This window comes from Meles meles, chromosome 2, assembly GCF_922984935.1.
Source record: "Meles meles chromosome 2, mMelMel3.1 paternal haplotype, whole genome shotgun sequence".
Lineage (NCBI taxonomy): Eukaryota > Metazoa > Chordata > Mammalia > Carnivora > Mustelidae > Meles > Meles meles.
This window is the reverse complement of record NC_060067.1, coordinates 164,049,484-164,193,662: the sequence shown is the minus strand read 5'-3', so window position 1 is coordinate 164,193,662 and position 144,179 is coordinate 164,049,484. Positions and strand designations below refer to the sequence as shown.

Here is a 144,179-nt window from a genome sequence, read left to right as displayed (position 1 = left end):
ATTTTCAGGAATATTATGAGCTGGTTATGAAACACAACCATTACTCAAAACCAACCTGTATAAATTTGTAATTAAGCCTTACAGAGTTCTCAGAATCTTCTCAGAGTTCTTTAGACAAACAGAATAGAGAGAGAGAGAGAGAGAGAGAGAGCGCGCATGCGCGCGAGAGCATGAGCACACGCAATATTTACGTATTTAACCATGGATATGTATATATGTTTTTTATTATATACATTATTTATTATATATCATATATGCATATACATATTTATAGAGATTTTGAGATTTGTTATGAAGAATTTCTTACGATAAGCAATTTGCTCACCTGATTATGAATGCTGAGAAGTCCTGGAATCTGCCATTTGCAAGCTGGAAAACCAGAAGAGCTGGAGGTGTAATTTAGTCCAAGGGCAGGAGAGAATAAGATGGAATGTCCCAGCCCAAGCAGGCACGCAGGAAATAAAAGGAGTGACTTCCTCTTTTTTCTGCCCTTTGTTCTCAGTGCCTCAACAGACTGGATGTCATGCAGCCACATGGAGGAGGGTGATCTGCCTTACTGAGCCACAGACCCAGCTATTGGGCTCATCGAGAAATACCCATACAGGCACACAGAAATAATGCTTAATCTGGGCACCCCCCAGTGCAGGCAAGTTGACACGTATGATTAACCATCACAAAAGCAAAGGTCATACTCAAAACTTATGACTTCCCGTTACACTACACTTTAACCGATGCTCTTCGAACTGTCTAGTTCTGCCATAGCTGTGTGTTGGCGGGGCTACCCCCCTACACGGGGCACACAGCAACGGTACCCGCTACCGCATGTCCAGTAATGTCACACTGGTAGCTTGAAATGGACCATGGTGGGAAAATTATATTACAGAAATAAGCAAATGCTATTAATCATTCATTGATTTGCTTATTGCCTATACTCAAGAAAGTGATGCTGAAGAAAGTGATGGAAAAAAATAAAATAAAATATAAAAAAAATTTTATAATATAAAAAAATTTTATAAGGCAGATTAAAAAATGAGTTTTGATAGCAATTATGATGTGAATACAATAAAACCCTGAGATACTACTCCTTCAGTATTTGAAAACTCTTGTCCAGTTCAACAAAGGAGTTACTCACCTCTTTGACAAATGAGTGAAATTCCAATATGTAGTTCTGTTGTTTCAATTTCACTCATTTGCATTAACAAAGATATGAACCAATATTCATATCATAAGTACACTCACACATTACATGCAACCATAGTTTGGCCTCAGACATAAATGTTCAAAAGAAATCAGTGAAAGCATTCTGTGAAAACCTAGTGGCTGTACAGAATTTACAATAAAGGATATCCATATTTTATTATTTTAAAATTATACATCACACATCTATCAGTAAAATTTACAATAAACATATGTATTTATGTGCATACATGCATTTGTTTTTCCAGAGTCAACGGTTAAAACTTTACCAGCATACTGCTGACTAGAGCACATTAAATGTAAAGTTTTTAAGTCATATACATGCAGCCATTTCTCCAAGGCATATCAGAGTATTCAGAATAGGATGAATTCTATTAACCTAGAAATATGATCATGAACCCATCTCCATGCTCTTCTCCCCTATTGAGTAAATTCAGGTATATAATCTGGTCTTTTTATCTACCTTTTAGTGTTTTTTATTTAGTTTTTTTTCGTTTTACCTAAAAGATCCCTTGTGTCTTTTTGAAATTTGCCTTGATCAGGGCTACTCCAGCCTAGCCAATATGGAATTACATCCATAAACTTCAAAGGAAAGTAGTCAGGATAATGGTTCTTTTCCACCTTCAAAGAATGTTCTACTTCAGTTACTTGAAGCAATATATAGATATATGGGCTGAGCAATGAGGTACAGAGGTCCTTCCAAATTCTTCTTAGTAACATCCAAGCTTCAAACACTGGAGTATCTCATGGCGGAGAGGGGCAACACCTAACTCCATGGCTTCAGTGTTTAAGTCCCAAACCTTAGTTTAGTGAAAGAGACCTATTACATAATTTTCAATTTCTTAATGATTCTTCATTTATCATGGAAAGATATGCATCTTTCAAAAAGGCACCTAAAGATCTGGGCAACTTTAAAACCTGTATCCGGCATAACAACAAAAACCAATTTAAATGAAACTTTTTCCACTGAATTTATCAGGTGTCATAGAACTATTCATATGAAAAAAAAAAAAAGCATTGCTGTAATAAAGATTTAAATACTCTTTTTGGAAACCTCCAGATGGGTGACATGTTGGTAGACCAAACATCTGAATAGTTTCCTTCTGATGTTTGGCAATATGCATGTAGTCTAACAGTAAAATGTGATGTGTTTTTATCACCTAGAAATTCTTTCAAAAGCATAATTCTGTTTCCAACCAAAGCAAAGTCAAAACACTACCATATATCTGTTCAATGTTATCAGATTTTCAAGGTCTTTTTACATCTTTTACCTAGTTTGAGATTTAATGAAAGCATTAAGAGACAGGCATAACAAGTGTTATCTTACCAATCAAAATGATTTTCTGTGGATGGTGATGAATGGAGAGACACTGAAGTACAAAGACAGGAGAGCTTAAAGAGAGATTGAGGACTCAAAATGATACCACATGGCAGATGAGGAAACAAAGTCCAAGACAAGACAAAAGACCTTTGTGAGGGAAGTTGTAGTTGTATAATATATTTTTTGGAGAAGGAAGAGAGAAACTATGAGCACTTAAAAAGGCAGACTGAAATATTTTCAGTTCTTAAGAAGCCAATGTTTGGAAAAAAATATGGCTTACAAGACAATTTTGTAGGGTCATTTTTTAAAATTTAATTTAATTTAATTTTTTTCAGTGTTCCAAAATTCATTGTTTATGCACCTCACCCACTGCTCCATGCAATACTTGCCTTTCTTAATTGTAGGGTCGGTTTTAAGAGAGTCAAAACCAAACAAGAGATGCCTTGACTAAGCATACCATTGACATAGTGGAATAGATCCTGAAAACGTGTCAAAAAAACATTATGTTTTAAGGGAGGTATTTACAAGTCAACATTCTAGAACTTTGTACTAGAAGGTATCTCTGGATTGGATTTTCTTATGAGAGGTTTCTTTAGAATGAGAGTTTGAGGAAAGAGTAGAAGGGTGTCCATAAGCCAAGCACCTTAAAACCTAACACTTACCTTTCTACCTATCATAGAGCTTGGTACCAACTAGACACAAAAACAGAGACAGGAACAGAGAGGGAGAGGAAAGCAAAGGGAGAAAGAAAGGAAGAGAAAGGGAGAGAAGGGGAGGGAGAAGAAGTTATGAGTGAATGGGAAAGAGAGTCGCACACAATGTCTGAGGAGAAGTTTGTAGTTCAAAAAGAAAGATTGCTTAAAGGGGATTAATAAGTCCCTCAAATTCTGAAGCAATGTATAGGAAAAAAAAAAAAATATATATATATAAGAAACATGATTTTGACCTCTACTGAGAGTAGGGTAGAATTCTCAAAGAAATAAAGTTAAAGTGGGAGAACAGATTAAGTAATGCAACTCCCTATGGTCTAAATCTTCATTTTGTTTTGGGGGGGGATGAATTTTGTTATGATACAGGCAAACTTTAAGTGTAAAAACAAAGCACAATAAAACCATGTTCATATTAGCAAATGTAACACCAGTAGTTTTGAAACTTTGCAAAGAAGTGCAATGGTCCATGTAAATGAACTAAGTTATACGTCTACAGAACTGTGCATCCCAGTCTGTAAGAGGGCTCCCGTGGAAGGCCAGCACTTAGCCAGGGAATTAGCCAAGGCAAGCACCAGACATCACGACTCAACATGCTCTATTTGGTCATACTAGTGCTGAAGGTTCAACGGTTCCTGAGAAGTGAGAAAGAACTAGAAATAAAGGAGGTAGAGATAATGAGCAGTAGGTGGAGAGAACCCTGAGGAACCCTGACCGAAACTTGTCACCATCAACTCTGGACACGAGAGTATGACAGGAGGCCAGGATTTCTCTTCTCTAGAGGTTTTTCTATAGAATACCATATTTGGGGTCCATTAATGCTTCAGCATCCAAGTATCCCTCATATATCAAGGGAAGTAAAAATAAACAAACAAAAAGCCAACCTTGGGTAATGGCCAAATGAGGGGATCTTGCCCTACTTCATCTCTTACGGTCTTCTTCAAAGAAGGCCTCATTTTTCCTGTCATGTTCTATCCATGGGAGGGAAGAGGAGAATAGTTTTCCCTCAGCCTTCTCTCATGTCTTGATCTGTTTCCTCTTCTCTGTTGTTTACAGCATCACTGAGTGTACCTCTTGATGCTCTGTAAACATGGTCGACATCCTTCCATTTGTGTCAGGGGATGAGAGATTGCCTTATGTTTCCACTTCCTTAACATTTCCATGCTAATATTCTTTTTCTCCTCCTTCTCCTCCTCCTCCTCCTTCTTTTTTGGAGAGAGGGAGAGAGAGCAAGCAGGGTGATGGGGACAGGCAGAGGGAGAGGGAGAGAAATAATCTTAACCACGCTTCACACCCAGTGCAGAGATCGTGACCTGAGTCAGACACCTAAGTGACTGAGCTACCCAGGTGCCTCAACATGCTAATACTTTTTAAAAGCAACACAGATGGGGCACCTGGGTGGCTCAGCAGGTTAAGCCTCTGCCTTCAGCTCAGGTCATGATCTCAGGGTCCTGGGATTGAGTCCCGCATCAGGCTCTTTGCTCAGCAGGGAGCCTGCTTCCCCCCTCTCTCTCTCTGCTTGCCTCTCTGCCTACTTGTAATCTATCAAATAAATAAATAAAATCTTTAAGAAAAAAAAAAGCAACACAGATAATTGCTCGGACATTTTTAATTGATACACTTCAGACTTCCTTAAAGACCAGTGGGATGCATTGGGGCACCTGGGTGTCTCGGTACCTCTCCCCGCTTCTCCCCCTGCACAGGCAACCCCCCAAATAAATAAATAAAATCTTAAAAAAAAAAAAAAAAACAAAGACCAGGGGGATGCAACTTCACCCTAGCCCTTGGAGCAAGCCTTTGGCATGTCTTGAATGCCTTGAACCCTCACATAGTGATGGCCTAAAACTGACAGACCTTTTCATTTCTGAAATTACATAACCTGGATATTGGTATCTTCATAGACAAATGACGATACTGAAGAACAGATAAACCCATAAGAACAAGAGATCCCCCCCAACACAAATCAATCTTGGGAATTAAAGAAGTGCTATTTCTTCGGGTAGAATTCAGTCCATGGTGTATAAGAAAGAGTGAGAAATCAGGTAAAGTCAGGTAATAAGATTTCTGTGGACTGACAGGAGGAAGATGAGAGGGAGAACCAGGTATGAAAGATCAGCTCTGTCGAATCAAGTTAGAACTGGGCTGTTAGATAAACTTTATACATACAAGTAACTGAATCTATCATTCAGAAAACATCCCGAACTTCCCGAATATTCTAGGGGAAGCCCTGGCTCCTCCTGAGTTCTCCTCAATCACTTTGCCTCTGCGGATCCACATGCCAATGCCTGATGTAGTTACTCCTTCCCTACAACAAACGTATCTTAAATAACGAAAACTAAAAGCTTTTTTCTTGGAGTTCCCTTAACAGAGCTTACTAAAGTGCTTTCCCCCCAAACTAACTTTACTGTATACTTAATAAGAGCAGGAAATAATTAGCAGTATAAACCCATCATATAGGATTTGTGCAATGCAAACATAAATACAGCCCTCTTCCTAAAGTTCTCCAATAAACTCCAGCCCAAAGAACTGGCACGTTCTTGTGCACTTTACGCATTTCCATTAGTCGTCATTTATTTCTATGTCGAAGATTCCATTTTATTACCTAGTAACCTTTCTCCCTCAATTTCTGATTCCTGTTCAGCCCTAAAAAGTCCCCCTCGTGAACCATACAAGGCGCCTCCTCATAAGTTTACAGGAAAGGCACTTACTTCCCTGCTGGAGGCTCTCTTCGGGGAATGCGTCCCACGAGGAAACCAGTTAGGTGGTGACACAAAGCAGGAAGCAGATTGCTTCAGCCCAGCGGCCCCGCAACCCACAGAGCGGGGTTGGGGGTTTCTCCAAGGTCAAGCAGATCCCAGACCCTCCCGGAGCAAGGACTTTTTGCCTTCCCGTTTTTGCATCTTAGTCTGCTCTACTTTTCTCCCACATAGGAGGGGCTGTGGTCCATGATCTGTTGTCGAGCAAAGCAGAGGATTCCAGGGTGGGAGCTGGTGGGCTTTACTGTAAAGTTTCCAACCTTAGAGAGGAGCTCAGGAGGGGCCGCGTTTGTTTGAAGGACTCCGAGCAGACGCAAACCTCTGCCGACAGAATCTCGGGCTTTGGGCGCCCTCCTGTGGATGCAACGTGCACAGCGGCGGAGCCCTTTTCTGATTGTGCTCACCTCGGAAATCCTGTGTTCACACAACTCCCAGAGAAACCCAGCTCCGCAGAGAGATTATTTGGGGCCCATTTCTGAACCAAGTCAGACCTGCGGCCTCTACCATCGGCCTAACCTGCATTTCCTTCAGGACATTTTAACAAAGTTGATCCTTTCAGACTGAAAGCTGCATTCTTAGCCTTATCCATTCAGCCTGATAGAACCAGCAACTCTCATTAACCACTTTCTCTCTCTCTCTCTCTCTTTCTTTCTTTCTTTTTTTTTTTTTTAAGATTTCACTTATTTATTTGACAGAGAGAGACACAGCAAGAGAGGAAACACAAGCAGGGGGGAGTGGGAGAGGGAGGAGCAGGCTTCCCGCTAAGCAGGGAGCCTGATGCAGGGCTTGATCCCAGGACGCTGGCATCATGACCTGAGCCAAAGGCAGCCACTTGACGACTGAACCACCCAGGCGCCCCTCTGATTAACTATTGAATCAGTAAGTAGTTGACCTCTGTCTTCACCGCAGTGACTTGGTTCTACTTTTCATTTGAGACTAAATTTGGGGCTTTTCGAACTTAGAATAATCCTCTTCCTTATTCATTAAAGATCTGACTAGTTTTCTACCTTAACAGTCTTTTTTTTTTTTTTAAGTTAATTTTCATGTGTGGTACCGGGTAAGATCTAATGCTTATTTTTACCATATATAAAGTCCATTGTTCTAGCACCATTTGTTGGAAAAGTGTCCTTTCCATTGAGATATCTGGATGCAATTATAAAGGCAACGGTCAATGAGTATGTATGTGAGGGTCAATTTCTGGTCTCTGTCCTGTTCCATTGATCTATGTATCTGATCTATGACCTTGCTAACCTTCCTTATTAGTTCCAGTAGCTTTTTTCTCCTGATTCTATACTGCTTTTCCTTGTTGTATGTTGTCTACAGGGCTGCAAATGCCAATGTTCTTCATCAACTTGTCACGTTATTTGGACACCAATGGTCCTTCCTAAATTAGTTTGTGCAGCCAGTTAAGTGACTGCCAGTTCTTATTTAGTCTGGGTCTGGCATGTGTGTGCTGTTCTGTGTCCTGATACTTCAGTCTTTCCTAATCCTGCTTGACTTCGCCATCCCATACCCAATATCCTCTCACCCACAACCAGGATAATATGATTGTCACTCTCCCCTCCCCATCCTCCAAGCCAGTGGTATCATCTATATTTTGCTTAAGGCAATAGCATTAGCCCAGTAATTCAGTTTAGAGATTGGATCATTCAGCTTTTGCCCTGGAGAAGGTTGTATCTCCATGAGAGGAAAGATCCCATATTCATTGATAATTGGTCGTTTAAAAGATTTGTAATTTTTGCCTTATTTTATTATTCTTCGTGTATTTGACTTTAGGACAGTTATTTCTTATCCTTGTGGAATAAATAGAATTAGAAAGGAAATATTATTTTTGAAGATGTATCTATCTATGTCTGGAATATGCCAAGATATTTCTCGAACTCAGGTACTGGAAGACATTTTTTTGATACTGTACTCCTATATCTCTGTCTTACAAAGAAACAATCATCAACAAGGATGATAGTCTTAGCTAAAAGGAGGGACCCAGGACTGAGTGCAGAGATATATTGTATGAGAGGCTGAGGGCTAATTTGCTTTTTAAAAAATACAAACAACAGTAAAAGCTTCTCTAAGAATGGGAGCAAAGGAAGATAAAAGCTTCTGCTGAACTGAGAGGTGACATTTCTCATGGTCTCCTGCCATGGTTGGGATGGATATTATCCAATGGTTTATTTTCCTTACATTTATTGCATTATTGGCCAAGTACCAAAACAGCAGGCACTTGCTGTAGGCTCGTATTTTAGAAAGCAAAGAGAGTTCCTTGTTTCTCTCCTAACCACACCACAAATCCTGATGAAAATGAGAGTACTAGCCCCTGTGTTCCTCAACAAATACCCAGTGACCACTTCCATCCTTCACTAGCCCAGGCCCCACTAGCCTCAGAATTCCCTATTGTTTTCTGGAGGCATCGGCCAGCAGGGGTATTGGCACTCAGCTGGCATCCTCCAGAATTAGAATATGTGCAAAGAAAACTGAACTGGGCGGATATCTGGGAAACTGGGAAGCACTGGCAACAGAGGTGTGAGTCACCTGCAAACAGCATGTGGTTCATTACTATATTTCCTTGGTGCTAACAGTGACATTCTTTCACATTTTGACATTTACAAAGTTGAGATACTGTTTGTAGTATACTTGGGTATATGTTTCTATGCACACATGTGTACATGCATTTAATGAGGTAGCAGTCCCTTTTTTCCCCCTTAAAAACTATTATTAGGGGCGCCTGGGTGGCTCAGCGGGTTAAAGCCTCTGCCTTCAGCTCAGGTCATGATCCCAGGGTCCTGGGATCGAGCCCCACGTCGGGCTCTCTGCTTGGTTGGGAGCCTGCTTCTTCCTCTCTCTCTCTCTCTGCCTGCCTCTCTGCCTACTTGTAATCTCTATCTGTCAAATAAATAAATCTTTAAAAAAAAAAAACTATTATTAAATTGATGTTGTAGCTTCCCAGCATGTAACTTGTCAACAGAGGAAATGTGCTCATTACCATCTCAATTCTAACACGCTAATGGAACCAACTGAATATTTTAAAGGCCCATTTTAAGGTGATTAGTGTCTTTCTCTTTTGCATTAAGAAAACAGACAGCTTCTCTTTTATTAGGCAATTGTGACACCTGCTGTCAGAAATAAAGAACTTACTCTCCCGTTGCCAACTGACTACATATTGCTAGAACATGAAAATTTCTGGGAGAAAACGGGCAAATATCAGTTTTTATTTTTACCTTTATTAAAACTATAATAATTATTCCTGACCATTAAAATGACAGTTATAAGCAGGTGGCATTTGTGTTGAAACATTGTAAGCAACCCAAGAAGGCCTATCTTGTCCTTCCCCATTGTTTTCCTAAGGATTTGGTGTGGAGTGATTTAGCGACCACTAGATGGACAAATACTTGCTGACATCTACCCAGTCTTTGACATGTAGGTAAGCACTGTTCTTTAGGTTCTAATTCTCTCTAGGTTTATTTTTATTTTTTAAAGTACAATTTATTGAAGTATGATTTATGTAAAATGTGTTTACTTTAAGGATACAGTTCGGTAAGTTTTGACCAATGTCACTACTACCAGTCAAGATAGCGAACACTTCCACTCCTTTATGTCCCTCTCGGGTCAACCTCCAGCTCACCCCAGGTCCCAGGCCATCACTGATCTGCTTCCTACCACTATAAATTATATGTGTGTTTTCAAGTATCAAGTAAAAGGAATCATACAGTATGCATTGTCTATGCTCAGTATCTTTTATTCAGCCTTTTTGGAAGATTTATCTTCTGTCCCAATCTTTATTAATGCATAACAATTAGCTTCAAAATTTAGTGGCAAAAAACATGCTAGTATGTTCACTGACTCTGTGGGTCAGCATTTCAACAGGGTGCAGTGGAGACAGCAAGGTTGGAGAGGGTCCCAAGCACAGGAGCTTCTGTTCTCGGAATTGGGGTGAATCAACCTCCTGGTATATGGGAATATTTACCAAGCTGAAAGCTCTTCAAACCCCATACAATTGGTGTTTTATGGAGGCATTCTCATGTAGGCATAATCAATTATTAGTTCTGTTTCCAGTCTTCTGTTTCCAGTCCCTGTCCCTTCTTCTGGGAAGTGGGGGAGGGGTGGAGTTGAAAATGTCAAGCATCTCATCATGGCTTGGTCTTTCTGGTGACCAGTCTCCTTGTAGGAGACCACCCAGAGTCCCCTCAATAGAATGATCCTCTAAGGTTTGTAAGACTTGTTTTGTGGCAAGACATGATCTATCCTAGAGAATGCTCCATATGAATTTGAGAAGAATGTGTATTCTGTTGCTTCTGGGTGAAATGTTCTGTGTATCTCTATTAATTAAGTCTATCTGGTCTAATGTTATCATTTAAGGTCATAGCTTCCTTATTGATTTTCTGTCTGGATCATCTATCCATTGATATAAGTGGGTATTTAAGTTCTCTATTGGTATTTTATTCCTGTCATTTTCTCCCTTTAGGTCTGTTCACATTTGGTTTATAGATTTAGATGCTTCTATGTTGAGTAGATAAATATTTACAAACATTATATGCTCTTCTTGGATTGACCCCTTAGCGGTATGTAATGCCTTTCTTTGTCTCTTCTTATAGTCTTTGTTTTAAAGTCTATTTTGTTTGATATAATTATAACTACCCCAGGTTCTGTTGGGTTTCATTTGCATGGCCTATCTTTTCCCATCCCTTCATCTTCAATCTTTAGGTGTCCTTACATATGAAGTGTCTCTTGTAGACAGCCTATAGATGGATCTTGGTTTTTTTGTTTGTTTGTTTGTTTGTTTTTCCATTTTATTTATTTTTTCAGCGTAACAGTATTCATTGTTTTTGCACAACACCCAGTGCTCCATGCAAAACGTGCCCTCCCTATTACCCACCACCTGTTCCCCCAACCTCCCACCCCTGACCCTTCAAAACCCTCAGGTTCTTTTTCAGAGTCCATAGTCTCTTATGGTTCGCCTCCCCTTCCAAATTTTTTTTTTTAATAAACATATAATGTATTTTAACATATTCAGCCACTCTGCGTCTTTTGATTGCAGAATTTAGCCCATTTACATTTAAAGTAATCATTGATAGGCACATACCAGTAAATATAAATATCAATTAATGCTTGTTGTGTGCATGTCTCTCTCTCATCTATCATTCTTTCTACACCAACTTACTTTCTGTTATACTACATAGTTAAAATAATTTTTAAGGTAACTCATGATACATAATGTACAAAACAAAAAAAATAAATTTGAAGTAGACAAGAAGAAAAAAGTAAACCTTTGAATTTTTAAAATATTCCTCTTTTTAATTTTGTACTCAATATGAATAAGAGGCACTCTGGATCAGTGAGAGATTATTTATTACTATTTCCAAAATAATAACTGTATTGCTTCCTTTGTTCCAACTCCTACCCTGAGACAACACAGTGAGAGCCAAATGGGAAAATGAATTAAGGAAACCAGACACTCCTTATGCAAGGGTCAGAAAAAAATGGATTTTTTTTTTTCTGCCTATGTTCAAGAGAAAGATACAGGTGTCTTTCTCTCCATTCCAGAAAAAATCCCTTGCTCCTTAGAGACAGAATGGAAAGGATTCTGGGTTCTCACTCTAATCTTATGGAATGTAAATACATCCCTCCAAAAGCCAGATATGCTCCCAGACTTTCAGGCTTTAATGACCTATAGGAACCTCTCCCAGTTTCCAGACCTCATTTTCCCTTGAAATATAAATTAGTATATATGGTGTAAATTAACTTCTCAAGATTTGTTATTAAGCCAGAGTATGAAATTTCTGCAAAATTTGTTCAGAAAACTACAGATCTGCAGAAACACAAAATAGTTACATTCCTCAGAAATATAATATTAAGGTCATAAAATGTGTATCAACCAGAAATGTAAAAGAAATTAGTGCTAGATAAAGTCCTTGAAACTGCCCTTTTAAGTAAACTCCAGAGATCCCAACTAGTTTCTGAGTTAATTGACTCTCTTTAGAGTAAAATACATATAGAAATAGTCCTATGCATGTACACACACATAAAATGAATAAGCAGAACAAACCCGTTATTTTTATTCCCAAAAAAAAGTGACTGTTTTTTGTTTTTGTTTTGTTTTACTTCCACTTGGGAAATTAAAATAGGCTTCACAGAATTAGAGACCCAAAATATTTTATTGTAAAATGGGTGAAAACTCATTAGGTTGATTTAAATGTTCTTTTAGTGATTTTCTCTTTCAGATTAAGAGCTTTTGCCCAGGGCATGTGGTTGAAGTCAGATTTCTCTATTAGGAACAGAGCATTTTAGAGCTAGCAGAGACTTGCAATATCTAACAACCCTAATGGATTCAGAGCTAATTTTAGTAAAAGATATGTCTGGCACACATATTGATTTGCAGTACTGATGAAGTTTGTGTTTCTTCAGAAATATGTACTTCCAGTTATTTTTCCATTTTCCTCTCCACCCAAATGAAATTTCTAAAACCTTGAATTATAATTCTTGACAGGAGATAGATGGCTGAGACTCACCTTTATTAGAATCGATGTGGTATCCTGAGAAGTATTGACTTTGTAGTAGATAACCTTGGTTTGGAATCTTTACTCTGCCAGTTACTACCTATCTGGAATTAGAATTCTATACAGGGGTGTAAAATTGGGTTAGTCATTTATGAAATCACACACACATACACACACACACACGCACATGTTTACAGATGAGGACACAGATACACGCATACTAGAGGAAATCTGGTTACATGTTGCTGTCTTTGGAAATTTAATAGAGATGTATAAATTGCTTTAGTAGTGTATGTGAGCAGTAAACCAGTAAACATTCAACAGATGAAAAATGATATTAGTATATAACAATAATAAAAATTGTTTCCCTTTGTCAATCTCAGATGGAATATCTAAGCCGTGTTTATTTTCCGTACCGTCACTATCTCCCACATCAACAGGAGGGTCACTCAGACACCTCCTGTTTCCTTAGAAAATTTCCCTAAGTGCATCTTTTGGAAAACTGCATTCTTCTGCATCACTTATACTGACATAATCATTTATATAAGTTCAACAAAAAAATGGTGCCCCAGAGTCCATGGAAAGAATGCTTAGGAAATTTATTAGATATTCTAAGACACAAGCTTTTTTTCTAACAAAAAAGATATAGCATTAGCTGACCCAGTGGACAAAATAAATTGCTCCAACCTGGTTTCATCGTGCTTTCTTTTTTCTTGTCTTTTCTGTTTGTTTGGTTTTTTTCTATGTGTATATGCACATGTCTATGAGCATCTGTGCGGTACTCTAACTTCGGCTGTTTGAGAGGGTTTTTCTTCAGTTGTCCATTTTAGCTCTTCTGAAGAGCCCTCGTCAGCAAAAGGCAATGTAGGGACCATCTAAGTAGAGTAAATACTTTGAGACAAAACCTATCTTTAGAAAAGTGATTCCTCCTTCTCTTCCCTATGCCTTCTATGTAATAAAATACTGAATTATGGTCATGCCTGCATAATTAGTAGGATATCTATTTTAGAAGAAATAACCTGAAGCAAAGTATTTCATAGCTATATGCTTATGCTGGGTATTTATTTTCTTTGAGTTTAGTTTGCTTGGCATTACTTTTTCTCCTGGGGGTGGTCCATTGCTCTTAGAAGTAATTAAGAGCAGATATTTTGATAAATCTCAAGTCCATGCTTAGTTTAAAATCCTTCATAAGTCTGCTTTTATTGGAATTAGCCTAAAGGATTGTACTCTAGCCTTGTCATCAAACACACTGATCTTTCTCTTGCCTCTCTAGAGTAAGGTCTATACAGCACATAACATCTGCTCTAAGATTAAAATACATACCCATAGTCCCTAATTTCAATTGCATTGCTTTACCTGGTCATCTCTGATTTTCATTTAACCAACAAATGTGACTACTGTATGTCAGACAGTTTTCCAAGCACTGGAAATAGAACAGTAGTCAAACGGACAAAATTATTTTTAGCTGATAGTCAGGGAAGTAAACAGGGGTCAGAGGAGCAAGACCTTGTGAATCAGGATAAGACATTTGGCTTTTCTTTTCAGTTTGTTGAAAAGCCATTAGAAACCTTAGAAGGTTTTAAGCCATAAAAATAAACTGATACAGCTTATATTTTAAGAAAAGAAAATCATTTGGTTGCTGAATGCAAGTGACATCTTGAGAAGGGTTGGAGGGGCAGGGAGCCTAAATGCCTTTCTTTGCTTCCCATAAATAGAAACACTGCTCTCTTACCAGGATCCAGGATCATGCCATGTTTCCAAACATGGGCTCTTAAAACTGGTTATAGGTATAAATACTGGTTTGCTGCTCACTAGTTGTGTGACTTGACAGGGTTACATAAACATGTTACACAAACATTTGAATTTCATCCACAAAATTTCAGGAACAAAATGGGGATTATAATTTTACCTTTCACCAAGTGTTGTTATTAGGATTAAATACTGATACACACAAAGCTGATGCAGTTCCTGGTACACAAAAAACTTCAGTAAACAGCAGCTTCAAAAAAACTGTATTCATAAAATCCATTGACTACTCTCTGCTTTTGTTGTGTGGACGTTGGAATATCTTACCACAGAGACCACAATCCCTTCCAGCTTGATTAGCCCCTTGAGGTATTGAGCTACTCACTTGTTCTTGCCAGGTCTGAGATATCTCTCTTGGCTTGATAGATGGTCTGACTATAAGATTAGTATGTACCAGTCATCATATTCTTCACCAAAGTCAAGGTTTTAAACTTCTGGATTCCCTCAGGCCTTTGCGGCTATCTCTGCCCACCTCCCCACCTGCCCCAGTGGAAATCTACACTTAAATTCTTTGTGTATTTAATATCAGAGACATCTTATACAACTTTTGCTGCTATAGTACGTTTAGTGTCTAAGGGTCACATCGTCATTTCAACCATACATTTCTCAAGTCATTTTATTACAGATTGTTTATATCATTAGCTTAGGTGATGATTTTCATGATTTGTATCACTACCTTTCCTCTCTAGGCCCCCAAACAAGAATATTTCTTGTGTTTGAGGTGTTATAAGTCTTAGTCTAGAAATGTGTTAGTCCATAAGTCTTTGATTCCAGTATAGGCAAGTGACCTAATACAGAGAGCTCTGAAGGAATGGGTTGAATTAAATCATCTAAGAATGAGCCTCCCCAGTGAGTTGCCAGGAGTTCAACTGGCCTTCTAATTTCACTGTTTTGACCCTCCAGTATAGCCAGGCTCTCTGTGGTGGTCCATGGTCATTTAAAATTATAATACTGTGCTCTTTCCTCACATCCTGAAAGTTTGGGGAAAAGAATGACTTTTGTGATTGCAGTTGTCATGTACGTTTGAATTTCAGGTTAGCTGGAGATTTTTTGATGAAAAAATTCACATTTGTTTTTACATCAAGTAATTGGCTATGATTTAAAAGTCAATATAAGTCATAAAAACAAGTTTTAGCCTTCTCTTATATCACAACCACTGTACTGTGCATTTTATATGCATAATGAAATTTAATTCTATTATTTTTTCAGTATCCTATATAGAGTTAGTAGAGATTGGGAAGCAAATATAATTATTTCCATCAGAGATCCAGTATCAAATAACACTCTTGCATTATGTCTATATGTCCCTGGTCTAAAATGTTTTTGCAAATGCTAGCCCAGGATCTCAGCAACATAAATACTGTTGAATATTTATCTTCTCAATGATTCAAAACTCTTCCAAATTAAAAAAAAAGAAGAACAACGACATATAAAAACAATATTGCTTTAAACAGGAGTTGGTATATATTTTCTGTAAGAGTTTAGATTACATATAAGTACTTCATGGGCCATATGGCATCTGATGCAACAATTACTCCGCCATTGCAGCATGAAAGCAGGCATAGAAAATACATAAACAAATGTGTGTGGCTGTGTTCCAACAAAACTTTATTTATAAAACTGGCCGTGGCCCATAGACCACGGTATTTTGACTCCTTGCTTTAAAAATGCAATGAATATCATTTTATTTCTTAATTTTGTAGAAAATCACAAACCAATCTTTCCAACAGTGTGTTAGAAATTATTGCACTTGGTATCTCAGGCTAAATACAGCTGGGATAGTCTTTCTTTAAGGAAAACTCCCAGGGATGAAATTCCTCAGTCTAAGGTAGAAGAATAACTCTTACCAATGTGAGTGAAACTAAATTATTCTTCCTGGACAGAAGGTCTGGCACATTCAAAACTGTTTTCTCCTTACTCTATTCTAATTCATCATCTTTAATATTGTTATCATATAAAAAATAGAACCAACAATACTATTTCTATGTTTAAAATTTTTGCAACTATTACCATCAAGATAAATTGGTACCTTCTTACTCTGGCAAACAGACCTGTTCTCAATCAACTCTAACCTAGTGGATAGATTCATCCAATGGTACAGTCCACCTTCCCAGTCCCATTTAACCAGGCCCATTATTAAACACATCTCCACTGAGCACCCAGTTCCAGGAATCTGTCAGGTTTCAGATGTGAATTGACTTCATCTAAACTGTTTTTAAACAATTTCATTTCAATTTATAGCAATACTCAACTAGAGATTAAATCTCAGTATTCCATTAATACCTAATTTTTTTGGCCCTTCTTAAAGGAGTATTAGATTGCTCTAAGTATGTATTACTACGTTGAAGCAACTGAGAAAGTTCAGCAAGGGAAATGGTTGAGCAAAGATGGGAGAGTCTCAAAGCGTATCAACAACAAAAGAGAGCAACACAACACACCATGGGCATTCTTCCCGACTTCAGGAGGGAGAGACAGAGGAAATAGTTTTCTTGTGAATCCTTCTTAACAATTAGGGATAAATGAGTATGATTCTTAAAAGAAGAAACTTTGATGAAAGAAAATTTTAGAACTCTTGAATTTGTATTTCTGTTTCTAACCAGGGGCACAAACGGACCACAGGAACACCCACAAAGCACAGTGGAAAATAAAGGTTCCAACTCTGTGGTGAAATTTAAAATTGAAAGGAAATGTATTCCTTAATTTCAAACCTTGTGCGGATGCTAGTTACTTTGAGAGATTAAAATGTTTTTCTGTATGTGACTACGACTAATACAGGATTTCTCTGTAGAATGGAATACTGGGAACCTCATGAATTAATAGTTTAAGATAATTGGGCTTACACAAAGCTCCACCAGTCACTGGTTATCTCTAAGCAGGCAAATTTCTCTTTTGAGACTCACTTTTTTCACTTATATAATGGCTAAATAATAACTACCACATATTGTCAAAAGTGAGTGAGCAGGTGCCTGGCAGAGTCAGTGCTCAGGTTGTAGGTTTTATTTCATTACAAGTAGTGGGGTTTATTTCAAGCGTGAATCAACATTGTATGTTCTGAGTTAAGGGATATCTGGGTGCCAACATTTCTTCCCTTAACTTTTACTTTGTGAGAAGACAGCCAGGATGTGGGGAGTTTCTGGCACAGGTTAGAGGGCCATACTGAGCCTCTTCCTCATGATTAATGGAGAACTGCTGGTACAGTGATCAAGCTGTGCTGGAAGGTACAGTTGTGGGTGAGAACAGTCTACGGAATTTGAATGGACAGGCTGTAGAGATGCTATCACATTCATTCCTACTTTCAGAAGAAAGGCATGGTAGATGCCCACGCTATTAGATATATTAATGTAACCTCAAATCCTCGTTTATGATGGTCTCTGAATAAGTCTAGGTCACAGGTGAGTCTGGAGCTTTTAAGCAGCTTCGGACTAGCTATCCAGAGACCCAGAGAAGCTCAATTTTCAGGAAAATAAGAGTAGTGAAATTTGCTTTCAGCCACAATAAATATATAATTTTATCATCTATTCTATGAACTGAGTACAGCAATAAATTTATGAAAAATTATTCAACTTCTTTACTATTTACTGAATCCCAACAATGTGCCAGGTTAGACCTGCAGGGGACACATGCATATTGGCCATGGTCTCTGTCTTCAAAGGACTTACACGTATTTCAGAAGATAAAATGAAAATTTTACTAATAATTGCTGACTTTGCAAATGTTTGAGAGCATTAATAGGCAGACAACAATCAACTTCAGATATGTCACTTTATTAAGATCTAGGCAAACTTACTAAATACCTCAGGGTTCACTACATTTAGTCTACAAAAACAAGTAGAGTAAAGAAACAGAATTCCTGAAAGGTACTCACACACCTGCCCTACAGATGGTAGGGCAGAAGTAGGTAGTGTTAAGAGTCAAGGAAAAGAAGGAGCAGTGTGTGCTACAGTGGGTAATAGAAGTATCATGAAGAATGCAGTATTAGATGTGTGGATTCAGGAAGGGTGGGCAGAGGATGACCCCTCACCCCATTTGTCAAATCAGAGAAGGGTGGCCTGGAATGAAGAATATGATTAAGTCACAGAGGCTGATAAGTATACTGAGTTCTGTTCAATCAACCCTAAAAGAGATGGTTCAGCTGAACCTGTAGGAAGATAAAAGGAGAGCTCCACAGGTGTGCTGAAAAAAGGAGCAGGGGCAGTAAGACGTGAGCAGGCCAACCAAAAAAATGACCTATTAGCTAAAAGTAAAGTCCCTAGTCTTCCTTAGTTGGTGGTCTTAAAATATTTTGCAAAAAAGTGTCTGGATGTGACAACTTTGGTCTCCTTACATTTGGCCATCCACGCTACTGGGAAATTCCCATCAGAAAGGCAAAAGGGGACAGAGTCCCAGTATTCACTAGTAATACTCAGTTTCTTAAACAGAAAATATAAGCTTTAAGGACAGTATCTTTAAGTAAACTTACCCTAAACATGTTTATTAAGCGTCTACCCTGTGTGGGATATAATTCTAAACCTTGAGGATATAGCACTGAACAACAGATAAGATTTTCTATATTATTCTAGCAGAGGTAGATAGATGAAAAACAAGTACATAATTAAAGTCTTCACTGGTCAGGAGCTTTGTCCACAAGGACCAAGTGGGAAGGCCGATGAGGAGAGCTTAAATGTATTATATTCAGGGTATGTATTTAAAATAGGGCAGGCAAAGAAGGACTTGCTGAAAAGGTATATTTGAGGAAAGAACTAACAGAACTGAAGAAGGAACACTGAAATGACATCTTGTTATATTGTCTCTCAGTAGAGCAAGAAGGGCAGAGTAGGTGAAGAAGGCTAGGGAGGAGAGTAAGTGATGAGGTTTGAGAGTAATAAGGCATCAGATTATGTAAGGATTTTAAGAGCATTTCAAGGAATTGAACTTCTTCTCAGTTAGATGGTAAACCATTGAAGGATTTTACACAGAGGAAAGACATGCCATAACTTCTGTTTTAAAAAAGATTTCCAACTACTTTGGAAGATAGACTACGAGAGAGGCAAGGATAGAAACAATGAAACCACTGATCAGGAGGTTGTGGCAGTCATCTGTGCAAGAGGGAGATGATTCTGGATTTGCTCAGAGTGGTATCAGTAGAGGAGATGAGAAGAGGTTAGATTTTGACTCCATGCTGAAGGAAGAGCCAACAGGATGTTCTGACAGATTGTATATGGAATGTTAGAGGAAGAGAGGTGGCAAGGACAACACCATGGCCTTTGGCTTGAGTAGTTATATTGATCTATAGCATTATTATTTCCTGAGATGAGCCAGACATTTGGAGGAACACTTTTGGGGATGCAGAACAGAAGTTTTGTATAAGTTAAATATTTGATGCCCACTAGATATGAAAATGAATATGCCAAATAGACAACTGAAGCTATGGAAATATTTCTGGAACATATGAATTTGCAATCAACAGCATAGCAAGAGTTTTTAATGTGATTTAATGTGATTTGATGAGAACAGTGAGGGAATAAATGTAGACAGAAAAGAGAGTAAGTTGAAAGAGTGAGCCCTGGGACTGTCCAATGTTTAAAGGTCTGTGGTGTGAGGAGAAATTAGAGCAGAAAAGCAAGAAGAAACAGTTATTTGAGAGAGAAAACACAGGGCTAGGAGGCAAGTAAGGAAAGTGTGTCAAGAAAGAAAGAAAGAAAGAAAGGGAGGAAGAAAAAAAAAGAAAGTAAGAAAGAAAGAGAGGAAATGAAAGAAAAAAAGCTCAAATAGCAAACCAAACATGACCAAGAAGTGAAATTAAAACTGAGACTTGATGATTGAATTTAAAATCTGGAAGTCACTGGTGACATTGATGAGTAATTTCAGCAGAGTAGTGGGGACAAAAGAGATTATCTTTTGATTGGAGTGCCTCAAAGAAAGAATGAAACGAGGGGAAATGATTATAGATAATTCTTCGAGAACATTTTGTTGTAAAGGGATCAGAAAAAAAATATTGAAGCTGCTGGATGGGAATGTGAGATCAAGAGACTTACTACAATTTGTTTAAAGATGAAGAATGTTACAGTTTGTTGAGGAGTGAAGTGAAGGTGTGACATAGTCGTATAGGAATATAGGACTTATGAGTGGAATGAAGAGTGCTTTCTTCTTGGGCCAGGAGAAGATCTAATTACATTGCATTTCATTTTATATCCTGTCTCCATTTAGCTTTTAAGTTCATGTTTTTTAGTGCATTTCTTAAAGCTGTTCCGAATCAGAGTTGAGCTGAAGGTGAGAAATAACATCAAGTCTTCAGTGAAATTTAGTTATATATATTATGCATAATTCATTAATTATCTCAATCTATACAGCAATCCCGTATTAAAAAAAAATTTTAGTTTATCATGAAGAAACCAAAACTCTAGAAATATTAAGTAATTTGTTCCAGGTCACTGTCTAAGTAATGTGGATATCAGATGTGGAATCTGATTAGTTGGTGGCCCTTAGGAATTGCTTTGTCCCTTTGAGTGGGAGAGCTAGGCAATTTGTTAATGACTCCTGTTGCTTTCATCACATGATGTTTGCTATGCACTGTAATTAGAAATAAAAAATACGATAGTGATAAAAAAAATCCCGAATTTGTCATTATTCTCCCAAGTCAAAATTCCTACTTACAATGAAGGACTTAGAAAAGGAAAGAAAAATTAGAAAGCCTGGAAATACCATTTTGATGTTAAAAAAATCTTGGAGTTCAAACAATATAACAATCTCAATTTATAAATTAGACAGGGGCCCAGAAAATAAGTGATTTGCCTAAGGAAGTTGAATTAGTCACAGGAGAACATAGAGTTTCTGATTTTGAATCTATTGTTCTTCCTGATGCATTTAAAACACCAGTAATAGGTTGAAATTGGGCTCTACAAAGAGAATTACAAGTTTCCTTTGATAATGTAGTTTGGGAGTACTTGTTAATATTTCTTTTTTAAAAGATTTTATTTATTTATTTAAGAGAGAGAGTGGGAGATAGAGAGACATAGCATGAACAGGGGAAGGGGAAGGCTAGAGGAAGAAGCAGGCTCCCCTGTGGGGCTCAATCCCAGGGCCCCGGGACCACAACCTGAGCCAAAGGCAGATGTTCAACTGACTGAGCCATATGGGCATCCCAATCATATTTTTTTAAAACCAGACAGAAAATGCTTATTTTTATTCCATTTTTCTATGTGATGTTTTTCCCACTTTATTATAATTTAAGTATTTTTTTATTCACCTTATTCTCTTCATTCTCTTGGATTTATTGCCCTTTTCTTCATGTTTCTCTTCACAAAGGTGGTATAAGAGTAAACACTTTGGGTCTATAGGGTGGCCTGCTTCTCAGTTCTGATTTAGAATACACTCTGCATCATCTGTCATCCTTCCTGGGGTCTCCAACACTCAATACACTCTAAGTTTTTAAGTGGGTCTAGGGGATTGGAAATGAAAACATTAAGGAAAGAGAGACAGAGGTAGCTCAAGAGGGCAAGCCTGAAGAGTATCTGGACTGTCAAAAGTAGAAAGTGGGCAAGCTCTGCACAAAGCTGGGGGCCTCCAAGATATTTTGCACAAGAGCTGATCCTAGTGGTGATTTGGAATGAACACAAGAATCTACAGCCTCAAAACCTCTCATGGAAACCACAATGAGAGTAGATTAGAGAACCTCCTATGAGAGGTTGCCTCACTAAACTGTAGCAAAAAAATAAGAAGAGAACAGAACATTCTCATACATATTTAATCTTCAAAATCTGCTTTTGTCTGACATTTGGACTCCATAGAGTCCCTTTGATATTGAAATCTGTTCCAGGAGTCATTGTTTTTTGAAAAAAAAAGTTTTGTATACTTTAGTGATCATGTTAATTTAACCAGAAAAGTGACTGGAGAGTGAGAATAACATATAGACTATACTTTTGCACTATACTATGCTAGCCACTTGGTAGAGTTTGGAATTGAAAATAACATTCTCCAGGTTTGAAAGATTGATTTTAGTGTGATTATGAGAAAGAATAAAACCTTTTATTTTTCCTCTCAAAAAAAGGGACACCAATATATGATAGAAGTGAGTTGGGGGAAATCAGAGGGAAAGATGAACCATGAGAGACTGTGGACTCTGAGAAACAAACTGAGGGGTTTGGAGGGGAGGGGGTTGGGGGGTTGGGAGGTCCTGGTGGTGGTATTCAGGAGGGCATGTATTGCATGGAGCACTGGGTGTGGTGCATAAACAATAAACCTTGCAACACTGAAAAAATAAAATTAAAAAAAAAAGAAAATAAAGTTAGGCAGAAATTTTCTTTTAATTTCTGCTTTCCATTTATTGATTATGTGGCTTGAGTAATTTACAAAAATTGTTCTTTGAAAATGCTTCGTTGTTTCTCCTGGCTTAACCATAGATAATGTTGTATCTGTAATATTTTAGTTATGCTAGAAAGCTAGCCTAGCTGTAACTAATGCACAAAGACATCAGACAAAAGCCTCAAAACCTTATCATTTAGCATGACACTATAAATAATTGAGATTGCACAATTGGTATTTTAAAAATTGTTGATTCTATTTCCCACAATTTTGAATATAACAAAGGCAAGTTCAATATAGTTCCTGTCACCCAATTTAAAATGTTCTTTTCAGGGCATCTGGGTGGCTCAGTGGGTTAAATTGTTCTTTTCAACTGTCACAATGAATAAAGCTGGAAAATTCCATTTGATGTGTTGATGAGTGTTTGTTTGACTTGGTAATGGATCAAATACCCTGAGGACACTCATTAGTCTTCAATTCTCTCTTGCTATTGCCCTGAAAGAGTAACAAAAATTTTACTGGTAAATGATCACTTGGATTAATGTTCTTTAAATTACGTTCTAAATTTCTGGAAGCACATGAGGATGTAACCAGGCAATGACCATGCTGCAAATTATTTTTTTGCATTCAACAAATTTATATTAAATGCAGTATCTATATGCAAGACACTTCTAGGTTTGTGGTACCAGAGTAAGCAAAAACAAACAGAATCTTTGCTTTCTGGAGATTATAGACTGCTAAAGGAGACAGATAATCAAATAACTGAACTGGTAAGTGTGTGATAAACTAATACAAGTTTTCAGAAAAAAAAAATGAAATTTGACATAAAGTTATTTGAGCTAGGTCTTTATTTTGGAAGGAATAGAAAGGATTTCCTGCATACAATGTCATTACTCTTAATAGATTGATATATTCAAGGTTTCTGTTTCTTCTTATGTCAATATTGACTTTTTACATTCTTTCTAAAAACTAATGTGTTTAATGTAGTTTTCAAAATTATTGATGTATGGTTATTCATGATATTCTTTTATGATATTTTTGGGACTGATTCCATGTTAAAACCTGTTAAACCCCTAAGGTCTGCCTGGGCCTGCTTAGCCAGAGTGACTCCATGTTGCCTAAGTAGCCATTTTGTTGCCTAAGTAGCCATTTTGTTGTTACCATGTTGCCTAGGTAGCCATTTTGTTGTTTAAAAAATGACTCAGCAGTTAGTGATATCAGTTCCAGGTAACCGTTGCTAAAATACACACCTAAAATAAAGCCAGACAGGTAAAAGACATCCAATCAGCCAAAGCCACATACCTAGAGGTCTGCAGTTGTGCCCTATAAAAACTAACCTGTAAGACCAATGGGGGTCGCTTTCTTTGGAGGCAGTCCTGGCCAGTCAGTCTGACTTCTAATGCTTGGCATAGAATAAAGCTTTACATAACTTTCACTTTGTCTCAGTCTCGTTCCCCTGGCCGGTCAGTCTAATTTCTAATGCTTGGCATAGAATAAGTCTTTGCATAACTTTCACTTTGTCTCAGTCTCGTTCCTTTGATAATGGACCCAACATTTGGCTCCCCATTGGGGAATTTAACCCAGGTCTCCCACATGACAGGTGGGCATACTCACCACTATACTAATGATAACTATTACAGGGGCACCTGGGTGGCTCAGTGGGTTAAAGCCTCTGCCTTCAGCTCAGGTCATGATCCCAGGGTCCTGGGATCAAGCCTCGCATTGGGCTATCTGCTCAGCAGGGAGCCTGCTTCCTCCTCTCTCTCTCTGCCTGCCTCTCTGCCGGCTTGTGATCTCTGTCTGTCAAATAAATAAATAAAATATTTTCTTTTTAAAAAGATAACTATTATATCCTTTATTCCTAATTCTATCAACTTGTTTTCTTTCATCTTTGTCAATTAAATTATTTTCAATTAAAAAAAAGAGAGTTTCAGAATGAAACTTGCTCTAGACTCTGAGGTTAGGGAAGGCTTTCCTGAGAGAATGACCCTTGAACTGAAAACTGAAGAGTGAGGAATTTACGTGGATACAAAGAGGAAAGGAGAAGACTCCAAGTGGAGAACCATGTTTGTCCTGAGACTCTCTGATTGGAGAAAATATGGTGTGTTGGGGCAAAGAAAGGAAGCCAAAGACCCTGAAGCTCAGAGAAAAAAGGAAGGTGAAAAGTGGATGAAAATAGCACAGAAAAGTAATAAAAATAAAAATCAACACTTACATAGTTCTTAAAAAATCAATACTTACCCACCTTTAATATGCAATAGGCACTGCTTTCAGATTACTTAGATAAATTACCTCTTTTAGTCCTCACTACAAATGCTATCAGTTTAGTCTCTCTTATGCCCCAATAATGGGTCCCTGATTAAAGGAGCAAGACTGATATAAAGCGAAGGTCAAGCAAAGCTTTATTTTACGCCAAGCATCAAGAATCTAACTGAATGTTCGGGGACGCACCTCTTACAGGAGAGGGTGACCCTTCTCTGTTTCACAGACTAGCTTTTAAGGGCAAAGGCCATGCGGTCAGGCCTGGACAGGTGACCAATGAAATTGTAACACACACAGGAAACTCCACAGTCATGCTAGGTGACCAATTGAATTACAATTTACCCTAGTAGACATTAGAACAAGCCTATTACACCTTGATTAGGATTGGCACCAAAAAGGCTCCCAGAGGGCAGGGATCCCTACTCCTTGGTAACCAGGGAGACAGTATGCAACCCCCCACTGATCAGATGTCTCCACCTGGCCTGACCCAGCTTTGTACCTGGGCTGTTACCTGGAGCTGGTTTCTGGGACTTGTCTCCAAGTAAATCCCCTGGGGGAAGAGGATCAGGGACAGTTTCTAAATAGGTCCTTACAATCTCATTTTGGAAAATGAGAAAATTGAGGCACAGTGAGATAAGATATCACCCCAGGTCTGTAGGTAGAAAACTTAAGTGCTGAGAACGGAACCCAGGTGGTCTGGATTTGAATGTATACCTTCATTTACTTTACTATAACCTCCTCATAATTAAAAGTTAAAATAATTATAATTTAATTAGGTCTTACTATTTCCAGATATTGTCCAACTTCTTAAATGTATTAATATTTACATTTAATAAAAATCATTTAGCAACTTATTATTCTAGACCCTGAAAATAAAGCAGTGAATAGAACTGCCAAAAATCCTCATGGAGTGATGTGGGAAACAGAGGCAGAAGAAAAATTATTAAATTTCCTTACCTACTGACAAGTCCTTAAAACAGGCAGAGTGACTCTCCTCTAGGGACGCAATTACCCCCACCTTAAGGCTTTGCTAAGGGCAAAGGACAATCCTAGCCTGGACAGACCCCTACCCCCAACTAGGGTCCTATAAGTCTACTTTAACAATTCCTTTGGAAACTCTATCTCTAAACCTCCAAGGTAGTGTCGACAATCATTCCCAAGCATATGGCCCACTGATATACATCTAAAGGGTCTCATGAGAAGGTTTTATTACTGGCAATGAATAACCTTTTCCCCAGAAAATAACTAGCCCCTCAAGGTCCTAGAAACCTTGCTCCCAAAATTCCTTAAAGATTTATATCATCCCTAATCCCCTCCCCAACTTACAAGTACATAATAGACCACTCCTCACATCCCCAGGGCAGCATCTCTTCTGCCCATGGGTCCTGTCTCTGTGCTTTAATAAACCACCATTTTGCACCAAAGATGTCTCAAGGATTCTTTTTTGGTCATCGGCTCCAGACCTCACCCCACCAAACCTCACCTGTGTTCCAGAAATTCATCAAAGGATACATTTCAAGGAAGAGAGGCAGGCAATTGAGATATAAATACATATTTCACTTAGCATATTGCTAAATAAAATAAATCAATCAGAGAAGGACAATTATCATATGGTTTCACTTACATGTGGAATATAAGGAATAGTGCAGAGGACAATAGGGGAAGGGAGAAAAAAATGACTAGGAAGAAATCAGAGAGGAAGACAAATGATGGAGACTTTTGACTCCAGGAAACAAACTGAGGGTTGCAGACAGGAAGATGGGTGGGGGGATGGAATAACTGGGTGATGGACATTAAGGAGGGCACATGATGTGATGAACAGTGGATGTTCTAAGCACCCGATGTATCATGAACTTTATGTCAAAATCTAATGATGTGCTATATGTTGGCTAACTGAATTTATATAAAAAGAAAATAAATAAGTAAATAAATGAATTAATGAATAAATAAATAAGTAAGTCATGTTCCAGATGACATCTAATTCAAGGCAACAAATGACAACAGGGGTACCAGGAGTATGTCTACTTTGCCTAGAGTTTTTGGAGAAGACCTCAAAAACATGATAATATTTGAATAGGGACCTGAAGGCAGAGAGGAAGAGAGACATGTTGCTGAAAGGAGAAGGAACAAACAATAAGCAAAACAGAATATGCTTGGCATTTTCAATAAAGAGCAAGGACACATGGTGACAGGAGCTGAGTGGGTGACAGGTGAGTAGAAAGTATGAAACCAGAGAGCATCAAGCTGTAGCCTATAGATCCTAGAGACATCAATGTTCTTCACCTACAACTCTGAGATAGGAAGCTACTGGAAAGGTTTCAGTGAAGAATTACATAATGTGATGTGTATTAGTGATATTCTGGATGATGTGTAGATAATACACTGTGAGGGAGCAAGAAAAAAACCAGCTAGGTCAAGTAAGAAGCTATTTTAACAAACCAGGCTAGAGATGATAACATGCTGGATCACCAAAGCAGCAGTAAATGTGGTCAGAGGTGGTCATATTCTTGATGTCTTCTGAATACAGACAGCTGGATTTGTTGATGGATACAATGCAAAGTGGGGGAAAGAAAGGAATCAAAGATGACTCCTCAGTAGCTGAAAAGAAGGAGTTGTAATATCTTAAAATAAGAAATACTGGAAATACCAGGTTTGAAGAGGAAGATCAGAAATCTATCTTTGTGATTGTGTTTGAGATACCCATTAAATATTCAAGTGAAGATGCTGAAAGAGAGTTGTTTCTATGAGAATTCAAATCTCTATGAAATTCAAAGACATTTGGATTAGAAAAAATGTTTGGCAGCCATCATATCACAGAGGTTATTTAAAACCATGACATTAGGTGAGAGCTACTTTTTTTTTTTTATTAACATATAATGTATTATTTGCCCTAGGGGTACAGATCTGTGAATCATCAGGCTTACATCTTTCATAGCACTCACTATAGCACATACCCTCCCCAATGTCCATAACCCAGCCACCCTAACCTACCCCCCCACCCAGCAACCTTCAGTTTGTTTTGTCTCTTATGGTTTGTTTCCTTCCCGATCCCATCTTGTTTCATTTTTTCCCTCCCTATCCCCCATGACTCCCTGCCCTGCCTCTGAAATTCCTCATATCCGGGAGATCATATGATAATTGTCTTTCTCTGACTGACTTGTTTCACATTGTTGCAAATGGCAAGATTTTGTTTCTTTTGATGGCTGCACAGTATTCCATGGACAAACTATGGAAAGAACCTAGATATCCATAAACAGATGAATGGATAATCCACACCTTCTACCTCTTCATATAGAAGATTTATATTGATTAGGTCCCTAGCCATCAGTACTGCTTCTTGTTCTTTTTATTGTGGTGAGTTTTTCTGCCTTGTCATTTTATCCAGGTAAGAATAGATGAATGAGGAAACAAAAATACTAAAAGGGTAGCAAAGACCCCAGAAAAAATATATACTAACAAAATCAGAGGAGAACTAAAACCAGGGGGAGAAGAAAAGGGGGGAAGAAAGAAAAGCAAAACAAAACAAATATATATATATATATATATATATATAATATATTATATATATATTAGTCTAATATATATATTCTAATATATATTATATGTATGTATTAGACTGGCAAATAGAACAGAGACACACACTTGATTTGGGATGTATTTTGGTCTGTTAGAAGAAACTACCTCCCAAAGTTTTAAAGAAAGAAAAATATATTTATATATATATTTATATATATAAATATATTTATATTATATTATAAATATATATTAATATTATATATTAGACTGGCAAATAGAACAGAGACACACACTTGATTTGGGATGTATTTTGGTCTGTTAGAAGAAACTACCTCCCAAAATTTTAAAGAAAGAAAAATACATATATATATATATACAAAAGATACAAAAATAAGGGTAAACATGATGAAGGGAGGGAATATGACTGTAAAGATGAAAATTTAAGGGGCGCCTGGGTGGCTCAGTGGGTTAAGCCGCTGCCTTCGGCTCAGGTCATGATCTCAGGGTCCTGGGATCAAGTCCCACATTGGCCTCTCTGCTCAGCGGGGAGCCTGCTTCCCTCTCTCTCTCTCTCTGCCTGCCTCTCTGCCTTGTTGTGATTTCTCTCTGTCAAATAAATATATAAAATCTTTAAAAAAAAAAAGATGAAAATTTAAAAAGATTCTGAAAAAAATAATTGATAAGAAGTTGGTTGAAAAAAAGGAAAAAACGAGAAAGGAATGTGATCATGCTGGAGACTAGAACAAAGCTATGCACTAGGTTTAGGGTACATTTTGATCTATTAGAAGAAATATCCCAAAATTTTAAAGAAAAAATAACTTACATGTATACAAGAAATAAAGATAAATACAATGAAGGGATAAAATATGACTATAAGAATGAAAATTTTAAAAGATTTTTAAAAAGGTATTGACAAGATAAAATAGTTTAAAATCATTAAAATAGGAAAGAGGAAAAATTAAAAAATAGAATAAGAAAAGAATAAAATTAAAAACATTTAATTTTGAAAGACTAAAGGATCATGGGGGAAAAGCTTTGAATTCTATGTGTTGCTTGTCCCTAGCTCTGGAGTTCTCAGTTCTTATTGATCAGTGAACTTGGTCTTGGCTGTATGTTCTTGCTGATCTTCTGGAGTAGGGGCCTGTTGCCTGTTACTGTGATTCTCAAATGTCTTTGCCTGAGGCAGAATTGCACCACCCTTGCCAGGGGCCTGGCAAAGTAATCTGAGGGGTTTTGGCCTTGGGAGCTTTTGTTCCCTGAACACTTTCTGTAGAGCTTTGGACTTAGTGACTATCTACAGAGGCAAGTGCTAAGAGTTGAGTGCTGGGAATCTGGAATATTTAAGCACTGGAAACAGAATAAAGTATCCAACAAAAGCAACTAAGAAGCAGCACTGAACAAACACAGAGTTGATCCATGGTATACTATGGACTAAACTCTTCAAAAGGTAGATGTGATTGTGTCAAGTAGTACTAAAAGTTTAAGTTAGTGGGAAACGAAAATTGACCACTGGATTTGGCAAGGTACAGCTCATCCGTAGCATTGAGGGGAAGTGTTTTGTTGAGTGAAGGATAAAAAGTCTGATTGAGGCAGTTTCAAGAGCAAATGGGGAGAGAGGAACTGCAGACAAACTACACTCATCTCTCAAGAAGTGTGCAATTAAAAGAATCAAGAATGGGACAGTAGCTGGATGGAGGAGACAGTGATGTAAAAGGGGAGGTACTTTTTTAAAAGGTGGACAAAAATGACAGCATGTTGGCAAATATACAATTCAGATGATGGAGTAATAAAAGAGAACAATTACCAAGGTGATGACATTGGAGGGGGAAGAAGGAATGGAATCCAGTATATTAATGGTGGCTAGACCTCATAGGCATGGGCAGTCCACCCATAGAAACAGGGGAGAACTACTGTGTATTGGCACACATCTTGATAGTGCGGTAGATGTGATCATGGGAGAAGGTGAGATTTCTTTCATTCGGTGATTTCTCTGTTTCTCAATGAAGTAGAAAGCATGGTGATCAGTTAAGAATAAATAAATGGAGATTTGAGATTTGAGGAGAGTAAAGAGAATATGAAATAGTCAACTAAGAGAATTGATGAGTAAATGAACCATGTAATGTAAGATTGCCTTTCAGCACAGAGTAATTTAATACTCATACTATCCCTATGTAATGCATGTTATTATAAGGACCTATTTAGAAACTGTCCCTGCTCCCCTTCCCCCAGGGGATTTACTTGGAGACAAGTCCCAGAAACCAGCCTCAGGTAACAAAGCCCAGATACAAGGGTGGGTCAGGCCAGGTGGAGACATCCGATCAGTGGGGGGTTGCATACTGTCTCCTTAGCTACCAAGGAGTAGGGACCCCCGCCCTTTGGGAGCCTTTTTGGAGCCAATCCTAATCAAGGTGTAATAGGCTGGTTCTAATGTCTACTAGGGTAAACTGTAATTCAATTGGTCACCTAGCATGACTGTGGAGTTTCCTGTGTGTGTTACAATTTCATTGACCACCTGTGTGTGGCCAGGCCCGACTGCATGGCCTTTGCCCTTAAAAGCCGGTCTGTAAAGGAGAGTGGGGTTGCCCTCTCTTGTAAGAGGTGCATCCCCGAACGTCAGTTAGATTCTTGATGCTTGGCGCAAAATAAAGCTTTGCTTGACCTTCGCTTTATATCAGTCTCGCTCCTTTAATCACAGACCCATTATTGGGGCATAACAGTTATCATGCCCAATGTCCATTTTATAGATGAGGAAACAGAAGTACAGAAATATTTGATACTTTGCCAAAGTCACAGAGTTAAAAACCAGCAGGCAATTTATCTTTTGAGGTTTTAAAGCCAAGTGAATCTTAATCCTAACACCAATGACAAACTGTTGAAGCATTTTCAATAGGCACGTGACATGATCATATTTGTACTTTGAAAAGATCACACTTATTGGAGTGTAGCCAAAGAAAGTTGATAGGAACTTGGACTAAGTAAGATGAAGGCAGAAAATCTGGAGAAAAGAGGTCAGGGTATTTTTTAGAAGGAAATATAAACATAGTGATGGGTTGATTATGAGGGATATCGATGATGACTACTGGGTTTCAGGCTTGCAATGTGGGATGAATATTGACATCATTAATAAAGACAGAGAATAAGTTTTGCAATTTCTTGAGTTTTCAGGGGCTTTGAGCCCTCCCAGTGAGGATGTTGAGTAGAGAGTTGGCTGTAAATGTCCATAACTCAGGTGGCTAGAAGTATAAATGTGAGGCATAGTACAGAGATGATAATTAACCCATAACGGAAGATGAGATGGATTTTCAACAAGCAAAGGTACAGGATAATATCTTGAGGAACTTCAAAATTTAAAGGTTGGATAAAAGAATATATGCCCACAAGTAGCCAGAGAACTAGGAAGATGTTAGGAAGACTGTCAAGGGAGCGAAATAGGATATTTCAAGGGGGAAGTTATGGTCAACAGTGCCAAATGTTGTTAAGAGAGCAAAAAGAGCCAAAATATCAATTGGATGTAGAAATTGTGAAATTATTGGCAACATTAGTCAGTTATATCCGCAGAATAATGGAGGCAGATGCCAGAGTACAATGTGTCAGAATGAGCTGGAGGGGAGAAAATTGTCACAAGAAGTAAAGATGAACTTTGTGAAAAGTTTAACTGAGAAGGCAATGAAAAATAAGGTGATGTCAAGGGCCTGTGGAATCTAGTATTGAGGGTAGGATTTTTTGAAAGGGGGACACTTGAATTTATTTAAGTATCAAAAGAAAGTTTCTAGTATCATAATTTTTTTCAGTTTATGAGACTACTAGAGGGATGATCAATAATGTGAGGTAGGGGGCGAAGAGAGGATACCAAACACAGAGAAGGGATTATATTGGCAAAGGGAGAGCTCTTCTAACATAAATAGAGATCCCAGACATACCGATAGGATTTTACAGGTCCTTTTCACACTTGCCTATTAATGTTTTATTTTTTGTGTTGATTTGAAAGAATTCTATGTTATAGGAATACTTACCTTTCCCTTTTATTACATATGTTATATACATTTCTGGAGTTTGTCTTTTAATTTAAATTTATATGTGATTTATAGCATAAATATGTTTTCATAAATAAGTTTGGAGAAAGGTGACTGGAAGATGCAAACTTACAGTTTACAAGATAAAGATAATATAAATACATACTCGGGATATAATGTAAAACATGATAATTATAGTGAACACAGCTGTATGGTATATTTGAAAATTAAGAGAGTAGATCCTAAGAGTTCTCATCACAAAGAAGAAGATCACTTTCTTTTTTTTCTTTTTTTGTATCTGTAGGAGATGATGGATTTTTAACTAAACTTACTGTGGTATGACTTAATGATATGAGTAAGTCAAGTCATTACGCCACTCACCTTAAACTTACACAGAGCATTACGTCAGTTAGAGCTCAATAAAACTTTGGGAGGAGATCAAGTTATTTTCCCTTGGTTCAGGACTCTGGGTTCTTTTATGAGGGTGGGTGTGGAGGGTGCAGATGGAATATGGATGGCTATTGTGTGTTTTTATGGCTTTTGAAAGGCCATTATGTCTGTGCCCCACAGGGCACAGGCTTTTATTTAGCTAGAAAAAAATAAGTTCTCAGTATTTCTATCTAGTTTTTACCAAATTTTCCTTTATTGTTTCTACACATGGCATTCTTCACATACACTTTCCTCAACCAAAGATTCTATAAACTTCTTCAATATTTTTTCTAAGACGTACATGATTTTTTCACTGCTAAATTTTTAGTACATCTAGACTTATATTCATATGAGGCATGAAGTAGGGATCTCTGTCTAGCCACCTCCACCACAGCACATCAGTGATGCCTTTAATTAGTACACGATGTCCACCCTCCAGGTTTTAGCCTCAAGTGCCTCACAAATGATGCAACACAAGCAAGGAACACTTCCTCGTGCTGGATCAAAACTGCCTACCTATCTGTTGGGTTCTTTGACCTTGCTGTGGAAGCAAGGGCCGGGAGCCACACACATCTTTTCTCAAGCACCTGTGCCCCTTCTTCACCAGAATTGTGCAGAATGTTTCCCAGGAGTTTGCTTTTCATGATCATACTCATTTCTCAGATTAAAGGTATGTGTTAATCTTTTTATCAGGGTTTTCTTACTAGACTATGAGGTAATGTCTCTTTAATCACAAAGTTTAAGTGATAAATGATTAAAAAAACATTAAAACCCATTGATGATTTTGCTGAGGGCATAGCATAGGACTTGGATTAGTTATGGTTAAGATTGAGATTCTATGATTCTATGAAATGCTTTAACTGTCTTACTCTGATTTACAGTGAGAAGGAGGAAGGAATGGGCATTTCTGAATATCTGCAGAGTAGAAACACTGCCCTACCCACTAGCCACTGTGTACATGTGTACAAGCATAAGTTATTACCTCTACTTTATAGATAAAGCAACTGAGAATAATATCTATAGATCAGAGAGAATAGGTATGGTATTTATGGACATACTGCTAATAAACTGGTAAAACTTTGGCTCAAATAATAGCAGATTCTAAAATCATGTGGTCTTTCTACTATATCACTCTCCAGTGAGGTAGTCAGGCCTCACGGCCAGACGACCACCACTTGTGAAAACTACTTAGCACTGATTCAAGGGTACCTAAATTCTTAAAACAAAGGAGAGAGTTGTATTTAGCTAGGAGAGTTAAGATTTCAAATACAAATGTACCTGCGAGATAAAATGGGTAATTTACACTGAAACTATCCCTTCCAGTGAAGGTGTCAGGATCCAGAGACAGGCATGAGGAGATTAAGATGATGGAGGCGGTAAGTGCAGAACAAAGTGGAAAGGTGGAAGAAGTTTTAAGACCTAATTTTTTTGGCTTGTTTTCCAATTTTGCTTACATTTTCCTAATTTGGAAATATCAGTCTCACTTTCCTTATCTGTTATGTGGGGTTGCTACTTCATAGTGATATTGTACATGGCTGAATTGGGAACAAGTCAACTCTATGAGAATAATTTTTATCCAGTTACTGTGTGTGAATGTTAATGCCAGATGTATTTTCCCCTTTAAATGTTTCCTAGTAGAAAAGGCAATCCTTGGAGTAGAAGATCAAGAAGTGGTCTATCCTAAAAGGCTTCCTCTGAGGCAGAAGCGAGATGTTCGGCACATCCATGATTATGACATACAGGTACACACTTTGATTTAATAAATATGATTTATTACTTTCACAGGATATGCAGAAAGCAACATCTGGCTCCAATCAGAAGCAAACAAGAGAGGATTATCGAATTTTCTGAGAACTCTCACTCAGTTTACAGCATGCGCTTGGGGTAGGGTAGAGGGGAGGTTAGGGAGGAAGCAAACTTTTGATGAATTAGGAAACAAGATGGAGTAAAATTTGGATTTTAGAGTGTGCCATATAAAATTTTCTAGTTTATGTGAGGATTTCCACTAACTGCTTTCTGGGCTGATTTAAGGCAACCTTATTTGTTCTGAGCTGGTGCCTATGGAATATAATCTCTGAGTATTTTTCTTTCCCATTGATGTAATATGCAGGTTTACTTGCCTTACAGACTCGGCAGCAAAGTTGGACAACTTTCATGGGAACACATCTGGCCTGTCACTTAGAATAGTGTTTATTCAGGTGTTAAAATGCAAACATTTATAATTTTATTTTCAAAAGAAACAAATGTTTATGCAGACAATATGTAATACATATAATGAGAAACAAGCTTCAAAGTAAGGTAATTTTCAATTCCACTACTATAGAAGACATTCAAGGACTGTTCTTAGATCTTTATTACCAGGCACTTGCTTTGTGGGCCTGAGCTTTCTAACTTCATCCATGGAGAATACCGACTGCAACTTTGCCCCAACACTCTTTGAGAGGGCAAACTTTTCCCAATGCAACTACTTTTCTTTCCTCTACCACTAGAAGAGACAAGCCTCCAGGTTCTCATTTGTTAGGTTCCTCAGTCACAGCAAGACACATTTCAGTTTTCCAAAGCTTTCCTATAGCTTAAGATAATGAAAAAGCAACTCTTCATCTGCTGCCATTTGGAGATAATGTCTCACTATTTTTCTGTAGTAATCTCCTTGCAAAAAATGTTTTCTCTTGATCTCCAATTCCTTTATCCTTAACTACTTCTTAAGCCTTGTATTCATATAACATTGCATGTCAAGTATACTTCAATTAACAAAAAAAACTTTTATTGGTTGAAGTTTGGTACTCATTGAAGAGGGCCAAACCAGCCCTCTGTCACCATTGTGCAAATCAAGACATGAATCTCATTATGAATATACAAAAGGACACTGGACTGGGGCAGGAAATATACAGGATGTCTTTGGAATATCTCCTATACCAGAAAATAAGGAAGTTCTCAAGCAAACAAACAAACAAACCCAAACTTGCACTGATGGGAGGATGTCAAAAGAATATAGGAGCCAAATGAAGGTGCTCCCAATAGCCAAAGAAGGGACAATTTGAGGACAAAATTATTAATGTCATTTTGGACTATAATAAAATATAAGTTAATACCTATGAAGTCATAGTGGTATAAATAAATAAATGAATAAATAAATTGGAAAGAATAGACAAATCCTCCACACATAAGAATTAAAAAATTGATGTAGACAATCTCCTTCCTAGGAGGTGGAGAATAACTCCCACCCTTTAACATGGCCTGTGCATAGACCCTTCCAAAGATTAGAATGTGGAAGAGGGGACCAGTGAAGTAGAGAAGAGTGTAAACTTGCAGTGGAGAAAGGCTGACAAATGCTACCTCAGCCAGGTGATCAAGGTAATCATATTCAGTAAAAAGTCATATTGATAGTATGTACTCTTAATATGATGTGTGAAAATGGCATCTTATTTTGTTGTTTTTTTCTCAAATCTCCATAATTCCAGGCTGGGAATGAGAAACATGTTGGGGGGAAAAAAAACTTAATTAAGGAGCAATCTATAAAATACTTGATCAGTACTCCTAAAAACTGTCAATGTTGTCAAAAAATAAGGAAAGTCAGAGAAGCTGCCATAGTGTAGAGTCATGAGAGGAGGCATGACAACTAAATGTAATGTGGTATCCTGGATGGGATCCTAAGACAGTGAAAAGACATTAGACAAAAACAAAGAAAATCTGGATAAGTGTATAATTTAATTGATAATGTCAGTCTTGGATCATGAGTTGTGACAAGTACACTATAGTAATGTATGATGCTAACAATATGGAACCCTGAGTTGTGGAATACATGGGAATGCTCTGTATTATCTTTCCAACTTTTCTTTAACTCTAAAATGATTCTAAATAAAAACAATTTTTAAATTAAATAAAATAAATAAAATTCTAAAATAAAACACAAAGTTAAAAATTCTGTATATATACAAACAATATTAATGACAAGATTAATAAGAATGTCACATTTGACAATATTAACAACTGTGTCTGAATATTAACAAATAGGAAACCCATAATCACAAATTCAAATTTTACAAAGTCCCATTATACCACTCTGTTATTCACACACAACAGCAAGTACAGTTTATCATGTTGTAAACAGGATTCAACCCTTTTTATCTAAGTAAGCACCTAGGTTCTTGCCTGCCCACTGTGATTTATGTGTTTATAATGAAGTCCCAATTTTATGTTAAACTTGCAGTAAAAAAAAAAATGCCCAAATCAATGCACAACTCACATTCAATAAACACAAAACTCCCCTCTCCCTCCCTCAAAGTTGCCTCTCTTCAGAAGACCCTCCTTTCAATAGCATAGTTTAAACAAACCAGAAGACTGAGCGAATTATTACTGTTGTTATTATTATTATTATTGGAGGGGGGAAGAGAATGGTGGGAGCAGAGAGGGAGAGAGAGAATCCTAAGCAGGCTCCATGCCTGGTGCAGAGCCACACATGGGCTCAGTCTCACAAGTTGAGATAATGACCTAAGCGAAGTCAAGAGTGGGACACTGAACCAACTGAACCTCTCAGACACCACCAAAGGGAAGTCTTCACTCCTCTCTTTTGCCTCCCCAATCAAAAAAAATCATTAAATTTTGTGAATTCTAACATGCAAATATCCTTTGAAATTATCTACTCTCCCTTTTCCCTGCTTCCACTCCCTTGCCCAAGTGGCTTATATCCCATCAACAGCCTTTAAATGTTTTTCTTGCCTACAGTTGTGATTTTTGCTCATACTTATCTAATAGGTAAGCCATCTAAAAATACTGTACCCACTTCTGTATTTTTTTTAAAGATTTTATTTATTTACTTGACAGAAAGAGATCACAAGTAGGCAGAGAGGCAGGCAGAGAGAGAGAGAGAGAGGGAAGCAGGCCCCCTGCTGAGCAGAGAGCCCGATGCGGGACTCGATCCCAGGACCCTGAGATCATGACCTGAGCTGAAGGCAGCGGCTTAACCCACTGAGCCACCCAGGCGCCCCTTACTTCTGTATTTTTTACCTAAACCTTTTCCTTCTCTTTGCTCTTAGGATGAAGTCCAAATCTTCTTGAGTGACTAACTGGTCTGTACATGATTTGGCTCCTTCCTACCTTTTCATTTCTCATATTTACTCAATTTATACTTGATTCTCTAGCCTCCTTGAATTTTTCTGGGCTTCTCAAATATGTCAAGCTCCTTCCTACCTCAGGACCTTTGCTTGCTTTGTCCTCTGCCTCCTATTCCTCCCTCAGATAGTCATTGCATTTCTCCTATAATGATTATTTTTAAAAAAGATTTTATTTTTTTATTCATGAGAGACAGAGAGAGAGAGAGGCAGAGGGAGAAGCAGGCTCCCCACTTAGCAGGGAGCCTGATGCCGGGACTCAATTCCAAGACCCCAGGATCATGACCTGAGCTGAAGGCAGACACAACCATCTGAGCCACCCAGGAGCCCCTATTATGATGTTTATAATACTCAATTACATTTGTTTGATTTTCTTCTTTGCCACCCTGTGGTTTTCATACGGGCAGTGATCTCTATCTTGTGCATAAGTGTATTTTCCATATTATCACTGTGCCTGAAATAACAGCTATTGAATACATGGGTGAACAATAAACTGAAGAAATGTGCTAGATAAATGACTAGTAACTGTGAGTATTTAAATTATAAATAATTCATAATCAGAAGGAAATAAAATATAACAAAAGAAAATATTTAAAGGATATAAGTTAGGAATTCATATACAAATATGTAAACAACAAAATAAATTAAACAGAAGAAAAATATCACTTCTGATGGTCATTAAAGAAAAATTTGTAACAATAAGTTATCATTTCATTAATGTTAATATCTAAGGCAGGGAAATAATAACCACTATAAATTTCTAGTGAAATTCTAATTTTGTGCTTCCCTTCGTCAGGGTTATCTTGCAGCATTTATCAAACATTTTTTCCATGTTGCCAACCAAGAAATGATGTCGAACTATAGCAAATACCCCAATTGAAATTTCTGATCTGGATATTGGTTAAATAAATTCACATTGTGATTTTCAGCCACAAAATACATACTACAAAGGAACATTTATTGGAATAGGAAAATGGCCATGGTCATAACTTACTTCTGTGTGAGAAAGTAGATATAAAATGGTACACCACAAACTGTTAAAGATACATAAACAAAAGATCTGTGGGTAGGGGTGGAATGGCAAGGACATATGATGTGTTATCTCTGGATGAGGAGAGAATATATTTATTTTAATTTCTTTTTATAACTAGAAAAATTCCCATCAAAAATTTTAATTAAAAAATAGCTTACAAGCAAAATCCTCCATATATTGGCCTTCATAAATTCAGCCAAACCCATATTTATCATTTTGCCTAGCCAGACCACTGGACTGCAAGGTAGACTGATAAAGTATAATTTCCCCCTGCACTCCACTCCCCACCCCAATACCCACTAAATGAGCACAGATTTAAGTCACATGATGGATACTGTTTTGCAGGAAACAGATGAAGAAGAATTGTTGTATGAACTAAAGCTAACTAGAAAAACCTTAATACTTCACCTTTTAAGATCAAGGTAAGTTCTATTATAATTCAATATCTTATAGATTTATTGGTCTGTAGTATTCCAGTTTTTGTAAAAATTGTCAACGAAATGAATTCCTCATGTTAGTGTTACCAATATATAGCTGAATTCCTACTCATCTGTACAATGGAATATCATGCAGCCATCAAAAATAAAATCTTGCATTTGCAATGACATGGATGGAACTAGAGGGTATTACGCTAAGTGAAATAAGTCAATCAGGGAAGGACAATTATCATATGATTTCACTGATATGTGGAATTTGAGAAACAAGGCAGAGAATCAAAGGGGAAGAGGAGAGAAAATGAAACAAGATGAAACCAGAGAGGGAGACAAACCATAAGAGACTCTTAATCTCAGTAAACAGAGGGTTGCTGAAGTGAAGGAGGGTGGGAGAGAATGTGGTGGCTGGGTGCTGAACACTGGGGAGGGTATGTGCTATGGTGAGCACTATGAATTGTGTAAGACTGATGAATCACAGACCTGTACTCCTGAAACAAATAATACATTATATGTTTTTTAATTTTTTATTAACATATATTATTAGCCCCATGGGTATAGGTCTGTGAATCACCAGGTTTACACACTTCATAGCACTCACCATAGCACACACTCTCCCCAATGTCCATAATCCCACCACCCTCTCCCTACCCCCATACCCCAGCAACCCTCAGTTTGTTCTGTGAGATAAGAGTCTCTTATGGTTTCCTAGAATTGTTTGTATTTCTTTGGTGTTGGTTGTGATCTCTCCTCTTTCATTACTGATTTTATTTATTTGGGTCTTTTCTCTTTTCTTTTTCATAATTCTGACCAGCGGTTTATCAATCTTATCAATTCTTTCAAAGAACCAGCTCCTAGTTTCTTTGATTGATTCTATTGTTTTTTTGTTTGTTTGTTTGTTTTGTTTTTCTTTTTGTTTTGTTTTTTTGTTTCTATTTCATTTATTTCTGCTCTGATCTTTATTATTTCTCTTCTCCTGCTGGGTTTAGGCTTTCTTTGTTGTTCTTTCTCCAGCTCCTTTAGGTGTAGGGTTAGGTTGTGTATTTGAGACCTTTCTTGTTTCTTGAGAAAAGATTGTATAGCTCTATATTTTCCTCTCAGGACTGCCTTTGCTATGTCCCACAGATTTTGAACCATTTTTGGTTCAAAAAATCAAAAAAAAAATATTTTTAAATCATTTGTTTCCATGAATTTTTTCAATTCTTCTTTAATTTCCTGGTTGACCCATTCATTCTTTAGAAGGATGCTCTTTAGTCTCCACGTATTTGGGTTCTTTTCAAATTTCCTCTTGTGATTGAGTTCTAGCTTCAGAGCATTGTTGTCTGAAAATATACAGGGAATCATCCCAGTCTTTTGACACTGGCTGAGACCTGTTTATGACCCAGGAGATGATCTATTCTGGAGAATGCTCCATGTGCACTAGAAAAGAATGTGTATTTTGTTGCTTTGGGATGTAATGTTCTGAATATATCTGTGGTGTCCATCTGGTCCACTCTGTCATTTAGGACCTTTATTTCCTTGTTGATCTTTTGCTTGGATGATCTGTCCATTTCAGTGTTAAAGTACCCTACTATTATTGTATTATTGTCGATGTGTTTCTTTGATTTTGTCATTAATTGGTTTATATAGTTGGCTGCTCCCATGTTAGGGACATAGATATTTAAAATTGTTAGATTTTCTTGTTGGACAGACCCTTTGGGTATGATATAGTGTCCTTCCTCATCTCTTATTATAGGCTTTGGCTTAAAATCTAATTGATCTGATATAAAGATTGCCATCCCAGCTTTCTTCTGATGTCCATTAGCATGGTAAATTGTTTTCCACCTCCTCACTTTAAATCTGGAGGTGTCTTTGGGTCTAAAATGAGTTTCTTGCAGACAGCATATTGATGGGTTTTGTTTTTTTATCTATTCTGATACCCTGTGTCTTTTGATTGGGGCATTTAGCCCATTTACATTCAAGGTAACTATTGAGAGATATGAATTTAGTGCCATTGTATTGCCTGTAAGGTGACTACTACTGTATATTGTCTCTGTTCCTTTCTGATCTACTACTTTTAGGTCCTGCTTAGAGGACCACTTTCAATATTTCCTGTAGAGCTGGTTTGATGTTTACACATTCTTTTAGTTTTTGTTTGTTCTGGAAGCTTTTTCTCTCTCCTTCTATTTTCAATGATAGCCTAGCTGGATATAGTATTCTTGGCTGCATGTTTTTCTCATTTAGTGCTCTGAATATATCATGCCTGTTCTTTCTGGTCTGTCAGGCCTCTGTGGATAAGTCTGCTGCCAATATAATATTTTTACCATTGTATGTTACAGACTTCTTGTCCTGGGCTGCTTTCAGGATTTTCTCTTTGTCGCTAAGACTTGTAAATTTTGCTATTAGATGGGGTGTGGACCTATTCTTGTTGATTTTGAGGGGGTTCTCTGCACCTCCTGGATTTTGATGCTTGTTCCCTTTGCCATATTAGGGAAATTCTCTACAATAATTTTCTCTAGTATACCTTCTGCTCCCCTCTCTCTTTCTTCTTTTTCTGGAATCCCAATTATTCTAATGTTGTTTCATCTTACGGTATCACTTATCTCTTGAATTCTTCCCTCATAGTCCAGTAGTTGTTTGTCTCTCTTTCACTCAGCTTCTTTATTCTCTGTCATTTGGTCACTAATTCTTTCTTCTGTCTCATTTATCCTAGCAGTAAGAGTCTCCATTTTTTATTGCACCTCATTAATATCTTCTTTGATTTCAACTTGGTTAGATTTTAGTTCTTTTATTTCTCCAGAAAGGGCTTTTATTTCTCCAGACAGGGTTTGTCTAATATCTTCCATGCCTTTTTCGAGCCTGGCTAGCACCTTGAGAATCATCATTCTGAACTGTCTAGATCTGACGTTTTACCAATGTCTGTATTGATTAGGTCCTTAGCCTTCAGTACTGCCTCTTGTTCTTTTTTTTTGTGGTGAGTTTTTCTGCCTTGTCATTTTATCCAGATAGGAATATATGAAGCAGTGAATAAAATACTAAAAGGGTGGCAAAGATCCCAGGAAAATATGCTTTAACCAAATCAGAAGAGACCCCAAATCGTGGAGGAAAGAGAGGGGGTAAAAAGCAGTTCAAAAAATGAAAAAAGAAAAAATATAAAAAAGAAAAATATATATATATATATATATATATATTAGACTGGTGAATAAGACAGGGTCACCCACTTAATTTTGGGAGTATTTTGGTCTCTTAGAAGAAACTACCTCCAAAAATTTTGAAGAATGAAAAACATATGTAAGGGTAAAAATAATGAAGGGATGGAATATGACTATAAAGATGAATTTTTTTTAATTTCTAAAAAAAGTGTTGATAATGTAAGTTGGTTGGAAGAATAAAGAAAAATAAAGTGGAGAGAATTTGTTCAGGCTGGAGACTAGAACAAAGTCCTGTGCTAGATTTAGGGTATATTTTGATCTATTAGAAGTTGTATCCCAAATTTTTTTTAGAAGAAAAAACCCTATGTGTACACAAAAAATAAAGTTAGATACAATGGAGGATAAAATATGATTATAATAATGAAGTTCAAAAAAGAATTTTTTATGAAAGGTATTGTTAAAATAAACTAGTTAAAAATGTTAAAAGAAAAAGGTAAAAGTTAAAAAAATTAGCAGAAGAAAAAATAAAATAAAAAATTAATTAACTTTGCAAGACTAAAGAATCATGGGGAGAAAGTCATGAATTCCATGCTTTGCTTTCTCCTCCTCTGGAATTCCGGTGTTCTCCTTGGTAAGTGAAATTGGTCTTTGCTGGATTTCTTGTTGATCTTCTGCAGGAGTGGCCTATTGTACTGATTCTCAAGTGTCTTTGCCTGAGGCGTGATTGAACCGCCCTTACCAGGGGTCACGCTAAGTAACCCGCTCGGGTTCACTTTCGGGAGATTTTGTTCCCTGAATGCTTTCTGTAGAGTTCTGGAGGATGGGAATGAAAATGGTGGCCTCCCAATCTCTGGCCTGGAGGAGTGGAGAGCTCAGGGCCCCACTCCTCCCTGCGCCCTAGGAGAAAAGCGCTCAATCACTCCCATCTCCCTGGCCTCTGGCTGCGCTCAGAGGTCACCCAGCCTGTGACCAAGCATCTCTGTCTCTGGCATGCAGCCCCTCTGGAGTCTCCAAATCCCATAGATCACTGCGCTCTTCCAGGGGGGTCTCCCCGGATCTAGTGGGGTCCCTGCTCACAGAGCAGTGGCCTGTGCCACGGATCACAACTTAAGGTAACCCTGAGTTGAGAGCTCACTCCTTGGCTCTGTCTCTGTAGCCAGCTTCACTGCTCTAATATCTGTGAGCTCTGCAACACTCAGACACCCCCAATCCTTCTGTGACTTCTGTCCCCACATGGGGTTCACCCTGGCTTAGCCTCTGGAACGATGTCCCTGAGTGGAGCAGACTTTTAAAAGTTCTGATTTTGTGCTACGTTGCTCCGCTGCTTGCCGGCAGCTGGCCCCTCCTGCTGCGGTCTATCTTCACATTGCTTTGGATTTACTTCTCCACTGGTGATTGGTTTTCTGTTTCTAGAATTGCTGCTCTTCTTCTCTTCAATCTCCTGTTGGATTTGTAGGTGTTCAGAATGGTTTGATAAGCTATATAGCTGACCTCCTGTTACCTGATGTTGTCTCAGCCTGCTACTTCTCCACCATCTTGACTCCTCCCTCCAATATATTATATGTTAATAATGAAAATTTTTAAAAATTACATATCAGTATCTTAAGAACAATTACAGAGACTATCCTTCAGTCCTGAGTTACCCTCTGCTTGGGGTAACTTAGAGCCTTTGAACTTCATGTACTCACTCTAAGAAGAAAGTTAATATGTTATTTCTTTGTGAGTCAGTGTAACAAAGGAAATATGGCTTTTAGAGTAACTGCTAAGTTGTTTAAAATAGATATCAAACCAAGTTCTGTTGGAGAATAAACTAAAAATGAGGAAGAATTTACCTCATCAAGCTACCTTGTGTCAGCTGGATAATTCTAATGGCTTTAATTTCTTCATTAGCTTTATCCACAGCCTCTGTTTTATTTTTGCTGAATTTCCATTGCTTTCCTTTGGGGAAGTCCTACACACAATAGTCCTGCATCCCAGCCTTGAACATTAAAATTGAGAAGAATTGTCAAATGCTAAGAAAAGTGGAAGAATAACTATTGAAGAATTGAGACTCTGGCCTATTAGCTAAAAACAGCAACCAAAAATATAAAGCAAAGAAGCAAACATCCTTTCTTCTACTCTGGAGTTGCCTGTTGGGCAAAGGTGCAGAAATACAATTAATCTAATAACATAATTATTAGATTATAGATAATAGATAATTATTCTTATTATATTATTGAATGTTACATACTAGATTATTATTATCTATCAATAGATAATAGATCATTAGGTAATTTATTCAGACTGCATACATTCTCAGGATGGAATAAGGCTAACATCTATTGAATAATTTCTATGTACCTTTCCTCGAATTTCTCTCTTGATTCCCACAACATCTACACAAAGAGGATGTTGTTTTACTTCCGTTTTACTTAGGAAGAATCATAGGTTCACTGAAGTAAAAACTGTCAGGATCACAATGGTGGTGATTCCCTATAACTCAGATCTACCTGCTCTTGAAGTTACCCCATGCTGCTTATGCCTCAAGTAGCCAATCTTATTATATTAGCTGTTGTTTAATCCTGTTAATCAGCTGGGAGTTATATATTATAGAATTATAGACATACAAAGCAATTTGATCTGACATTGATACCTCTCATGGGCAACATTACCCTTGTCTCCTTAGCAACATGAAGTAAGTGAATTTAGTGCATGCCATGGAGCCTCCCAAATCTGTGAATATTATTTATTCAGATGTTTTCATATCATATGGTTACAAAGAGAAACTTTCAATGATTCATTAGCTAAGTATATCACCAAGTGCTCATCATATCATGTGCCCTCCTTAATCCTATCACCCAGTTACCCCATCCTCCCACCCACTTCCATGTCCCCAACCCTCAATTTGTTTCTCGGAGTCAAGAGTCTCTTGAGGTCTGTCACCCTCTCTGATTTCTTCCCATTCAGTTTTCCCTCCCTTCCTCTATTGTCCTCTGCACTATTCTTTATGTTCAGCACATGAGTAAAGCCATATGATAGTTGCCTTCCTTTGATTGACTTATTTCACTCAGGATAATACTGTCCAGTTCCATCTATATCTATCTATTCTATATTTATATGTAATCTATATTATCTATCTATATTTATCAATCTAGCTATCCATATCTATCTCCACCACATCTTCCTTATCCATTCATATGCATCTGTCAATGGACATCTCCACTGTTTCCACGGTTTGGCTATTGTGGACATTGCTACTATGATATTGGGGTGAGGGTGGCCTTCTGGATCACTACCTTTGTATCTTTGGGGGGGGGTAAATTCCTAGTAGTGCAATTTCTGGGTTTTAGGTAGCTCTATTTTTAAATTTTTGAGAAACCTCCATACTGTTTTCCAGAGTGGCTATACCAGCTTGCATTCCCACCAACAGTGTAAAAAGGTTCCCTTTTCTCCTCATCCTCACCAACATTTGTTGTTTCCTGTCTTGTTGATTTTAGCCATTCTGGTGTAAGGTGGTAACCCATTGCAGTTTTGATTGTATTTCCCTGATGCCAAGTGATGTGAATTATTTTTCTTGTCTGTTGGCCATTTGGATATCTTCTCTGGAGAAATATCTGATCATGTTTTCTGCCCATTTCTTGGCTGGATTATTTGTTTTTGGGGTGTTGAGTTTGATAAGTTATTTACAGATCTTGGATACTAACCCTTTAACTGATATATGTCATTGGGAAATATCTTCTCCCATTCTGTAGGTTACCTTTTAGTTTTGTTGACTGTTTGCTTGTTGTGCAGAAGCTTTTTATCTGGTGAAGTCTAAATACTTCAATTTTGCTTTTGTTTCCCTTGCCTTTGGAGACATATCTAACAAGAAGTTGCTGTGGTCAAGGTTGAAGAGGTGCTCCTTGTGTTTTCCTTTAGGATTTTGATGGATTCCTGTTTCACATTTAGGTCTTTCATTCATTTTGAGTTTTTCTTTGTTCATGGTGTAAGAAAATGGTCCAGTTTGATCCTTCTGCATGTAGTTGTCCATTTTTGCCAGCACCATTTTTTGAAGAGACTGTCCTTTTTCCATTAGATATTCTTTCCTGCTTTTTTGAAGATTAGTTGACTACAGAGTTGAGGGTCCATTCCTGGGTTCTCTATTCTGTCCCACTGATCTATGTGTCTGTTTTTGTAGCAGTACCATACTGTCTTGATGATTACAGCTTTGTAATAGAGCCTAAGCTCCAGCATTGTGATGACATCAGGTTTGGTTTTCTTTTTCAACATTCCTCTGTCTATTTGTAGTCTTTCTGATTCCATAAAAGTTTAGGATTATTTGTTCTAGCTCTGTGAAAAATGTTATAGAGATTGCATTGAATGTATAGATTGCTCTGGGTAGCATAGACATTTTAACAATTTTTATTCTTCCAATCCATGAGCATGGAGGTTTTTTTTTTTCCATATCTTTGTGTCTTCCTTGATGTCTTTCATAAGTGAACTGTAGTTTTTAGAGTACAGATCCTTTACCTCTTAAGTTAGGCTGATTCCTAGGTATCTTATGTTTTTTGGTGCAATTATGAATGGGATAAATCCTTAATTTCTCTTTCTTCTGTCTCATTGTTTGTGTACAAAAATGCAACTGATTTTCTGTGCATTGATTTTATATCCTATCATGTTGTTGAATTCCTTTATGAGTTCTAACAATTTTTTGGTAGAGTCTTTTGGGTTTTCCACATAGTATATCATGTCATCTGCGAAAAGTGAGAGTTTGACTTCTTGGTCAATTTGAATGCCTTTTACTTCTTTTTGTTGTCTGAATACTGAGGCTAGGACTTCTAGTACTATGTTGAACAATGGTGGTAAGAGTGGGTATCCTTGTCATGTTCCTGACCTTAGGGGAAATGCTCTCAGTTTTTCCCCAGTAAGAATGATATTCCTTGTGGGCTTTTCTTAGAAGGCTTTTGTGATATTGAGGTATGTTCCCTCTATGTCTACACTGTGGAGAGTTTTAACTGCAAAAAGATTCTATATTTTGTCAAGTGCTTTTTCTGCATCAATGAGAGGATTATATGGTTCTTGTCCTTTCCTTTATTAACGTGATGTATCATGTTGATTGATTTGCAAATGTTGAACCACTCTTGCATCTCAGGAATAAATCCCACTCAGTCGTGATGAGTAATCCTTTTAATGTACAGTTGGATCCTACTGGTTAGTATCTTGGTGAGAATTTGGCATCCATGTTCATCAGGAATATTGGTGTGTAATATTCCTTTTTGATGGTTTTTTTTTTTCTGTTTTGGGGATCAAAGTGGACTGGACTTACAGAATGAGCTTAGAAATTTTCCTTCCATTTCCATTTTTTGAGACAGCTTCAGAAGAATAGGTATTAATTCTTCTTTAAATGTTTGGTAGAATTCTCCTGGGAAAACATTTGGCCCCGGACTTGTTTTGGGGAGATTTTTTTTATTATTATTATTGCTTTAATTTCCTTGCTAGTTATGGGTCTGTTCAGGTTTTTATTTGTTCCTGGTTCGGTTTTGGTAGTTTATAAGTTTCTAGGAATACATCCTTTTCTTCCAGATTGCCTAATTTGTTGGCATATATTTGCTCATAATTTGTTCTTAAATTGTTTATAATTCCTTGGTGTTGATTGTGATCGTTCCTCATTCTTTCATGATTTTATTAATTGGGGTCCTTTTTCTTTTCTTTTTGATAAGTCTGGCTAGGGGGTTATCAATCTTATTAAGTCTTTCAAAGATCCAGCTTCTAATTTCATTGTTCTCTGCTCTTATCTTTATTATTTCTCTTCTCTTGTTTCATTTAGGCCTTTTTTGTTGTTTTTGTTGTTGTTGTTGTTGTTGTTGTTTTGTTTGTTTGTTTGTTTTTATTTCTTCAGCTCCTTTAGGTGTAAGGTTAGCTTGGGTATTTGAGACTTTCTAATTTTTTTGAGAAAAGCTTGTACTGTTATGTACTTACTTCCCTCTTAAGACCACCCTTGCTGTATCCCAAAGTTTTGAATAATTGTGTTTTCATTCTCATTTGTTTCCTTGAATTTTTAAAATTATTTAATTTCCTGGCTGACCACTAATTCTTTACTAGGATTCTCTTTAAGCTCCACATATTGAGTTCTTTCCATATTTCTTCTTGTGATTGAGTTCCAGTTTCAAAGCACTGTGGTCTGAAAATATGCATGAAATAATCCCAGTCTTTTGGCACTGTTTGAGACTTGATTTGTGACACAGTATGTGATCTAATATGGAGAATGTTCCATGTGCACTAGAGAAGACTGTGTGTTCTGTTGCTATAGGTGCGAGGTTCTGTATATATCTGTGTCAATCTGGTCCAGTGTGTCATTCAAAGCCCTTGTTTCTTTGTTGATCTTCAGCTTAGGTGACCTGTCCATTGCTGTGAATGGGGTGTTGAAGTCCCATACTAGTATTATTATCAATGTGTTTCTTTAATTTGCTTTTAAATTTCTTTATATAATTTGCTGCTCCCAAGTTGGGAGCACAAATATTTATAATTTTTAGATCTTCTCATTGGATAGATATTTAAGTATGATACAGTGTCCCTCTTCATCCCTTACTATAGTCTTTGGTTTAAAATCTAATTTTTCTGATATGAAGATTGTTACCCCCACTTTCTTTTTTTGTCTGTTAGCATAACAAGTCATTTGCTACCCCATAACTTTCAATCTGGAGGTGTCTTTAGGTCAAAAGTGAGTCTCTTGTAGGCAGCATATGGATGGTTCTTGCTCTTTTAATCTAATCTGATACGCTGTGTCTTTAGATTGGAGAATTTAGCTCATTTACATTCAGAGTAACTATTGAAAGATATTAATTTTGTGCCATTGTATTACCTGTAAAATCCCTATTTCTGTAGGTTGTCTCTTTCTTTCTGGTCTATGTTACCTTGGGGCTCTCTCCTCACTTACATGATCTCATTTAATATTTCTTGCAAGGCTGGTTTTGTGATTATAAATTCTTTTAGTTTCTGTTTGTCCTTAAGCACTTTATCTCTCCTTCCACTCTGAATGACAACCTTGCTGGATTAAGTGTTCCTGGATGCACATTTTTCTCATTTATTACCTTGAATACATCATGCCAGCCCTTATTGGCCTGCTGGGTCTTTGTTGCCAGCCTAATGTTCCTATCCCTGTCAGTTAAAAAACCTCTTGTCTCAAGCCATTTTCAGGATTTTATCTTTATCTGAAATTTGCAAGCTTCACTATTATGTTTGGTGTGTTGATCCATTCTTACTGATTTTAACAGTGGTTTTCTCTACCTCTTAGAATTGAATGCCAGTTTCTTTTCCCAGATTAGGGAATTTCTTAGCTATGATTTGCTCAAATATACCTTCTGTCCCTCTCTTTCTTTCTTCCTCTTCTGGGACCCCCAAAATTCTAATATAGTTTTACTTTATGACATTGCTGATATCTTGAAGCCTCCCCTTCATGATCCATTGGTTGTTTGTCTCTCTTTTCCTCAGCTTCCTTCCTTTCCATCAACTTATCTTCTGTGACACTGATTCTTTCTTCTGCATAATTTAGCCTCACTGTTAGAGCATTCAATTTAGATTGTATCTCAGTTAAAGCATTTTTAATTTGAGGCTGATTAGATTTTATTTCTGTACTAAGAGATTCTTTAGTGTCTTTCATGCTTTTTTCAAGCCCAGTTAGTAATTTTATAATTGTTATCCTGAGTTCCAGCTCTGACATTTTACTTATATCCATATTGATTAGATTTGTGACAGACAGAATTACCTCTGGTTCTTTCTTTTGTTGTGAATTCCTCCTTCCAGTCATTTTGCCCAGAGACAAATGGATGAGTGAGAAAAAAAAAATTAAAAATATCAACCATGACCCAAGGAAAATGCACACTAGACAAACCCAAAGAGGTCAGAAACTAAAAAACAACAGAAAAAGGAAAAAGAAAAAGAAAAAAAAAGGTGGGGAGGTAAAGAGAGAACATCATCTCTCAGGTGAATAAAGCAGAGTGATCCACTTGGTCCTGGGTATATATTTGTCCATAAGAAAACACTAAATCTCAAAATTGTAAAGAAAGCAAAACTTATATATATAAAATATACAAAAAAATTGAGTACAGTGAAAGGAAGCCAAAAATAAGAATAAATCCATAAAATGTAAATGTAAAAATAAATGTTAAAAAATACTTAAAAACAAGGCATTGATAAAATAAGAAACTAGTTTAAAAGAAAGAAAAGAAAAAAAATGAAGGAAAACTTTAAACTGAAAGATAAATGAATCATGAGAAGAAAACCATAAATTCTATATACTCTTTTCCCCTAGTGCTGGAGTTTTTCAGTCCTGTGTGCTCTGTAAACTTATTTGCCTGTTGTTTCAGCTGGTCTTCTGGGGGAGGGGCCTACTGTGCTGATTCTCAGCTGTCTTTGTCTGGGTCAGATTGCACTGCTCCCTGCTAAGGGGTTGGGCTCAGTGTAAGCTGCTTCTGTTTGCTCTATGTGGCTTTTGTTCCCTGTAGGCTTCCCTGCTTCTTTAGAGGATGAAAATAAAAACAGCCATGCCCAATCTCCAGCCCTGGAGGTGAAAGATCATGGTTTCCTCTCTTCAGTAAACCCTCAGAGATAAACAGTTTTCACCTTTGTGTGTACCAACTCTGCAGACTTCTGTCTTGTGAGCCCACACTGACCCTCCCAGGGGAAGGTGGAGGGTCACTGTGTTTTTGTCCTTTGTAGGCCCCACAGGGAGAGCAGTTGCTTGATAATGCATGGTTCGTGGTTTATGGTGTAACAAGTTGAGAGCTCCAACCCCGGGCTCATTGACTATAACCATATTCCCACTCCAGTGCTTGGGAACTCTGCTAGCTCAGTCATCCACATTCTTTCTGTGACCTGGGGATCTTTACACCATACTGTACCATGTAGGATTCTGTCCTGCTTTGCCACATGAGCACCTTTCAGGCAGGGACCTCTCCTAGTGACACAGACTTCTAAAGGTCCATTTTCTTTAATATATCTGTGTCTTTCCACTCAAAATATATCTCTTCTAAATTGACAGGTAGTTGGGCCCTACTTTTTAGTGAATTCAGACAATCTGATTTCTAGTTGTAATGTTTAATCCATTAACATTTAGTGTTATGAATAATATGTTTTATTTAATATTTTATTTCTGTTTGTCTGGGTTTTTTGTTTGTTTGTTTCTCTGGTCTTCTTTCCCTTCTTTGGCTCTTTGGATTATTTGGTTTTTATTTTGTTTACTTTGTTTTTATTTTACCTCCTGGTTTTTTATTGATTTATTGGCTTTTTAGCAATATCTCTCTGCTTTAGGTTTAAGCTTTTGGTTTAGGGATTATAATATTTATTTATAGTTTTAAGTATTTTTATTATTTATTTATTTACATATTATTATTTATTTATTTACAGTACATAAAATACAATATTTTATTACAGTTTTATTTATTGCATCATTTAATGTAAAATGTAAAATCTTCACTGTCCTATAAGTCCATTTACAACTAAACTCTTTTATATTACCTTGTCATATATATTTAACCTCTATATACATTAGTAACTCCATAATGCATAGCTATAATTTTGGCTTTAAATGGTCATATGTATCTTAAAGAAATTCAATGAAAAAAAATTTTGTATTTACTGCATGGTTTACCATTTCCTATCCTTCTATTCTTAAAGATTCAATTTTCCATCAGCTGCCAATCCTTTCAGACTGGAGGACTTCCTTTACCTATTTCTGGCAGAAATTTACCTTGGTTTTCTTTCATCTGAAATGATCTTTACTTTTTGTACACTTGTAAAGATTATTTTTGCTGGGTATAAAATTATGGATTGATAGAATTTTTATTTCTTTTGGCAAAAGATGCTGACATTGTTCTTCTTTCCTCTGACCCCTGTAGTTTCTTCTTTTTAAGATTTTATTTATTTATTTGACAGAGACCACAAGTAGGCAGAGAGGCAGGCATGGGGATGGGGGGTGCAGGCTCCCTGCTGAGCAGAGAGCTCGATGCAGGGCTCAATCCCAGGACCTGAGATCATGGCCTGAGCTGAATGCAGAGGATTTAACCCTCTGAGCCACCCAGGCACCCCATGACCCCTGGTGTTTCTAATGAGATGTTAGTGCCGATTTGAATTTCTGTTCCCCTCTTTGTGTTATGTTATTCTCCTGCTGCTTTCAAGATTTGTCTTAGTTATTGATACTCCTCAATTTGGCAATGATAGGTATGGGTGTGATTTTCTTCTTTTAGAATTTAATTTAATTTAATTTTTTATTGTGTTATGTTAGTCACCACAGAGTACATCATTAGTTTTTGGTGTAGTGTTCCAAGATTCATTGTTTACATATAACACTCAGGGTTCCGTGCAATACATGTCTTTCTTAAAACCCACCACCAGGTCCACCCATCCATCTATCCCTTCCCTTCTAAAACCCTCTGTTTCTCAGAGTCCACAGTATCTCATGGTTCATCTCCCCCTCTGATTTCACTTCATTTTACCTTTCCTTCTCATAATATCCTCCATCTTATTCCTTATGTTCCAATGAAACCATATGATAGTTGATTTTCTCGGCTTGACTTATTTCACTCAACATAATTTCCTCCAGTCCCATCTATGTTGATACAAAAGTTGGATATTCATCCTTTCTGATGGCTAAGTCATATTCCATTGTATATATGGACCACATTTTCCTTATCCATTCATCTATTGAAGGGCATCTCAGCTCTTTCCACAGTTTGGCTATTGTGGAAATTGGTGCTATGAACATTGGGATACATATGGCCCTTCTTTTCAATACATCTGTATCTTTGGGGCAAATACCCAGTAGTGCAATTGCCAGGTCATAGGGTAGACCTATTTTTAATTTTTTGAGGAATTTCCACACTGTTCTCCAAAGTGGCTGCACCAACTTGCATTCCCACCAACAGTGAGGGTTCCCCTTTCTCCACATCCTCTCCAACATTTGCTGTTTCTTGCCTTGTTAATTTTTGTCATTCTAACTGGTGAAATATGGTATCTCAGTGTGGTTTTGATTTGAATTTCCCTGATGGCTAATGATGATGAACATTTTTCATGTGTCTGTTAACTATTTGTATGTCTTCTTTGGAGAAGTGTCTGTTCATGTCTTCTGCCCATTTTTTGACTTGATTATTTTTTTGGGTGTTGAGTTTGAAAAGTTCTTTATAGATCTTGAGTGTCAGCCCTCTGTAGTATAATTTGCAAACATCTTCTCCCTTTTTCATACTTACCTTGCCTGTGTTTTACTAAACTTCTTTAAATTATAATTTATGTCTTCCTCCAAATTGGATAAAATTTCAGTCATTACCATTTTTTTCTGCCATACTCTTTCTCCTCTTCCTAGCAGTCAAATTATTAGTATTTCAGTCATTTTGATATTATCCTATATGTACCTGAAACTCTGTTCTTTTTTCTTTATCTATCTATTTTAGGTTAGATAATTTCTATTGATCAATCATCAAGTTTATTACTTTTTCCTTTATCAATTCCATTCTTATTTTATGTCCATACAATGAAATTATCTATTTATGGTATTTTCAATTATGAAATTCTTAATTTGCTTTTTAAAAAGTAATTTCCAATTTTTGTGCTGACATTTCAAATATTTTCATGCATTTCAAGCATATTTTCTTTTACATTGTTGAGTACCTGCTTAATAAACTCATCTATTTCATCCTCTGGATTGTCTTGAGGTAGAGTTTTATTGATTGTCTTTTTTATTGACAATAGTTCAAATTTTCCTATTTCTTCCTATGTCTAGTAAATTTAGATTGTGTGCTGAACAATTTGAATGAAATGTGGTAGAGACTTTAGATTCTGTTCTTCCTCTAAAGAGGTTTGATACTTTTATTTTATCCAGGAATTACCTTTGTTGAACTCAATGGCAAACTCTGTCATTTGGGTGACAACTCAAATTTCAATTCAGTTATTTTACTCTTAGCAACACTTGTTTATTAAATACTTTAATATGTCAAATATGGTCTTGAGAACCAAAAAGACACAAGTAAAAAGGAAATCAGTCCCTTCATAAAGTAGCTCACAGGCAGTTTCAAGCATAGACATGATAACATATTAGGGGAAGGCAAACAAAAGCTGGTGGACCAAGTTGGGTCTATACTCTATGTATGTCCCTTGAGCTAAGAGTTATTTTAAAGTTTAAAATATTTGGAATGAAAATAAAATCAAATTAAACAAAAAACATGTAACAAAGATCCTATGTGACCCACATGGCCTATAATATTTACCATTTTGATGTTTACAGAAAAAGTTTATTTTTCTAAATTGTATATATTATTATATATACAAATATATATATTATTAAATATATTTCTATATTTGTTTTTCTTCTATATTGTAGTATAAAAATGTAGTACAGGGGCGCCTGGGTGGCTCAGTGGGTTAAGCCGCTGCCTTCGGCTCGGGTCATGATCTCAGGGTCCTGGGATCGAGTCCCACATCGGGCTCTCTGCTCAGCAGGGGGCCTGCTTCCCTCTCTCTCTCTCTGTCTGCCTCTCTATCTACTTGTGATCTCTCTGTCAAATAAATAAATAAAATATTTTAAAAAAATGTAGTACATATAAAAATGGAGATTTTTGGAGGTGTGAAATACACATATAGAAAAGAATTGAAAAGTCCACCTGGAGTTAGCAAGTATGTTTTGAGCTGGTTTTTGAAGTCCTGTAAGTTTATCATGTTGGAGGTAGGACCAAAAAGTGGCCTGGTATACTTCAAAGGGGTGAAAAAAAAATAATGTTAGGTTCAAGAACTTTACAAATAGTTTGTTATGTATCTATATATCTATGTATATATATATATATATATATATATGGCAAAAAAATCCTTATTTCTGAGATTTCTTGAACTCTGTGGACTTTAACAACTATTACCCTCTAATTTGTTAAATCCTTTAGTATGTTTACTCCTACATTATCCAAGTAGTCCGTGAAATGTTAAGTCACTCTTAGATCAGGAACACCATTATAAAACAGAACTTTTAAAACTATACCTTTATGATTTGTCAGTTCTAAATAATTTATTATGGCTAGTTGAGCATTATTATTTTTCATCATATATTTGGTTTCAATTTTTAATTTAAGTTAAACACTGTTGTCCATTCATCATCTTGGTTAGAACTTAGATTGAAAGGATCCTGCCAATGGCAAAATATTACGTGATGATAAATATGTTATGATTATGTAGTATGTATGTACTTTGAGATTTCAAATAACATTAAGCATAACTTGTGGCTTATCTACTAGTGCAGCATAAAAATATTAGGTCATATTGAAGTATGGAATTCCAAATGATACAATGTTCTATAAAATTTCCTAAAATTGATGTATTTTGATTGATAAAAGAAAATGAGGCTATGAATTTTCACTTGTAGAAAAATGGAGCAGACATTTTTCTCTATTCCTTCCTCTAAGTAAAACTAAAACTTCTGGGCATTATATGTGTAAAACAAGTATAAGAAGACTGAGAGATGTGGAGAAAAAGGTAGACCAGCTAGGGATTTTGTTACCCAAAGAATGACAAACACAGTGGTGAGTTTCTTGGGTTGTCATTTTGCTTCATGCATCCCAGACTAAATACTGGAGAAATCAGCAACCTGGAAATTCCCATGAACATATACAAAAAACAAACAACTAGCCAAACTGAAAACCTAAAAAAAATATCATGCTCTATTTAGCCAAAGGGCTAAGAGAGAAAAAAGCAGCTTAGAAAGACAGAAAGTTTTGAGACAGTAACTATTCTACTCTAGCGTGCATGACACACACACAAAGAACAGTGTTCCCACTCCCATCCCAGCCAGAAAAGACAAGATCAAGAGACTAAACTTCCACCCTTGTCAGGCTATAAAGATACCCCAACCACCCTCTCCTCTCCTGTATAGCAATATCAGAGATGGCTAAATGGGAATCCAAGACTTTCATCTTGGCTCAGTGGTAATGAAGACCCATTTTCCCCACTTAAGAGTGACTGCAGAGTATTTGTGGAACCTGATGCCATGCCCATCCAGCCAAATGGGGTATCTCTCAACTTTCCTGATTGGTTAATGTGAGAAGAGGCCGAGTAGAGAATTAGCAAGAACATCCCTTACAGTGTCAATAAATACCTCCCCTTCTTAATCAGGATGATTTCAGCAGGAGTGAAAAGGCAGAATTTTGACCCTAACCAAGCAGTAGCAAAGAACTCATATAGGACAAGTGGAGACCCTGGATTTCTATTCCTATATGACAGTAATAAGGTGCCTCACATTAAAATGGTATCAGAGGAGATCTATAAAACACAAGATTTAAATAAGATCTAGGGGGTATAAATATAATATCACAAGACCCAAGTTTTAATTGAAAACATTTGTCAAACCAAAGCCAGAAATATTTCAATCTAAAGGAGAAAAAAAAAATTAGTAGCTGCCAATACCAAAATGAAACAGATGTTTGAATTATCTGACAAAATTTTAAAGCAGCCATCACAAAAATACTTCAACAAAAAAATCTCAAACATACTTGAAACAAATGAAAAAAATAGAATGTCTCAGGAAATGAATAGAAAATCTCAAAAAAAAAGGAAATAGAAGATATAAATAAGAATCTAAAGGAAATTTTAGAACTGTAAGTAAAATACATGGAAAAAATAAAACTCAATAGATGAGCTTAAGATCAGAATGGAGAAGAGAGTAGAAATAATCAGTACAGATAGAATAATAGAAATTACACAATCTGAATAACAAGGAAAATTTTCTGGGAAAAAAAAAGCACTCTCAGGAATATGTGGGAATAAAATAAAAGTTGTAAAATTGATCCCATGAGAGACCCAGAAGGAGAGAAGAGACTATGGAGCTGAAAAAGTATTCAAATGAATATTTTGATATTGAAAATTTCCAAATTTGACAAGAAAAATACTGCATACCTACACGTTCAAGAAGGTGAACAAATTTGAAACAGGATAAACTCATATAATACCATTCCAAGACTCACATAGTTGATTTATATATACAAACATATATATGAAATATATTACCCAGAGCAAATACTAAGAAATCTATACAGAGAGGTACACTGAAAAGTGTTACAGATAAATTAAAATGGAATTTTAAAATGTATTTAAGCAACCCACAAGAAGGAAGAAAAAGGAAACTAAAACATGAAAAAAGATGAAACAGAAACAAAAAATAAAATAGCAGACTTAAGTCTTAATGTATTCATAATTACTTTAAATCTACATGGTCTTAATGAAAAGTGCTCTTTAGACAATGTCTTCCAGAAAACAGAAGAGGGAACATTCCCTTTATCATTCTATGAAGCCAGCATTACTCTGATACCGAAACCAAACAAAGATACTGCAAACAAAATTGAACTACAGAAAATGTCCATTGTGAGTGTAAACACAAAACTTCCTAACAAAATGTTAACAAATAAATTCAACAATGCACAAGAGTTTTACACCATAACCAATTCAACAATGCACAAGACTGGTTCACTGTTCTAAAATTAATCAATGTAATTTACCATATTAACAATGTAAAGAAAAATCACATGATCATATCTATTGATGCAGAAAAAAGAGTTTTGATAAAATTCAACACTCATTTATGATTAGAAATTTTAGATAATTGGGACCATAAGGGAATGGCCTTGACTTGATATACCCTACAGCAAACATCATATTTATTGGTGAAAGACTGAACATATACAAATATGTGTACTCTCACCATAGCTATTCAACATATTCCCGGAAGTTCTAGTCAGTGCAACTCAGGAAGAAAAGGAAATGAAAGGCATATAGATTGAAAGGTAGAAGAAAAAAAATCCTTATTTGCTAATGACACGATAGTGTTTTGCTTAGAAAATTCTATGTAAGCTAACAAATTAGCAAACAAACAAAAATATCTCCTAGAAAGAATAAATGGGTTCAACAAAGTCACAGAATATTTCATCATAAAAAATCAACTGTATTGCTGTACAGTCAAAATGAAGATGTGAAAACTGAAATTTAAAATACAACACCATTTGCAACTGTTCAAAAATAAATAAAAGTTACAAATATGAGAAATATATACAAACCTTTTTCTCTGAAAATGACAAAATTCTGATGAAAATCATCAAAAAGAAGTAAATAGATGGGACCTAATTTGTGATAATGTACTAGAAGTAGAAGATTCAACATGGTAAAGACGTTTATTCCCCAGTTGATATATAGAGTTATCACTATAGGGAGGGAGGGAGGAAGAAAGGGAGGAAGGGAGGGCACAAGGGAGGGAGGGAGGAAGGAAGGAAGGAAAAGAAAGAAAGAAAGAGGGAGAGAGAGAAAGAAAGAGAGAGAGAGAAAAAAAGAAAGAGAAAGAAAGTAAGAAAGAGAAAGAAAGAAAGTGAAAACCTCAACCTAAATCTCAAGTTTATGCCAAATTTATACCAAAATTAACTCAAAATAGATCATGGATTTCAACATAGAACACAAAACCTTAATACTTTTAGATAAACAAGATACTATTTTCAGAATCTAGAGCTAAGGCAAAAAATCCTTAGACTTGACACCAGATCATTTGACATGAATAATGAAAGATAAAGTTGATAAACTGGTCTTCATTAAAATTGAAAGTGCTTACTCTACAAAAGTTCTGTCATGAGGATGAAAGACAAGCTACAGATTGGGAGCAGACATTTGCAAACCACAACCAACAAGGGACAATAGTCTGAAAAATAGAGAGTTCTCAAAACTCAGCCATAAAAAGTAAACAGTTCAACTGGGAAATAGGCCAAGATAGGGAGATACTTCTCACCAAAGAGAATATATGGATAACAAATAAGCCCTTGAAAAGATATATGGCATCATTAATCATTCAAGAAATGTAAATTAAACTGCAATGAAATATTTCATTCAATCAAAATGGCTAAAACTAAAAAAAAAATAGTAATTATATTACCAAATGCTGGCAAGGGATATAAAGAAACTGGATCATCAATAAATCACTGACGGGAATATAAAATGATATAGCATTCTGGAAAACAATTAAGCAATTTAATAAAGAAACCAACATGCAATCTCCGTGAGGTAAAGCAATTGTGCTTCTAGGTATTATTTCAGAAAAATGAAAACTTACATTCACACAGAGAGCTATACACAAATATTTGTAGCTCTATTCATGATAGCCTTAAACTGGAAACAACTCAGATCTCCTTCAACAAATGAATGGTTAAACACTCTAGGCCATCCATATCATGGAATGCCACTTTGCAATGAAATGGAACAAATTGGGTGGATCGCTATGGCATTATGCTGAATGGGGGAAAAAAAATCTCAAAAAATCACATACCATATAATTCCACTAATAAAACATTCTCTAAGTGAAAAGTTATAAATCTGGAAAACAGTATGGTTGTTTTGAATTGTTGTCAGGGATTAAGGATGTTGTTGAGGGAGGAGGGATTATAAAGAGATAGAATGAAGGAGATTCTTCTGGTAGAATCAAGATATAGAACATTTTGATTGCAGCAGTGTAACACAAATCCACACACACAATAAAATGACATGTAAACACATGCACATGCATTGTACTAGTGGGTATTTCTGGTTTTGTTATTGTATATAATTATTTAAGATGTAGTTTCTGGGGAGACTGAGTAAAGGGTGCACAGACATCAGATTCTGCTATGCCATCTCTGTAACTACCTATGAGTCTCTACTTATTTCAAAATAAAAGTTTAAAAATGAGATACTAGTACTTTGTATTCATGAATTTAAAAAATACAGGATCCTTTGTTTTATAAGAAAATAACGTTTTTAAATATAGTTTCTGGGGGGAAAAAAGGAAGTAATGCCCACTATGATTCTGCCCTTGAGCTAAAATGTACATCCTGGTTGCATGCTGAACACATAATCCTACCTATTGGGACTTAAGGGGAATGAGGCAGGTTATGTTCATGGAACATGGGCATCAATGGAAATCTAGCTCTAGTTCTGCTCTAGTTGAGCAAATTCTGATTGTTCTGCCAGCTCTTTTTGGAAAACAAATAAGAAGGCACAGGTGGATATTTATAATTCAGATTAAATATTTCCTTGATTTTGTTTTTGCAAAAATCTATTTTTAAATGCACATTTATGAGATAATTAAAGGAAGACTGTTGGATAAACAGTTATGTAGAGAGCGATGTCAATTTTAATAATGAACGTGTTTGTGTACTTATAACTACATAAATGTCTGTTTGTTTTTCACGTTCATATTACACAGTATATATTTTACCTCTCAAAAGTGATTTTGAGCTCATTCCATTCAGTCAATCCAAGTAATGGTACTGATACTAGGGCTCTCTCTACTCTGCCACCATTTCATCTCTAATAGAGTTAATATTCCACTTTTCTTCTTGCAGACTCATCAGTGTTAAAATGGAATGGCTATTTTCCACATGGGGTAATTCAGATTGAACTAAGTGAATTTCACAGCACAGAACACTGTCTTCTTACTGAGCAAGAAATAAGCAACCTATTGGCTGTTGCCAAGGGATCCCTGCAGAGAGCAGGACTATAAGCAATTAAACTTCTCTTCCTTAGCAACTTATAATGAATGTGCCATTGAATGAAAAGCTGACAGTCTTGGGGGGAATATAATTCCATATCCACCCATTTCCTGGTTCTAGGAACAGGTTTGGGGCACATTAGGAAGCCTTCAATGCTGACCTATCTGCTTATGTGTTATCTCCTTGTGCGGTCACATTTACTCCAGATAACACAATCTCCTTCTGTCACCATATTTCCTCCATCCACTTCCTTTCACCAGACTTTTTTCCTGGTCTAAACTGACAGTGGTGTCGCCTGGCTTCTCCTTTATGTTGTTGGTTTCTTATTTATAGGAAGACTGCCCTGAGCTCTTCATTTTTATGCTTTGGAAACATAAAGCTTAGCTTTTATATTTAAGAAGCCTTGACTTTCAGGACTAATGTTTCCGTTATGAGTTTCAAAAGTCTTTTTTTCAGGATAAAATAAAATCCAATTATTTCCTCTTTTGTTCTTCTGTTCTGCTATAGCATATACTGAGGGAGTGGAGATATACAGTCTTAGTTCTCAATCTGAAGATACGCATGGGTTTGATACAGGAGATGTGGGAGAGAACTGATTACTGAACATTCAGAATGCCATTCCTTTACTTGTGTGGAGGATAAAACTATAAAGAATTACATGAAAATATTAACATGGGTTGTCTTTCTATGGTGAGAGTTCAGGACAATTTCATTTGTATTTTTCCATGTTTTCTAATTTTACTATTATTAACACATATCGCTTTTATCTAAATATATATCTGTTGGGTAAATATATGTTAAGATATATGTAGTGTATGAATATATGCCTTATACATCAAATATATTTTGTATCAATATATTTACCTAGGTAATTTTTTTTTTTACCTAGGTAATATTTTCTCTAGGTTCTTCTCAAATTGTTGCCTTGGCTAAAACTGCCAGAATATTTTTCGGTCTCTTCTAGGGTTTACCAAATCATGAAATCTGGGTAGAATGTCTTCTCATGCGAGTGGAATTGATTCTGCTTATGTGGTTTTAGTATGAGAGGCATTTGCTGAGATTTGGAAGTAACCTGGAGATTTCTCTCTGCCATAAATGGTTTTATTTGCTGTCTTCATAAATGAGTAAATCTCACTACCTCTCTGCCATCTTTTCCAGGGAGTTCCTAGCCTCAAATTACAGTGAAACCTACTACTCCGCAAGAGGGGAGGTGATCACCAGCTACCCTCCCACCATGGTATCTAACAGAACCTACCTGTGTCTCTTTTCTGAAATTTTTCTGAAATCATGTGATTTTAAAACCCAATCTAGCTTTATAAGAAGTTTCAGAAAATGTTATGTCAGAAATGAATCTTGTATTGAGTACTGCCACTGAGTTATCCTGGAATAGAAAACATGCCCCTCCAAACTGTAAAGGAAGCTGATTACTGCCTAACAAGCAAAGCAATGACTGTTAACATATTTTTCTTTACTAAACTGGCTTCTATGTACCCAAAATGGTAATAAGCTTAGAGGAAGGGGAAAGCAGCATACAAAAGCAGTATAAGACACACTGTTGAGATTGTCATCAAGCTAAATGGATAAAACCTAAAGATATGAAGTAGTTTTAAAACCTCCATCTAACTGACCCTTATGTGAGTCATATATTCCATGGCCTAGGACTTCTGAGGCACCAACATGAAGTCTTTTCAATTTCCAAATGAATTTTTTGTTCAGTTATCATTAATATTATTCCAGTTGGATACAGGTTTTACTTTTACAGTCTTCTTTCCCTTTCCAAAACATGCCCTCAGTATCCTTCTAACCAAAGATGACCTTATTCTCTTTTATCAAAAGTATACTTTCGGAAACTTATTTCCTCTATGTAAGGCATGAGTCAGCTATGAAATGTAATCCTGCAATCCTTGTAAAATAGAAATGGAAGAAAACTGAATAACATTCTTTTATGCGAGGGGTCGTTGTTGGCCTGTGAGGGTCTGAGGTTGCATGGGAAGTGCCACACATAGGCAGGATTGGAATGGATGGATATAATGGAAAAGATGATCGCCTGACAGAACCTCTGTAGGTAGAGCACGAAGTAGGGAATGACAAGGATACCAACTTGACTGAAGCACATCAGCAGGAGAGAAGGGCTTGAGGAGGCTTGATTGGGGAGTGAGACCTAATTCTGGCAATCATCAAAAACATTGGCATGATCTCATAGGCAAGTGGAGGAAAATTATAATAACAACCCAAGAATGGTAGTTTGGTAGGAATTTTAGGGTGGATTAAAGGAGAAATATTTATAAGGAAAATGGTCACACTTCTGAGGCTGGATTCATCAACCAATAAGCTGCTAAATTTGTGAGGGAAGAATCCATATCCTGTTTAACACAATGTAACCATGCAATTAAAAGGATTCTAAAAGAGTTCAAAATTTTACAAATGACAGGATGCAATGAATGAAAACATGAATACGTATGTATACAAATTGTGACAATGAAATGCTAATATATTGTGAACATGAAATATGTATATGTTAATATTTATGTAATATGAGTATATGTATTTATATCAATAGCCTCTTTATCTATTTTAGGATCACTGCTTTTACCAAGGATCCATCATACATGAATTTGATTCTGCTGCCAGTATCAGCACGTGTAATGGTCTGAGGTATTACACAAGTATCTCTTTTGTTTTTCAGTTTCCTTAATGGATTTTCAGAGGCATTTGCTTCTCATCTTTCTAACAACCCTATAAATAAAAAATTAATGGGAAAAAGCTACTTTTTTTTCCCACCCTGCGTATCTATTCTAGCCATTGTTTATATTCATTTTTTACAAAAAGATGTCTAATGCACAGCCGTAAGCAAGACAATTTTTCAGTATATGATCGAGGGATTCAGAGTTACAAGACTGCTGGGAATCATCTAGTCTGTCCTCTCATGTTAGAGATACTGAAATCAGAGACTTGCTTCTGAACATCCAATTTGCCGGTGATAGAATTTAAACCAAAAACCAGGCTTCCTGGCTTCTAGTCTTGTGAATTCTCACTACACATTTCATACCTTTTTAGTAATCAGGAGTTAGAGTCCTTAGAAATTGAATTTAGAAGTAAAGCCTATTTTAGTTCTCTGTAGATCTTGGACTTAAGAGTAAAGGAGAAAATGTAGGGTAGAGGATAGAAGAACAAGGAACTTCCACCTTCATGGATGTACACTTTACGTGAATAGATCCCAATATATTCAAGAATAAGAAAACTTTAATGGCAAAATTTCCAGGTAATAGTTACTTTACTGTCATATATTTTCTCTACAACTAATGCATGATGGACATAAAGAATTCAGAAAATGTTTGCTAGACCTCTGAGACTTCAAAGTAAAGACTGAACTGTTAAGTTTCTGAAAATCTAGATGAGTTGACTCTTACAAAATTTATTAATTAAAGGCCTGACTGCATGCTCATGAGGACTTGGTCTCTATATAGCTTCCATTCATAAATAGGCAAGTCAATAAAATGGGAAAAAACAATATTGTGAGAGATATAGAGGTAAAATTGAATAGATTTTGAACATATATCACATTCTCATTTTCCATAGGGGATTCTTCAGGGTGTATGACCAAAGATACCTCATTGAACCAGTGAAATATTCAGATGAGGGACAACATTTGGTGTTCAGGTATAATCCAAGGGTGCAGTATGCTGCCAATTATTCTTGTGCAGAATTCAATTTTACCAGGACAAATGATTCAAAGGATGATATTAAAATCATGGAAGACCTCAAAATAAAAGTAAGTGCTTTATTTTTAAATCATCTTAATGCCAGGGAAAATGTCTCTTATTTCTTTTCTTTTATTTCAAAACAAAAAGATGAACCCAATTAATGAAGAATATGTGCTACCTGAGTCTGACTCTTGTTTGAAAACTAAAATATCAAACTTTTTTTTTAAAATCAACATAGAAAATGTTCATTCCCAGGGCACCTGCGTGGCTCAGTTGGTTAGGTATCTGCCTTCAGATCAGGTCATGATCCCAGAGTCCTGGCATCGACCCCTGCATCAGGCTCCCTGCTCAAGAGGGAGTCTTCTTCTTCCTCTCCTTCTGTCCCTTCCCCTGCTTGTGCTCACTCCTCTCTCTCTCAAATAAGTAAATAAAATCTTAAAAAAAGGAAAAAGAAAATATTCATTTTCTACAGTAAATATGTTTGTCCCATCAATTTTAAGGAAAGGGAATATTTACAACTGTACATATAGATTTATAGCATTGGGGTTATAAGTTGTTGGAAAGAATGAAATTTACAATGTCTCAAAAACTCTCCTATTGTTTTCCCTCATCATCACTTTTTTTTTTTTTTTTTTGGTTGGGGAGGAGGTTGATGATAAGTCAGGGTCTCCTCCTTTCATCAGTCCAAATATTCTAATTATTAATTATTAAAGATAAGTAAGTAATAGGAACTTCAATTTCTGGTGGGATGACTGCACAATGACAGTCCTCTGTGTTTTAGGCTTTCCTGTACAACTAGTTCATATCACTTCAACTCCCCACTAGGTTTTAGCCTTTAAGATCCATGAATACCCATCTTCACATATCCATGGTCCAGATTGTGTCGAAAAATTACTAGGTCCTTAACAGATGTTTCTGATTGATTCAATCAACTAATATATAATTATTTAGTACACACACAAAACAACTTAGCTAAATCTTTGTACAATATGCCTCTGGTTTATACTCAGATAATATGCATGCACCTCAATGCATAACACTAAGAGTTGAAAACAGTATTGGTTATTTATAAAACAAAGGTCTAAAATTAGCAACTTTTATACATTTCTTTGGAAATGATACTACTGCAAAGTATGAGATTGGAAGATAGGAGAGGATTAGAAGGAATAAAGTCAGTCCTATTAGCCAGTCAGTCCTATATTTTGCTTGCCACTATTGATAAGTCCTTTTAATATGAGCTTACTTAATATTTACTTTATATATGAAAAAAATTAAAAATTAAAAACTGTATTCATTATTCCTTATTTTTAAATATTCATTTGCTTAGAGTATAACTAACACACATTGTTACATTAGTCTCAGGTATACAGAATAATGATTCAACATTTCCACACATCATACTACACTCAAGTGTAAACCATCTGTCACCATACAATGCTACCACAATGCCATCGACTATATTTCCTATGCTATGCCTTTTATTCCATGACTTATTTATTCCATAACTAGAAGCCTGTGTCTTCCACTCCCCTTCACCCATTTTGCCCATCCTTGCACCCCCCTCCCCTCTGGTAACCACCAGTTTGTTCTCTCTATTTATAGGTCTGATTCTAGTTTTTGTTTGTTTATTCATTTTGTTTTGAATTTTAGATACCATATGTGTGTGAAATCATATACTATTTGTCTTCCTCAGTCTGACTTATTTCACTTATCACAACACCTTCCAGATCTACTCATACTGTTGCAAATGACAAGATTCCATCCTTTTTTATGGCTGCATAATAAGTGTGTGTGTGTGTGTGTGTGTGTACTATATTTTCTTTATCCTTTCATCTACCGATAGACACTTAGGTTGCTACCTTATCTTGGTTATTATAAATAATGCTGCAATAAATATAACTTTTATTTTACCTGAAAGACTAAACAAAAAAGAGAAGGATATTCAAATATAGAATGCTGTTTCAGGTTTACTAAAACCTGATACACAGGTGCACATGTTTTAAGACTATATTGGGTTTTAGTTAGATAAATTCCTGGAATTATTAGTTATACTTCTGTACCTCACCTTTCCATATCAATAATATTAACGTTTCTTACCATAAAAATTTAAACTTAAAACATTTAAGTGAGGAATATTAACCATACTTCATTAAATTTTTCATAAATTTCCAGAATGTCCATAAAGAAAAGTATGTTGAACTGTTCATTGTTGCTGATCATAACGTGGTAAGTTTTCAGATGAACATTTCCTTTTCATTCATGCTTATAAAACTAGGTGTGATTCTAAATAGTTGTAATTCTTAAAAAGAGGAAAAAAAGTATTTTAATCAGAATTCCATTTGGGCCCAATGTTGTTTTTAGCTTCCCAAACAGATTTATATAAGAGGTGATAAGGCCCTTTGACAGTATAGCTGACTAAGCCAAAATAGAATTCTCCTCCAGTTCCATCCACGTCGTTGCAAATGGCAAGATTTCATTTCTTTTGATGGCTGCATAGGATTCCATTGTGTATATATACCACCTCTTCTGTATCCATTCATCTGTTGATGGACATCTAGGTTCTTTCCATAGTTTGGCTATTGTAGACATTGCTGCTATAAACATTCGGGTACACGTGCCCCTTCGGATCACTATGTTTGTATCTTTAGGGTAAATACCCAGTAGTGCAATTGCTGGATCATAGGGTAGTTCTATTTTCAACTTTTTGAGGAACCTCCATGCTGTTTTCCAGAGTGGTTGCACCAGCTTGCATTCCCACCAACAACTTTTGTAGCAACATGGACGGGACTGGAAGTGATTATGCTGAGTGAAATAAGTCAAGCAGAGAGAGTCAAGTATCATATGGTTTCACTTATTTGTGGAGCATAACAAATGACATGGAGGACATTGGGAGATGGAGAGGAGAAGGAAGTTGAGGGAAATTGGAAGGGGAGGCGAACCATAAGAGACTATGGACTCTGAAAAACAACCTGAGGGTTTTGAAGGGGCGGGGGTGGGAGGTTGGGGGAACCAGGTGGTGGGTAATAGGGAGGGCACGTATTGCATGGAACACTGGGTGTTGTGCAAAAACAATGAATACTGTTATGCTGAAAAAATAAATTAATTAATTTAAAAAAAAAGAATTCTCCTCCCTATTATGAACATGTGGAAATGATGAGCAATGTAAACAAAATTGAAAATATGTGTATAATTTATAGTTTACCTGAGGAAAACACACACACACACACACACACACACACACACACACACACACACACAGGAAATCTCCAAGTCCTACAAATGAGAAGAGAAACTCTGTCAGAACAGTAAGTAAAATACAAAGGCTTGGTGACATATAATATATAGAACATATTGCATAATGCCCAAAGCCATAAAGAGATGCCCCATCTCTGAAAAGGGAACTGGAGAATCTCTTTGCACTGAAACTGCAAAGAGAAAAGGAATGTTCTGTCTGTCCTTAACAATGGGTAGGAAACATATTATGCATGAGAAAGCAGAAATCCTAAATTTGTCATGCAATGATATAAAGTATGATATATTTTTCTTTAGATACAGAAATGCCAAGCAAAGTTTTCAACATAAAAACTGATTGAAAACTTGATAAACTGTTAAAGCTCAATACTGTTAAAACTCAAACTGTTAATGCCCTATAAAGACATTTTCATAATCCAAGAGAAAAGTAATTACGTGAGGAAGAGTCCACCAACATAATGGAAAGTAGAATAAGCTCTCCAAGAACTGAAAATTATCCATTTATATTTCAGATTATACACCTAACAATAAAGTAGGAAAAGATAGGCAACAAGAAATAACAGTTACAGGGAGAGTAGGGCTTTTTTCATTTCCCTCTGGAGGGAATGTCGGATATTTTTTCTTCAAAAGTGAGAGTAAGATAGATTTGTTTTCACGGTCGATGTTTCTTTTGACCGATTAACTGAAATTTTTAGCCACCACAATAAGACAAAATAAATGAGATCTATATTAATTTAAAAGAAAGACACATTTTTTCAATTTTTTAAACAAGGAGAAACTACTGCTATCAATTTAAAAAAGTGATAAAACTTGGGTACTAGATAGGCTTACATTAAAAAGTTTATGAGAACATGTTAACTCACCTTTAAAAGAATGCTAAAATAAGCTTTCTTTATAATAATTTATTAGTAAGAAGTAAGAACAATGAATTAAATTCAGTATTTACCCCAGAAGCCAGGTAAATGTTTGTTGATATGATTTGGGGGGCATTATCTGGACTTTTACATACATAGCTCTTACATATGCTCCCTTAATACTGTCTTTAAATTTTTAAGTGGTGGTTTTTAGAGAAGTTCCTATAGTAAATCATCTATTTTCAATTAAAAAATAGTTAATGAGTGTCTAATATGCTAGATTCTGAGTATTAGCTATATATTTCTCTACTTATCTGAGTAATATATGCACACATGCATACATGTATATGCTAGCTGCATAAAAGGGCAACAGAAAGAACAATGTACACTTAGTGTATTCTGGTAAGATAAAATAGGAAAACAAAGACAACTTTTGGAAAATATTTCAAGAGATTTACATAGCTTGAAGACAGTATGATGAATTTTGAGCAGCTAAGTAGAGTAAGGATATGGATGTATACACCCAAACACTGCAAGTTGAAAGAATAAGTAGAACACAAGTGTCTATACACCGGGGAAGACTAGCCATATAATAAAGACTTGTCAAGAATGAAAACCCCATCCCCCTTTCTCTCCCTTATCCCCATGGATGAATATCACTGAATGATATAGTATCCTATCCCTGTGATCTCTAAGATAGGTTCAGAATCTTTCTCAACTGTGTATTTCAGGTGAACACTACCAATTGGTCACCAAGAATCCTGGTGTGAAACTATACTTGCCATCTAGAATTTAAGGAAATGGTGGGAAAAAAGAAACTTCTGTACAATAAAACATGAAGAGTGATAGGTATTAGCAACCAAAGTGATAAGAAATTTCTTGAAAGACAGAATGTTCAATAGTAAAGGTAGACAAGATGACCAGGAAGATGAGGAAAAGGTATTCAATAGATTGGATAAGTAGGAGGATATTTATGTTCTTGTCAAGAATAGTTTTAATGGGCTAGAGGCAGGTAAACCAATAGTAGTAGGTTGAGAAATGAATGGTAAGTGAGAAGTGAAGAGAGTCTAATGTTAAATCTTTGAGGTATTTAGATTTTTGAGATAACAGGAGAACAAAAGAGCAAGTAACTGGAGGATAATTGTAGGATTCAGAAAAGCCACGTTTCTTTTAGTTTTTATTATGAAACAAGCTTGATCATTTGCATATATCTCTACAAGATATTTTGTTATTTTTATAAAGTATATTTTATTAGGTCTAAATTGATCATCTGAAGAACAAGGTCCTGATGGCACAAATGGAAAATCCATTTGTTAAAAGGGAAAAAAAGACAATATGCCAGAGTAGGGAAATCCACTTTGTCTTCTCAGCCTTTCCCTAGAGAGAAGGGGGAAATTTCCTTCTTCATCACATCTCTGGCTCTAGGGTGGTCCTTGATTACATTAAATACATACATGGTTGTGACAACCATGAACATAGAAAAGCTGATAAAGTGTTGCTTTATTTGCAGTATAATGGTTTCTGTGGAGCTTTAATAAGTTTTCTTTCATCAGCATGATAAATATGGACTAAAGAACACTTATCAGTTGGTTTAATATGTCAATGTCCTGTAATATATTGTAATGTGAAAAGGGGATAAGGTTATGAAGAAAACCTTAAAGTAGTGCAAAGCTGAAGCATGTCCTTAGAAATGCTGTATCTATTTTTTATTATTTTATATCAAAATACTATTATCAATATACTATTATTTTGTATCAAAAATATAATTCTGTATAATTTGTCCAGATTTTTAGCTGACCAGAAAGAGTGCCAAAAAGTTATTTTTTTATTGGTCATATCTCATAGTGAGTGAAGTATTTTGTTCAATTTTTATTCATCTCTTATTAATGAATGTTAACCTGATGTTTTATTTTCCAGTATCACAGGAATAATCATCCTCATAGTAAACTGAGGAATAGAATTTGGGGAATGGCCAATTTTGTCAACATGGTAAGATCTGATACAGTTTCAATGAAGCTAAAAATGCAAATGGAAGATAGACGTTTAACATAGATAGCTGCTGGATTTTGTGGTAATTTCAATATTGAGACAGTCCAAAATACAAAAATTCACCATGTGGACTAATTAGCCAAAATCCAATTAAAAATTCACAGCAATAAATGAACCACAGCACTGAGGTTTGGTTTTCTAAGTAAATGACATTTAATATTTAAGGAGGTTTCAAATAATGGTTACTAATCACAAGATTTATAAAAATTTATAAAAAATTTATAAAGACTTGAATATTTACCATGCATAAATCAAATCCACTAATACATTTAAAATCACTGTTCCATAATGTAGCATTGCTGGAGAACTTATTTCTGCTTCACATCAACTTCAGTCCTTTATCAAGGGTGCCTGCTCAATGGTCCTCACTCACATTCTTATCTCTTCTTCAGTAGTAATCTATTCTTGTTTGTTACTCAGTGATTGCTAGCCTAGTTATGGGACCCAGAGCATTTTGTTGCCCTGAAGTATCCTGTCTTATGAAAGTTGTCATGAATGGATCTTTGGGTAGATTATTCTCACTGTGTTCTTCCTTCATTGGTAGGAGACATTGAATGTTCTGGCCTTAGGATAGCTTCCTACCTCTCCTCCAGGGCCAGAAGGTTGTTTTTTTGTTTTGTTTTGTTTTGTTTTGTTTTTTCTTTCTCTTCTTTCAGCAACAATCAGTTTTCACTTGAGTTCTGGGAGCATTAAAAAAAATACCCCACTCTCAACAATTGATATGTCATCTAGACAGCTAATCAATAAACAGTGGTTTTGAACAACACTATAGATAAAATGAAGCCAACAGGTACATACAGAGTATTCCACCCAAGAGCAACAGAATACACCATTTATTCTCAAGAGCAGATGGAATATTTCATAGTATATGTTATATACACCACAAAGCAAATCACAACAAATTCAAAAAGATGGAAATTATATCAAGTACAATGACAGCAAGAATACTGGAAAATTTATAAATATGTGGAAATTAAAGAACACATTCCCAAACAACAAATGGATCAAGGAATAAATGAAAGATAAAATCAAAAAAATATCTTGATAGTAACAAAAATGGAAACAAAACGTATCAAAAGTTAGGAGATGCAGCAAAAGCAGTTCCAGGAGGAAAGTTTATGATTGTAAATGCATACATACATCAATTAAAAAGAAAATAGCAAGTAAACAACTAACATTATACCTTGACGAACTACAAAAAGAAAAATAAACTAAGCCATAGTTAGTACAAGGAAAGAAGTAATAATAATTAGATTAGAACAGAAAAAAAAATTTGCTGAAGGCCATATAGAAGCTTAATGCTTTTGTATCTCTGGAGAACAAGAGTCTGGTAGATTTGAAGATGTTCCCAAAGCAACAGTTTCTCCCATCCTTCAAGCCTATACCACCGAGGGAGGTTATCTCCAATTTCCCACTCTGCTCTCCATGGTATCATGCACATCCAGAATGAGAGATTGGAGATAACCTCCCTTTGTAAAATTCCTTATGTCCGTATCTTTCAGAAGGTCCTACACTCTCATTTTATCCCACACTTACCCTTTAACAATTCCTTACAAATATCTGATGAATTCTTCTTAGGTGTTATATGATGATCAACATCTCTTTTTCTCATGCTCTGCCACTGGGAGATGCTCTAGTACCATCTCTCCCCAAAGGAGGCGCTCTTTCCTTAGATTTCAAGGTACTATTGGCCCTGTTACCTAAGCTAATTTATGGTTTGATATGATAAAATTTTGTAGATTCTCTGGCTTTTTCTTTTTGTCAGGGTAGCAAAAGCATTCTTTCCAACTTTACATATCTTAGCCAGAAGTATAACTTCTCTAAACTTTAAATTTATGTCTATGGAAATTAAAAATCCTCCCCATATTATTCTAAAAATAGGAACAATGTGGAGTGGAATGGTTATATCTCATAGTCATCTCTGCTTTCTCCCGTTTATTTTTATTAATTGATTGATTGATTGATTGATAAAGGTTTTTGTAAGTTTACTCATGACTTGATTCTAATCCTATTTTTCAAATAATTCTTGCAGTGTTTGTAACCATCTTTCCTCCTATCAAGGTTTTTAGGCATTTTTTCCTGTTTTATTGGGACATATAATGGACATACACTGCTGTGTAAGTATAAGGCATACACCATAATTGTTTGATTTACATAAATTGTGAAATGATTACCACAGTAGGTTCAGTTAACATCTATTTTCTCAAAAAGATACTATGAAAAGAAAAGAAAAACCCAAAAGAATAAAGGAAAAATAATTCTCCTTGTGATGAAAACTCTCAATATCAACTCTTATTAACAACTTTCCTACCCATCATACAGAACTGTTAGCCATAGTCATCAGTTGTACATTTCTAGTACTTATTTATCTTATCACTGAAAGTTTGTACCTTTTGACCACCTTGCTCCAATTTCCCCCTCTCCACATTCAACCTGTGGTAATCACAAGTCTGATCATTTTTCCTATGAATTTGTTTTTTAAAAATTCCATATATAAGTGAGATCATATAGTGTTTGTCTCTATCTGTCTGACTTATTTCACTTAATGTAATATCCTCTAGGGTAATCTATGTTATCAAAAATGGTAGGATATCCTTGATTTTTTATGGCCAAATAATATTCCATCATATATATCTACTACAACTTCTTCCATTCATCCATTAATGGACACCTTGGCTGTATTCATGGTTTGATTATATAATAATGCTTGCATAAACATAGGAGTGCAGATATCTTTTTGAATTAGTGCTTTTATTTCTTTTGATATGTTCCCAGAAGTGGAATTGCTGGATCATATAAATAGTTCTTTTTAAAAATTTTTGAGGACCTTCCACATTTTTTTCCATAGTGGGTTTACCAATTTACAGTCCCACCAACAGTGCATAAGGGTTCTCTTTTCTCTACATCCATACCAGCATTTGTTGTCTCTTGTCTTTTTAGTGATGGCCATTCTAACAAGCAGAGATGATATCTTATTGTGATTTTAATTCACATTATCTTAATGACTAGTGATGTTGAAAATCTTATCATGCACTTGTTGGCCTTTCATGTATCTTTTTTGAAGAAATGTCTATTCAGTTACTTTACCCATTTTTTGATTTGAATGTTTTTTTGCCATTGAGTTAATGAGTTATTTATGTATATTGGATATTAACCCCTTATCAGATAATGGCTTGTGAATATTTTTCCCTATTCCATAAGTTCTCTTTACACTTTTTTATTGGCTTCTTTTGCTGTGCAGAAGTTTTTGTTTGATGCAATCCCACTTGATTGTTTCTTATTTTATTGCTTGTGCTTTAGACATCATATCCAAACATTCATTACCAAGGCCCATATCAAGGAACTTTATTTCTATGTTTTCTTCTACGATTTTATGGTAAAACTCAGTTTAACTCTTCAATCCACTTTGATCCATTTTTCACTTATTCTCATCAAGGGTATTAGCCTACAGTATTATTTTATAATAATATCCTTTCCTGGTCTTGATACCAGGGTAATCCTGGCCTTGTAAAATGAGTTTGGGAATGTTTCCTCCTCTTTGATTTTTTTGGGAAGGTTTGAGAATGATTGATAGCAATTCCTTAAATGTTTGGTATAATTCACCAGTAAATCTAGCTGGTCCTGTACTTTTCTTCATTAGGATATTGTGGATCACCCATTCAGTCTCCTTAGTAGTAATTGGTTTGTTCAGACCTGACTTTAAGACAAATGAAAATGGAAACACACATGAGTATTTTATTTATTTCCTCTTTAATTTCTTATTTGATCCATTGATTGTTCAGGAGAGTGTTACATAGTTTCCATGTGTTCATGAATTTTCCAGTTTTCATCTTGTTATTGGTTTCTAGTTTCATGCCGTTATGTTCAGAAGAGATACTTGGTATGATTTTTTTATCATTTTTGAATTTGCTAAGACTTATTTTAAAACCTAACATATGGCCTACTCTAAAAAAATATTCAATGTGTAAATAAGAATATGTATTCTGCTATTGTTGGATAGAAAGTTCTGTATACATTTGTTAGGCCCTTTAGGTCTAGAGTATTGTTCAAATGCACTGTTTATTTATTGATTCTCTGTCTGGATGATATCTCCATTGTTCGGGGTGAAGTATTACTTTTTTTAAAATTTCTCCTTTCAATTCTCTTAGTTTTTGCTTTGTATATTTATTTTTCCCAGTATAGGGCACATAAATATTTACAGTTAAGTCTTCTTGATGTATTGACACTTTTATCATTATGTAATGGTCTGTCTCTTCTTACCATTTTTCGTTTAAAATCTATTTTGATATATGTATAATTACCCTTGCTTTTTTGTGGGGGGAGGAATGGGGTTATCATTTGGTTGAAATGATTTTTTCCATCCCTTCACTTTCAGTCTATGTGTGTCTTTAGGGCTTACATATTTTTTCTATGCTTTGTATTGTTGGATTTGCTTTTTTAATCCCTTCACCCACCCTGTGTCTTTCGATTGGAAAGATACTTCAGAAGATTGGATAGTTTAATTTGTTCACATTTAAAGTAATTATTGGTAGGTAAAGACTTACTATTGCCATTTTCTGAATTGTTTTCTGGTTGTTTTACAGATCCGTTGTTCCCTATTTCTTATCCTGCTCTCCTTTTTTTTTGTATTTTGATGTCTCTGATATTAGTATTCTTTGACTTCTTTGTTGTATTCCTCCATCTAATTACCAGAAAATTTTCCCTTGAAATTATCATGAGGTTTACATAAAATATCAAACTTACCAGATCCTAATTTAAACTGGTAACAATTTTTAACTTTAATAGAACTCATATACTTGACACTTCCTTTTCTCCTTACTATTGCATTATACATGCAGTTAAATTTTTACATTATTTACATTATTGCATTCTTTAATATTTTGTAAGCTTAATTTTGTAACTTTAATATTTTATAATATTCTTTAATATTTTGTAACTAATAACATTTTACATATTGTATTTATGGGTTTTTTTCCTATGTTCATTTTTTTAAAGGATTTTATTTATTTATTTGACAGAGAGAGAGATGACAAATAAGCAGAGAGGCAGGCAAAGAGAGAGGGGTAAGCAGGCTTCCTGCTGAGCGGAGAGCCTGATGCAGGGCTCTTGATCCCAGGACCCTGAGATCATGACCTGAACCTAAGGCAGAGGCTTAACCCACTGAGCCACCCAGGTGCCCCACTATGTTCATTTTTTAACTTTTAAATTAGAGTTATGAGTTATACACCACTATTACCAAATTGCAAAATCTAATGATCACTATACATTTACCATTATAAATGAGATTAATGTTACCTTTGTGTGTGTTTTTTATGATGTTAATGAGCATTTTTTACTTCTATTCAAAGAGTGGATTTAACATTTCTTCTAAGGCAGGTCTGGTGGTAATGAACTCCCTTTCTCAGCTTTTGGTTGTTCAAGAAAATTTTTATCTCTCTTTCATTTCTGAAGGACAGCTTTACCAGCCATTGTATTCTTGGTTCACAGTTATTTTAATATTACATTATCTCTTTGCCTAAAAAGTTTCTGTTGAGAAATCTGTCTATAGGGTGAAGGGATTAAAAAAGCAAAATCCAACAATCCCTTATATGTAATGCCTCTCTTTTCTCTGCTGCTCTTAAAATTCTTTCATCTTTGATTTTTGACAATTTAATTATAATGTATCTTAATGTAGCCCTATTAGGTTTAATCTATTTGTCTTTCAGGCTTCATGGATCTAAATGTCTATTTCTTTCCCCAAGTTCAGGAAGTTTTTAGCCATTATTGCTTTAAATATATCTTCTTTCACTTTCTTTTTCTCTTCTCCTTCTAGAATCCTCATGGTATTTTTACACAGTGTCTCATAATTCCAGTAGGCTTTCTTCACTCTTTTTCACTCTTTTTTTTTTTTTTCATTTTGCACCTCTCTCTGGGTAATGTCTACTGTCTAATTCTTTCTTCCACATTGTCAAACTTCTCATTTTGTTCATGAATTATTTTCCTCATTTTATTTAGTTGTCTGTGTTTTCTTATAGTCTGCTAAACTTCCTTAGAGGATTATTCAAAATGGTGTCCCTGACAGTTTATAGATCTCTGTTTCTTTATGGTCAGTTATTGGAGCTTTATCAGTTTCCTTTCGTGGAGTCAAATTTACCTTTCTTCATGATCCTAAATTTTCATGAATTAGATTCTCTGCCCTTGTCCAGCTCTAAAACTAGAATATACCTTTGTTATCTTAACTTGAGCTGAACTGCACCCCAAGGTCCCCAGCCAAACAGCATCACTGGCCCTGGTCTGTAAACTATGGGTGATGTCTGCCTTTCTCTTGTGCCTTTCTTGAATTTTCTGGGCTGCACAGCTTTCAGGTGTTTTACCAACCTTCAGTCAGTTGGGACAAACATCCACTCTTCACAGTGGGTGGGTTATGTCTCATCTTCCTTGCCTGGCAACTCTCAATTTCCCAAACCAGGCTCTCCAGTTAGAAGGGACCAGAATCTACCCTCAGCCTTGGCTAAAAATTAGTCCCCCTGCCTCTGTGTAGCTCAGGAAGCCTTCACCCTGGAATAGGTTTCTCCCTCTATCTGAATGTGGAGTATTCCTGTTAAATCTTTCATTGGCCAAAATAGCATAAAGCTGAGAAGCAATTACTATTAATTTGTATGGAAATGTTTTTGAGCCAAAAAAAAACCACACCCAAACAAAACAAAAACCAACACAACTTCTCTTAGGCTTTTTTGGTACCTTGGAACACATCTTCCTAACACATGCACAAAAGAAACTGAGATAAAGCACTGATGCTCACAGACACACTTCAAAGCTACAGTGGCTTGGTGCTTGACAGTATCACCTACCTGGGGTGTTTGTTGCCTCTACAATGGCTCACCACAAAGCAAACATTGAGCATTACTTTTGCTTTTTGCCCTTTCTCATAAAAGCAAAAATCCTCTTCAGATTCTTTTGTTCAGTGAAAACAGATTCTAATATTGGCCTTTTGTGAAAGCCAATGGCATAACACAAACTGAAAAATCAAGGAATACCTGTGTTGGCTTTTTTCTGAGAGTAATCAGCTATATTTGCTCAACTCTTGGCTCAAGCCACCAGTGGTTCACACAGCTTTCAGGAATGTCATTAGCTCTTCTGATCAGATAGAACCAGAAGACTCTCCCCACAATAGGTGGGTCTATGTCTCAGTTCTCTTGCCTGGACAACTCTGTCTTCAATCATAAAGGACCAGGAGCTACTCTGGGCTTTGTGTGTGAATTAATCCCCCTGCCTGTGTGTAGCTTGGAAGGGCTCATGTCTGGTGCTGGCTTTGCTCTGAGAGTGATCTGCTCTGCTCCTCTGCCTCTCAGTCCAGCTGAGACACAGCTCCTGTGTCTTATATTTTGTGATTGTCTTTATCACTACCCTAACACTGATACAAATATAAGACTCAGTCTTTCTCTTTGGGTTCCCATCACCAAAAGAAGCATAAAAACAAAACTGGTGCAAATTACTGAACTTTTACTAAAGATATTCAGTTTATATTGGGTAGTCATACTGATCCTCTATCCTCCACAGTGCCCATACTCATTATTTTACTTCATCCTCTCTCATTTACTTTCATAATGTCTTTACCCCTTTATCTTGGAAAGTTCAGTTTTTTCTCTACTGTGAAGAGTGAACCAACTCTTCACAATCTCCCAAATTTGTATATACAAAACCTTCCAAGCATTCCATAGATGCAGCATAATTTTATTTTGTAGGGTATGTTTTCACTAGAAGAGAGCACACTCATAGGATGACAAATGATAAGTATTGCTTCCATTTGTACTTTCTCCAGTTTTATGGACTTAAAGCCCACCCATGAATGGTAGAGACTCCAATAAGACCAGGTTAAAACAAATATATTGTTCTGTGGGAACTGACTTATAAGGTCTATTCCATGCTAAGGTCAGGGTTAAAGGGAATGGACATTACAGGCTCCAGTATGGATTTGAGATCTTGATTTAACTAAAGGTCTAACTTCATGATTCTTTAAAGGAAGCCTAGTTCTCAGGTTTATGAAATGACTTTGTTGGGCTATTATGTTGACACATGAAATTCAATATATTCATATTATCCAGGTTAAGGAAAGTAGAAAATTAGCACAATGTTATTATAACCATGCTGTATATCACACTTCTTAATAACTGATTGCATCCTCTACTATTATTGTGTGAATGACCTCATCATTTCTGACCTTAACTCAGTGTTCATAGTTCTTCATTCATTCTTTCAACCCACTTTGTACTGGCTGTTATGAATTATAAAATTTATATAACATCTTTTGCCTCAAATTTTTATATAATATTTGCTTCAACTCTGTCTTCTTTTGTGCTGGCATCAAAGTATCTACCAACTCAGTGTTTACAAAATGGGAATGAAGTGAGAAGGTTTATGAGCTATAGCTATTTGTGCCTGTTTTGAGCTCTCTCCAAAAAGATTTCTCAGACAGCAAAGTAGTTCTAAAAAATCAAACAAAATATGGCAGCTAGGCTATTGGTTTTTGAAAACCAATATCAACATTCTAATCTGCCATAGAACCAACTAATGACTAAAATAGAGAGATAAATAAAGAACATTCATCCCTCTCCATGCCACTACTAAGAAATTCACATCTTCTGGTCAGTTATAATCTCAGAGTTTTACTAAATTATTTATGCTAGACACATCTTGGGCCCAGTGTCTGTAAGGTTCATCATATTCAAAGAAAATCAAATACTTTTTTTAAGTTAAATTTTTTTGTTGGTTATGGCAATTTGCCCAGCATTCTGGGCAAGTTACACTATATTCTGTTTCAGTATAACCATTTGTAAAATAAGACCTGCATTTTTTGTTTATGTACCTCACATGTTAAAATTACTTTTTTTAAAAAATTATAGAGGAATATAATAATGGTGAAAGATCCTTCTGTAGCTTGACTCTATGAAAATTTATTTCTCCTTTGAACAGATTTATAAAACCTTGGACATTCATGTGACATTGGTTGGCCTTGAAATGTGGACAAATGGAGATAAAATAGACATAGATTCAAATATAGAAAATACCTTATTACGTTTTTCAGCTTGGCAAGAAATAATCCTGAAAAAGAGGAAAAATTTTGATCATGTTATATTACTCAGGTATGTAAGTGCTCTATTTTCCTGCATACTTTAGGTGAATTATAAATATATAATAAATTAATTAATAAACAAGCAAACAAATGAACAGCAACAAACTACTTTTTAAAACAATTTATTTTTGCATAGTACACAGTGACAAAATGTTATGTCCACCTATACATAAAATTTCCAAATCAACTTTTAAATAATCTTTCTTTCTAATATTGATTAATACTAGAAAATAAACATATGAAACATTTACATTTCTGGTCAGGTTTGAAAATGTCACTGGATGAGAATGTACTTTTAGAATCAATTTACTTACCAGCATCTAGCTTAACACCCTTAATTCTTCCATGCTGTGCCATTCCAGTACTCCCTAAACCTATATTTCTGGGAAAATACCTTATTCTCTGGAAATTTTCCCTCAGTAAAATGTCCTTATCCAATGAATAGTGTTTCAAGAGCATCTCCTTTACTATTCATGAGAGTGGATAACTAAACTGCCACAGCTTTAATATTCCTAAGTAAATAAAGTTTTGGATTTATCTACAATATTAGATCATTCCTAAGAAAGGGGGTCCATTTTTATCATTTTTCTAATTCAAAATAGCTACTACACTACTCAGCCTATTAGGAAATGATAAATAATTGTGCAGCTGAACTGACCTTAACTTTGTGTTAACCATTGTCCTGTTATCCTAATAAAAGTATGAAAGCACAACTTTGGAGTAATGGAGCTTTTGAGCATTTCTTCTGGTGCCCTTACGGCTACTATATAACAATGTTACCCACCTTATCTACTTCATCTTCCTGTAACAGTGGTGTTTCTCCTACGGTCTGCAAACATGGCCTACAAATATGCTTCTTAACATTATCTAAATGTTAACTTTCAATTTGAACTCAGAACGGTGAACCTTCCAAAGCCTACAGCTGGAAGTCAGGTCCAGCTCTCTGGCAGATTGATGAGAGTGAACCACACCTATATCACTTCTGATTTTCATCACTGAGATGGCCCACAGCACATATCTCCAGGGAGATACTTGTACCTATCACCATAGCATTCATTGTGTACAAGATTAACCTCTTTGCCTATTTCTTGAGCCTGTGTTTTAAAATAATAAATTAGTCTAGAAATATCACATGGTTATAAGCAAAAAACTTTTTACTTTCATGAATGTCTCCTATTCTGAGCAATAGCTTCTCACAGCAATAGTATGTCTGCAAATAAGGAAATGAGAAAAGTGCTCCTAAGTATCTAATTGCACATCATATTTGGGACTTATGTATTGAGTTCCTTGTATGTCTTCTCATCTATATTCACATAGCACTAGAAGTGATAATATATATGGCATTCTCATGCTGTGATTTTTGTTTCTAAGTAACCATTAGCAAGTTCAGAATCCAGATTGTGTTTGCTCTGATGCTTCATCTCCATAAGTGGTATTCTTCTAAGATCTCCAGAGTCTAGGAAGACCAGAGTTCTAAATTACTCCAAGATACATAGCCAAACACTGAGACTAAAAATGTAGGACATTTCAATAGTAAAGAAAGAAATAGAATATACTTTCTTGATCAAAAAAGCTAAAGATTGAAAGGAGTCATGTAGCCTTACCACTTTTCTCGTATTTGAATCTTCTTAATTATATATGTTCCAAGTGTAGTCTTCCAGCTCATAATCACTCTTTGAAGTGGTCTGATTCTAAATATTCTTGAAAGCATATCAAGTCTGGATTCCCTTAATATACATATCTACATCTGTCTTTTTAGGTAATCTGAGAATAGTTCATATGACAACTCTTTTAAATGTTTGATTATTGTTATCTAATCCTCTGTGAGTTTCTATGTTCAATTAAAATTTAAAAAAATTTTTAACTATAGCTAATTAATCATAATATCGAGTCTATTTACTATGTTGTATTTTTCTCTCCAAACACTTTCTTAACTTAATTATTTGATTTTAAGTGGTTTTATCCAAAGCTGAGTGTAGGATAAGCCCTGTAAAATTGAACTCTCATTTTATTATTTTTTTGAAAGTACATTTTTTATGATTTCAACTTTAGATTGTACTGACTTTTTCAATACCTCTAATATACTACAAATTTTAAATGAGCTTAACAACAACTAAGATCATCCTCAATTCTAGAACTCTAAGAAAAAAAAGGCACTTTTATGTGCAAAGGCACTAGCATTGCGAGGATTCATTGCAATCCAATCTTTGTGTTAATTAGACCACTGCCTCAGACTGAAGAATGTATTTGCATCTTGTTTATAGTGGGAAATGGCTCTACATACATGCACAAGGAACTTCTTATTCAGAGGGTATATGCCTGCCCTATTACTCCTCCAGTGTTGTTAAGGTAGGCTGGGTTTTACTTGTTATGTAACTTAATCACCAAGTTTGAAGTTAATTTTTATAAATTTTGTGTCCTATTGAAGGGGACTAGGGTCGCCTGGGTGGTTCAGTTGATTCAGCATCCAACTCTTGATCTCAGTTCAGGTCTTGATCTCAGGGTCATGAGTTCAAGCTGCATATTGGGCTCTGCTCTGGGGGTGGAGCCTACAAAAAGAGAAAGAAAGAAAGATAGGAGTAAAGAAAGAAAGAGAGAGAAGAAAAGATCATGTATGAATTCTGTGAATTCTATGAATCATGTATGAATTCTGCCATATATCCCCACCAATATATACTATGATGAAATTGTTGTTTCCTTTATTAAATAGGAAAATAACAGTTTTATAAAAACTATAGATGAAAAATGAAGGTAAACCAGTCTGTTCAGAGTTTTAAAAATCATATACAAATTGACATACAAAGGTTAGAAGAGTTTTTGCATACTATATATACTCACTATCATTATCATTATCATTATCATATCAAGACAACCTTGCAATTCATTTTCAATAAGAGTAAGATGTTCAAACTGCCGACTTATCTATTTTATCTGGTATCTTTCCCAAGTCACTAAGCTTCTAATAGATGCTGTCTAAGTAGTCTTATCTAAATCTCATTAAGACCTTGAAATTAAAAGCTTGTAGATGATCTATTTATTACATTGTTCCTTTTATGATTATGCCTTTGATCGTGGTATTTCATTAATACAAATTTTGCATAGTGGAGCCTATCTAATCTAGTATAGGCTATTGCCACTCCAATTATGACGTTACAACCCATCCAGAACACATTTTAAACTTCAAATGAATAAGATGAAATAATCAAATAGGGGAATTTTACCTTTATAGTAATCTGATATATTTTTGGAAATTTTTGGAAATTAATTTTTTTGTACTTACTGTAGAGCTAAAACATGAAATAGAGCTACAGACAGAGGGAACAATCAACTCTGCCTTGGATTTCAAATCACCGAACTTCTGGTTTTCTTAGTAGTAGAAACTTCCTCCTCATGATTACATTACATACTGTTGGGCAGTGTGAGACTGTAGTCTGAAAACATGAACCTCACACATTTTTTATTTTTGCCATCTTTGAATATCTGGCATATAAAAGGCAAATCAATAATATTTATTTATTAGGACATTAGTTTAGAATTTTTAATTATAATTTTTAGCTATTTATAAGAATGAGCTTATAGAAATTCAGCAATGATTATTACTGTGCCACAAAAAAGAATATCAAAATGTTTGAGACACTCAGAGGTCATTTTTCCAACCTCATTATATAATTAAAGGAACTGAGGGCAGGACAGGGAGGTAACAAAGGCCATGGCCTCTCAAATAAGTACTAGTTAACTGAAGCTAGAAACCAGGTCTCAACAAATAGTTCAAAGCACTATGTACTAAAGTGCATTAACATATAGAAATTTGTAATACACACCTTTTTTTTGGCCCCAGGATCTTTTGCCTGACCTAAATGTAGTTGCAAGCAGAATTGCACATCAGCTGGGGCATAACCTTGGGATGAAGCATGATGATTATCCGTGTACCTGTCATTTTGAGAAATGTGTGATGGATCGTGGTGGAAGGTAAGGTTCAAACAATGTAGAGAGTACATTGAAATATTTTGTGTGTGACTCTTAGTTAGAACTCCATATGGTAGGGATATATAGATATTATGTAAACAATTTCTAATATATTCCATAAGGTCTGTTACAAAACCAACCGTGATAGGTGTTTCCCTCTGGGGCTAAATCTTAACAGTTGGTAGTGTCGGTCCTAGTGACATGGTGAAAGAAACTCTAAAATTCCATCTGAGCATACTGCAAAAATATACAACAATTAATTGGTAAACTATACTAAGGTGCCTAGGGTAGGAATACACTCTATGTGCCTTGTTTTATCATCTTTGCTATAAACTCTAATTTATTCCTTCAGATCTTTACTCAGATGTCTTTTTCAGCCAAGGCTTCCCCAGTCACTTGTCTAATTTTTCAATCCTGTCTCTAATCCTTTCTTCTTTGTTTTTTTTTCCCCATTCTTAGTATTAATCACTACCTAATATAGTCTGTGCATTACCTCCCTAGCATATTATTTTATAAACTTCATGAGGTCAGGTTTTGTCTGCATTTGTCTGCACTGTTTTATCACACTGTCTAGAAAAGTCCCAGATACATACTAGGTACTGTATAAATAATTGTAGAATGAATGAATGTCCTATATCCCCCCATCATACTGTGAATTACCACACCCAGCTCCTAAACTTTACACATTTTTTGAAGTCCTTCACAGAGAGCACATCATGTATTTCATATAAGAAAAGTGTTTATGATGATGATCAGCACTTATATTGATTAAATGAGGTAAAATAGAATAGTGAAAGCACCCAAGTACAGTGCCTGCCATAAAGTAATAACTAATAACTGATATCTAATTTTATCTCATCATCTATACAATTAGTAGTATTTTTCAGGGCCCATCATTCAAAAGTAATGTTTTTAAGCCTCTAAAAGTCCATCTGTGTCCGTTATGTACCAATAATGGCAAGGGAGTCAAAACAAAAGAAAGACAGAGGGAGGCAAATTTCAGTCTTTTTAGTATTTGAAATTTTCAGAAGGATAGTGCATTCCTAGGATGTGTAAGGTATTACTAAATAAATAATTTGTTTCAACAATGTTTATAGAGAATGACTTTGTGCCAGGCCCTGTGTTAATTAGTGCTTATTTAAAAAAAAATACAGTCCTTGCATTGAGAAGCTTGTAATCTTGCATAAATGATAAACAAATACATAGATTATGTCAAGAAGAACAAATAGAAAGTGATCTAGGAGCAACAAACACATTCAGTCTAAACTGCGACCTTCAGGAAGGACTTTCTAGACAATATAGAGTTGTAGTATGTTCACCAGGATATCATGTGTTGGCTGTTTCAATAAAACATTTTTTATAATAAAAGCCCACTTGCTACTCTCCTATAATAGTAAAGCAAACTAGGAGAAGTAAATGGACTTTTAGAGTTCATCATTTATATTTATTCTTTTTGAATCCTTCATTAAAGTTTCATAGCTGTTCCACCACTATACATTGATAAAAGTAATCTTTATTTTTAATTCATCTAAACTCTAGCATTCCTGCAATAAAATTCAGTAAATGCAACAGAATTCAGTACCTTCAACACCTGAAGGATTATAATCCAACATGCATGTTCAACATTCCATTTTCTGATAAATTAAGTAATTACCCATTTTGTGGAAACAAGAAGTTGGATGAAGGAGAAGAGTGCGATTGTGGCCCTGTTCAGGTATTTGCAAAGGATGTCTTTAAATTACAAAGTTTCTGCTCAGCTAGAACCTAGGCAGGGAGGTGGCCATTAATCAACCAAGATATTCCTTGTAAAGTTTTAAATAATGTGGTTTTGTCTCATTTCAAAACAGGTCATTGTTGTAGCCTCAGTGCAAGACATCTTACCAAGTCATGAATTGTGTATACTGATCTTGCTGGAGACCCACAGTATCACATTTGCCTGGTTTATATAGTAATCAGCACTTCTTGTAAGAAATGCCCTTGGGTGCCTTTAAGTCTGATCTCATGCACAGTAGGAATTTGTTCTCCACAGTTAATCAAGCTTACTCAGTGCCTTATGAGGCTGGTCTATATCCCCAGCAGGATAGTTCATGTTACTAGAAAACTCTTGTCTTAATTGAGCATGAACCTTCTACATATTTATTGGAGCTTTGGTCTCTGGAACATTTAAAATATGCCTTTAAGAAAAATTTTATAGTAATTCTTAATCTGCTTTCCTCCAACATTGAACCTATTTCTGTTAAGAGCTTATCCTACAGGTATGAGTCTTAGACAATTACTTCTCAAATTTTCATGTGTATATACATCACCAGGGGATGTTAAAATGTGAATTCTGATTCTGTAGGCCTGAAGTAAGGCTGAGATCCTTTATTTCCATCAACCTGAAAGGATATGTTGATACTATTGGTCAGAAAACTACATATGTAGCAGGTACACTGTAGACACTACAAAGTTCAAAACAAATCTAATAGTAAGTGAATCAGAGATTCCATGATCAAAGTGGGAACAGTGACATGTAACGAGGTTGCAGCACCTAGTTTTCAAATGTTTCATATTAAATGCAAAGAGGCTCTTAACTTTGGAAATTGAGGCTTTAGCTTATGCACATTCTTTAGAGAATGTTTCTACAGTTTCATTCTAACACATGAAGTACCTTACGTTATAATTTGCAGACACTTTCTTTTGCAATTTTAGTTTTGTTTAAGCATATAGGGCCTATGTGTCCATCCTGCTGTTACTATTTAATGATGTATTAAAAACAACAACAAAGTTCAACTTGAAATACTCAGATTCTTGAGGAAAATGTAAAATTAGATCTTCAGAAGTTCTATTATCTCTATTAAACCTTTAATATAGAGAAGTAGCAGGGCCCTTCCAAAGAATGGAAGTCATCAAGAAAATGGAAGGTCAGAAACGTTGGACCTTGTAAGCTGCTGATGAAAATTCATTAGTATAGAGTAATGAACAGCCAACTGGGAAGAAAACAAAATAAGGGTATATGGGTACCTCAGTCGGTTAAGCCTCCAACTCTTAATTTCGACTCGGATCATGGTCTCAGAGTCCTGGGATAGAGCCCCACATTGTGTTCTATGGTCAGCAGGAAGTATGCTTGAGATTGTCTCTCTCTCCCTCAGCCCCTCTCCCTGCTCACAGGCACACGTGCTTTCTCTCTCTCTTTCTCAAATAAATAAATAAATAAATCTTTAATAAATAAATAAATGTCCCAAAGACCAGTTACAAGCAGTAGGGATCATGCATTTGGATTTAACTCTGAAAGACAAGTAATGATAATTATACAGAACTATAACTTACTAAATAAGACCTTAACTACAAACCAATTTCTGATCTTTAATTTTCGTTTATTGCCAGGAGTGCACCAGTCCCTGCTGTGATGCACACAAATGTGTGTTGAAGCCAGAATTTAGTTGTGCAGAAGGAGAATGCTGTGAATCTTGTCAGGTAAGGACCTGTGTCAGGACTGGGTTCTCCATTTTCAGTTTATTAAGTGTACATAGGGCAACAGAATTGGCTGTCCACTGAATGAACCGACACTACTAATCCCAGGTTAGGGTTAGGCATGCTTGTTCCCAGTAAAGCCTCTTTTGAGTTGTTCTGACTTCTGACTGAGCTATGCTGTGGCCTGGGGAGTAGAGAAGCAGGTATCACTTGGTCTTTTAGAACTAGTTATATGATAAACATTATTCTTGTTTCTTTGTAAATAACTTTTAACCTATTTAACCTCAGCTCCTGTGTGGTGATGGTGGAAGACGTGGGATTCCAACAATAGTGAACTAGAAGGGGACAGGATTATACTGGCATTGGAGAGTGAGAGTGACTACTACATGGAGATATATTCCCAGGAAAGGCGATCAGAAATCCAAATGACTGTCCAAAGTTTTAATGACATTTCTTTCAGCATACTATATTGTGAACTCACAAAGGAAAGGAAGTATGTCTTACTCATTTTCAAATCTTTCCAGGACTCATTATAGTTAAATGCATGTCGAGTGGCTGAATAAGAAAGTATTTCCATGCACTTTCCTCCAGCAATGAGTCAGGGTATTTTTCCATTTCATTTGGAGAGACGTGATTTCTTGGGAGTGGAGATTCCTGATTATAGATAGAGAGGGAGTCCCAGTTATATGAGTGTGCTGGAGATGGTATGTACCATCTCCAAGATAAACAGAACTCTTGCTCGTTTCTCCATTTTATGTCCTTTCAGCTCTGCCCAATGCTGTTCTAATACAGATTTTCAAAAACACTATCTTGTCATTCCTAAAATTACATAAAAGTCAACACATTTACAAATGATTATAATTCTCAGTGGAATGGATTAGAAACTCATGATCCAACCTTAAAACCTTTTTTTTTAAGATAAATTAAATGGGTCAAACTTCCTCCTACTTACTGAAACTTAACCTACCTAAATATGCTCAAGATTTATTAGTCTTTTTACTTTTCTTCAACAGATGAAAAAATCAGGGTCCATATGCAGACCGGCAAAAGATGAATGTGATTTTCCTGAAGTATGTACTGGCTACTCCTCTGCATGTCCTAACGACAAATTCCAAGTAAATGGATTTCCTTGCAAGAACACAAAAGGCTACTGCTTCATGGGGAAATGTCCCACCCGAGACGATCAGTGCTCTCAATTTTTTGGTAATGGTGAGAGACAATTACAGTGAATGGCTGATAAACATAAGAGCTATAATTTCTGTTATTATCCTGTAAAAATTTGGGGGCAAGATTGAAGATAATGTCATTTGTGGCATTCTTCCCATATTTTACCTAGAATCTCTCTGAATATTACCTTTAATATTAGTTCCTATTACCTCTAATATTAATCAACTAGTTCAATATGTGGGTTAAAGTATGTTTGTTACATTTTTATATCCATACACCTCTGTAAAATATCTTTCTGGTACAATAGGGTAAGTTTAAAGTGATTTACTTATCTCATTCTGCCTTACCACCCCATGATAATAAAATTTCAATTAGAAAAATAAGAAATGTTATGATTTATAACATTCAAGTTTTTATTATTTTACTTCAATCATTCCATTTTGGATCCTAGAGATGAAAGACAGTTCTGATCTCTGCTATGAGATGAATAAAAAAGGAAATAGATTTGGAAACTGCAAAAACAAGGAAAACAGATTAATTCCCTGTGAAGAGAAGTAAGTACCATGTAAAGAAAAGTAAGAGCCTTCTAAGAGTGTTTTTGCAAAGTCAGAACTCTCTTGTTCTGACAGCTGCTAACCTCTTTTTACTGAGGAGGTTAGGAGAAGGCGGAGTAAGGGAGCAAGCACACATCCCTGATTGTGTAACTGGCACATTTATGAGTTGAAGGCCGTGAGATATAAGGAGGAAAATGGGAAAGAGTTAAAATTCTTAGGAAAGAAAGGGAGGGAGAGAAGCTACAAAAAATAGGAAAGAGCAGACAGGAGGAGGAAAATAGAGTGGAAAGAAAGAAAAGAACAGAGAGAAGGAAATAAGTGAAGGCATAAAAAGAAAGAAAAGTAGAAGTTGAAATTGGAAGGAAGAAGTGGAAATTAGATCTGATTTTAGAAAGTATTAGCTGTGTCATTCTCAAGTTCAACTTTGTTCCTAAATACTCTAAGTGAAACTGGGCAGTCAGTTAACTTCCTCTTACTTCCAGTTGTTGCCTAATCTGTAAAATGGGTATTATAATAATATCAAACTCATGGGTTTTTTGTGAGAATTAACTGATATGCTCTGTGCAAGAAAGAATAAGAAATAAATCTTAACATCTTGATAAAAGATGAATTCAAATTACTAATAAGAAATATTCTCCTGTAAATTTGAGCTAATATTGATTTGTGGGAATCACAAAACTATAAAGAAATACAATCATTTTACATGTCCCAGAGTCAGGACTTTGTCTAACCTTTCACCCTGCCTCACTTGGTGCTTCTGCAGCCTGTTGATAAATCTGGGTCTAGAGAAAAGCGACCAGGCCACTTCAGTGACAGCCTCATCTCTATAAAGTTCTATTTCCTGGTCTCAAACCTGAGAATATTCTCCCTTTCCTTCAGAAATGTCAAGTGTGGGAAGATACACTGCAGCAGAGGGCAGCATTCATCTCTGCCTGGTAAAGAAAAGATTAACCACCTTAAGAAGATTTCAAAGCTGAATGTCACCACTGAGTGCAAAACATTTATTTTATACCAAAATTCTAAAGATTTGGGCCTGGTTGCTCCTGGAACAAAATGTGGAGATGGAATGGTAAGATGAAAGTCCTTTGTCGTATTAAAACTTCTTGGTTCAGCCACTTCAAAACATTATTTTCTGTTCTATAATTGGTTCCTGAGGGCCTATATATGGCCTATATAAGCAGAAACAAATGGGCAACTTTTTTTTTAATTGAGCAAAGTAGTAATAACACTATAATGAATATTCATTTTGTTTAACCTGTTATACAAAATGATATGTGAATGTTAAAAGTGTGCTTAATTAGTATCTTACAGTGAAATTATAGACATAATTTTTAAAATTAATTTGACTATGAAATAGCCATATGTTCTTCAATTATTTTATTCATTCAGCCATATTTTCGGGGTACATACTATGATGCCAGTGGCCATACCAGAAACATATGATGTAAATATGAGTGTACTTGAGAATTTCATAAATTAAATTACATATATTATGATCTAACACAAGTGCTTTCATAGTTCATTGGTGACCAATGAACTTTTGAGTCCAAAGGAAAAAGTGATTGCCTTTAGTTGGAGAACATGAATGGCATCTTATGATGCTATTAAATTAATGACATTTCAGCTTTGACGTGGCAAACATTTTTCAATGCAGAAAAAATAACGGAAGACTTTTTAGAAAGAAATACCTATATAACATGCAAAGGTACAAAATGTATGGCATAGTCAGGAAACTGACAATTTCAATGTGATTGGAGCTTTGGGTAAAATGTCAGAAAATGAAGTTTCCTACAATAAGGCCAGATCAGAAGAAGTTTATCATTCCAAGATGAAAACTTCAGGACACGTACTAAAAATAACAGTCAACTCATCAAGGTTTATAAACACAAGAATATGTGGAAAACATAATACTTTTCAAAAATCAGTTATTGTGAAATAGTATAGTTTCTGTCTGTGATATAGCTCCTCTCCTCCCATACCATCACCCACAAACATTACAGTTTCATTCATATAACGTGATCGAGAAATGAATTGAAAAACAAAATTCAGAATGAAAAAAGGGAATTCGAATTTAATTATTTAATGGATATCTATATTTCAAATCCATACAGTTAACTATCAGTTTCCCATTAAAATAACTAAATATTAAGATGATGAAGAATCTTTAGAAATTTTAGGTATGTGTATAACCACATATAGAAAGTTCATGGACTTTCCGTGAAAGAGTGTATGAGACATCAGGTTAAAGAAAATACCAAACAATTTTCTATTCACACCAGGTAAGAAAAATCATCCAAAAATACAAGCAGAAGTATGACTTACCCTTCATAGAACCCTATAATGAGTGGTAGGGGTTGAGCAAAGGAATTTATAGGGAAGCAGTTTTTCTGCATCTTGATCTTATAAACATGTTGTGACCATATGCCACAACATAGAGTGCCTATTCTTTCGAGAGTAATCTTTTTTTTTAAGATTTTATTTATTTATTGGACAGACAGAGATCACAAGCAGGCGGAGAGGCAGGCGGCAAGAGAGAGGGGGAAGCAGGCTCCCCACTGAACCAAGAGCCCAGTGCAGGGCTCGATCCCAGGACCCTGAGATCATGACCTGAGCCAAAGGCAGAGGCTTTGCCACCCAGGCGCCCCCAAAAGTCATCTTAATATAGAAGTGTACCAATCACAATGGTGCCAGTTATTGGGTCAATTCATAATGAGGGAATTTATGAAAGCAAATGCCAGTTTATAGAGGTATCACAAAGATACCTCTTTTGTTATAGACTTTTCATCTCATTTTTACAATGATACTATTTTTGGATATGAGTAAATTAAAATGAATAAAAACATTCTAGGTTCTCATAATTGTTTTTCTTTCCAGATAAGTTTTGATTTGGCATAGAAAAGGAGGGCAGGGGCGCCTGGGTGGCTCAGTGGTTTAAGCCTCTGCCTTCAGCTCAGGTCATGATCTCAGGGTCCTGGGATCGAGCCCCGCATCGGGGTCTCTGCTCAGTGGGGAGCCTGCTTCCCCCTCTCTCTCTGCCTGCCTCTCTGCCTACTTGTGATCTCTCTCTCTGTCAAATAAATAAATTCTTAAAAAAAAAAAAAAAAAGAAAAGGAGGGCAAACATATCCCATTGCCCTTGAATGACTTTTTCCTTAGCAACATAAATAGGAAAAACAAAACAAAAGGAAAACAGTGAGAAAAGATGAAAAGAGAAGGATAATACATTGGAAAGGAAGAAGAGTAGAGGTAAAGAGGGAAGGAAGGGAGAATACTAGTTAGTCCTCTCTGGCACAAAAGAATTGCTGCAACCTGTCTCTGTAGTTTTATCTTTATTAAACACATAAAAATGGCAAAATCAAAATAAGAAACATTTCAATGTTTCCTTTAGTTGAGACTGAAGTATATGAAAAGAGATTTATGTGGACTTAAACAGCATAATTCCAGTGTTCATTTGATCATGTATATATGAAAATCCATTCTCTAAGAATAATCAAAGAGAACAAATTAGCAACAGACAAAAGAATTTAACAATGTGAACAATGGAGAGTAATCTGAGGACTCATAGACAATAGTCCCCTATGAAACAGACATACATTAAAAAAGAGAGAAGTCATTTAGGAAAAAAGTTTAATTTATATTTTAATCAGATTTAAAAGGATATTAAATCTATAAAAATGGTATTATTTGAAAATCACAAGCACTGCCTTCAAATTACAAAATAAATCATAATTACTGATTTACATATAATTTGAGCAGTAAATCATGAAGTGTAGTAAGCCACAAAATATAGTAAATTAGAAGCTAAACTTTTTTTTTAAAGATTTTTATTTATTTATTTGACAGAGATCACAAGTAGGCAGAGAGGCAGGCAGAGAGAGAGAGGAAGGGAAGCAGGCTCTCTGCTGAGCAGAGAGCCCGAGCCCGATGCGGGGCTCGATTCCAGGACCCTGGGATCATGACCTGAGCGGAAGGCAGAGGCTTTAACCCACTGAGCCACCCAGGCGCCCCAGAAGCTAAACTTCTTAACACATGAGAATGAGATACAGGAATTCTAAAGAAGAAAATGAATAAAACCAGGAAAAATAGTCCTACTAAATTTGATACAATTTATTTATTTATTTATTTGAGAGAGAGAGAGAGCAAGTAAGGGAGAACCTGAGAGGTTAGAAGGTCATAGGGAGAAGCAGAATCCCTGCGGAGCTGGGAGCCTGATGCAGGACTCGATTCTGGGACCCTAGGATCATGACCTGAGCTGAAGTAGTCGCTTAACTGACTGAGCCACCCAGGCACCCAATTTGATACAGTTTTAATAGGAATCCCAGATGAAGAAAACATAATATAGATAAAAGTGTAATTAAAGGTATAATAAAAAAATTCTCTGAACTGAAGAATGTATAAAATAAAAACTCAACTTAGTAAGAAAAACTCATAGAAAGGTGAGCATAAGGGGCGCCTGGGTGGCTCAGTGGGTTAAGCCTCTGCCTTCAGCTCAGGTCATGATCTCAGGGTCCCGGGATCGAGCCCCCGCATGGCGCTCTCTGCTCAGCAGGGAGCCTACTTCCTCCTGTCTCTCAACCTGCCTCTCTGCCTACTTGTGATCTCTCTCTCTCTGTCAAATAAATAAATAAAATCTTTTAAAAAAAAGATGAGCATAAGACTAACCTTCACAGCATGAAGTCAACAATAAAGAAAATGTTCTATAAGCACCAAAGAAGGCAAGTATCAGTCTTCAACAACAACAATGACAACAAAGTTGTCAGGTTATCATTTTATTTATCTTCAAAAAGAAATGCTGTTAAGATAATGCAGCAAAATCTATGGACCTTTGGAGAATGGTAGTATTGGGACCCCAAAACTGTACATACAGTCAAATTATTATTCACATAGTAAAGGAATAGAATGACATCCTCACACACTTTGTAACTTAAAAAAAAAACTACAGTAAATTAGACAGCATTTATTTGCAATGACGTGGATGGAACTAGATGGTACTATATATACTAAGTGAAACAAGTCAATCAGAGAAAGACAATTATCATATGATCTCACTGATATGAAGAACTTGAGAAACAAGACAGAGGATCATAGGGGAAGGGAGGGAAAAATGAAACAAGATGAAATCAGAGAGGGAGACAAACCTTAAGAGACTCTTCATCTCAGGAAACAAACTGAGGGTTGCTAGAGGGAGGGGAGTGGGAAGGATGAGGTGGCTGGGTGATGGACACAGGGAAGGATATATACTATGGTGAGTGCTGTGAATTGTGTAAGACTGATGAATCACAGACCTGTACCTCTGAAACAAATGATACATTATAGTTTAATAAAAGAAATAAATAAATATGAAAATAAATAGTCAAGAAAGTACTCTGGTCAACTGGGAAATGAATTAAACTAAAAAGTTAAATGAGAAGGTAGAATATTAAGGAAATAGTTGCAAGCAAGAAAATCTATACTAATTTTGAGTAAATTCTAGTAATTTATATTATTAATGTGTTTATTATGAGTTTAAAAAACTGAATACTGAATAATAATGAGCTTTATAAATTTCAATTTTCTCAAGCAAATATATGAATTAAGAAGAAGGAAAATAAAAAATGTGACAAATGTCTTATCTTACATAAGGAAAAGTTAATGCTTATTTGATCTTAAAAATGATGAAATAATTTAGATTTAAATATTTTAATGTAAGCTGAATCAATGTTTAGAAAACAAAACATATAGCTTTCAAATAATTGGAGAAAAAATCATAAAGATAAAAAAGATAAGTAAAATGTCTGACATTTAAAATCATATAAAAAGATGAAAAGAGTAAAATTAAACATATCTTATCATAATAAATATAAATGGATTAAAATTTCCCTATTTAAAATGTTAAAGTAATTTTTGAAATGGTGGCCAGAAAGAATTTTCGGGGAATTGCATCAGGAAGGTGATGGAATGGGAGGTGTCCCAGTAATATCTCCCCACAGCAACAATAATTTGGTAGCAAGCCATGGAAAAAGTACCTTTGTCAGAACTTTAAAATCCAGGGAGGATCTTGCATAACATTGGTAGTGTCAAAGACCAAAGATTTGTTTTGAGAAAGCAGGCCCATGCCTAGGTGACAGGCTTATTGACCTGGCTACAGACCCATAAATACCCATATCTCCTGTTGCTTGGGAACAGCCCCATTTGGCTTTGGTACCACCAACAACAACATCTGCCTAGTCACCTACTGGAAGACACATCTATCCATATCCCTGGAGGCAGACCTGAAGATCTTGGTCCAAACACAGATCCTGAAGTGGCTGTGAAACTTCATTCTATTCCTTCCTTCCCAAGTGCAGTTCTAGACAATCTTCCTGCCCACAGAATTTCCAGGAAACATGTTGGTTCATGCATTCAGAGGCACCTTGCTCAATGACCTAGCAGAAGCTAAGGACCCAATAAGAGATACACCCATTTGTGCACCTAGAAACAAGCCAGCCATCTGAACTCAAATGCTCTGGTAGACCCTTGTTACAGTGCCAGTCCACTTAACCAAGGTCACAGAAACAGTCCTGTCCCAGTCTCCAGATACTATGCAGAATCCACATCTACCCAAATCCCTATTCACAGACCAGTAAACTGCAGATCCTACTACAGACCAGACCCTGGTTCTAAGTCTCATTCAACTGTAATCCTGGAAGCAATCCCACCAGTCCAAGGGATACAACAGGAGGCTTTTACCTGACAAAATCAATCTGTAAAACCTGCAAAAGATGTCTGCTCCTTGAAATGCACAGACACCAATGCAATAGTACATAAATCACAAAGATTCAAGCAAACATAATATCATCTGAAGAAAACTCATAAAGCTCTAGTAACTGATCCCAGAGAAATGGAGATGTAAGATTTTCTTGACAAAGAATTCAAAGTAATCGTTTTAAAGAAGTTCAAAAGGATGCAAGGGAACACAAATAGATGACTAAATGGAATCAAGAAAGCAAAGCATGAAAAACATAAGTTTAACAAAGAAATAAAAACCATTAAAAAGGTGAAATAGAAATTCTGGAGCAGAAAAATACATTATAGAAATAAAAAAGTCAATGGAAACTTCAACAGCAGACTGGATCATTCTGAAGAAAAAAGTCAGCAATCTTGAAAAATAAGTTACTTGAAATTAGAAAGTTGGAGGAAAAAAAGAAAAAAGAATAAAAACTAGTGAAGAAAGCATACGGAACCTATATGACACCAATGACAAAAAATGAATATATGCATTATGTGCATCCCAGAAGGAGAAGAGAAAGAAAAAGAGAGGGGAATAAAGATTATTTTAAAAATAATGGCTGAAAATTTGCCAAATACTGGGAAGGGTATCTACATTTAGATTCTGAAAGCTCAAAAGACTCCACGTGAGACCAGTCCAAAGAGTATCCAGAGATACATTATAAACAAACCGTCAAAAGAAGGAATATTATAAAACTATTAATGAACTTCTCAGTAGAAGTCTCATGGGCCAAGAGAGAGTGGGATGATGTACTCAAAGTACAAAACAAAACAAACAAACAAACATACAAAACAATGAAAGCCCTGCTAACAGTGCTATATCTAACACAGCTACGTGTTAGATATAGAGAATTAAATATAGAGATATAGAGATATATAAATTAAATATAGAGATAAAGAGAATTAAAGACGTTCTTAAATAAAAGCTGAAGGAGTTCAACACCACTATACCTGCCTTATAAATAGTGTTAAAGGGAATACTTCAAGTTGAAAAGGAGGATGCTAAGTAATAGCATAAAACATTTGTACTATAATATTCATTAGTAAAGGTAAATAGTCAAATTCAAAATGCTTTAATACTGTGAAGATAGTGTATAAATGTATTTTAACTCTAATATTAAAGTTAAAAGACAAGAATATTAAAAATAACTATAGCTACAATAATTTGATACTGGGTACACAATATAAAGACAAGCAAATGTGATATCAACAGCATGAAATATGGAGGGAAGAGAAGTAAAAGTATGCCAATGATTAAAAAAAAAATCTCTGGTAGATACACAAAAGATAAAGAGAAAAAAAACATCAAAATACACCACTACAAAAAATCAACAAAGAACAAAAGAAGAGAGGAAGAGAGGAAGAAAGGATCAAAGACGCTATAAAGCATTCTGGGGCGCCTGGGTGGCTCAGTGGATTGAGCCGCTGCCTTCGGCTCGGGTCATGGTCTTGGGGTCCTGGGATCGAGCCCCGCATCGGGCTCTCTGCTCCGCGGGGAGCCTGCTTCCTCCTCTCTCTCTGCCTGCCTGTCTGTCTACTTGTGATCTCTCTCTCTGTCAAATAAATGGATAGAATCTTTAAAAAAAAAAAAAAAAAAAAAAACAGAAAACAATTAACAATGAAAACAGTGAGTTTTTAACTATCAATAATTACATTAAATCTAGACTTATCTATTCAAAAGACACAGACTGGTTGTTGGTTTAAAAAACAACATCAACAATCAGTATCAAACAATATATGGCCTACAAAACACGGTACGTTTAAGGACACAGGCTTAAAGTAAAGGATAAAAAATATTGCATGAAAATGGCAACAGAGAACAGTGTGGCCATATTTATATCAGAAAAAAATACATTTTCAATCATAACTGTCACAAGAAACAAAAATGATCACTATATGATGATAATGGGTTCAATTCATCAAGAGGATATAACAATTCTAAGTATATATGATATGCACCTAACATTGGAGGATCTAAATATATAAAGAAAATATATACAGAAAATATAAACAGGAAAGCGAAATACAATACAATAGTATGGGACTTTAATGCCCCACTCTCAACAATGGATAAATTATCTACACAGAAAATCAAAAAGAATATAATGTGCTTGAATAACTCTATAGACCAAATGGACCCAACAGATATATACAGAATATTTCATTCAGCAATCATAGAATACACATTTCTCAAGTATACTTGGAACATTCTCTGGGATTGATCATATGTTGGCCTACAAAACAGGCTCAACAGATTTAAGAAGACTGAAATAATATCAAATATTTTTTCTGACCACAGTAGTAGAAAATTAGAAATCAAAACAGGAGAAACTTTGGAAAATTCACAAATATTTAGAAATTGAAAAATAGATTCTTGAAAAACAAATGAATAAAGAAGAGATTGACAGGGCAGCCAAAATATATCCAAGACAAAGGAAAGTGGAAACATTACATAGCAAACTTATGAAATGCGGCAAAACCAGTTCGAAGAGGGAAGTATATAACAATAAAGCCTACATTAAGAAAAAAGAAAAATTTCAAATAAACAACCTAATGTTATGCTTCAAGGAACTAGAAAAAGAAGAAGAAAACTAAGCCCAAAGTTAGGAAAAGTAAGGAAATAAGGATTTTTAGAGAAGAAATAAATGAAACAAGAAACAGGAAAGATTAAGGAAATTGTTTTAATTTTTAGAAGGTAAACAGAATTGACAAACTTTAAGTAGACTAACCAAAAAACAAAGTGAGATGATTAAAAAGAAATTATAAATGACAGGAGAATTACAACTGATATCACGGAAATAAAAGGATTGTAAGAGAATACTATGAATAATTATACAAGTTGAATATTTAACAGAAATGGATAAATTCTGAGAAGCATACAATGTACCAAGACTAAATGATGAAGAAATAGAACATCTGAACAAATAGGAAATCAGAAAAATAATTAATAACTTTCCAACAAAGAAAAGCCCAGGACAATGTACCAAGACTAAATGATGAAGAAATAGAACATCTGAACAAATAGGAAATCAGAAAAATAATTAATAACTTTCCAACAAAGAAAAGCCCAGGATTGGATGTTTTGTATGTGACAACAAAAGCACAGGCCAAAAGGCAAAAATAAATAAATGATACTGTGTCAAAGTAAAGGTTTCTTCAGCAAAGGCTGCAATCAAGAAAATGAAAAAGTAATCAATGGAATGTGAAAAATATTCGCAGGCCACATATCTGATAAAGGGTTAATAGATAAAAGTAAAAAGTAGTTCATACAACCAATAGCAATAAAACCCCAAATAGTCCAATTAAAAAAAATGAGCAAAGGACTTGTTTGCATATTTATACAAATGACCTACAAGTAAATGAAAAGGAGTTCAATATCATTAATATTCAAGGGAATGAAAATCAAAGCCACTATGAGATATTACCCCACACCTTTTAGTTTGGTTATTATCAAAAAACAACAAATAAAAAATGTTGGAGAGGATGTGGGGTACTCTTTTTTGAGTACCCTTGTGCACTGTTGGTGGGAATATAAATTGACATAGCCATTATAGAAACAGTATGGTGGTTCCTTAAAAAATTAAAGATAGAACTACCCTATGCTCCAGGAATCTCACTTTTGGACACAGAACCTAAAGAAGTTGAAATCAGATCTGGAAGAGATATCTGTACTTCCATGCTCATTGCACCATTATTTACAATATTTACAATAGCCAAGATATGGTAACAATCTAAATGTCCTTTGACAGGTAAAAAGATAATGAAAATATGTAATATATAATATCATTTAGTTTTAAAAAAAGAAGGAAATTATGTCAGTTGCAACAATGTGGATGAACTCAGAGGACATTTCATGTATGCTAACAAAAATAAACAAGTCACAAAAAAGCAAATACTGTATGATCTCACTTATATGTGGAAACTAAAAAAAAAAAGTAAAAGTTACAAACAGAGAGTTGAATGATGATTGCCAGGTGGGGGAAATGAGGAGATGTTGGTCAAAGAGTATAAACTATGTTCTCAGTAAATTCTGAAGAGCTAGTGTAGATTTTGGTGGCTATAGTTAGATACTGTAATATATACTTAAAATTTTCTAAGAGAGTGAACTTTAAGTGTTTGAACCACAAAAAAGTAACTGTTTAAGGTAATGGATGTGTTCATTAGGTTGTTTTACATCTCACAATGTATAAGTATAACAAACCATCATAATATGTACTCTAAAATATACAATTTTATTTGTCTATTATACCTCAATAGAGTTGGAAAAGCATTTCCTTTTATGTGCTTTTTAAAAGAAGTGGGTAAAAATAAAAATAACAGGTAGAAATTAAATAAATGAATGAAGATAAGCCAGGTAATAATTATAAGCAATAAAAACAACAATAATTTGGTTATAAAATGTCCAAAAAATAAAAAGCAAAATTTAAAACAGAGTTAATAAGCATAAATAAGATTAATTGATACAGCAAGCATGGAGCATTATCAAATCAAAATAAAACAATACAAACAATAAAAGAAATTGTACCTATGGTTATAGAATCTTTGACAGATTAATATTTGAAAAATTAGGAAGGATATAGACATTTTAATTAGGAGTTTGCATAGAACAGTATTTGAATGTATACTATATTCATTTCAAATATCTGTCAAACGTATATGGAAGATTTCTTATTCTACAAAAGATTCTATATGTGGTCATTTACAGCAGAAAAAATCATGTAAATTCTAAGAGCAAGTTATTAATTCATATGGGTACCTTCATTTCCAGGTGTGCAGCAATGGTGAATGTGTGGAACTTGAAAAGGTCTACAACTCAACCAATTGCTCTTCTCAATGTGACAAAAATGCTGTAAGATTTGACTCCTTTTTAAATTAATGTCTTGACAGTTGTTTATTTATATACGACTTCATTTCTGGGCATGGTGTTTGTGTGTGTGTGCGTGTGTGTGGTGATTTTTAAATCAAATATATATTTGGGATCCATTTTTTCATGTATCTTCCATAAAATTGATCTAAAGACCCAAACCAGTATTACACATAGATATTGCCTATATTGTATGTATATATTTTATCATTGAACTGGTAATCTAGAAATCCAGTAACTTATGTACCTATGAAGTTTAAACCTCATGTTTAAAGTTGGATTTATCATGTCACTTATAGTTAAATTATACCAGTGTCAATATTAACCTAAAGCTTTTCACAAAACAACAAAAAAATTTATATATGTACATTATATATATTTATATATACATATTTATTTAAAATATATAGACATATAATATACATATATATTATATAGAGAGAGAGTTGGAAAAGAATTTCCTTTTTCCTATCCTATATTTCCTATGGGATATACACACACACACACACATAAATGTACATATAATTACATATAATATATATACATATTAAAAATATATAAATATACATATATATTTATATGTATTTATATACATATCTCTCTTCTCAACTATATATATAGATATATAGATATATCTCCTCAATTAACACTGCCCAGTACTATGTGTAACTCTAGCAGGAATGTTCCTTTAATAAGATTGAGGCCTTTAGGGGCACCTGGGTGGCTCAGTGGGTTAAGCCGCTGCCTTTGGCTCAGGTCATGATCTCAGGGTCCTGGGATCGAGTCCTGCATCAGGCTCTCTGCTTGGCGGGGAGCCTGCTTCCCTCTCTCTCTGTCTCTGCCTACTTGTGATCTCTCACTCTCTCTCTGTCAAATAAATAAATAAATAAATCTTAAAAAAAAATAAGATTGAGGCCTTTAAAAGAGAAGTCAGTCTTGTTTATCTGGTTTTGAATTTGTTGGAATCATTTACATGCCCAAAGGCCATCTTCAAAAGTGGTGGCTTCTTGTAATTTTGTTTGCTTATTTTTTATCAAAGGTTGATTCTGATATGCCGTTTAGTTAATTAATCAGTAAAAGAATGAATATATGTGTGTGTGCATCTGTGTGTGTGATATAAAACTAAGCAAAGTGAGGTGCAAAACACACACATAATTTGATAAAATTATGACTGATTGCTCTTCCAGGTGGATGACCATGAACTTGAGTGCCAGTGCGAGGAAGAACAGAAACATGTGGATTGGGGAAAAAACTTAAATGTTACCTGTGAGCATCCTAGAATATAATATCTTGCATATATCAAAAGCTTAGACAGTAAGAAAGCTTTCTGCCTTATTTCTGAAGTCTAATATGTATATGTTGTATTTCTGTGTGGATTTGCATGGTATTTTAGTTATTTTGCATATTTAAATACCCAAATTTGAATTTACAACAATTACCTTTTAGAATTAATATATCTTCTTCTAGTTAAATTTGGGTTAGATCTTCTAAGAACCCATAAGACAACAAGGCCTTTTCTACAGTCAGTTAATAATAACTGACAGTCAAAACATTTCCTGCTGATTGTGGTTCTTAAACATAATGAACTCTTGGGTGGACTCTCAATGGCTAATATAGATAACAATTTCTGTAATGCCTTGGTCTTTTGCTTTACATTTTTTTTTTTTAAAAATGGAGTTGGGAGGAATTAAAGTCCCTAAGGAAGGGAGAAACTGGATTATAACATTCCACCATCCTAAAGTTGATGTCCTGGCTAAAACTTGTTTTTTAATATTGCAGATATATCCATCCTGGTTGTTGTGCTTGTCCTGGTCATTATTGGTGTTGGGGTAGTTGTATTATTAATTCATCACCAAAAATGTATTAAGTTGAAGCGAATTCAGAGGTTTGTATTTTCTATGTGTTGTAATGGGACCATTACTGGGAAGATATAAGCTTTGTCACCACAGATGATGAAACTCTAGGGGGAGAAGTATAAGCCTCTTACTAAGGACAAAGTAAGAGTAACAGTAAATTGAAAAATTAACATTTTTATGTTCTCATCTCCAAATGCTTATCCCAATGTGTCCCAAACTTCACCGCACATTGGAATCATAGCGATTTCTAAAAAGAATGCTAATTTTAATTCCTACCTCAGATTTGTTACAGAGTGTAACCTGAGTATCAATCTTTTAGAAATCTTCTAGATGATTAAATATTAACCACAGACTTATCCTATCACTTATGTCAATATCCAATTTCCTTCTTGACAGCCCACTTAGAGATACATTGGGAGTGGAGAATAAAGGATACTTTGGTGATGAGCAGCAGACAAGGACTGAGCCAATTTTCCCTGATATTCATCCCCTTCATGTAAGCAAATGTCATTTGCAATAGTTAATGAATTGACTTAAAAAGCAGTTGCATGTGTATTTGAAGTGGAACTAGCCCTAAGCTAAGTGACAAGAAAACAACAGTTTAACATAATTCCACACCAATGGAGCCTTCAGTCTACATGTGGGGAAGGAAAGGATGACAGGACACAAGCAAACCAAGACTCTATTTCAGAGCAGCATATATTAGTTAAACAAAATATTGATTTGTGCACTACTGGAAAAATTCACATACACAAACTTTATTTTGGGACATAAAACAAGTCTATTTTTTTAAAGATTTTATTTATCTATTTGAGAGACAGCACCAGCAGGGAGAAGGGGCAAAGGGAGAGGGAGAAGCAGACCCCCCTCATTGAGCAGGAAGCCAGATGCCAGGCTCAATCCCAGGACCCTGGGATCATGACCTGAGCTGAAAGCAGACCCTTAAATGACTGAGCCACCCAAGAACCTGGGGACATAAAACAAGTCTTAAAATTTAAAAGAATTGGGGTCATACAAAATATGCTTTCAAAATAAAATTTTATTAAAAATCAGTAACAAGGGGCACCTGGGTGGCTCAGTGGTTTAAGCCTCTGCCTTTGGCTCAGGTCATGATCTCAGAGACCTGGGATCGAGCCCCACATCCCTGCATCTGGCTCTCTGCTCAGCAGGGAGCCTGCTTCCCTTCCTCTCTCTGTGCCTGCTTATCTGCCTACTTGTGATCTCTGTCTGTTAGATGAATAAATAAAATCTTTAAAAAAAAATCAGTAACAAATATATTGGGAAAATCCCCAACTGAAAATTAAATAACAAATTCTAAAAACACTTGGGTCAAATAAAAACTTAAAAAGGAGAACAGAAAATACTTTAAAGGAAAATGAAACAAAACCTACCAGAATTTGTGGGAAGTAGTGAAGTCAGTAATTAAAGGAAAATTTATAGCACTAAATGCTTATATTAGAAAAGAAGTAAGGTATGAGAGCAATGATATCAGCTTTCACTTTAAGAAGCCAAAAAAGAAGGAAAAAAAAAAAAAGAAGAAGAAGAAGAATAGCAAAGCTCCAAGCAGGTAGAGGACAGGAAAATAACAAGTACTGGGTACCAATGAAATTGAAAACAAAACAAAACAAAAATCACATAAGAAAACAGTAAAAGCAAAAGCTATTTTCTAGAAATTATTAAATCTTATAAACTTCCAGTCAGACTGAGCAGAAGAATGTAAGTGAGTCAACATGACTATCAGGAATCATACAGGTGAAATCTCAGGAGAGTATACCTTATTAAATTGACAATATTTTGCATATGGAGATAAATTTGGAAAATTTTTATTTTAATATATTTGATAGTGTAATTAAATATTAATTTTTTGAAAGTTGCCAATCACCAAAGCTTATTCACAAAGAAATAGATAAACTGAATAGCTCTGTATGGAACAGAGAAAACTGGCTTTGTAGTAAAAACCTTTCCACAAAAAAATGGTGAATTCTACCAAACATATAATATGAAATAATATTAGTTCTATATAAACTTTTCCAAAAAATAGGGGAGAATGGACACTTCCCAACTCCTTTTATAAGGACAGTATTTTTCTGTTATCCACTTAGAGAAAGGCATTACAACAACAACAACAAAATAATTCTAATAAATATAAGTGCATAAATATTAAATTTTAGTCAACTGAATTTTACAATGCATAAGAAGAATAATACATTGTGACCAAATGAGGTTTATCCTAGGAATGTAAGGCAAATTTAACATTAAAAAATTAGTCAGGCTAATCCACTGTATTATTTGACTAAAAGTAAAATCATATGATCACCTCGATAAACTCAGGGAAAGTATTTGAAAAAAATCTGATATATATTCCCAGTAAAACTCAGGAAAGTAGGAACATAGGAAATTTTCTGAGGTTGATGGAAGTATCTACCAAAAAACCTACAGCTGATGTCGTGTTTGCGGTTAAAAAACTGAATACCTTTCTTCAGTATCAGGAACAAAGCCATGATGTCCACTGCCACCACTGCTACTTTTACTTGAAATTATAGCCATTACCATAAGGGCAAAAGAAAAGAAAGAAAGAAAGAAAGAAAGAAAGAAAGGAAGGAAGGAAGGAAGGAAAGAAGGAAGAAAGAGGGAGAGAGAGAGAAAGAAGTAAGCTGTTTCGATTTGCTGAAGACACAATCATTTATCGTTTACCTATAGTAAATAAAAGTGATTCAGTAAGGGGCCGCCTGGGTGGCTCAGTGGGTTAAGCCTCTGCCTTCAGCTCAGGTCATGATCTCAGGGTCCTAGGATTGAGCCCCATACCAGACTCTTTGCTCATCGGGGAGCCTACTTCTCTCTCTCTCTCTCTCTCTTTGCCTGCTTGTGATCTCTGTCAGTCAAATAAATAAATAAAATCTTTTAAAAAAGTGATTTAGTAAAACTTTAGGATACAAATTCATATGCAAAAACCTATTGTGTTTCCATATAAAAACAATGAACAATCCAAAAAACAAAATGAAGCCACAAAATAACATTTACAGCAGCATCAAAAGTATAAAATACTTAGGGATAAAGCTGAAAAATATGTACAAGAAATGTACAAAATATGTAGGTAGAAAACTATAAAACATTGATGAGAAAAATTTTAAAAGACCAAAATAAATTGAGCAAATACACTGTTGTTGGGTCAGTTCTCTGTAAATGGATTTATAAATTCAAAACAATCTTAATCAAAGTATTAGCAGGAGTTTTTGTAAAACAAATAAATTTAAGAATATAAATTTAAGAATTTAATTTAATTAATTTTAATTAATTAACTTACTTATTTAATTATTAATTTAATTTAATTTAAGAATATAAAAACAATAAATAAAAATTAATTATATTCCATATACTAGTAACAAATAATGTAGAAATAAAGTCAAAAATAAAATTTGAGGGGCGCCTTGGTGGCTCAGTGGGTTAAACCTCTGCCTTCAGCTCAGGTCATGATCTCAGGGTCCTGGAATCAAGCCTGGCATCAGGCTCTCTGCTCCGCAAGGAGCCTGCTTCCCCTCTCTTTCTGCCTACTTGTGATCTCTCTCTCTCTCTCTCTTTCACTCTCTGTCAAATAAATTAATTAAATTATATTTGAAATAGCACCAAAAATGTGAAATATTTAAGGATACTTCTGACAAAATATGAACCATAAGTGTATAAGGAAAATGGCAATATTATGTTGAAAAAAACTTTAAAAGACCTAAGTAAAAAGGAGTATAGAGAGTCACATGTATGTTATTATATTTATTGATTGCCAGTTGATTTGCCAGATGATTTTTTACAGAGGTGCAAAGGCACTTCAGTGGAGAAAGAACAGTCTTTTCACAGATGGTGATGGGACAACTGGATATGAATATGGACAAAGACTAACTGTGATCCATTCCTCAAACCAGTAACAAAATTAACTCCAACTGCAATACACAGAGAAATATATGTATTTTTTTCTAGTAAAAAATTTAAATTTAAAAATGTACAAACTGTAGTGTTGAGAGGTAAATATTTGGGGAATAAAGGTACAATGACATGCAAGAGTGAGCTCGTTATTTTAAGTCAGGAATGTGGCTAATTTGAGGGAAGGAGGTAGGTGGCAATAGTGATAGGAAATCTGAAATGGCAACGGTTTTTTCTTAAACAAGGCAGTGATTTCATGGATATTTACCTTAAATGGTTCATTTAGCCAGGAACCTATTTTTTGTATGTATTCTATCTGTATTTATTTTCCTATGGAATGATTAAAAATAAAGGACAACAATACCAATTACTAGAGGAGATATGGACAATGAAAACTCTCATACACAGTTAATAAGAATTTAAATAGCACAACCATGGGGGAAATTGGTACAAAGTATTAAAAATGATCATACATATACCCTATGACCCAGCAATTCCTTGGGAAAACATTTACAATTGTGTTCCAATAGCATATTTGTAAAAAGTAAACACAATAAAAATGTCTAATAAGAGTAAAAGGCACGAACAAAATGCTACATACTCATACAGTGGAACATTACAGAGAAAGAGTAATAAATGAACTACTGATATTTACCACATGAATAAATCTCACAAACACACTGTTAAGAAGATGTCAAGTCCAAATATTTATATTTATATTTTTTATTTTATTTATATTTATATCAAGTAGAAGAACTGTCAAAGCTAATCTATGGTATTAGAAGACAGGGTAGTGATTACCACAGGGAAGAGAGAATCTTCTGAGAAGGAGATGAAGTTTTATTTTTTTATTCTGGGCAACTTTAGCAACTTTGATTGCTCATTTGTGAAAGCCATCCTCTACACTTAGTACTTGTGCATTTCTTTGTGCATATTTTACAGTAAAGGACAAAGTTGGTTGAAATAACAGTTTTAGCAATATATGAAGATGTAAGAGAAAAACCAGCAATATTACAGAAGTCCCCATAGTTAGTGGCTTGTTAACTGCCTTTAACAACATCTCTGATTTCTAATGCATTCAGCTCATTGAAAAAAACTGTCCAAATTAAGAAGATACAAATTCATTCCCTTTAAAAAAAAATTAACCATTGAGGAAATCATTATTGATAAGATAATACTAATGAAATTACCCAATAGGACTATCTTGAAGGAGGGAATATAAGCCTTAAATTCAGAGATTAAGTATTAGCTGACCATTATTACATGAAAATGCCAATGAAAATATGATACTAGTATTTTAAATTAAGATTTCTTGTTGTTGTTGTTAGTGGTGGTCTGGTTACACAGCTCCAAAGGTTTTGAATGCTTTGGCCCAACTCTACATGTCCCATAAACCCTGTGTTTCTTCACAATAATGCAGAACATGGTCCCACTCGACCCCCAGAAATACACAGATGAGAGTATACCAGAAATGCTTGTACTCAAGTATTTAAGGATGGTTAGTTAATCTTTCTCTGGTTGTATGATGGTTTATTATTTCTATTTGTTTTATTTTTTTATTATGCCAATGATGGCACCAAGATGATAAAGCAAGTCTTAACTCTCCACTGGAATAGATGGAAAATATTGTGTGATAATTGTTTAAGCTGACACGTAGATTTCGTGATATGAACAACATGATGCTGTTATAAATCTTGTATATTTGCCTTGAGGTTTTATTAAGAAACTATGTAAAGGTATTTATACAGTGTTTTCTAAATATTTAGCACTTAATATGTGTTAACATGCTTCATGAATTAATATTGAAAAACAGTTGTGCTCCAGAAGAAGAGTCAGGGGAAAAGTGCCCTGAGTATGTGATCAATGATGAGTATTCACAGAAGTCAACCAGAGGTTCACATGGAGCTTGGGGCATATTTGTTTCCATTTCTAGATTGCGAGTTCCTTAAATGCTTTGGCATTTTAGTTAAATGAGTTAAATGAGGGAACACAGAAGAGGAGCTTAATGAATATATTTTGATATAGGAATAAAGTAAATTCACTATTAATGGTATATGTGCCATAATATGTTTATAAACATAGATTGTATAGGAGAATTGTAGTGTCAAATCTCACATTTAGGCTTTTTGTATTATTTGTTGTAAAATTGTATAAATAACAGCGATTTAGCTGATCCTTATTTGATATAAGTTACCCCTCAAGGCCAGTTTTCAGCAAAATTGTGCTTTGGGAAAGGTCTTTTGGTGTCCTTTCCCTCTTATATTAATAATGCTTAATTTTTTTTTCTTTTGCCACCCAGTACCTCTACTAGGGAGGTCCTATTTCCACCAGATCATGCTTTCTAGTTATATTAATGTCCACTGGAGGCTAACAGAAAATACTTTAGAGAGGATAACCTCATCCAAGCATATCTGTATTACAACAGTAAGTTCTGGAGGTCCTCAAAGACCTTCCAGGTCCAAAAAGGATGGAGCTGGTTATGGAAGTTCAGACATTCGGACAATTTGATTAAGATTTGGAGGCTGAAAGACTTGCCTTCTGCAATTTTCATCATAACTCATAAAGAAACTCACACTCTTCTCGAATGTAAGTTTGTTTTATAAGTTCTTAGACTCCTTCATTATAAGAGAATAACCTAGGGAAGAATATTGTTCCCATGTTTTAGAATTTGTACATTTATTAGGTTGCATCCCAGAGATAGCTAGAAAATTTATACCGAACACTTAGGAAATAGTCATACTTGCTTGAATTACTAATTGCAGGTTAATAGTATCTCTTTTCACTAGCAAAGAACTGCAGAGTCCTTGGAGCAGCTTCCAACCAGTTTTTCAAGTCCACACTACATCACACTGGTATGGTCCCTTATCTTCTTTCTGTTGGTTGTACTGATCTGTGGCCCTTAAACATTTGCTGGTTCCTTGAATAAGTCCAATAATATAATATCACTGTCTGATTTGACAAAGAAATAGAATAGGTTCCACTTGTCAGGAGGAGTGGAATTAGTAAGAGAAGGTCATGAGGAAGTCATGCTTGGTTGTGCATGATCTTTTAGGTAAAATATTGACATTGTTTTCATCATGAACCCTTCGGAATTAGTTTTGACTTTTTTAAAACAATGCATTAACTCATTATTTATTAAAATTACTGAGTTTCTTTGGCCCTTAAATGGTGATTTGGGGATAACTGTCTCACAAACCCTACCCTATTCCCCGCCCAGGTTCTCAAGGGTCAAAACCCAGTGATGGCTTCCAATGGGGCCATATCAGCCTGAGGGCTTTCCACTGACTTAGGTATATTCCCTGATAAATATTAATGAAAGAGAAACACATTAGCCAAATTAGCATGCAGATGCCTGAGAGACTGAGTCAAAAAAGAGTTATTACAGGATCTCTAGGATCTCCTAAACTGCTAGAGTCTCTGTATCTTCAAGGTCCACAGTAGAACAATTATTCAGAGCTGGGCACTGAAATCACCAAGATTTTTGACTATGTATTTCTTTCAAATCAACATTTTTTATTATACTTTCATTATTAATGGCTAAAAGAGTGTGATTAAGATAGTTTTTAGTCTGTGGTTCCACAGAATTTTCTCATAACACAGAAGGATCTCAGAGTATGCCCTACAGTTGGGGTGGAGTTGAATGAGCATTTCTCTCCAATCCTCACTTAAAACCAGTCCAAGCCATTTTTATATATTGTTTTTACTGGGATTTCAACAGAAATGTTTTCTCAATGAAAGCCCCAGTTCTTGAAAAATGTTTGGAAATCTCTTACTAAATACACTGTTGGAGAGACCCACCACAAAGTTCATAAAGAAAAATGGTTTCTGCTAAGACTTCATTGGCCAGAACCATCCTCCCTTTCTCTCCATAGCAATTTACAAACTTTCTTAGATTTTTCATCTGTCAGGAAGAGATAGTCTGCATGTGTATCTGTTTGTGTGTATATGTCTATGCGTGAGATCTGACACAACAAAATTTATTACAGAAACCTGCAAATAAAGATCCACGAGGAATCGCTGATCCAAATCAAAGTGCCAAAATGGTAGGCTCCTGTGACAGATGGTACCACCCCGCCGCACACATTTTTTAACTTGTCAAATGTTAGCATTCTTTGTGTTCTTTACCTACTCATTGATTGAGTAGGAACACCTTTTGTCCTTACCAGAAGAATAAGATGGTTGGAATTGTTTTCTCTGATATGCTAAGATTTCTAACAGTGATTCCACCAAGCAGGTTTCAGTCCAAGAGTTTCTGACCTGACCGCAGGAGCAAGCTAGAATTTGACATTATCAGTCTCAACACACATTAGACTCAACAAAAACAAGATTTCTTTCTCAAACTTTTCTTGCTCAGGGTATGCGCACTAATGGGTTTCCATGAAGGATTCTAAAGGACATAGTAGCACTGGTAAAGAGAAGGTCCATTCCTCCTGAACAGTTATTTCATGATGGTTTAATCAACATGTCACTTACCCAATCAATAACTGACTATATCTGAGGGATGATTTCACTTTTAAATTGCTATGGCTATGTTAGAAAATTTATCAAAAAAATTGTGATTTTTGTAAAAGAGAGACAAAAATGAACATTGTTTGGCTACATTTCAGAGTTCATTAATCCATTCATTGATTTCTGTTGGGTTCCTCCAATGCACTGGTTAATAGGAAGATTTCCCCCACAAAATATTCTTACAAGGGATCTTGCCCAATACACCTTCTCTGTTGAGATGGGGAAGGAAGGACATTTCTAATGGTCCTTCCAACTCATAAGGATGGACCTGTCTCATACCAAAGAGTAGAGAAAGTTGCTCCTTAGTGCAAGCAAACTGTTTGATTTCATGTAATGAAAAACAAAACATTTTCTTGATAGGCTTGTTCGTCTTATAATGACTGTTTAATTAGCCATGGCTAAGGAGATATGGAAAATTGTGAATAATGTAGTAAAACAGAATCCAGAAAAGTTACTATAATTAGCAGATAAAAATGAGTAACTGAAACATAACATGCTTATAGACTTTGGAGAAAGTAACTTCTTTTTAACCATGTGTTTCCATTTAGAGCTTGAAATTGGATATCCAGAATGGCTGTGCAAGGCTAGGTTGAGAATTCTGGCTGAAAGATCTTCCCAACCTTCCCTAGGTATTTGCTACACAAACTTCTGGCAGTTTTTCAAAAGTTCTTGTCAAGAAAGAAAATGTTAACAAGAAACAACTTCTTTCAGTAATATTTACCTATAGGATTTACAACCTATAGTATAGACATATGCTACAAAAAAATAAAGTTTTTCCAGTGCTTTTTAGCCTAATGTAAAAATAGTCTCCTTGATCTAGTGTTTTCCTAAAAAATGTCAATCTCGTTACTTAAAAAAAGACTCAAAACCTTGAGGATATGAAATTACACCCCTGAGTCTAAGAAGCAAAACACTGCGTATAAAAGGTTATTTCTTTGGAACATAAAACTACTTACCTTAATTGGAATCTGACATGATTACCACTACTTTTGGTTTAAAAGAAATTATCCCTGGCAGCTTTGCCAAGAAATTCAGTGCAGAAGTCATCTGATTCCACTAAATATTTAAAAGGTAGATGGCTGTCTGGCTTATGTCCTATCAGTGAAGGAGGTAGAAAAATAATCATCTCAGCTACAGAGTAGTTCTTTAAATTATGGGAGCAGCAAAGGAAGACATGAAAGGCTCCTGGTTAAATTCCTGGAATCTAATTCTAAACTCCCAAAGTTCTAGAATTCCTTATGAACCTGACAGAAGTCACGGAGTTATAAGAATTTCAGAAAATTAACTCTATCTGAGAAGAAATACTCACAGTTCCCGTGAAGTGTTTGTGAGATCTTTATAACACATAGATTTGAGGACTTACCATGTAATTTCTGTGCCTTCTCTACCCCTCCCTGATGATGGTGTGTGGGACTGTCCGGGAATTATTTCAGCTGTTTCTTACCAATGTTTCCCAACATGTTCTCTTGTGTTCTTTATTTTCTTTTTGTTACCTGTTAAAGCTCTATGCAATTGTTTTTTCATTTACTAAAATGAAGTTTTCAAGTATGAAATGAAAATTTTCTAATGCAATAAATAAAGGCTGCAAATCAAGAAAGAAAGCTGGTTGTTCTTGATGAAACTCTTCTTACTATATTGACTACTTGATGGGAGGACAGCATGAGATCAGCAAAGGACAGCAGGGACTCTGTACTTTGTCCCTGGTGAGCATTTATTTATTTATTTGAGAAAGAGATCGAGAGAGTGTGCATGAGCAGAGAGAGGCAGAGGTAGAGGAAAAGAGTGAATCTCAAGCAGGCTCTATGCCCAACATGGATCCCAACATGGGGCTCAGTCTCACAACCTTGAGATCATGACCTGAACTGGAATCAAGAGTTGAACACTTAACGGACTGAGCCACCCAGGTGCCCCTAATGAGCTTTTATAAACATTCCTTGTTCTAATTAAAAACATTCATTTAAGAAAGAATATTGGTGGGGCGCCTGGGTGGCTCAATGGGTTAATGCCTCTGCCTTCGGCTCAGGTCATGATCTCAGGGTCCTGGGATCAAGCCCCGCATCGGGCTCTCTGCTTAGCAGGGAGCCTGCTTCCCCCTCTCTCTCTTTGCCTGCCTCTCTGCCTCCTTGTGATTTGTCTGTCAAATAAATAAATAAAATCTTTAAAGAAAGAATATTGGTGATTACATATTATAAGAAACTAATTTAAATGTTTTATGCAAATTTGTGAAAAGAAGAAATTCTGTGTCACATATACTGGCTTCATTAAAGCAAACAATAGTCCTTTGATGTCCAAAATGAAGGGACAATCACATATTTGTATTTGCTCGAACAGGCGATATGTTGATGAACAATATATATTTTGGTGATATGCTATTCCCCCTATAAAAGGATCACCTTCATGATTCATTGTTTTTTTTTTATTGTCATATTTCTTCCAAAAATGTCACCATCCCCTTTGCCTTGGGTTCCACATTCCGCCAACTACTAATTTCTAGAGATTTGATTTTTTTTTTTAATTTCTTCTCTCTCTCCAATTATGTCTGGTACCACCTGAGTCCTCTTGCTTCATTGCCTCCTGCCTAGATAATCACTCTGGATTTCTAATCTCCCCTGTTCTTCAAATAAACCCAGAAGCTTTCCGACAGTTAAGCTCCTTTTTTATTTTTGGGAGTATTCTCCATGTTTGTCCCTTTTACTTATCCAAGCCCCTAGAGACTTGCCCTACACTTCTTTCAGATGTCACTATGTGTTCTATTTAGGGATCTTCTCCTTCCAATACTGTCTGCAGATTAGGAAGCATCTTCATGGCTTCTCTCTACTAGTGGCTCCCTTGTAAGTCCGTTACCATCCTTGTTATGGAGCCAATTATGATTTCATAGCCGTAATATTTCTGGCTCTTGTCACCTCTGAGAGTTTGAGTCTTTTCCCTTGAATGAACAGTTGCGGACGGAACTTCTGTTGTGAATGCACAGACCTGCTGGACCTACAATCTGAAGACCTCTGTCTTCCTGCTCAGCCCCATGAACTTCTTGCTGTCCCACCCCATACACTGACAGAGAACCCTTTGTGATCCTGGAAATTTCCTCAATTAAGACTGAGCTTGTTACAGTTCTGGGATGCAATGCTTGGGGCTAGTGGGTTACTCTCTGCAGCTGGGTCACTCTGTGATGGACAGAGGTGGATTCATCTGGAAGCTACAGAAGCTTGAGCTTCAGGGCCTATCTCATCTTACTGCCCCTTCTAAGACCTTTTATCTAATTTTGTATTAACGTTTTTAAATGATAGTGGGCTGGTTTGGGCTGGGAAATGAAACCTCAGGTGATTTATCAGCAATAGTGATGATACCTAAAGGACAATTAGGACAAACATGCCCCTGTATTAGGTTGAGATGGTGGTCACAGTAAGGGCAAGGAGAGGACCAGCCAGAAATGGGATTGGGGGAAGCACCTTGGAATGAAAGCAACATGGCAGGTGTGAGGAGTTCTCCACAAACCTTTGGCTGACTGGAGAAAGGCTGGCATAGGGTTGAATCCCCAGAGAGCACCACTGAGAGGAAAATCCAAAATCCAAGAAACGAGTGAAAATGGACTGAACTTTTGACTACATTTCCCCAACCCACCCACAGATCATGACTGAGGTCCCGAGCTTTACGGGTTCACAAAATCTGAGCAAACCTCTTCCCAAAACACTGGCCACTGAGTGAAGTAGACCCAGCGTAACCCATAGAAAAACAGTATAAAATACAAAAATAAGAATTAAAACCTGAGCAGAGACATTAGTGGCTGTATATCACAGGGGACAGAGGGTGGACAATATTCTGCAGTTTAAGTTCGGACAAGTCCTTTTAAAAAACACTCAGAAAAATAAATCAGAATTCATATTTGTGCAATATATTACCTAAATACTACTGTGCGAAGGAATCTCAAGTATATGTTTACGTCAGTTCTGTCAGGAAGAGCAATGATGGAGATCCAAAACCAAACCAAACCTAACCAGCATTCCCCCATACAGCATCCACTATTCTAAATATCAACCAGCCCTGCACAACCACGTTGCCTTTTTCTTAAGGCATTTGTGCTGCCAAATGATAATAGAATTTAAAAATGCGCTTGGGATGTGCTAAAACTCAGAAGTCACATTCTTTAAGAAAAAAAAAAATTGGTGATCACGTCCCTAACGGGGTGCAAATGTGTGGCGGAGCAGTCCACACCCCACAACCCATCAATGAAGTTCCCAGAATGACCACTAGGTGGCCACAGAGCAAACTAAATCTTCTGTGAGCTGGAAACCGGCTCAAGGATTTCACACTCTAGACCCTCAAAATCCTGACTTGAAATAAACTTACCAAGAAGTTTGTTAAACTCTGTTCCTGGTTATTAAAGATGTAACTCTGGGAGAATTTTGCCAGTTGCCACTTTTTTCTCGCCAAGGTTGTGGGTTTGTTCAGGAGCCCCTGAACAAAAGGAAGCTGGGCGGACAGCCTGTGTAGTTTTGAATGGGGTTTTAAATTGGGAAGATAAATCCTATTTGCTCTCAGTTCTGAAGTCCAGTCGTCTTGAAGTGAACATTTCAATAGCCCCTCAAAACCCCAATTTCCTGAAAAACCACTGTCGGAGTCTACTTCTGCTTTTGTTTTTTAATTTTATATGTTCTGTTCATTTATTTATTTAGTTTTTTGAAGGCCAGCAAATGAGCCGCTGTGGCCATGGAATTGGACAGAGTTCCCCCTTTCCCCAGGGATACGTAATGGTAATGGATAGTAAATATCGGGAAAAGCTGCAGCCCGTGAGACTCGTACGATTTTGTGGTGGGTCATTCATGACAATTGATGTCTCCCTACTAAACACCACCCAGGAGTGAGAAATATTGATTAGACTCCTGAGCTTATTGGAAGCTTCCTGATCACTTTCTAGCGGAAGCTCAGGCTTTTAGGAAACTCAAGAGCCATTATGTAGGGAAGTGGCTGTCTCCTGGTCTTGACAGAATCCATTAATATCTTTCTCCAGGAAAAGCTGTAATTGTGAACTATACCTAATGGATATTGATTGCTAAGAAAAGAAGATACATATAATCTTAAACCTCAGGGGTCTCCAGGAACAAAAGATATGGGAAAGGAAGCCTTCATAGGATCATAGGGGTGCTAGGCAGAAAGAAACAGTACCAAAGCTGTTTTGGAGCTTAGGTAAGTCAATTCAAAAGCCAGGGCTTCTTGCTCAAGTATATCAGTGATTTGTTGTAAGGAGAGCAAATATAGCATTTACTGAGTACATATTATTTGTCAGGCATTATTCTAAGCACTTCATACATATTATGTTTTTGACTTAAAATAACTCCATGAGTTAATTATTAGTATCATCATTTTGTACTTTGAGAAAACCGAGGTCAAAAGTAAAATAATTTGCCAAAAGAGAGAGAGGGTAAGAAATAGCATACCCAGGATATATCAGCCCAGGAATTCTATCTCTAGAGAGCATGCTTTCAATCACTGGCATATTGTTTGGTGTAAATATAATTTTGATCGGGGGAAAAAGCACGGGCTTGTCCAACATTCACAGTGTGTAAGGGAAATTAATACATCTCACTCCCATTCACATTTGCCATCCACAAGCTTTCCAACCTTTGCAGCCACAGCAACAATGGTGCATGGATTTACACCACAAGGGAAGCCAGGACACAGACATCTCCTGATTTAGCAGACCGTGCCTGGTCGCAATGTTGTTGTCTGTGGTAGAACTGTATTTGGGGATGCACCCAAGATGTTAGCACCTTTTGTCATTCTCCTGGCCACTCCCAAGGGGGGGTGCTTGTGATAAGGAATATTTTCTGTGTCTTACCACTTCTAGAAGGTTCTAGAAGACTTTTCTCAACCAGTGTAATGTTTTCAATTTAGCATGCCTGGGAAAGACATCTGTTGCTGCCTCCAGTGTCTGTACCCAGGGAAAGAAAACCAACAGAATTATTGACTCTGGGCAGCAGCTGGTGGACCAGGGGATGGCAAGAGTCAATGAAGAGGCAGCATCACCCTGTGATGAAGCCTTCTTCCTTGTTTTAATAAACTGAAGAGCATACCTGATGAATGCTCACCTTTAAAACGTAGGGAAAGAGAGAGTATCTATGCTACACCTGTCAGACTCCAGGCACCTGCTAGACCTTTACACATTTCTCATCAGATACCTGCTGCAAAGCCCTGTGTACTTTTTCACAGAAAAGCATTACTTTTTTTATTTTACAGACGAGGAAACTAAAGATAAGAGGTGCCCAGACAAACAGCTGTAAATGCTTAACCTGAAATCTGAATGTAAGCCTCAGACCAAAGCCACAGTCTGATCCAGTTTCAAAACCAACCTCTCACACACCAGTGTGACAAGGACATCACAGGTGGCCGCTGAATGAATGACCTAGGAGTTTATTCCTGGGAGAGGCACCTTTGATCTAGAAAAGGAACTGGCTGACAAAATGCAGTGGGCAGGCCTAGGTTTTTGTGATAAAAAGGAAGGTGTTATTTTCATTTTCCTATAGTCTCTAGGTTTTCAAAATGATGATTACAGGAGGAAAAAAGTGTTCAAAGGTCTACTGTCATTCCAACAAAGAGGATTCGCTGGATAGAAAAATACAAAAACTTTGGGTAAATTTTCTGGCATTTAAAGTCATTCCCACCCCATATTTAAACTATTCCTTTCTTTCATATTATCAGCATCAGCCTCTAGATATGAAGGTTGATGTTCATTACCCAGTGATGATGAAATTTAAAAACAAACAAACAAACCCAGAAAATTGAAGTTCTGGTTCAGGTCATGCCTCTTCAAGTCTATCAGGGAAAGTGGCTGGATATGAATTTGAGCTTAGAAATGTGTCTGATGCTCTCTCTGAAGGAGGACATAATTTAATATATCATTATCTACTGCAGTCTTTAGGCTGGTGGAGAAAAGGAAAAAATATTCTCCCAAATAGCTCATTGAGCAAATTTGATACCTCGATATTGAGGCGCTGCCAACCAATTCAGAAGAGAAAGAAATCAATCCATTCCATCTTGTTCATGCTGCCTGGTAGCTTAACAGGTTTCCATGCTGAAAATAGCACCAGCTGGACACCGTTGCACTCTCATTATGCCACCTTCAGAAATGAATAATCAGCCACAAGCCCAATCCAGTGTTATACGACTTCACTCGCATTTTCTTTCTTTTTTTATTTTTTTAGATTGTATTTATTTATTCGACAGAGAAGGATGCAGAGAGAGAGGGAACACAAGCAGGGGGAGTGGGAGAGGGGGAAGCATGCTCCCCACTGAGCAGGGAGCCCGATGTGGGGATCGATGCCAGCACCCTGGGATCATGACTTGAGCTGAAGGCAGCTGCTTAACAACTGAGCCACCCAGGCGCCCCTCACTTGGATTTTCAAGTTAGAGAATGCTCAGGAAGAAGCACAATAAAATGGTAAATCCACACAACATCATTTCCAGCCAAAGCTATAATGCTCTTCACTAGGACTCCTCCATGACTCTTCCAAAAGCAAACAAACAAAAACCAGAAACAGAGACCAATAATCCTTGTAGATTCCAGAGGGGAAAAAATGGTATAAAAATAAAAAAAAATAAGTAACACATATGGATTGATACAGTTTAGGCTCTGCTTGTTTAATTATTCATTTACTCCATCCCTCAACATGTACTCACTGGCACATTTGCTCTATCTGAGCTGCTGTTCTACGCACAGGAAGGTATATGGTGTAGAAAGCTCTGCCCTAAGAAGCCCAAACCTCATGGGAAAACACACAGGATTCCAAATGGATGATCCTAAAATAATATGATGAAGGCAGAGAGGAAGAAGGCAGAGGATGGGACCCACCAGGGAAAGGAAGAGGAGGTGTATATTATTTGGTAGAATGGAGACTCCTTCAGAAAGACAAATGTTTATCAAGAACTTAACAAATGTACAGGTTTGCCAAGAAGAGAATTAGGATTCCAGGGAGAATCAGCAAGTCCAAGCACACCAGCAAGTCCAAGCACCACATCGTAGTGAGTGGTGAGAATTATAAGGTCTACAGCAATGCATGAGATGAGGACAAGATGAAGGTAGGCTGTGTGGGATATACTGTGCTGTGTTTATCTTAAAGGTAGTGGGAATTATTTAAGGGATTTAAATGAGTGACATGATCAAACTTGTATATGAAGGGGAAAAAGACGGTCATAATTATGAAAGTTGGATTTAAAGAGAAACTAGTGGACTGAACCAGATTAGAAGACACCAAACTTCATTGAGACCAGGAATGGTAGAAACAAAGAGAAGAGGGTGGCTTCCCGTAACTTCTTTCTTACTAAAGTGAGGGACCAGAGCTGAAGTAGAAGGGAAAGTTGATATTGGCCAGGAGGTTTTTGTTTCATGTAAATGAAGCTCCATTGGTTCTTTCACCCAGAAAGAATGTAAGGAGAACCAGGTGGCCCTGGGGGTGACAATAAGTTAAGTTTGAGACATTGTAACTGACTCTTATGTAAATAAGTATAGTGAAGTAATATAATAATAAGAGCAAACTGGGGGAAATTACTCATTAAAGTTTTCCTTTAAAAAAATGATTTGGGGACGCCTGGGTGGCTTAGTCAGTTGAAAGTCCGACCCTGGATTTTGGCTCAGGTCATTATCTCAGAGCCCTGGGATGGAGCCCTGCATTGGACTCCATGATCAAAAGAGTGTCCGCTCAAGGATTTCTCTACCTCTGCCCCTCCCCCACTCACATGCACACATGCAGACACACTCCCTCTCTCAAATAAATAAATAAGTCTTTTTAAAAACGTGATTTAAAACTACCTATTCAAATTACTCAACTATTATGCTAGAAGCTGATTGTCTATAGAAGAATCCCGTATCAGTAGCACAGGGTAGAAGATAAAATAAGTTCATTGAATAGTGGTTTATTTTAAAAGAAATGTTACATTTTCTTAGGTTATGTAAAGAAAGCACAATGCGTTTAGGTAACTAGTGGAAAAACAGTGAAAATGTCAGTAATTCTGGGAGTAGGACACCGGATTCCCCTAGCTGCTCGCCCCCGTCCATCCTCAGACACACTCCTGCATCAGAGTTCTCCCCCAAACTCCACAGATTCTGTGACTCTCCCTGTGGAGCTCAGGACACAACTCACTCTGAGTCCCAGTAAGAGCCCTTCAAGGGAGAAAAGGCAAGGGAGAAGAGGCATTCTCCTTGAAAGTTTCTTTAAACCATTGCTATTCAACAAAATCATCCTTGTTTCTGTCTTAAACCAATGCAAATATTTAATACCTTTTGTATATTTTATGTTTCCCCTGAAATCTTTTGATATATGAGATATAGTAACTGTTGCAATGGCCTTGTCTGGTCCTTCAAAATCTGTGTCAGTTCTGCTTTGGTTTTGATTGCGTTTCCTATTTATAAGGGTCATATTCTCCTGCCTCTTTAATGCCTGGTCATTGTTAGTTACATGCCACCCACAGTGAATGCCACCTTTATTGGTACTGGATTTTTTTTTTTTTATTCCTATACATATTCTTGAACTTTGTTCTGAAAAGCTGTTAGCTATTTGGAGACAATTTTCAGGTCTTGATTTTAAGATTGTTAGGCAGGCCCAGAGCAGTGTTTAGTCTAGGACTTCTGACCCCTCACTTCTGAGAAATACCGAGTGCTATACCAGATGCCCTCTGAATTATGAGGCATCTGATGGAGCTGGTAGGAGCAGGCATATTCCCAGCCTCAGAAGTGTACCATGTAATTTTCCCTTTGATTTGTGTTATGGGCTGAATCATGTCCCCACAAAGATCTTGTACTCCAAGCCCCCGAAATAAATTTCTGTTGTTTAAATAGTAACCACGATGTTATTGTGGTTCAAGGAAAGTAATACAGATTTTGATTCAAGAAAGTGGTGCGCTGCTATAACAAAAACCTAAAATGTGTAAGAAGCTTTGGAAATAAACAATGAGGAGAGGTTGGAAGCCTTAAGATGCATGTTAGAAGTGGCATAGATTGCCTTCAAGGGACTATTAGCAGAAATATGACTGGTAAAGATATTCTTGTGAAGACTAAGAAAGAAGAGGAGAGCTGTGAAGAAAGCCTCTATTAGGGACTCAGATCTCATCACCAACAGGATGTTGTTAGAAGTATGAATGTTAAAGGTGCTTCTGGTGAGGTCTCAGAGGGAAATGACAAACATGTGATTGGAAACTGGATGAAAGGCGATTCTTGTTATACAGTTGTAGTACTTGGCTGAATTGTGTCATAGTACTTTATGGAAGGTAAGATTTGCAAGTAATGAATTTGGTTATTTGGTTACACAAAGTGTTGAAGGAGGCACCTGATTTCTCCTTGCTGCTTATAGTAAAATGCAAGAAGAGAGAGAGAGAAATTGAAGAAGAAATTGTTAAGCATAGGGAACCAGAACTTGAAGATTTGGAAAATTCTAAGCCCATCCACATTGCAAAACTAAGAAAGAATATTCCAGAGAGAACACCGAGAGCATGACTACAAAATAACTTGCTCAAAGATTACCAATGTGTAACTTATGGATCCAACCAGCCATCTCAGCAGAAGCCAGGAATAGCCATGGATTATACCTTGAGAAACACTGAAGGGGACAGAGATGGGATGAAAGGAAGGCAGGCCATCAGACTTCTGACATTCTATAGGATGGGCCAGTAGAGCTATCCTACATGCAACATGTTCTAGAAAGGGGAAGAATAATCCTGAAGGTGGTTCAGAAGCTGGCAGGGATAGTCATTTCATCAATCAGAAGGCCAAGTCCTGAAGGGTCAATGTCACTGTCCACAGTCAAAGGAATGGGCCCACAACTCTTGGGTTGGTGGTTCTACAAGAAAGAGCTACTAACCAGTTGTGCCAAGAGGATGGAACATGGAACCAAAAAGGATTATTCCTGAACCTTAAAATCTTATGGAATTTTCTCTGCTATTTTTCAAACTTACTTGGAACCTATCATCCTTTTCTTTTTTCTAATTTTTCCCTTTTAGAGTTGGGATGTCTATCTTATACTTGTCCCACCATTGTATTTGGGAAGCAGCTAACTTTCTGGTTGCACAAATTCACAGCTGGAGAGGAATTTTGTCTCAGGATGAATCATACCTTTAATTGCACCCATACCAGATTTAGATGATATTTAGATGAAATTTTGAATTTAGAGTATATGTGGGAATGAGTTAAGACATTTGGGACTTTTGGGATGGAGTGGATGTATTCCGTATGAAGAAGAACATGAATTTGGGGGCTGAGGGTTAGGCAGAGGGTGGAGGGTTATAGGCTGAATCTCACGAAAATTCATATATTGATGCCTTAAATATATATAGTGCCACAGAATTCAACTGGATTTAAAGATAAATCTTCTAAAGTAGGAATTAAGCGAAAATGAAGTCATTAAGGTGGGTTCTAATCCAACACAACAGGAAAAGAGGAGATGAGAACACAGGCACAGAGGGAAGACCATGAGGAGAGATCAGGAGAAGACAAGAGAAGGAAGGAGGTCTCAGAGGAAACTAACCCTGATGACACCTTAATTTTGGACTTCCAGCCTCCAGACCTGTGAGAAAATAAATTTCTATTTTTTAAGCCACTCAGTTTGTGGTATTGGGACAGCAGCCCAGCAAGCTAATGTAACCTTAGGTAATATCCTGTCATCTATGTGCTGCCCAGTGCCCTGTTAGACACTCTAGGGAAACTTTACATCTGCAGAGTTCCATTTCTGTGCAGCCCTCTCCCCTCTGGTACTATCTCCTATGCAAGAGCCCTACCACCACTCCGTTTCCTCATCTCTGCTAGCCTCCCGCCCCCCCCTTTTAAAAAGATTTTATCTATTTATTTGAGAGAGAGAAAGAGCGAAAACCAGAGAGGGGAGAGATGGAGGGAGAGGCAGACTCCCCACTGAGCAAGGACCCCACCCCCCCGAAGCAGGACTTGATCCCAGGACTCTGGGATCATGACCTGAGCCAAAGAAAAATGGTTAATGACTGAGCCACCCAGGGTCCCCTGGACTCCCCTTCCTTTTTGGTGCAGCTTGGAAACTCTCAAGGGAGTGAGCCTGTTTTGTTTCAAGTTTCTCAACCATACTTCATTGTTTTCCATCTTGTGTCTTGAAAACTGTTGTTTCATAAATTTTAAGCTTTATGTTTTAGTGAATGTTACAGGTGGGAGGGTGAATCTGGCCAGTTTGTCCCAGTTAATCCTTGGTTCGATATAAGAGAAGAATGAAGTAGAATTAGAACTGCAACTTCTCTTTCTGGCAATATGGTGAACTAGAAAACTAAAGAAATGTATCTGGAGCAGAATACCAAAAAAATTTCAGAAAACTTCCTTTTTTTCCTAATTCATTGTTGCATTGATAAGAAAGCAAAGGAGGGACTCCTGGGTGGTTCAAGGGTTAAGCCTCTGTCTTTGGCTCAGGTCATGATCTCAGGGTCCTGGGATGGAGCCCTGCAATAAGCCCCGCATCAGACTCTCTGCTCAACAGGGAGCCTGCTCCCCCCCCCGCCCCCACCCCCGCCTGCCTCTCTGCCTACTTGTGATCTCTGTCTGTCAAATAAATAAATAAAATCTTTTTTTAAAAAAGGAAAGAAAGAAAGCAAAGGAAATTTTGAGTCCACGAACAATGAGCAATGTGAATTCAGAGATGTAAGCTAGATAAAAGCCACTTTAATGACAAGCTCAATTTTTATCTCACAGTCAGGGTCCAATGAATAGGATGTGACATTTTAGAAAATTACAAAAGAGAGTTGGAATTAGGTCATCAGAAGCAAGAATCAGTAGGAAAAAAACAGCAGATTAAAATATCCAAATACAATTTATGTTAGAATTATCAGATTCAAAATATAAAATAAGCACATGTATCTAAAGAGTTAAAAGAGCAGAAAACAAGAAACAAAATAAGAAATAAGAAACAAAAGTAACCCATAGATTTACATATATACATAAAATAATTAAAATTAAAAATTCATTGGTTGTGTTCAGCAGCATATTGGATATAACTAAAAAATCAGTGAACTTTATGACATTCTAAAAAAATCTTCCAGAATACAGCATAATGAGATAGGATTGGAGGAAAAAATAAAAGTATAGTGTGAAGACATAGGATGAAGTGAAAAGATTTAACCTCATCTAGCATAGTCCCAAAGTAGAAAATTGAGAAAACAGAGGGACCATTACTCATAAAATATTTTCCAGTAGAAGAAAGAAGGAGATGGGAAGGGAAAAAAGGGGGGCAAAAATCAAAACTAGAATGTTGACTGCCCAGATGTGAAGTACCCATTCTAGAACTTGGAGTGAAATTTCAAATCATCAAGTGTAAAGGGGAGAATGCAAAACCAGAGGGAAAAATACAGGCTATCAAGAAAGATGGAAGAATCAAGGAGGCATTATGATTCTCAGCGCAGTGTAGGAGGTTAGGAGAAAAAAAATGATCAAGATCTTCACACGTTGAGGGAAAAAGTTTTTCAAACCTAGAAATCTAAACTCAGCCAAACTTAATAATCGAGATGAACATAGAATAGACATTTTCACCATATAAGTTATGCAAATCTTCCCTGTTGTTCACTTACAGGAAGGTGGCAGGGATGTGCTTCAAAATTTTAGAGAGTGAATGAATAAAGGAGACAAAGATTTGGTAAACAAAGGAGGCAACATAGTGGAAAAGCAAAGGGAGTTTCCCAGAGATGGGCGGGGGAAGTCAGCTGTGCTAGCGAGCCCCCAGGGAGAAGTTCTCAGATCATAGACTGTCTCCAAGAGGAAATCAACAAAAGAGGAGCTGGTTGAGAGCAAGGTGTCTTTATCATTCTGAAATGTGTTTCTGGTTCTTTTGAAGTGGTGGTTCTCAAAGAGGGTGATCTTTTTTTTTTTCCTTAGGAAATTTTGACAATGTCTAGAGACATTTTTGGTTGTTGCAATGAGATGGGGGTACTGTTAGTATCGAATAGGATGAGGTCAGCAATATGGCTGAACTTCTTACAAAGCACAGGGCAGCCTCCTGCCCTTTGCCATCCCATCAAAGGCCAAATCTAAGACCAAAATTTCAATAGTTCCAAGGTCAAAAAACCCTATCCCAAAAGATTTAAGACAAAAATTTTAAAGGACGCTATTTTAATTCCATGGGGAAGAAAAAGGACAAGGAAACATGCAATCATATATACTATGCTGGTCAAATATAAACAATATTTAAAACAATTGTGCTATAACTATTTTGGCCAGATTAGGAAACAGAAGTGGTGAGAGAAAGCAGGTAAAGGAGAGATGAATCTCTCTTAGTTGGAAGGCAGCAGATAATTCCTAAAACCAACATATGTATAAACAGAAGTATAAGTAACCTATTTAGAAACATGTAGGTAGCTGAGAGTGGAAATAACCTACAGAATTGAATGTTTAGTATGTAGCAAATGAAAACCAAGAATGGGAAAGAGTGGGTCAGAGGCTCTTATCTTTCACTGTAAATATTTAAATATTATTTGATATCTGAAACCATGTTTTGATGAAAAAAATTTTAAAGCAGGTACAACCACCATCCATCATGACATTCAGTAATCTAATCAAGAAACTAGAGTTCTGGTTCATATAAATGAGTAAGCTACTTAGACAATTTTGATGAAAATTTAATATCTTTATTTTCTGATGGATATGCCAAGAGATGCATTTTTTTTCTGATCTTCACTGTAATTTTCTCCATTATTACAAATTTGTTTCCCCTAGTGGAGCGCTCAGGCAGGCAGGCTGAAGCAGTGTGTTCCGTGTTTGAATCAGCAAGTAGCAAGATGGTTCCATCATCATCCTAACATGGCGCCAGAAGGACAATGTAAAATTGCAACTGGAGGACAAAATTGATGCTGCTCCAAAGAGAGATGGGCAAAGCAAGTCCTTCACCCTGTGATAAAGAAAACGTCGAGAGTCTCCCTATTGAAATCAACTGGAATTGAAGAGCGCAGTAATTTGGGAAGAAATGGTTGGAGTGAGAGAAATAGGAGGTGGTCTAGAATAATTCCAAAGATGGGAGCTCTTGTACTGCCACTAGGCGTGTATGAATTCTCCATATGTTGGCATTTGAGAGTTAGTCCTTTAAGGGGGATGGGGTATGAAAGAACACCAGATGATCACATGAAGGGAGGACTCAAAAATTAAACAAATACACATGCACTCACACACACATAAATTATTCTCATTTTCCCCCCAAAGATTTATTTATTTGAGAAAGAGGGAGAGTGTGTACACGAGTGGAAGGGCATGAATCTTCAAGCAGACTTCCTGCTGAGCACAGAACCTGACACAGGGCTCCATCTCAGAATCTGTGAGATCATTACCTGAACTGAAACCAAGAGTCAGTTGCTTAACCAACTGACCACCCAGGCGCCCCTAGTCTCTGATTTTGAAATTCAATGCATAGCCTCTGGGAGCCACTCAAATCAATGAAATGGATGAGACTACCAATCTGAAAGTAATCAAGATAAAACCCTGCTTTGCTGCTATGCCTAAACAGCAGTCATTGTACGACAGCATCACTAGAAATCTGATGGACTTACCCAGGCATCCTGCTTCCAACTAAGAAGTCAAGCACTGAGTGCCTGCTTCTTCTGGATAATGGGCTTGCTATCTTTTTGCTTTTAGGAGCACTGTTAATACAGAACTGTTTCTAATCAAGGCTTTAATAATAACATGAGGATTTTTTTTCTTATTTCCTTTTTATTTTTTTATAAACATATAATGTATTTTTTATCCCCAGGGTACAGGTCTGTGAATCGCCAGCTTTACACACTTCACAGCACTCACCATAGCACATACCCTCCCCACTGTCCCTAAGCACACTCCTCCTCTCCCAACCCCCCTCCCCCCAGCAACACTCTGTTTTGTGAGATTAAGAGTCTCTTACAGTTTGTTTCCCTCCCAATCCCATCTTGTTTCATTTATTCTTCTCCAACCCCCCTAACCCCCCATGTTGCATCTCCACTTCCTCATATTAGGGAGATCATATGATAGTTGTCTTTCTCCGATTGACTTATTTCACTAAGCATGATACCCTCTCATTCCATCCACATCGTCGCAAATGGCAAGATTTCATTTCTTTTGATGGATGCATAGTATTCCATTGTGTATATATACCACCTTTTCTTTATCCATTCATCTGTTGATGGACATCTAGGTTCTTTCCATAGTTTGGCTATTGTAGACATTGCTGCTATAAACATTCGGGTGCACGTGCCCCTTCGGATCACTATGTTTGTATCTTTAGGGTAAATACCCAGTAGTGCAATTGCTGGGTCATAGGGTAGTTCTATTTTCAACATTTTGAGGAACCTCCATGCTGTTTTCCAGAGTGGCTGCACCAGCTTGCATTCCCACCAGCAGTGTAGGAGGGTTCCCCTTTCTCCACATCCTCGCCAGCATCTGTCATTTCCTGACTTGTTAATTTTAGCCATTCTGACTGGTGTGAGGTGATATCTCATTGTGGTTTTGATTTGTATTTCCCTGATGCCGAGTGATGTGAAGCACTTTTTCATGTGTCTGTTGGCCATCTGGATGTCTTCTTTGCAGAAATGTCTGTTCATGTCTTCTGCCGATTTCTTGATTGGATTATTTGTTCTTTGAGTGTTGAATTTGCTAAGTTCTTTATAGATTTTGGACATTAGCTCTTTATGTGATATATCATTTGTAAATATCTTCTCCCATTCTGTCAGTTGTCTTTTGGTTTTGTTAACTGTTTCCTTTGCTGTGCAAAAGCTTTTGATCTTGATGAAATCCCAATAGTTCATTTTTGCCCTTGCTTCCCTTACCTTTGGTGATGTTCCTAGGAAGACGTTGCTGTGGCTGAGGTCGAAGAGGATGCTGCCTGTGTTCTCCTCAAGGATTTTGATGGATTCCTTTCTCATGTTGAGGTCCTTCATCCATTTTGAGTCTATTTTTGTGTGTGGTGTAAGGAAATGGTCCAATTTCATTTTTCTGCATGTGGCTGTCCACTTTTCCCAACACCATTTATTGAAGAAGCTGTCTTTTTTCCATTGGACATTCTTTCCTGCTTTGTCGAAGATTAGTTGATCATAGAGTTGAGGGTCTATTTCTGGGCTCTCTATTCTGTTCCATTGATCTATGTGTCTGTTTTTGTGCCAGTACCATGCTGTCTTGATGATGACAGCTTTGTAATAGAGCTTGAAGTCCAGAATTGTGATGCAACCAACTTTGGCTTTCTTTTTCAATATTCCTTTGGCTATTTGAGGTCTTTTCTGGTTCCATATAAATTTTAGGATTATTTGTTCCTATTTCTTTGAAAAAAAAATGGATGGTATTTTCGTAAGGATTGCATTAAATGTGTAGATTGCTTTAGGTAGCATAGACATTTTCACAATATTTATTCTTCCAACCCATGAGCATGGAACATTTTTCCATTTCTTTCCATTTCCATTTCCATTTCTTTGTGTCTTCCTCAATTTCTTTCATGAGTACTTTATAGTTTTCTGAGTATAGATTCTCAGCCTCATTGGTTAGGTTTATTCCTAGGCATCTTATAGTTTTGTGTGCATTTGTAAATGGGATTGACTCCTTAATTTCTCTTTCTTCTGTCTTGTTGGTGTAGAGAAATGCAACTGACTTCTGTGCATTGATTTTATATCCTGACACTTTACTGAATTCATGTACAAGTTCTAGCAGTTTTGGAGTAGAGTCTTTTGGGTTTTCCACATATAGTATCATATCATCTGCGAAGAGTGATAGTTTGACTTCTTCTTTGCCAATTTGGATGCCTTTAATTTCCTTTTGTTGTCTGATTGCTGAGACTAGGACTTCTAATACTATGTTGAATAGCAGTGGTGATAATGGACATCCCTGCTGTGTTCCTGACCTTAACGGAAAAGATTTCAGTTTTTCTCCATTGAGAATGATATTTGTGGTGGGTTTTTCATAGATGGCTTTGATAATATTGAGGTATGTGCCCTCTATCCCTACACTTTGAAGAGTTTTGATCAGGAAAGGATGCTGTACTTTGTCAAATGTTTTTTCAGCATCTATTGAGAGTATCATATGGTTCTTGTTCTTTCTTTTATTAATGTGTTGTATCACATTGATTGATTTGTGGATGTTGAACCAACCTTGCAGCCCTGGAATAAATCCCACTTGGTTGTGGTGAATAATCCTTTTAATGTACTGTTGAATCCTATTGGCTAGTATTTTGGTGAGAATTTTCACATCTGTGTTCCTCAAGGATATTGGTCTGTAGTTCTCTTTTTTGATGGGATCCTTGTGTGGTTTTGGGATCAAGGTGAAGCTGGCCCCATAAAATGAATTTGGAAGTTTTCCTTCCATTTCTATTTTTTGGAACAGTTTCAGGAGAACAGGAATTAGTTCTTCTTTAAATGTTTGGTAGAATTCCCCCGGGAAGCTGTCTGGCCCTGGACTTTTGTTTGTTTGGAGATTTTTGATGACTGTCTCAATCTCCTTACTGGTTATGGGTCTATCATGAGGATTTTTAAAAGTGATTTACTATTTTAAATAGGTGTGGTTATGATTAAAATCTTCTGCATTACTTCATAATATTTTGAAGATGACAGTGTAATTTTCCTCTTATCACTAAGAATAATTTGTATTAGTGGATTCAGAGAATATATACCATGTATAAGACAAATGCAATGGTTTTGAGAAAAGGAATAGCTGTATTACACAGAAAATTCTTAAATCCAATAAGCTAAAGATGTTAATATTTGCATTCATGTGGTTAACACCCTTCCCTTTTTCACACTCAAATTTTTCCTTCTATGAATATGTTAAGTATATAATTTTTCCCTTGGTTAGTAGAGATACAAAGTTGTTCCTCAGGGCAGTTGCATTATTGCAAGACATTAGAAATAAAAGAAATATAATTTTTATTTTAGTTAATTTGTTTTTTAGAAAGCCAATCACAGACAAGGATATTTCAGTACTTCTAATGGTAACCAGAAGAGGGTTGGCAAGGCCAAGAGAGGGTCAGCAAATGCATCTTGGTGCTGGGTGGACTAGGGTGGGTTTGGGAAGTGGGAATATATTTGATAGAAAGCACAGAAAATATTTTAAATCACCTTGATTCTCAAGGCACTTATACCAGCTTGAGAATTAAAATTAATACATAAAGAAAAAAATCCCATGCTAAGGGGCAAGCACTAACCTTACATAGATCAAGAACACAGAGTGAACTAGCCCACTTGTGAGGATATAGGGGTTTGAAACTGAACGACCTTGAGAAAGACTATCTTTCAGGTTTAAACATTAATCATTATGGGGATGCCTCAGTGGGCTCAGTCAGTTGAACATCTGGCTCTTGATTTCAGCTCAGGTCATGATCTTTGGGCTCCTTGCTCAGCAGGGGTCTGCTTGAGATTCTCTCCCTCTTCCACTGTCTCTCTCCCCCACCCCCACTCTAAAATAAATAAATGAATCTTTAAAAAGAAACACAATTATTTTTTAAAGATTTTATTTATATATTTGACAGAGAGAGATCATAAGTTGACAGACAGGCAGGCAGAGAGAGTGGTGGAAGCAGGTTCCCCACAGAAAGCCTGATGCGGGGCTCCATCCCAGAGCCCTGGGATCATGACCTGAGCCGAAGGCAGAGGCTTAACCCAGTGAGCCACCCAGGTGCCCCAAAACACATTCATTTTTATGGGAAACAGGAAATAAAGGAGACAAGATGACTATTAAATTTCTCTTTGTTATTCTGCATAATTCACTAGTTAGAACCGATGGAGATTACTTTTTATAATATAAAAAGAAATAATGTATGTTTTTAGATAGAAAAAGGACTGATGCCTGATTTGCCTCCTCCATTAGCACAGCAAATGGCAGTCTGAGTTCTAGAACAGTCAGAACCAGAACAAATTCTCTTCTCCCACAACAAAGACAACACATCCTCATTCTCTGCTAGGACAGAAGGTAGGTTAGGACATTTTTAGCCCCACTGTCCACTTTTCCCCTAAGCAGACAGTGACTGAGTTCTGCCCTGACTGTTACTGGAGGAGATGCCCTTAGGATGAAGATACTTGGTCACTGTTTACCTAATGGTGGCTTCTGTAATGAATAGCATGAGAGAAACATCTTAGTTTAAAAAAACAGACAAACAAAAAACCTTGGAAGGGTACTAAGTAGACTAAACAGGGAATTTTTTACATCCAGCTGATGTGAAATGTTTGGCCTATCTTGTTTTCTCAGTTTTTCATTATTTGATTTTAAATGAGAATAGCCAGTTTCCCTGCTATACCAATGAACTACATAGCAACAGTTATTTGTAGAACACAGTTGACCTGATTTATTCATACAGCAAAGCATTAACTCTAACTTTGGGTGATATTTCTCTTGAATTAATTTTCCATAGAAAGTACCAAAATCATTCTCACTAAGTCCTGTCCGTGATCTAACATCCTTTGTTCTTGTCAGCCACAGTGTACGTCAGGTATAGAAAATGTAATAGCTTTTCTTCCCCTGTTAAGTGTATGAACACTTGGGAATGGAGATACATAGAAAGCAGCTTATAGCAACTCATTTACAGATACTCATCTGCATCTTTAATGTGTCATTCACTAGAAAGTTTTTGTGGTTAAGATAACTAGAACCAGCCAGTTGCTTTAATCTATCATCCATCCATCTATCTATCTATCTATCTATCATCTATCTATCTATATCATCAGCTGATTTTATTAAATTATCATTTTTAAATCATCAGCAAATTTATAATTGGGACATGCTCTGTGCCCAGCCCTTAAAGATAGCATTAAATATATACAATAAATGTGGGAAAAGATAGTTCTTAACCCTCCTATTTAGATTGTGAAAGTACCTACCAATAAATACTACAGAACTGTATGTCATTCAAACCTGGGTGATAGGGCACAGACTAGGAAGTATTATGGAACCCAAATATCCCAAGTCTCTCCATCTGTGACTCCAATTAGAGGTGTACCATGACTACAGACTCTACAGAAATGCCACCTCATTGGACTTCTGGGGCCTGACAATATGCCAAGTGGTATATTCTTGGCATGAGTGGACCTCTCCATGCTCCCCTTAAGCTTCCCTTGAAGATATTATCCTCACCTCAAAATGTCCTCCAGTTCCTACTGGGAGGTCCCATAGGGGTTTTTCACATGAGGTCAACAAGCCACAGGCTTCAACCACACGCATCTGCCTGCTCCAGTGCAGGCTTGCTCGTGTCTGCTGTCTCAATCCTGTTACCTGCATTGTCCACACCATTTTCTAGGTCATTCAAGGCTTCCAGCAATCAGGGTGCTTGCACCGTGTGCTCTCCACGTGCCCCTCTGACTCGCTTTCTACCTCTGCCTTCCTTTTGGGTTTGTCTGGTTGGAGATAGCAGGCAGGAATTTAGGGAGAACGGCGTGCAGCAATCCTTATATTCCCCAATCCTTCTACTTTGGATGGTGGGGTGGAAGTTGCTTTTTCCTCTACCAAAGTGTAGCCCTCTCCTACAGAAATCCCTGTCTGCCCCCCCACCCCTGTGCCCCTTCAGACTAAGGGTGGTAAGGCTATAGCTGCTCTGATAGTCTTGGGATGCTTCACCATCCTTTTTGAGCATCCTGAAACCCTAACCACACCTTTTTAAAGAACAGCAGTGTTTCTTCCTGTTACTCCTTTCATTAACACTCTCTGGTTACCCCACATACGGATGGCTTCTGTGATCTGCCCAGACCCTGACAGCTACCATGTCACAATTCTGCTTAGTTTCATGCAGAAGTAGGGAGAATATTCATCCTCCCTGCCCTCTTTATCCTAGTGCAATTACATGAGCCCTAAAGCAGATCAGCTTAGAGCCAGTTATATCAAACTGTTATACCACATCTCATGAAACCCAGTTCCCCACAGTCTTAGAAAAAAAGCATAAGGAAGAAGAGAAGGAAGGAAGGAAGGAAGGCAGGAAGGAAAGAAGGAAGCCACATCTCATGAAACCCAGTTCCCCACAATCTTAGAAAACAAGCAGGAAAAGAAAGAAAGAAAAAGAAAAGGAAGGAAGGAAGGAAGGAAGGAAGGGAGGAGGAAAGAAAGAAAGAAAGAAGAAAAGGAAAGAAGGAGAGGAAAGGAAAGGAAAGGGAAGGGAAAGGGAAGGAAAAGAAAAAAGGAAAAAGAGGGAGGGAGGGAGGGAATGAGGGGGAAGGGAGGGAGGAAGGAAGAAGAATGAAGGAAGAAAGGATGGAAGGAAGGAAAAGCATTCCCTCCACCTTTCTCATTAGGCCCTACTCCTATTCATAACAACCCTTCTAGGCATAAAATATAGACACAAAGACACATGGCTAGACCTGGAATCAGGGAAGGCTTGGCTTAGAAGGCACTATTTTATCCAAACAGATCATTCTCAGAACCAATCGTAAAAGTGCATGTGTTCGCAGGAAGTGGAGGGTATGGAGGTAGGACAAGAAACTCAGAATTACAGGGGTTGGACTGATCAGAAAAGTTTTTATGAACAAGGTGAGACCACTTTGACCTTGAGAGAGGAAAACAATGGGGATACATTAAGGAGCTTAGAGTACACTTCAGAGAAAAGTAACATTTACGTAAGACTAACAAGGTAGAATAGTAATAGACTGTGGGCATCTCGTGCTGGGGAGCAAGGCAAAATGGGGTTGAATGAGAGGAGGAAGCCACTCGACAGAACTAAGTAGAAAGTTGTAAATTAGATGTAGCTATCAATAGGAAAATATGGAGGTTATACGTTATACCATGGGAGAAATTCTGATTTAGCAATTTCAACTGATTTAACTAGATTTTGGAGCTGTGGTGGTGCTAACCTCAGAATGACCATAGTAGACCTCCAGGAAGATGTGGAAACCAGTAGAAGTCAAGCTAATTTTTCCAGTAGGGCTCATGAGGAAATACTGAAATCTTTAGTTAAGGGATCTTATAGAGAATTATGATGCTTTTCTAAATCTTTGTTCAGCAGAGGAGAGATGACAGATAAATAGGCCTTTAACACAGTTCTGCACTTGGAAACTGCAAAGCTGTCAAAGCGTCCAGAAACTCATGCAGAAGCAGTTGCTACACAAGAAAATTCCTTTAATTTCCATTTCTTTAAAAATGAGTCCATGATACTTCTTTAGGCCCATGCAACATCTGTTACGACACATTGCTTGATTTGCAGTCTAGAAGAGCCACTAATGTAGATAAGGGCAAAGAGATGGAAGTGACCAGAATTGGCTGCTAACAAAATCCATTTGGCATGGACTGCAATAAGATCACAGGTCATAACGTGGTCCAAACTTTTTGGTCATCTAAATGGTCTGCATAAGACTTTTTTCTTTTTATCTCATAGAAATTCAAAATTAGTGGAGGGGGAAATTAATATACATTTGAACATTTAAGATGGGTCAAACTCTATGCTGTATGCTTTGCATTTCCTCATTTAATAACAGTTTTATTAACCCCAGAAGTGTTGGGTGGTTTATTCAGGAACATACAGCAAAAGGTTTTAAAGTAGGATGTTCCATCTTCAACAATTAATCCCTTTCATATGTTACTCACCTAGCATAAGTGTGCAGAAATAGTCTGTTTGAATGTGTATATGCTCAACCCAATAGATCTGAGTTTTCTTCCAAGAATTTCAACCAGTGTGCCGCGGAGCTAAGTTCCTGCCTGCTTGCAATCAGTCCTATATCTCTCTGATCTAAATCAAGACTCGAGTTAAAGGAGATCCACTCCTTATTTCTTTCCTGATACTTTCATGTGGTTTCCTTATTTACTTATCTGTGTTCCTTCATTTATCTGCGTTTGAAAGAAAATAAGATGGGAAGTCATTTATTCATTTATATTTTTATATGGTTTAGCACCTCCTATAGGCAAGGTATCAACAAGAACTTAAAGAAAAATAAAATTGCAATCCTTTATTCAAGGAGGTTTTAGAAAGCTGGGGAATGGACAATTAGGCTGTGACCTGTACCCGTAATATTGTATGTCTATCGAATATTGTATGTTGAAAATAGCCCTGGGAAATGTATCATGTTGAAGTGATAAACTGTATCTTGTTAAGGATTTGAATGCCAAGTGTAAGGTACTTATAATTGACCTGAGCACTGGGGAGTCATTTTAGAGTTTTCAGTATCCCTTAAATCTGTGTCCTTTCCAAATACAATTGTGAGATTATAAAAAATCCTAATATATATGTAGAATAAAAACATTGAATTTAGAACTGGAATATACTTTGAAAATCACCTTGTTCCATTCTGTCCTTTGTCAGGGAGGTTGTTCAAGTTCAGGGAGGTGAAAATTACTTACTTGAGTCTGAGAGGGTCTGTGTAGGATGTAGGACTTCTTTCTAAATTTAAGTATCTTAGTAGGTTGTCATTGAATGGAATGTCCACTTATTTAACTCACAAATCTGTATTTCACAGGATCTTCGTGATCACTGATTCATTATCATAAAGGCTGAGTAAACAGCTGAGTGCCCATGCTTTGTTCCATGCATAATGAGAAAAGCAGTAGCAGAGCCGGGCCCCTGAAGAACTCTGTGAACATGGAGGCAGCTGAAATGGGAAGGAAGGCATTTGCTCATACATTTGGATTCACAGAGCGTTGGGAGAGCACAGAAATGTATTGCAGTACCTTAGTACCCAACCAGCTTTTCAAAATGCATGGGTATTTCATAAAAACATTCCGCGTGAAATGCCTATTAAATACAGGTGACTTTGTTGTAAAATCCTCAAGGTCTAGAATAACTCTATTAATAAAAGGGCCAGGCAACACTCCCAACTGGAAGAAGGTCATGGGTGCTCTACTCCTCAGGGACGGAGTCCACTGCTCGGCCAACAGCCAGTGCCGCAGGGACCGCTGAAACTAAATTCACACTCAGGAAATAACTGAGATGGTTTCTTGCCTGCTCTGAAAGCTCAGAGCTCTTCCTTAGCAGCTGGCCTATTTGCTGACCTGCAGAAAGTCCATCTTTCATGAAGGAATTTAATTTCCCAAATTCAAAGACTGGCTCAAGGCTATCAAGGTCATTGGGCCATTTCCCTCATGTTTTCAGGGGAGAAAAGTGACAGCCCCAAAGCCTCGGTGATCTGCTAGCTAGCAAGCAGATGCTACCAGATCCCTGGGCACTTGGGTGTTGTCCAGCATTGTGTCCACTGCACCATGTTTCTTTGATACTTTCTGCAATGTAATTTTCCCACTATGAATGAACTTACAATGACCCAATATGGAACAGTGTCAGGAAGCGTTCCATCTACTCACTCAACACGATTCTGGGGCCACGTAGATTTTTTTTTTTAAAGATTTTATTATTTATTTGACAGACAGAGATAACAAGCAGGCAGAGAGGCAGGCAGAGAGAGAGAAAGCAGGAAGCAGGCTCCCCGCCAAGCAGAGAGCCCGACACAGAACTCGATCCCAGCACCCTGAGATCATGACCTGAGCCGAAGGCAGAGGCTTAACCCACTGAGCCACCCAGGCGCCCCACCGTAGATTTTTATTCCAAGAGAAACAGCTATGATGAGAAAGAATGACCTTCACAGGGTTTCCTCTTCCTTTGTGACAACTTTGCTGGGATGCTTCTCTTGTTAGCCTGTGCCTTCTACTGAGCACTGCCCACTCTAATGATTTAGCATTTAAAACTTAAGGAAAGCTAAGCTGGAAATGCTGCTAGACACTTTGTCTATGTTATCTTACTCGGCTCTCTCCAATCTCTGAGGGGTGTGAGTGTGTGTGTGTGATCATCTTTATTACGTAGATTAGAAAACTGAGCTCTGAAAGGTAATCTGTCCAGGCCCTATACTTAGTAAATGACAAATTGAAAATAAATTCTGATCCTTCTGAACCCAATGTACCAATGCACCAATGTACTTTTGAATGCATCAGCTCTGCTCCTAAATTAAACAGAAACAATTCCTTGCTTTCATGCCAGGTAATCATATGTGTATAGTTCTGGGTTTGGAATGAACAGAACTGTGCTTAAATTTATAGAGCATTATGCACTTCCCAAATGTTTCACCTCCTTTTTTATTGCTTGGTGGATGAAGAAAAGCTTTATAAGCAATTTTTGCAAGTCATACTGGTTTAAAAAAAAAAAAAGGCAAGGCGCAGGGGCCGTGAGCAGTGATGGCTCTGGCATTGTGTGGTCTCAGAAGCAGGGAAGGATTACAGTGTTTAAAGGTTCCTGGGTTTTGTCAATATCCTAGGTTCATCAGCCTATCAGTCTCAAGTATAAAATTGATATAGAACTGCCAAGGCATTGAGAACTAGTCTCTAAAATACCAGGTCTCTCTGCTATTTGCAAAAGGAAAAATGTTACAAATATAGACCTAGGAATCACGGGACCTAATATTTGTGATGTGGGGAAGTCTCATTACCGCCACTGAAATCTCAGTGATTCTATACAACCTAATAGCCATCAGCCTTAAGCCACCTAACATTGTATAATGTACTAAAAAATCCACTGCGGTGGGAGAGCAGGAGACAGTGTCGTTGTGTTACAACCTTTCTATGCAATAGCCAACACACGGACTGCTTTCACATCCTTTACCTTTGGCTGTCGTGATTATGCTGGTGTAAATTTACTCACACACAGCATAGACACTAGTCTGGTTTATACAGCGGGGGCACCTGGTTGGCAACACCAATTCTTGGGAGACTCTACTCTCTTCGTTCCCAGAACTGAATACTTGCAAAGGATATATTTAAGCAACACGGAGGTGCTGCAAGGTTGAACTAAGATGTGGGAGTTTTTCTTCTCAGCTCCCTCCAGCTATAGAAATAGATAGGCTGCAAAAGTCTACTTAGATCAGGAGCAGAAAACAAAATAAGAAATGGAATAACAATGAAGGACTTCCACCAGCAGGCTGGAAAAAGTTGCAGGAACAAATTCTTCTATGAAATGCTGTGGCTGAAATCCAATGGATTACAACTAAATCTAAGCCAGGGGCTTAGAGAAATCTGAATTAGCCTCTAGTTGAGCACTGACTTTTTTGAGCAATCTTAGAATCAAAATCTGAACTTGGTTCCATTTCCGTAACTGTAATTTGGGGTGTATGTCTCTATATCCTACTAACAACTTGTCTTGCTTTTATTTATCACATCTAGAGCATAGTTCAGTGTCACAGAAGATAGTAAAGTTAGGTTTATTGAATAGATTAGAATTTGATCGACTCATTGTCTGTGGCATTCATACATCATTATGAGACAAAATATGTGGTGGTTAAATGTACAGATTGGGCTAGAAAGCCTATATCTCCACTTTAACTACACCACTTACACATGTTAACCAATACGATAATATTACCCACCCCATAAGGTTATTGCAATAATTAATTGAGTTAATATTTATAAAGCAATCAAGACAACACCTGCACATAGAAAATACGAGTACATGTCAGCAAACACTGCGATGTTAAAAGTAACTTCATGAACTCTATGATTCCCGATTTTTATTCTCTTCCAGAATATTCTGTTAAATATTTTTATGAATACTGAAATACCCAGTATAGGGCAGGGAGAACTGAAGGCAAAGATTAATAATCAAAGAGCAGGAATAAATATTTGACACATAGCCAGCTCCCCCAGGTTGCTCTCCTGTCCCAGAGTACAAACAAATCAAAGCATTTTAAGGAAGCTCTTTCATAAGATACAAGACATTATTCATTAAATCAGGAATATGAAAATGAAAGGCATCATCTCATAACTGTGAAAGAGAATCAGAGGGCAAGTATGCTTCCTAATTCCCTTGTTTGAATCCATGTTGCAGTATGCATTCTTTTTTGACTAGAATACTCTCATTATTAGATGTTTATTATAAGCTCTGTTTTTGAGGCCATTAATTTGCTGGTACCTCCCCTGCATACCCACTGCAATTAATTTGCTTGCACTTTCTCCTCATGCACACTCATTAGAGTCCCATTGGGGAAGCGCTATTTCTGATTCCATATCTTACATATAACTTAGAGGTTTACCTGTCTTAATTTCACATTCCACTGAGAAAAGAATATTGTTTCCAAAAGAATAAGGCAATACAATTCCTAATTTTGTCTCTAAATGGGTAATCTCCTTAGAATTAGTCCTCCCTGAACACATAGGCTTGGAACACTTTCTGATATCATAATTATGAGCCCATTCCTGCCCTAGCCATCAGGCTTTGCTATAGCTCCTGGCCTATCAGGTGAAGACTCAGCTCTGGACCGAATTAGGTAAAACCAAAGAAGTCTAGAGGAAATGACTGCCTTCTTTAGATAGGATCAAGAATTGGTCTTACTTCCCCAAGCCCATGAAATCTTCTATCTGTAATTATTCACATTCAATCGTCAACTGAGCAGCCTTTTCACACCAACCTCAACCATCAGTTTCCAGACGTTGGTGTGGGTTTCTCTCTCTATTTGCTGATTGGCATTCCAGCTCCTGACAGCATTGGAAATTGCAGGTGAAGACCGACTGAACTAGATAGGACTCTGACATACAACTTAAGTCTCATTGGTATTTGATCTGGGGACTGGAATGTCTTCTCTGCAACATGTGTTGGTTTCTATTTTGTTTATGCTGGATAGAACACATGATGCTGATTTTGTTTGACTAGATATATATCCATTATCTAGAAGTTCTCCTTATTTGCACCATCCATGAGAGCAGACTCCCTTGTGTATAAATGGTAGCTCAGATCAAGAAATAATTAATGTTGCTTGTGGATAATCTCATTAAGGCTTATTTGTGTTCTCAGAGATTAGGGCTACATTTGGTTTTGTTAGTTCTGACCTAACCTATGTGTACTTATTCTACAACTCTCTCACTGAGAAGCTAAAGATCCTTTATCATGCCCCATAGCAGGACCTCTTGTAGCCATGCTTCATTAAAAATTAGAATTTACACACACACACACACACACACACACATTTGAATCACACATGTACACATATATATGTAAGTACAGGTATAGACATATGTATACACATATACAATCTAGGTTATTAGGAGATTTTTTTCTCATGTATTCATATACTCAATCCACTTATAAGTCATTTGTTCATTTACTCGTTCAGTAAAAAGTACTTGAGCAACTGCAATATGCCAAACATTGGAAAACAGCGGAAGAATCAAAGATTAAGGAGACATGGTCCAATACAAGAATAAAAGGAAATTTTGAATAACTTTATGTCTTAAAATATCAAAGCTACAGTTTATAAAATTTAGAAGTTCCCACCAAATAAGCCCTAAGGCCAACTGCTAAACCAATGAACTCTCCCAAATGTTTAAGTAACTGTTTCAGTTCTACACTAATTTTTCCAGTGAGTAGCGCAATGAAGACTTTCTCCCATTATATTTTATGAAAGGAGAATGATCCTGATGCCAAAACCAGAAAAAGAACATTTCCAAATGGAAAATTACAGGTCAATCAAGAATATGGTTGAAAAATTCAAAAGCAAAATAAGTTCAAAGAAAATGAATTCAGGTATATAGAGGATAATACATCACAATCAAATTCGGTTTATTCCAGAAAGAAAAGGTTGGTTTTACATTAAAATTTAATCAATACAAATCACCGCACTAACAGACTAAAGAAGAAAAATTATACAACCATTTTGATATACACAGAATGTCATTGGATAAAATGTAACATCCATCTTTGACAAAAATTATTAGTAACGTAGTAACAGAAGGATGCTTACTTAACCTGGTTTAAAGCAGCTAAAAACACCTACAGCAAAATTTATACTTAATGGTTAAGAATATGAAGCTTTGTCTCTGCAATAAGAAATGAGACAAGGACCCATCCAACTGCTACTTCTATTCAACATTGTATCAGAAGTCTTAGCTGGTACATTAAGGCTTGTAAAACGAAAAGAAACATGAAGAATGTATACTGAATGTATACTGAATTTCTGAATGTATACTATATTATATATATGTATATGTATTATATATGTATACTATATATTTAGTTAGGTATTATTAAAATATAAAAACATGGTCTCTGCAATTAAGGTCCCTGCTACTTAATGTGGAGACCACAGATTTATAAATACGACATGATCTTTCCCTGACCCACTTACCCACCTTCATCCTAGTAATACTTTCCCATGGGCAGATGAGGGCAGAATCTATAGTTGTACCCCAACATTACTACTCTCTGTCAACCAGACTCCATATAATGTGATCACTTTAACACTTTCTCACCGCATCCCACAATATGATTTTCTGTGCCTCTACAACCATTTGAGTCCATTCTCTCCTCCTGCCCTGACCATTCACATTCTGCTTGACACCCTTATGCCTTTTCCTGGACAATTGAAGCAGTCGCCTTATTGGTCTTTACAACGACATTTTATACCAACATAAATCTTCTTCAATACCATATAAATAATGGTGCCACTCTTTTGCTTTAAAAAACTGTCTCTTAATTCCCTACTAAATGAAATCAAAGTTCCTGAGCTGTATGGTCTCACTATGCATATTTTGCTTTCTTTGCTTATAATATTCCCTCTGCCAAAATTGTCTTTCCTACCATTTTCAGAGACCTAAGTCTGTGTGCCCTACAGTGTCCAATCAAACACCATGTCTTCATGATATTTTTCTATTTCCTTCCTGTTGCAACTTTTCACTCCTTCCAAAGACCATCACTTCACTTTTATATCTCTTGCATGCATCTATCAATTTTTACCTTACACCAAGGGCCTAACTTACATCAAAATGTTAAATGTGTAATCAGATAATGAGTTTATTTTTTAAAAATTTTATTTATTTATCTGACAGAGAGAGAGAAAGAGCAAAAGCAGGGTGAGTGGCAGGCAGAGGGAGAGGGAGAAGCGGGCTCCTCGCTGAGCAGGGAGTCTGACATTGTGGTGCTCAATCCAAAAACCCTGGGATCATGACCTGAGCTGAAGGCAGATGCTTAACCAAATGAGCCATCCCAGCACCCCCAAAGAATGAGTTTAAATTCCACCTTTGCCACTTACCAGCTAAGTGATTTGGGGCAAGTCCTTTAAGTTGAGCCTCAATTTTCTCTTTTGTCAAAATATGGGAGAGGCATAAGACTTTCTAGGACTCATGGCAATATAAACCTCATCATAAAATAAAAAGCTTTCTAGGTCTCAAGGGAGCTTTGGAGCCAAACAAAAGTCTCTCTGAAGTGAACTCTAACATCACTTCAAGTTTCATGAACATCTCCACGTTTTAAAGATATTTATACACAATTTGTCCACCCTCTGCAGGACAGCAACCTCCTGGAAAATAGAGCTTGTGATTTACTGGTGTTTACTCCTTTAGCATAAGGACAGTGCCTTACGTGATATGCTTGCTCAGGAAATATTTGTTCTGTAAGCAAATCACACAAAAGAACTATATTGACAGAGTGGTGTCTTACATAGTGGCCGGTGAGTAAGGAATTTGAGAATAACCAAAGATGCTCTAATCAATGATAAAATCAGGATCTAAACCCAAGTGGCATGTCTTAGAGGCTAAGACAATAATACCTTGATGGCTCATCCAATCACAGATAAAATGCAAATAGAATTCTGCTTATCATCTAGTTCAAGCACATCATTTTATGGGGGAGCTCTCCCCAGTGCTGAAATGCTTTTCCCACTTAATATGGTGAGAAAGCTACAGCTAGAAGGAAGGTTTCCTCTCTTCTCTGGAGACCTCTTCAGTGTGTCACATTGTGTACTCCAGGGAGCTCTGTTGCTAGGCAACCATGAGCTCTTTCAACCACTTAAGTTTAAAAGCATTTTATAAAATTTCTCTGCTTGACATACTTGAATGCTAGTGGGGTTTACCAGCGGGAAAGAACAAGCCTGAAAATGGCCAGTGGCGAGCTTGGGGCAGCTAACCCAATCCATTTCTCCAACTGGAAAATGGTACTGTCCTGCCTGCTGGGAATAATGAGCAGAATAATGGCGTTAGGGCATCAAAGAAGCAGAGCCCACACAAGCCCCAGGAATGATGATTGAAAGGCTCACATGTCTTTTAAGGGCATTGGATATTAATCTCCGTATGTCCTTATACAGTACTGATTTTACATAAAGTTACATTTTTTGATTGTTAGCTTTAGCAGGTTTTTCACTTGGGAACTTCTGCACTTAATCGGATTTTTATAGTAACTTGAAGTAGCATAGAGGCCTTTCTCTCTCACCTGATCTGTCACTTCTCCCCGAAAAAAAATGGCCCTGGGGGTTCTTTCTGGCCAACTGCTGAACCCTGCTTCTCTTGGTTTCTTCGGCTGCTTGATGGAAGTTGCAAAGCTGACTTCTATAACTGGATTCAGCATTGCTGCTCGTATTTCTCTGCAATGCACCACAAACCTTTTCCAAGCAGAGCTAGCCTTAATCCTGATAATGCTTTCATGCCTGTATTTCTGAAGGTATGATATATTTCATTTCAGAATATGGAGCATGTATTTGAGAGGGTGCAGCCTGTTCACTTCAAAGGCCTGATATGATCAGCAGATTGTATCCGATTGCTCTCCTGATGACTGTTTTGTCTCATAAGCAAATTTCAGATACAGTTTACCTCACTAAAAACTGGTAGTTACTGGTTTTTTTAAGATCTTAATCCAATCTTATGAATGATTCACCTGTTACATTATAGGCGATACATGAGCTGTGAGTATTGTGCTTAAAAATATCTGAATGTTGCCAAGTGCCATACACATTTTACTGAGAGTAATTATTAAATCATTTGTAATAAAACATGTTAGAATTACAACTTACAATCATTCATTTTAATGAATTCTTTTCAGAATCTAAAACGCTTGACTTTGATGTTTACAATGCCCCTGTGAGGTGGCCATCACTGTGTTGTCAGCATTTTTCCAGTTTTTATGCAGATGAGGAACTTAGACTCAGAGAAGTAACCTGACTTCCCAAAAGCATTCCACAGAGAAGCCAGCAGCTGAACCCAAGACTTGTAACATCAACTCCACTACTCTGCCACCAATAACTCTCTTTGTCAAGTGTCCAGAACTCATGCTTATTGAGCTATTTATCCCATCCTGTACTTGGTAGAAAGAAATAATAATTCTAATTATCTGATACTAATACCAGAAGTAGCTAATGCTTTTGGAAGCAATGTTCTATCCCGTGGGCACTGCAATCATCCTCTTTTTACTGATGAGAAAACTCAGGCACAGATAAATTAAGGAACTTGCCAGATATCACACTTGAGAGGGGAAGTGAAGATACAAACCTGGGCTGCTTGGTGACTCCTGAACACCCCTGCATTTGAGGTAATGGGTATAAGGCAGCTATCTCTAGGTATGGTGGTAACTCTGCAAGCTCGA

General features: G+C 36.5%; 1 protein-coding gene across 1 annotated transcript; it reads left to right on the top strand.

Moving 5' to 3' along the window:
* The first annotated feature begins 33,396 nt into the window (after window positions 1–33,396).
* ADAM7 (ADAM metallopeptidase domain 7) lies at window positions 33,397–117,029 on the top strand. Its single transcript, XM_045997432.1, has 23 exons — window positions 33,397–33,448; window positions 34,417–34,520; window positions 39,268–39,344; window positions 62,131–62,209; window positions 63,551–63,627; window positions 64,552–64,744; window positions 66,849–66,902; window positions 70,700–70,771; window positions 79,784–79,953; window positions 82,208–82,292; window positions 83,782–83,912; window positions 85,449–85,623; window positions 87,276–87,365; window positions 88,376–88,571; window positions 88,981–89,083; window positions 89,963–90,152; window positions 100,598–100,678; window positions 101,881–101,959; window positions 102,473–102,578; window positions 102,946–103,045; window positions 110,448–110,504; window positions 115,641–115,776; window positions 116,860–117,029. The coding sequence occupies exons 1-23, from the start codon at window positions 33,397–33,399 to the stop codon at window positions 117,027–117,029; spliced, it is 2,577 nt and encodes an 858-aa protein (XP_045853388.1).
* Window positions 117,030–144,179: the final 27,150 nt, after the last annotated feature.

Coding starts and splice junctions, on each gene's coding strand:
- ADAM7 (XM_045997432.1), top strand. CDS start 33,397: ATGTTTCCCAGGAGTTTGCTTTTCATGATCATACTCATTTCTCAGATT. Junction 62,210..63,550: donor CCAGCTACCCTCCCACCATG/GTATCTAACAGA, acceptor TATCTATTTTAG/GATCACTGCTTTTACCAAGG. Junction 110,505..115,640: donor CAAATCAAAGTGCCAAAATG/GTAGGCTCCTGT, acceptor TTATTTATTTAG/TTTTTTGAAGGCCAGCAAAT.